Source organism: Chenopodium album, chromosome 8, assembly GCF_948465745.1.
Source record: "Chenopodium album chromosome 8, dcCheAlbu1.1, whole genome shotgun sequence".
Taxonomy (NCBI): domain Eukaryota; kingdom Viridiplantae; phylum Streptophyta; class Magnoliopsida; order Caryophyllales; family Amaranthaceae; genus Chenopodium; species Chenopodium album.
This window is the reverse complement of record NC_137841.1, coordinates 76,065,051-76,209,229: the sequence shown is the minus strand read 5'-3', so window position 1 is coordinate 76,209,229 and position 144,179 is coordinate 76,065,051. Positions and strand designations below refer to the sequence as shown.

The 144,179-nt window shown below is 33.0% G+C and overlaps 14 protein-coding genes, 1 non-coding gene and 1 pseudogene across 18 annotated transcripts; 11 read left to right on the top strand and 5 right to left on the bottom strand.

The window, feature by feature from the left end:
• The first annotated feature begins 5,387 nt into the window (after nt 1-5,387).
• Nucleotides 5,388-11,307, top strand: LOC145556787 (uncharacterized). Its single transcript, XM_081618437.1, has 4 exons — nt 5,388-6,167; nt 6,683-6,856; nt 8,568-8,984; nt 10,210-11,307. The coding sequence occupies exons 1-4, from the start codon at nt 5,838-5,840 to the stop codon at nt 11,116-11,118; spliced, it is 1,830 nt and encodes a 609-aa protein (XP_081474563.1). The 5' UTR covers nt 5,388-5,837; the 3' UTR covers nt 11,119-11,307.
• A 1,295-nt stretch (nt 11,308-12,602) lies between these two features.
• Nucleotides 12,603-14,830, bottom strand: LOC145556786 (uncharacterized). Of its 2 annotated transcripts, none has more exons than XM_081618436.1 (4): nt 14,621-14,830; nt 14,374-14,488; nt 14,000-14,117; nt 12,603-13,587 (listed from the first exon to the last, which is right to left on the bottom strand). In XM_081618436.1, the coding sequence occupies exons 1-4, from the start codon at nt 14,719-14,721 to the stop codon at nt 12,845-12,847; spliced, it is 1,077 nt and encodes a 358-aa protein (XP_081474562.1). In that variant the 5' UTR covers nt 14,722-14,830; the 3' UTR covers nt 12,603-12,844. The 2 variants fall into 2 exon arrangements, with proteins under 2 accessions (XP_081474562.1, XP_081474560.1); XM_081618434.1 differs by having other exon boundaries at nt 12,603-13,602; nt 14,621-14,828.
• An 8,191-nt stretch (nt 14,831-23,021) lies between these two features.
• On the top strand, nt 23,022-25,145 carry LOC145556785 (glycosyltransferase BC10-like). The gene is made up of 2 exons (XM_081618433.1): nt 23,022-24,693; nt 24,795-25,145. Exon 1 carries the CDS (start codon nt 23,087-23,089, stop codon nt 24,395-24,397), a length of 1,311 nt encoding a protein of 436 aa, XP_081474559.1. The 5' UTR covers nt 23,022-23,086; the 3' UTR covers nt 24,398-24,693; nt 24,795-25,145.
• A 4,279-nt stretch (nt 25,146-29,424) lies between these two features.
• LOC145642461 (RNA-dependent RNA polymerase 6-like) lies at nt 29,425-35,862 on the bottom strand. The gene is made up of 3 exons (XM_081693648.1): nt 35,686-35,862; nt 31,238-33,993; nt 29,425-30,697 (listed from the first exon to the last, which is right to left on the bottom strand). The coding sequence occupies exons 2-3, from the start codon at nt 33,965-33,967 to the stop codon at nt 29,804-29,806; spliced, it is 3,624 nt and encodes a 1,207-aa protein (XP_081549774.1). The 5' UTR covers nt 33,968-33,993; nt 35,686-35,862; the 3' UTR covers nt 29,425-29,803.
• Nucleotides 35,863-37,015: 1,153 nt separating this feature from the next.
• Nucleotides 37,016-42,942, top strand: LOC145556784 (SPX domain-containing protein 1-like). The gene is made up of 3 exons (XM_081618432.1): nt 37,016-37,422; nt 41,404-41,530; nt 42,201-42,942. Exons 1-3 carry the CDS (start codon nt 37,132-37,134, stop codon nt 42,644-42,646), a joined length of 864 nt encoding a protein of 287 aa, XP_081474558.1. The 5' UTR covers nt 37,016-37,131; the 3' UTR covers nt 42,647-42,942.
• A 101-nt stretch (nt 42,943-43,043) lies between these two features.
• Nucleotides 43,044-43,116, top strand: TRNAR-CCU (transfer RNA arginine (anticodon CCU)). Its single transcript has one exon. It is a non-coding gene; the product is annotated as a tRNA-Arg (tRNA).
• A 391-nt stretch (nt 43,117-43,507) lies between these two features.
• Nucleotides 43,508-44,452, top strand: LOC145556782 (putative carboxylesterase 17 pseudogene; annotated as a pseudogene).
• Nucleotides 44,453-46,331: 1,879 nt separating this feature from the next.
• Nucleotides 46,332-51,895, top strand: LOC145642460 (DEAD-box ATP-dependent RNA helicase 15). The gene is made up of 12 exons (XM_081693647.1): nt 46,332-46,466; nt 46,592-46,713; nt 47,207-47,307; nt 47,742-47,914; nt 48,029-48,260; nt 48,389-48,507; nt 49,098-49,154; nt 49,237-49,421; nt 49,948-50,092; nt 50,189-50,272; nt 50,935-50,998; nt 51,516-51,895. Exons 2-12 carry the CDS (start codon nt 46,598-46,600, stop codon nt 51,524-51,526), a joined length of 1,287 nt encoding a protein of 428 aa, XP_081549773.1. The 5' UTR covers nt 46,332-46,466; nt 46,592-46,597; the 3' UTR covers nt 51,527-51,895.
• A 6,959-nt stretch (nt 51,896-58,854) lies between these two features.
• LOC145555527 (putative polygalacturonase At3g15720) lies at nt 58,855-63,546 on the bottom strand. Its single transcript, XM_081617261.1, has 10 exons — nt 63,523-63,546; nt 63,415-63,423; nt 61,402-61,566; nt 60,631-60,765; nt 60,351-60,542; nt 59,888-60,095; nt 59,706-59,787; nt 59,479-59,587; nt 59,245-59,355; nt 58,855-59,085 (listed from the first exon to the last, which is right to left on the bottom strand). The coding sequence occupies exons 1-10, from the start codon at nt 63,544-63,546 to the stop codon at nt 58,855-58,857; spliced, it is 1,266 nt and encodes a 421-aa protein (XP_081473387.1).
• Nucleotides 63,547-75,706: 12,160 nt separating this feature from the next.
• Nucleotides 75,707-78,319, top strand: LOC145555526 (putative polygalacturonase At3g15720). Its single transcript, XM_081617260.1, has 8 exons — nt 75,707-75,811; nt 75,913-76,050; nt 76,478-76,501; nt 76,630-76,837; nt 76,963-77,044; nt 77,361-77,469; nt 77,651-77,767; nt 78,083-78,319. The coding sequence occupies exons 1-8, from the start codon at nt 75,707-75,709 to the stop codon at nt 78,317-78,319; spliced, it is 1,020 nt and encodes a 339-aa protein (XP_081473386.1).
• A 6,837-nt stretch (nt 78,320-85,156) lies between these two features.
• On the top strand, nt 85,157-89,632 carry LOC145556781 (L-type lectin-domain containing receptor kinase IX.1-like). Its single transcript, XM_081618431.1, has 3 exons — nt 85,157-85,714; nt 87,635-88,348; nt 88,596-89,632. The coding sequence occupies exons 1-3, from the start codon at nt 85,249-85,251 to the stop codon at nt 89,459-89,461; spliced, it is 2,046 nt and encodes a 681-aa protein (XP_081474557.1). The 5' UTR covers nt 85,157-85,248; the 3' UTR covers nt 89,462-89,632.
• A 6,605-nt stretch (nt 89,633-96,237) lies between these two features.
• On the top strand, nt 96,238-98,913 carry LOC145556780 (L-type lectin-domain containing receptor kinase IX.1-like). The gene is made up of 3 exons (XM_081618430.1): nt 96,238-96,739; nt 97,062-97,766; nt 97,866-98,913. The coding sequence occupies exons 1-3, from the start codon at nt 96,277-96,279 to the stop codon at nt 98,732-98,734; spliced, it is 2,037 nt and encodes a 678-aa protein (XP_081474556.1). The 5' UTR covers nt 96,238-96,276; the 3' UTR covers nt 98,735-98,913.
• A 3,915-nt stretch (nt 98,914-102,828) lies between these two features.
• On the top strand, nt 102,829-106,145 carry LOC145556779 (L-type lectin-domain containing receptor kinase IX.1-like). Its single transcript, XM_081618429.1, has 3 exons — nt 102,829-103,321; nt 103,858-104,580; nt 105,203-106,145. The coding sequence occupies exons 1-3, from the start codon at nt 102,847-102,849 to the stop codon at nt 105,973-105,975; spliced, it is 1,971 nt and encodes a 656-aa protein (XP_081474555.1). The 5' UTR covers nt 102,829-102,846; the 3' UTR covers nt 105,976-106,145.
• A 706-nt stretch (nt 106,146-106,851) lies between these two features.
• On the top strand, nt 106,852-110,227 carry LOC145556778 (rRNA (cytosine-C(5))-methyltransferase NOP2C-like). Of its 3 annotated transcripts, XM_081618427.1 has the most exons (3): nt 106,852-107,004; nt 108,186-109,917; nt 110,147-110,227. In XM_081618427.1, exons 1-2 carry the CDS (start codon nt 106,949-106,951, stop codon nt 109,873-109,875), a joined length of 1,746 nt encoding a protein of 581 aa, XP_081474553.1. In that variant the 5' UTR covers nt 106,852-106,948; the 3' UTR covers nt 109,876-109,917; nt 110,147-110,227. The 3 variants fall into 3 exon arrangements, with proteins under 3 accessions (XP_081474553.1, XP_081474552.1, XP_081474554.1); XM_081618426.1 differs by having other exon boundaries at nt 108,186-110,227; XM_081618428.1 differs by having other exon boundaries at nt 106,890-107,004; nt 108,154-110,227.
• A 1,112-nt stretch (nt 110,228-111,339) lies between these two features.
• Nucleotides 111,340-125,320, bottom strand: LOC145556777 (uncharacterized). The gene is made up of 14 exons (XM_081618425.1): nt 125,068-125,320; nt 124,889-124,905; nt 123,744-123,842; nt 123,496-123,575; nt 123,361-123,424; nt 123,219-123,274; nt 123,060-123,117; nt 122,877-122,957; nt 121,720-121,809; nt 119,729-119,791; nt 114,650-114,733; nt 114,222-114,479; nt 113,513-113,659; nt 111,340-111,643 (listed from the first exon to the last, which is right to left on the bottom strand). The coding sequence occupies exons 1-14, from the start codon at nt 125,159-125,161 to the stop codon at nt 111,476-111,478; spliced, it is 1,359 nt and encodes a 452-aa protein (XP_081474551.1). The 5' UTR covers nt 125,162-125,320; the 3' UTR covers nt 111,340-111,475.
• A 9,183-nt stretch (nt 125,321-134,503) lies between these two features.
• On the bottom strand, nt 134,504-135,435 carry LOC145556776 (uncharacterized). Its single transcript, XM_081618423.1, has one exon. The coding sequence runs from the start codon at nt 135,234-135,236 to the stop codon at nt 134,619-134,621; it is 618 nt and encodes a 205-aa protein (XP_081474549.1). The 5' UTR covers nt 135,237-135,435; the 3' UTR covers nt 134,504-134,618.
• Between the last annotated feature and the right edge of the window lie 8,744 nt (nt 135,436-144,179).

The window sequence follows — 144,179 nt, the reverse complement described above, 5'->3', positions numbered from 1 at the left end:
TCACTCTATAGTCTATACACGCAGTCATGCATCATATTGTGTATTCGATATTAGACTATGTGCTCTTTGACACTTTCTATCAAAAAAATGTTTTTTTTTTTTTTTTTTTTACGGGAATATATACTCTATTCTTTAATATTCATAATATTTAAAACTTTGATACTCTGCATATATACTACGTACACCCCTTAACAACAATAGATGCAAGGTACATTACTACTCCGTACGTAAGATCTAAAAGCTATTGCATATGCAAGTTGATGCGCCCATAGTAACCAGAAACCAACTATGGTGGAAATTTAAACTATCTCCTAAATACTTAGGCCCTACATGCATATGGTTAATGGTTTTATATATATATATATATATATATATATATATATATATATATATTATATATATATATATATATGCACCCATTTATATTTAGATTAGATTATATTATTAATAATAATTCTAATATTAAATTATGATATTAATACAATTAAATATGCCCACATGTACTTAGAAACGCCCATACACCCTCCAACTCATTACAGCCTTTTATCAACTTTAGAATATGGTGTTAATTCAATATTAAAGCTATTATAAGTAATGGAATAGGTCAAAAAAGGGAGTAAGTAAGTGAGGGTGAAAGATAAGAACGTCTTCATTCCTAAAAAGTTAAGTTTTTGCGGAATTTAATCTCATGACCTTACAATCATGAAACTATATCCTTATTACGGAGTACTAAACTAGGGTCTAAGGACAATACATGCACGGTGGTATGTATGACAGGCTAATGATCCCTCTACTCACCACCTATACTAGCATATGAATTTGTATATATACATATTACAGTTTTAATTGAGAGAAGATTTTCCTAACTTCGTTTTCTCTTTCTTAATAATTTATATACATATATATCTAGTATACAGTACACTAGCTAGTTGTTTAACCACCAATAAGTCATCATCTCAATTCAAATTCATTTGCCTTGTTTTTCATTTGTAACTAATTAATATTTTTTCTTTTGCTCCTATACCACACTAACAAACTAAAAATTTAAACTAGTAATAGAGTTAGGTAATTTATTTTATATGTGAAATTGGATTGGAAATAAACTAAAGTATCACGACGAACAAAGGATGGAGAGAGCACCACTGATCCACTGCACCTTAATTAATTACTTTCTTCCATTGACAAATTCAAAAATAAGAAGCTAATCCTTGCTTAGCTTTTTGGAAACTAATTGACATTATTAACCTAAATTATTAAGTGTTTGGTGAAAAAATGTCAAATTTGTTTGACAAGGTCGTTCAAATTGGTCTTGCTTATTGCTTATTTTTTATACTTAGTACTATTAAGTTATAATTATCATCCCTTTTATAGAGCTTAATTTATGTTGAACATATATTATTATATCATTCATGATATTTAATTTATAAGCTGCCTCCTTTTTATGATATGCCTAGTTGACAAACATTATCCAATCAAATTAAAGCTAAGCACTTATACTTGGGTTGGAATTGTAGCACAAATTTTTTGTTGTTCACATTTGCTTTACAGATATTAGATTTAGATACTCACTTCACAATTACTTTGTGAGTTGTTTTCTTTATATTTTTTTACTTTTGAGTATATATCTAAGTGATATTGTTGAGCATCAGCTGCATCCATATGTGAATTCTCACACATTGATCTTCTAGGGGGAAAAAAAATAAAGTTTATTTTACAAGTTAGAGAAGTTACTTTTATTATCGTGGGCTTGGACTTGTTACCAAAGATGTAACAAATGCAACATCATTTATCAAATTATCGTTTAGTGACACCTGACTTATTGCATGCTTCCTATTTTTTATCATTAAAAATAAATATATATACCTCGTACAAAGATTAATTTATTATTAGATGATTTCATTATTGAATAATTAAGGTAATTGTTAAATGTATAATAAACAAATGTTAAGTTATGCTCCATAAATCTTATTAATCAAACTTTTGTTTTCTCATTTGCACCAAAAAAATGAAGGTGTAAATGCAAAGACAAAAGAAAAGAGTGCCCATTATTAGAGTATTGATTCTGAGTCCTGAAATGCCTTCCATTATTTCTCTTTAAATAAAATATGAAATATAAAAACACTAAACCAGATTTGGTTTGACTAATTAAATGATTTAAATAATATCATTAGTGATTTTACAACTTAAGTTGCATGGATAGTTGACGTAACCCACTAAACGTAGCGAACCTAACTATATGATTAGTCTGAGATATAAAATATAATTATAAACTTCGTAATTAATTTGGATGTTCCAATAGTATGTCACCATGTAATCGAATTAACAATGTCGAATCTTTTCAAATCTCTCCATATTAATAATAAGGTATCAATTCTCTTAGTATATATGTATAATAAGGTATAGTATTAATAAAATACTTAATTTAAGGTTTTAATAATTATTTGTGTACTTAATTAGAAGATCATGCACAACCAATACGTATTTAATATTAATTAATCAAAACTTTGATAGATGATGGTAGCTAGTCTAATACATATATAGTAGTCTACATGAGAGTTAAAATTTGGAGGGAGAAAGAATGAACGTGCTATATGTCTATTGAATCAACCTATGATACGATGTATTCAATATTATTATCCTTAAATTAAAACTATTGAATGGTTGTAGTATTCTTGTAATGGTCCATTAATTTGTAATTAATTGTAATGTTTAACAACTTATGTGAAATTTGCAACTATTGCAAGAGACATGCCTTTCATTATTGTAGTGATTAATTAATATCACTCAATCATGCAACGACATATGTAAATGTATGCATGGAAGAAGGGGAGAAGATTTACTTTTGGTGTACGTAAATTGAGCCACTGAAATTTGATAGCAAGTCTTGAGTATCACCTTCAAGATCGACTCTTGACCAATTAAATTATTAGTTGTCACTCATAGAAAGAGAAATACTCCGTAATTACATCTTTTTCTACATCTTCCTAATTACTATGTATAAAAGTTATACACTAGCTAGTTCAAGGTAATAATATTTTAGATTATCTCAAATACATTATCCTAGAACATTAATTCACCATTATATTATGTTAACCTACATAATTGTAGGGACACATGGGTGTACATGTATGTAAGAATTTGTATTACTTTGTATGAAATTAATCTAAAAACTAAATGAGCTAAGGCGTATGATAAAGTTTAGAGCATATACTCTCTAATTGATGGATGTCAATTAACCTAGTTATTTGAACACAACTACCCTTAAAGAGAAGAAACCTTTTTGAATTTCGTTAGTTGACCTGATTCTCCAAATAGTGGCACGAGTATTTCTTTTTTATTCATGCTTCACTGTGTCAATTAGCAATGTCTTTATACTATCTCTGTTAATGGTTATCTGCAACTTTGGGGTATTATTTGAGAGATATAAAAAATTCTAAAGTTGCAGATAACCATTAACGGAGGTAGTATATTTTTTTTAAAAAAATACTGCTTAATATCCATTCTTTTTAAGTAAATCTAAAAAGGTTAGACCATAAACTAAATCACTTTATATGCATGGATCAGCTCATGAGTGGTACGTTGGGTTAGAGCCCACCTCAAACAAGGTATTAGGATTTGGGCCAAAACGCAAACAGGCTTGCCTTAGTGGAGTTTATTATTCTATTCAAAATCTTCTTCCCCTAAAGCTTTTGGATTGGGCTAAATTAATATAGCACCTCTAAAATTAAACCGATTTTTTTTTTTAACCCCATCAAAGTGGAATAATTACATGGGGCTCATCCGTTTTTGTTTTTGTTTTTTGTTTTTTTTTTTTACAACCTCTGTCTCATATTATGTGTAACAAATGAGGTTTAAATTTGTTTGTGAGTGTTGAATGGATAGAGAAAGATAGAGATGTATGTGATGAGAAGATGACTCAACTTTTATACATTAGGAATCACTCATAAAATTACTATTGTAACCTCTATTGAATACAACACATCAATTTATCATTCAAATTGGTAATTTAGTGCTTATATATTGGTGTTTGTTTGTTACTTTGGACAATTTAGAGGAAAAAATTTATTGGCTTACTTGAAGATTATAGCTTCTTTTGTTCATTATTAAACGAAATTGTTTGTGTAAATGTCAAAATGTTATGTACAATTCTATTGATGATTCCTCATCACAACTCATAATCATAGTACGAATTGCCACATGGTTGGTCATTCCAAAGGAAATAAATTATATCTTCATGAAATCCTAACCTTAAAAATTGGATACCTTTGTTTTTTTAAGGGGAAAAAAAAAATAATTTGAGACGTATTTATGCAAATAAAATGTGGCCGAAGTAAACATGAAACTAATTTGTAGGTAGATTTGGGTGTTGGGTGAAGTCTAACTATCAAATTTGGCCATTTGGGAAAATATTCTAGATTTATAATTAATAAAATTCCTAAAATTAGTAAGTCATAAAGAAGAAGATCAATATAGATTAAGCACAAAAAAGGAAATATAAAAGCATAGTTACGCGTTAGTGATTACGTACCCAATTGTGAGACAACTTTCCGTGAAAGTCACCAATCATCCTTACGTGGCAAAGGATAAGGTGGCTGTTACTTGGTGAAGAATCACCAGCATGTTAGATTCTAGATGACATCTGATATAAAATGCCCTTTTTCTTTTAAAAGAAGAAGATGATTGGTTTGGTGAAGCGAGTTTATCCGACTTGTTCTTTCTCTTTGTTCTTTTTGCTTACGCGTATTCCACGTACCTTTCTTGGTTCCCGCCATCCTACCTGTCAATTTACTTCCCCACGTGCCACATCATTGTATTATTATTTTATGGAATACTGAATAATTATAATATTTAGTACTATAATACTCGTAATGAAATACGTAACCCTAACCTCACAAACCTACATATAATAAGCTAAAATAGTTGAAACATGGATACACTTGTACAAATAGATATATTATGCAAAGTGCATTGTTAGAATATTAGGGAAATTATCTCGTATTTGATATATTTCATGTTGATAACCTTGATATATATGAAATAATATGGAGTATGTGTACTTTAGTAAACAATATTTTAGGACACCTAATTGTATAATATATTTTAATATAATCTTCCAACACCAACCTTCAACTTGCACAAATGGAAGATCTTCACCGTACAATACTTGTACCTTATTAAAGGAGTATTAATAATGGGGCAAAATACCACATATTTCTGTATCATATATACAAGTGTCTATACATAAAATATGGTCGACAAAAGTGCTCCAATACGCTATAATTGTATGATAGAATAGTATGTTATTTTATATGGTAATTACTAAATCCAACTCTTATCCTAAGGGAAAAAAAAAGGACAAAAAAAAGAACAAAAAGAAAAGAAAATGATGGTTGAGAAGACCCAAATAAAAAAAATAAAAATAAAAACTTTGGTTTCACGAGTTGTTTTCCTTAGGGCCGTTACCAAGTAAACAAGTCCCTTTTCCCTCTAAAACTATTCAACCTAATGACATGAGAATGTAATAAATATAAATAGCTTTCTTAGACTAAATCCCACCCCCAAATTCATAATCTTTTTTCTTCATTCATCTTTTTTAATTCTCCACAAACTTCTTCACTAATCAACCATTTTCATCATCATTTCTCAAATTTTCTTCTTTAATTTTTCCAATTCCAACATTTTTCCCAAAAAAAAAAATAGTACATAAAGACTCAATCTTTCTTTGCATAGATTGATAGATTACACCATTTTCTACCCAAAAATAAAACAAAAACAAAAAAACAGAGCATTTTCCTCTGTTTTTCTTCCTCTATATTAGTACAATTTGGATTGAAAAGATGGCAATTTGGTCAGGAAAAGGATCAACAACAAAGAAATTCCAAGTAAAATTGAAGGGACTTAAGCTTGAAGGATTACCAATTTTAGAAAAAGAAAGAGTAAAAATGGCAATTGAAGTGATTTGGGAAGGAGCTCAAAAGTCTGGATTTTCTTCATTATACAAGAAATCTCATCAAAATCGAACTGAATTTTCCAATGAAATTGAGCTTCTGAAATTAGGTGAACCCATTGAATGGAGCAATGAATTCGATCATATTTGCAGTTTTTCAATCAATTCTAAGGAACCCACTTCATTTGCTCCTTGGATTGTTTCATTCCACATACTTTCGGTAAGTTTATGAGTTGCTCTGTTTTTTTAATGAACATAATTAATTATTTGACAGTTTCATGTGTTACGATCATTTTATTTGATTAATTTGGTGAGTTTAGGCGTTTACATTTTCAGGGTTACTTAGGTTTGTATAGAATACACTCGTTGTATACTAGTTTTGTCGCAATATATTTACCAATAATTTTACTCTTTCGCTCAACTGCTTTATAAGCATGTTTATATGTATGCACATATAAAATTGGATTCATCTTGATTTGAGAAAAAGGGGTTAAGGGGTGGAATCATTTTTGTGGATTTGTTTGTTTGTTTTTTCCCCCAATTTAGTTGGAAATATTTTCTAAGATTTTATTTTTATTTTAAAATACTTTCCCGTGTTTAAAAAGCATCGTAGCATGTACTTTGTACTTCGTATTTTGATAAATTAAATTCAATTTTATTGTTGTATTAATTTGGCGTAATTATGAATGTTGAATGGTATAATTTATAATTATATTACCTTGGCTAATTTTACAGGGGAAGAGTGAAGAAACGTCATCATCACTAACATCATCAAGTGGTAAAATGCAAGTAATAGGGAAGACAAAATTAAATTTAGGAGAATTAGCTTCTAATAAGGAGGCGCAAATTCAGCAAAATTTACCCATTTCTTTAGAATTGGATGGAGTTTCCATGGAACCTTCTCTTCAAGTAAGCAACATTATTATCATTTTTCTTAGTTTGCCTTTTATCATACAAAGTATTAATAATTACTAATTATACACTTTATTTTGCTAGAAATGGCTTAGACATGTAAAAGTTAGAGAATCGAATGCTCATATGCTCGTTTTGTCTAAAATTAATAATGTGACAACTGAATACAGATAGAGCTAGTAAACGTTAACTTAAAGTGAAATCAGAATCTTATGAGTACTGTTAAGATTATTTTTGCGAACTTTTCATTTTTCTTATATGTATAGAAAAGACTTGATAAAAAAGGAATTCAACCCAAAAAAAACATAAGAAAGACAAGAATGAAGGAAAAGGTTAGCATAGATTCTGTATAGTAGACCAATATTTAAGATTTAGTATAATTTCATGTGATCATAGTTGTCTGGTCAATGATTTCCATTGCAATAAGCCAACCTCAATTGACGAATTCTTTGTACTCAATCAACATCTTCTGCCCTAAGTTATTATATAACTTTCTTGTCAAACTTTGTTATAAACTTATAATATATTGTGATACCAATGTGTTTGTTTTATTCGTATGAATATAATTCGGAGTATATCCTTGTGCTATTAATCGAATAAAAATACTTTAATAAGGCCAATTTGATTAAGTAATCATCATTTTGTTAGTGAGTCAAATACAAAATTAACATTATAGTTTTATAATCCTTGTCTAGAAACCAAGATGATTAAACGACTAAAATTAAACCAAAAAGTTACACGTCTCTTGAGCAAGAGAAAAAGGCAGAACATAGAATTATTATTGTTCTACCTCAATTTATTTAATTATTTTTAAAGGTTGACTTTACTCATCAAAGTACATTGAAATTTGTCATATACAAGTACTTGTCAAACTATGTACGTACGGTTTTTTTTTTTTTTTTTTTTTTAATTATAATGTGAAAATGTCATACATAACCTTATTTTAATTGGTAAGGTCATTGTCTAGACTATTTTTTAAATTGTTTTCGGTTGTTACAATGTCTTAACTAAAAAATGAAGTAGTGAAGTTTAGAATATTTGATCAGATAATTATGACTAACTACTTATAAATACAAGTTGCTTTTAGAAAAATTGATAAATTTCGATTTAAGGTTATATCATTGAATGTGTTATAAGTAGGGTTGTACAGTACATTGGTCCAAACTAGACCAGACCTGAATCAATAGGTCCGGTTCCGGTCCAGACCTGAAAAATCAGGTCGGTCCGGGTTTGGACCTGAATAGACCTGATTATTAATTTGTTCCTTTTTTTTATTTTTGTATATAAAAAACTTGTCGGATCTGTTTAGACCTGATATGGACCTGTTTAGACCTGATATAGACCTGTTGGGACCTGTTTGGACCTGCTAAATTAAAATAAAAAAAAGCATTTATACAGTTTCAGGTCCGACCCGGACCTGAAACCCGGAATCATGGGTTGTTAAAGACCGGTTCAGGTCGGTTTTCAGGTCCGATCCGGTCCAAACAAGTCTAGTTCAAGTCGTTTTCAGGTCTGGGCCAGTTTGTGTACACCCTAGTTATAAGTAGATGTAATTACTACAACATTAACTAAAAATATTAATGATTGAAATCATACATTCATGAACATAAAAATATTGCTACGGAATATTAAGAAAGAGTACGAGGAAAAATGATGAGTTCTCCTAAGCCAAAACTAACCTTAAAAATGCAATATTGCACTAATGCAGGTAGTTGTGAGCTTGATAGAGATGAAAAACACCTCACACTCGCGCACATTATCTCACGACTCGTTCGGAATCGTACAAAACTCGAGTGACCAAGCGAGTTTGCTAAGGAGATTCAATAGTCAAGGGGCTTCATTAACACAAGAGAAGGCTAAGAAAAACAAGCCTAGGCTATTTGGGAAGCAACTTAGTTTGAAGAACTCGGGAGAGTCTTTAGCTACTACATTCAACTCCGAGAGTGAGTATGTGGTTGTAGCATCCAGCAGCAAAAGCGGCGATGAGTCAAACAATTCGATGACTGAGTCAAAGAGCTCGATGAGCTCGGAGACTCAGTTGGACTTGGTGAAGAAAGGAGGGTTTTGGAAATGGAAGAGAAGAAAATCCATGAAGAAAGTTGATCCCAAGGCTGAATCTATTGTGGTATGTATACCTTTGCTTAAGCTATGTTTCATATAATACAACGAACCTTGATTTATATGCATTTCGATCTTATGTTTCTACACAGGAGTAAAAAGAGTAGAGTATATGTATACAACAGGATATACGATTAGTTGATATAGTTTAATTTAGAAAGATTAATAGTCAAAGTTTAGCATATGATGAGAATTTTTTTCGAATGAAAGATTTTAATTTATCACATGCACAAAATTTGAAAAATAAGGTTTAATTTGGTAGCAACAATATTGTCAATATGTAGTACATGTCATTAATCATTATATCTACAACAAGAAAAACTAATCTACCTTTTAATAATTATTAGTCCATTTTTAGGAAAATGTCTTCCTCCTAAAAATAAACCTAATGAGGACTTAAGGAGTCTTTCAAAGACATTAAGTAGGGCCTTAATAATCAAAGTGCACACAACAAGAGTGAAAATGCTAATAAAGAGGGCCCCATCTATGCTTAAAAACACACAAACATCAATGTAGATGAGTCCCACAAATTTTGTTTTTGTAAAAGGGCATAGCATAATATGTCAATGAACACAAAGGTTGGCAAAACAATCCAGTTTTTAGGGAGATTCATGCTTCCTCTTTTTTAAGGTTATGGGGTCATTTATGGATCCCACATTTCCTTTTTTCTTTGTTAATTATTTTGATGTTTATCTTCCTTTGAGTGGAGTGTAGGGTTCATAATTCCATGGATATGCAATAATTTATACTACATCATGTTTTTGAACATTTGGAATCATAGTCTTTATATAGACATCCTTCCACATTAGTGTATGTTATACCACCATCTTTGATGTGAGACCATCGAACTCCATTAGCCTTAGCGAATGGTCAATTCAAAACGACCTAGATTTTTTCCTCCTTTATATCTCATAATTCTTTATCAGTCCTTTACGTGCACGTTATAAAAAAAATATATATATATTTAAGGCACACAATGCACCTAACACCATAGTTGGCGGTGTTTTAGCTACTACACAAAGTTTAGGGTGCTCAGTGCACCTAAGCCATATTTCAGGGTATTACGGCCAATTTTGCTTATAAAAAAAAAAACTTTGCTATTGTGTGGCATATTGATGTGGATTCTTTGATGCAATAACAATTTAAACTTTTTGAGTCAATAAAGCTACAATGAAATTATTTTGCAATTACATGAGCAATTTATAAACTTATCTATGCACATCATTTTACAGGATGCTGATGCTGAGAAGTCTTGTAATCCTAGCAGTTGGGAAGAAAGGGAATTGGTGAGCAGAGATGGGAAAACAAAGCTCAAAGCCAGTGCATTTTTCGCCTCGTTTGACCAACGAAGTGAGAAGGCAGCAGGGGAGAGTGCATGCGCTGCAATTGTGGCAATCATCGCCCACTGGCTCCAACTCAACAGAGTCATGTCGTTGACAGGACCAGAGTTCGATCGCCTCATCACTGAGGGCTCCTTAGAGTGGAGAAAGCTTTGCAATGACGAGTCAAACAACCCTGACCGCCATTTTGATCTTGAAACCATTATAAGCGCTGAACTCCGACCCCTTGCTGTCCTTTGGAACAATTCTCGATTTGGGTTCTTCCATCCTGAGGAGTTCGACCACTTAAAAGACGCTGCTTCCTTCGATGAAATTTGGAAAGAAATCAATACAGACGTACATGAGTTAGAGCCAAGAGTCTATATTGTGAGATGGAACGAACATTTCTTTATACTAAAGGTTGAGGCTAACGCGAACTACATCATTGACTCCCTAGGAGAGCGGCTTTATGAAGGGTGCAACCAAGCATATGTCCTAAAATTTGATGATTCAACATTAATGCTTGAGAAGAACGATGAGGAAAAGGAGGAGAAAGGCGAAGATATGGTGATTTGTAGAGGAAAGGAGTGTTGTAGGGAGTACATGAAGAGGTTTTTAGCCGCTATTCCGCTGAGAGAGCTGAAAGAAGAAGAGGCTAAGGGCAAAACAATTGATGTGTTTGCATTGTACAAGAGGCTACAGATTGATTTTCATCTGAGTTCTAACAATTCTTCTGCTGCCTCTACAACTAATACTTCTATTACACCGTCTCCTGATACTGAGCCTCACTTACTTGGTGATACTGAATATGTACAGATTTAGACTATAGTTTCATTGTGTATAAATTGTTGTTATTACTTTGTTTTGGTTAGAAACTTAGTTTAGGATAAGAAAACCTCTTGGATGTGCTGGTGAGAAGTTCAATTCTGACCATTTTTCAATTGATTGAAAAGTTTTGTCCATACAATTGAGAATAATTAATTAAAAAAAAAAAAAAATTACTCCCTTCATCCCTAAACATCTTCAGAAACTGTCTAGCAAACATGTCGCGATTTCAAATCAAAGTTCTCTTGACCTAATTTTCTACATTTTACATCATGAATCTTCGTCGTCACTTAACCACAAACTGTACATTTCTCTTACGAAAATCTATAGTCCAAGATACAAACTCGGAATTAAAAAAGAAAAAAAACTTTAAACAGCAACATGTTAGGTACCTAACACACTCGTCATAGATCCTCAGTCCTCACTCTTCAACAGGCGCGGAATAGGAAAAAGATAGGGAGCAAAAGTATATTGATTAAGCTAATGAAACTTTAACCGATGTTGTTTCACTTTATAATAGCAGATTAACCTTAAGCACACATAATTCCCAGCCTTGCCTCAAGTTAATGAAATCTTCCTCAACATAATGAAGTGTGAGGTGTGACTGATCAAAGGCACTTTGAGGGACCAATAATGTTATGTTTATGTTATGTTGGTGGTGGTGGTGGGTCATTATATTGTCCACTTTTGAGATGTTATCCACCATTTTAACTTGTTAACCAGACAAATTTCCCTGACCATATATTTGCTTCATTTTTTTTTAACATATACTTTAGATTTTTATAAGATTTTAAACCCTTTTATTAACATTGGCTAGTCTATTCCAAACATCAAAAAAAGTTCAAACTTTTGGGCCACACTCAAATTTACCTTGGAAAAATTTATCAATTTTTATTTTATTTTATTTATTTAAAGAGACTAGAAAAAGACATCTCTTTGCACCCCAAGCACACAAGCCAAACCACCCCATTCTTCCCCACAACAAAAAAAGTCAATTAAACTCTCACAAATCTTTCTAAAAACCCCCTTTTTTTAAATCCATCAATTTCTTAAGTTACACAAAAGTTCAGCTTATAATTTGTCTTTGCTTAATCTGTGCAACAACAACAAAAAAAAATATCCACCACCTGGCACTCTTATTCATCACACATGTCTTTAAAAATCAGAAATGAATTATATGGTCTAATGTTCACCAAGTGAAAAATCGACTTGTACGAGATTTTCTATTTTTCCAATTTAGCCAGAGGTCTCAGTTTCTTTCAAACCATGGAGCGTCATCTAGTTCAAATCTAGATTAGTCGGAATCTAATGGGTTGTGATCACATACATTTATGTCCAAAATTTTCAACTTTCAACTGGGTTTTCGGATACAAATTACAAAAATGTATAGACTTGCTCAAATTGCAGAATAACATTATGGACCAAAAAAATAGGCAGCAGTTAAGTTCGAGGTAATAATCAATGTTTGAGAATTGAAAGTCTGATTAAATCAAATGATACAAACTCATCAAAAGAGTGATGCAGCTGAAATCAACACATCTGTTACAACAGTTATGTACAAAATTCATGGTTTTTCAGAAGGGACTCATCCTAGCAAATGACACAGCTGAAACAACCCAAATGGGAAAGCATTCCGCAATATGAAACTACTACATTTTTACATAAACAACGCCGACTAAACTGAAGTTCTCTACGCATCTACTAAAGGCGGGATAGCTACTAACTAACCTGTTGTACTTGTTCCTTCATTAGAGTAAGTTGGCAAGAACTTTGGCTCCCATGGATAACGCGGATCCTTCATTTGATCAACTGCCTTACGCTTCCTTACCATCAAATTTACATCCAAACTCTCATCTCTAGAACCAGCATTGTTCTTATGATACAAGGAAAATCTCTCTATAGACTCATGCTTAGAACCCACAACACTTACTTTCTCTTGAAAACCATTAATTTGAGCATCTTTCTCCTCTTGCATTGAAGGAAATCCCAAACGAAGAGATAAATCACACTCATTATTAGGTGGGTTGATAGATATATTTGGTTGGCGACTCCAATTCATTGTACTATCCTCACTACACAAGGAAAAGTTTCGAGACATGTCAATTTCAGGGCGGTCATTGCTAACAGATCGTAAAGTAGAATGATCACCAAGCTTTAGTTGTGGCTCTATAGGTCGAGAGCAGGAACCATAATACAATGGATAAACAGCATATGATTGTGATGAAAATGAACCTTGACCAGGCAAGCAGTTTTGGCTAGAAAGGAAGGGTTCACTGTTTAAGCAACTTTTAACAGGAAGGACTAGATTTTGTGGCTCTTTTCCTCGAAAATTCGAGTAGTGAGGCACAAAGGATGAACTCGGCTTAGGATTTCCTTCGATTACATTGGATAAATCCGGATTCCCGGTCAAGTAACCTCTGGGGTGATTGTTTCTTTGGCTCCTTGAAGCCCTTCTAGGAAAACAACCTAAATGAAGAGCAGCTGCATAAAGATGAATCATATACTTAATTGCATAATTCGAGCAAAAATGCACATACACCTATCGGTCTTATAATCATCAAACCAAGAAAAGAAGCAGAAATTCTAAATTTTCACAGATTAAAAAAACCCAAGTCTACAACAGTACAACACTTTCATACAAAAATGAACCCTTATCATCCCAATAAAACTAATGCGAACTAGCTTAGTTGGTAAAGTCTCGGGAGTTGTACCATGACCTAGAATCGAATCTCGTTTATATCTCATCAACTTCAAATTACATGCTAAAATCATCAAAATAATCAACACCCAGTTGGTAAATTATGCAATTTTTCTCAAAGCTATCAACTTTCTTTTCTTCATATTCACCAAATTGAAAACAAGAAGAGAGAGAAAATACCTTCAATACAAGGCTGCAAAAACTCCCCAGTATCTTCAGAGCACTCTTCACGGCGGATTATGGTGTTAATTGCATCATTTGCTCGATCCCACAGTGTTTTTGGATCCATATACTCAGCCTTAAAATAACCCACATTGTAATTTTTAACCAAAAATTAAAGTTTGAATTCAACAAGAAAAAACAATTAAATAACCCTAATTGGGTGAAACATATAACAAGCTAAAAAGTAGTTATATTAATAACAACAATCGACTCGTGATTTTGTCATAAATTTTAACGTCATAACTATACTTGCCCTAAAGAATACATACATCAAACCTGAAAAAATTACTAATTTTAATAAGTAATTAAAGAAAGGTTAAGGAAATGTGAACCTCAGAATTAGCTTTAGAGTAGATAATTTCCTCAGCTTTAAGAACAACAATGGGGAGTTTCTCTTGCCATTCTTTCTTCTTCTTTGTTGATGGACTATGAATCTCATTTGCAATCCTGAAAACCCCAATAAATTAAAAACAGGGGAATATCAGAAACAGAGGAATTAAAAACAGGGGAATATCAGAAACAGAGGAATTAAAAACAGGGGATTTTGTTAGTTTTTAGAGAGAGAGAGAGAAAAAAGACCTGAAAATTTCTTGAATAAGGGAGCCTCTAATGGGTTGGTGTCTTTCACTATGCCAAGCTCTTCTAACACACTCATAAGGCCTTGGACCTGGCCTTGGCATTTTGAAACAGGGGAGGAGAGAGAAAGTAGAGAGGGAAGGAGAAGATGATGAAGTTAGGGAAGAAGGAGAGTAAGTTTGGTTAGTGAGTACTCTATTTTTCTTTAGTGAATGTTTTTGTGGGCTGAAATTTCTTCTCTATGTGGTTGCTACTTTGCTAATGTGGGGGCACTTTGCAGGTTTCACAAAACTCACAAATAACTGAAATAAGTGAATAACAATGCCTTTTAGTTATTATAAATGTGTGAGAATTGAATTCAAATTCCAACTTTGCTAGGATTTCATCAAGTCTCACCCTAACTATGCAATTGGGTATGTTACTTGAAATCTTGAATATAGGGTATGTTACTCGAATATGGGTATGAGTGTCGAATGCACGTACACATCTGAGTATTCGATATGTCAAGGCTGATTATTTCAAAGATGAAAATATCGACTGGAGTAGAGTTGATGTATAATGATTTTTATTGTGCTTTAATAAGAATTGAATTTTTGAAAGATAAGTTTAAGAGTAATTTTTGTGGTGCAAGTTTGTAGTAAAAGAGGCTACTTTGCCAAAGGTTAACTATTACTTTATCTCAAGGTAATTTTTTTTACTACCTCCGGTCCAAATTACTCACAACTTTGGAATATTTTATGTCTCACAAATAATACCCCAAAGTTGCGAGAAGATAGTATTATTATTTTTCGATTAGCTTTACATCCTTGTACAATAATTATTACATATCCGTCTTTTTTCAAAGTTCGACATAAACGTCTTAAACTTAACTTGAACTTGTGAACTGTCTTTACTCATAAAACTCCTTCCAATCACTAGGTCGCCTTTTTTCACGATTTGCTTTAATTTAGCAAAAGCAAAGAAGATTGAAACCCTATACCATTGCAAAGGTAGGAATGTATGACACGAGGAATAAGGAAATCTAATGTGTCGTGAATTTAACATGATGAAAAAGTAAAAGTTAAAGACAATCACCAATTCACCGTATTAAAAGTAAATCTTATGAAGTCGTCATTAATTTTGGGTTCATAAAGCAAGTTTAAGCTATAGCTCAGCTCAAGCTCACATTATTCTCATCAAGCTAACCATTCTAAGCTCAAATGTGATTTTCATGGAAAGGAAAAGTGGAAAACACAACCTTTTTTCTTTGCTTCATCCTTCATCCACTTTCTTCCTTTAACTATAATAAGTAGATATCATTCGCATTCGTGTGGCCTAGAGAAATTTAAGTCCTTTGATCACCAATAAACATTGACTCAAACATCATGATTTTTAAGTTACACATGTTTACAGTTTTGGTACATCTTATGTCATCTACCCCAACTACGTACGATTTACTTGGTCATTCTAGGATAATAAATGATCTCTTATCTTCATGTTTACAAATCTACAATGCATCAATTATTTGTACGACTCCACAAACAAGTACTCCAAATTGTGTACTAAATAATTAGTTTAAGCAATGAAAATCAAAATGGAGTTAGTAAAAACACGTTAGACAAACCTAAAAATTATGTCAAATGTCGTGACACTAAATTGAACTGTCCAAAAAAAAAAAAAAAAAAAAAAAAAAAAAACCATGAAAGGGATTAGAAACGGACAAATCAATAGCGTTATCATTCCAACTAAATACACTTGTAGTAAGGAATCACTTTCTATCACATACATTTAAGATATTACGGAGTGCTACTTAAGAGGGACTACTATTCTAAGAAAGATGAGCCCAATCCAGATTCAACACGTGTACCAATTCAAATATATGTACCAATTCTAAATCAACAATTTTCTTAAGTGAATCACTTTCAAATGAACTTAGTCAAGTTACTCCGCGATAGAAACACATAAAAGCTGTGAGATTATGTCAAATATGGTGAAACCTAAATAAGTATGTCTCTCAAAATAACACATGCTATGAAAGGGGTTAGAAACGGGAAAAAATATAATTAAGATTGTATCATTCTAAACTACATACAGTACACATGTATCAAATTAAGGAATCATTTTGTACCACATATATGTAAGATATTATAACTTATAAGGGACTGTTATTCTGAAAGAGGTCAGACTGATTCAGACTAATGCGTATAGTACCAATCCAAATATATATAGTGAAAGGGAAAAAGTAATAGTGACATGATAAAAAAGAAAAGGAGAGGGATGTATCAAGGCAAGGATTTATAATATTGAGAGGTCCAAAAAATTTCAAACTTTATTTTAATGTACATTCACTTGTCAATAATTCAAAGTAAGAAGAAGAAGAATAAGGAGTAAATTGATTGGGAGGGTTGGGTGTGTCCCCCACAAAGCCACATGCCTGCTTCCCCCAAACCCAAAGGCAGTTTAGACCCACCCGACTTTCTCAAATAAAACCCATATTTTGGAATGGTGGACCGCCCATTTTCCCATCAACTGTGCTCTTGTCATTGTCGGTTTACCGGCACTTGGGCCTTCTTTGTAGGAGCTAACCCCAGCCTAAGGTTCTTATCATTTACCCCATATTATCCCTTCCTTTATATTAAGTGTTTCTGGTTGACTTTTTGCTTTATTTATATAATTCAATTTGACTAATGCTAGTGATTTAAATAAGAAATAAAATACAGAGTATAATGATGTTGTTATTGAATCGTTTCAATTTATCATTTTTGAATTTATAATTTATACTTATAAATTTAAAATATAATTAATCAGACTTTTACATTACTACACGTATTGGATCAAATTGGGGCACTTTTTGCTATTTCTTTTATGATTATTTTTTCATATAGTTAAGTATTATCACTTTGTCAAATCATTAGTCAACTAGCTTAGTAGTGCTTGAGTCCTAGGTTCAATTTAATGAATGTTAGATGGTTTTTTTTTTGTTTTTTTTTTTTTCCTTCTTCATTTAGTTGGATGACCTAGATTTTAAAGAAAGGACATTATTAATTATCTAAACCAATTTGGTCCAACTATGTAAGATACATAGTATCATACTTCTGGTTATCTAGTACGAGTAGTAGCATGTGTATGCTTTTAACCTTCAAGTCCTCATGGGAGATAAGAAGTCGAGTGAATGTGCATTAATTTGAAATGTTTTAAATTGCATCTACCAATCCTTTTTGTTCTTTTCTTTAATTACTTGAATACTTTATGAGGTCAAGTTACTTGAATACTTTATCAAATGGAATAAAAGTTTTTGATCATCCTTAATGTACTCTTTGTGGTGAAATTCATGGGAATTGATATGATTGCTTTAAAACTGATCAATGATTTCTACCATTTAATGAAGAAAGTGAAACTTTGTGCCTAATAATTGTATATTTGGTGTGACTTCAATAACACCAAGTTAGTACTTTGATAAAAACGACCCCACTGAAAATAATAGTGGTAAATGATTTGAATTTTTGTAAGATTTGATTGAGATAGGTTCATCTTTTTTAAAAGAAAAAAGGCATTTTGTTATACGTGAATACTTCCTCTGCTTTTTAAAAGAGTTACAATTGACACAAACCAGAATGAAGAAGAGAAAATATGCTAGTTTACACATTTGCCCATGTGATTAGTTTGATAGAGGGAATGTAAATGAGTAGGTGTATGTGTGTTGGTCCTAACATCTATTGAAACAAAATTGAAGATATAGTAACATAATTTTTATACAATAAGAATTTTTAAAAAGGGGAAAAGATGCATTTATAAAAACACTAAGAAAGTAATAAACAAAAACCCGCAAGAGAAAACATTCATACATTGAATTATGTGATGCAACTTAGCTAAACTCCTCTAAAAATAAAAAATAAAAAAGAAAAAAAAAACCTTGAATTTTGAAGCTTTTTATTCTTTAATTCACAGACAACATATGTTTTAAGAACGTTAATTGAGGATTAGATTGGATTAAAAATATGAAATTTATTTTTAAATTTGCATATTTGTTTTCATAAACGAACTTAAAAGACTGCGTCGTTAGCTCAGAGTTATTCATTGCTTATTTTTTTTTTTTAAAAAAAAGTCTCGGTCTCAAATCATATACTATTATATTGCATTACTCAATTATATCTTCACCTGACATTTTATTTTAATTTGTCGTCCACAAACTTGTTTAGAATCTATTTCTTTTTTTGTGTAAAAATAGTGTTGTCGACCATGTATTTGATGAAATTCTGTTTCATCAAGATTTCACTTTTGCAATGAAGATTATCCTATAGTCATCAAGGACCACTACACAAATCATACAACATAAAAAACACTCATTCATATCAATAATCAAATAGTCCAAATATGAAAATCAATCCATCACCCCTTGCCATACATATATGTGCCTCACAAAACATAAGTTTAGGAAGGGGCCTCCCTAGCAAAGGTCACAATATACATGTCATAAAAAGACCAAAAAACATGGACTGAATTACTGAAGCAATATCTTCAATATTCACAAGTAGTCCCCCCACCCTTTGTAAAGTACATAGACACAAGGGTGTGACAATCTCTACTACATGGGTAAATAATTTGTCACCTTAGTAAAGTTTGTTCTACTTTTAACAGTTTTATTTGTACTTTGCATAGGATTATGTATTGGTCCATTAGCACGTCGACACGATCAAGTTTGTAATAAGAGAAAAGGACTAGCAACTTGGCACTTGTACTAGTAGGTTTTGTCTATTTAGCCTATTTTTCCGATAATTTTTTAGGTCGGGATAGATTATGGGAAAATTGATAAAAAAAAAAATAATTCAAACTTTGAATGATATTGAAAGGTAATAGTTGTGCATTTTTAGGTGTTGTTTGGTTGATGTGGGAATTTAATTCCCAATAGGAATTTATACTTCATGGGAAGTTAATTCCTTAATGAAATTCCTAGGAATTTCTTAAATGTGTTTGGTTGGCAATAAGGGAAATTAGAATTCCCATGAATTTTGGTTTACCTAAGGGGGGCTAGGTAATTTACTTCCCATGTTTTGTGGGTAGTTGAAATTCCCATGAATTCCCACTTCCCCCATTTTTGCTTTCTTTTGTCAACCAAACAACTCCTCATTTTCTCAATTCCCATGAATTTTCAATTCCCCCATTTTAGAATGTCAACCAAACAAGGCCTTAGATTCATATTGCTTTTTTGTTGTATATTTTAAAGTTATTACTCCATGTCACTATTCTTGTATGAAAAATTACTGAAAGTTGAATTATAACTTCAATTATGAACTTTACTACTTGATTGAAGTAATCATATAACTATCGCGTCACCTTGGATAGATTTAAATAGACTTCATATGATAAAAAACCGTCAAGTGTCGCGCCACCTTGGATAGATTTCATAACATAAAAAAAAAAATAGGTAAGAATTCTATTTTCAATCAAATTAGGATAGAATTTTAGAATAAGATTATTAGTTTAGAGTTATTTCTTCGATAAAATACCAAATAATAAATTTATAATTAGGCCACAAGACACATCATTTAGTGTTTTAATTTTTCGCCAAGTATCGTACCACATTGGATAAATATAGATTGACTTTGTAGCAAAAATAGTTAATTTAAAATTCTATTTTCAATCAAATTGATTTATAATAGTATAATTTTATCTTAAAAGTCCATAAACTATCTGGGCATCGCCGGGGCACAAAACTAGTAACTAATATATAAAGCTAAACTTTTAGCCAGGCCACGAGACAACGACACTTGGCGCTTTAACTTTTCGCCAAGTGTCGTGCCACATAGGCGACATATAAGATTTAGTATGACACCTCTAACGCTAGATAAGAGAATTTAAGATAGATTTTTTTAAGATCAAAAAGTTATTTAGAGTTTTATTTCTGAAAAAAAAGTTATTTATAGTTTTATTTCTGATAGGACTTCTAATTTTCCATATGAATAAGTAGATTGTAACTTTAAAAATATATCTTATAAATATGTTAAATTAAATTTATATCATAAAAATTTATAAAGTTGTACAAAACAGGACTTATTTATGATACACTTTAATCAACCAAAACAAAACTTGGCATTTTGATTTTTCGCCAAGTGTCACGTCATGTAAAAAACAAATATGAATTAGTGTGACACGCATAAGATAAATAATTATAACTTTTAAATACTTTTAACACAACTTTAACCCGTCTTTATAAGTAGCGAATTAATATAAGGATTTTTAAAACATAAAGATATATATTGCGGAGGGAACTCGGGCATCGCCCGGGGTACGTACTAGAAACTAATATATAAAGCTAAACTTTTAGCCAAGTTACGAGGCAGTGACACTTGGCATTCTAACTTTTCGCCAAGTGTCGAGCCACGTTGGATAGATTTAAATACACTTCATAAGATAAAAAAAGTTAGTTTAGAATTCTATTTTGAATCAAATTTGGATAGAATTTTAGGATAAAATTATTAATTTAGAGTTTTAATTTCAATAAAATAAAATTTGAGTGTCGCGCCACGTTGGATAGATTTAAATCGACTTCATAAACAACCCGGGCATCGCACGGGCACAAAACTAGTTATATATATGATCATTATATATTTATATGTTAATTTTTTAGGTAAGCGAAAAAAGGTAACCTTATTAAACTAAAATCCTTTGCAATCAACAAGAAAAGATTAGAGAATTCCCATCTTAAAAAGCCGATAATGAAAATGAAACTTGATTCCAAAACTTGTAAAGGGGTAAATTTTTGGCCCACAATATATGTTTGATTGGATTGCAATGGAAAACATTGGGTTAGAAATTTATTGCCACGTACAGTACTAGTTCTGAACTTAACCGGCCCATTTTACATAAAGCATAGCATGATAAGTCCACAATACTTGTGTGGGCTAGCCCAAAACTCTCAACAGGGCTTTGTAAGAGAACGATTAAAACTCCAAAATTTTTTAATTTTTTTTTTCACCTTCAATGTAATCAATGTAAAATGTCAACCCATAAAATTCTAGTGGAATGTGAACCTTGAAGGTTACTCCATACCTCCAAAAATTTCAAATTCCTGATTCCAATTTCCTAGACATACCAAACAAAGCCATACTCATTGTTATAACTTTAACATTTTATTAGTTCTGAGTATTAGATTATGAGTCATATAAATCAAACCAAGTGTCCTTGTTTTTCTCTGTATTATGTCATACTACTAAACGTAAAAATTAACATGTATGATATAATTTATGCCAAAAAGAGTTACTTTGGTAATTCACTGAGTATTATTTCAAGTTTGTCGAACTTTATCTACGTAATATATATCATACACGTTTTTAGTTTCATATGAAGTATAATTATTCATACTTAATATTTTGTTTTATTTTAGTTGACACATTTCTTTTATCACATTTATCAACGTATAAATTTGACTACTAATATTTGATATTTAACTATCAATAAATCAAAATTACATAAAGATAATTTAATTGATACTTAAAAATATACATAAAAACGAATCAAACAAGATCCCACTTGATTTAGTTTTATCATAAATTTGTAATTATAAATTGTAACCTCGAATCAGGTAAGTATGGTTCTTAAGTTTAAATTTCTCAAACGCATAAAAAATGTGGAGACTTGATATATAAGATACGCCGGATAAGTAAGGCACATATTTCACAACATGTTTGACAATTCAAAGACTAATCACGAGAACAACATAAACCAGTGAACGTAGATGTGAACTTGACAAAATGAAGAAAACACATCCTAAACATAAAAACAATGATTTTAATTTTTAAACATAACTTTATAGTATGAAAATGCATGCATGAAATTAGGGGGAAAATTAAAGACTTGATTACTTTAAATCAAGACAAAATGAGAGAATTGAGGAAGCCGCAAAGCTTGTCACCTTGTCTTTGCTCCAATTTCAAGTAATTAGTTTAACAATTTACAAGAATCATACATCATATCATAATCTATAACACAAATATTAAAATCATGCATTTCATAAACCTTAAGTTAACATAGACAACGTGACCCCTCACGTGATCAGCATCATACCCGCCAAAAATGTATGATTTTGTGCATGGAAGCCACGTGTCCCGCCTTTTCCCCATCCACGGTGAAGAAGTAACCTCTAAGCGGGATCATACATGCATCAAACGGCCATAAATTCATGCAATTTTAAGGTTAGTTGGCTTAGCAAACAAAATCCTTATTTGGAGTAATTATTATTGCTTAATAACCCTCCTAATCCCAATTTGTCTTCTAATATAAAAATGGACGGATGAGTTACAAGATATGTATAATTCTAGAAGAATACAATTATAGAATAATGCATTAGAGTATATGTTTTTTTAATCACTTTATACTAACTTTCAATTTATAATTATTATTATTAATTCTTGCTTTTATATTGCAACAATCTTTAGTTATTCTCAAACAAGTATGGTGAGTTAACATGATTATGGTAGCTAGTGAAGGGAAATGCTTTCCCCTAACCCCCTCTCTCTCTTTTGTGCCGTCCTCCTTTGCTTCCCTCTTGCCCTTGTCTTTACCATTTCCTCCAATCCCTCCTCCATTGTTACTAATATTGTTAGTTACAACCTTGTAACACCTTCACCACCGCCGCTTCCACCACCGTTATCATCACCTCCCCCACCAACAATATCACCGCCGCCGCCACCACCACCACCTCCTCCTCCACCACCTAGGTCCATTATACCCCCAATAATCCCAACAAAAAAAGAAAACACTACACCTCCTACAAATAAAACCATTTCTAAACCACTTATTATCGAACAACTGCCACCGCCACCACCACCACTTCCCGAGGATGACAAGAAGGATGTGGACCTCCTTAAACGAGCATCACAGGTCAACCCAAACCCGACCAGAGGCCACCTTAAAAAGGTGGCATTTCTATTTTTGACTGTCAGTCCACTCCCATTTGCGCCACTCTGGGAGTTATACTTTAACCAGAGTGGCGCAGGGAGTACTAATAATAATAAAAGGAAGTACAACATATACATACACGCAGACCCAAACTCTCAATACGACCATCCATTTACCGGGGTCTTCTCAGGGCGCGTGATACCCTCATCTAAGCCCACGCGCCGTAACACTCCAACACTTATAACAGCAGCGCGTAGATTACTATCCCACGCGCTCATCGACGACCCCGATAACTACATGTTCATCCTCCTTTCAGACACGTGCATTCCCATCCACTCATTCAACTTCACATACACCACACTCGTGTCATCGAACAAGAGCTTCATCGAGATTTTAAGCAACGAGACGACAGCATGGGGGAGATGGACGGCGCGTGGGGAGTCCGCAATGCTCCCTGAGGTAAGTTTCCCTGACTTCCGAATAGGGTCACAATTTTGGTCTATCACGCGCCACCACGCGCGCGTGGTGGTGGAAGATGTGAAATTATGGCGGAAGTTTAGGCTACCATGCGTGACGCTTGGCACGTGCTACCCTGAAGAGAATTATTTTCCTACATTGCTTTCTATGGTGGACCCAGATAATGTGGTCCCCGCTACACTTACTAACGTGAACTGGCGAGGACGGCACGACGGTCACCCGCGGACTTACAATGCAACGGAAGTGGACCCGGGTTTGATCCGATGGCTGAGAGATAGTAGACCAAGATATGGGAGTATAAAGATCAACGGCTCTGATTTGTCCGTGAGTCACAGATGGGACCCGTTTTTGTTTGCTAGAAAGTTTGCTCCAAATTGTGTAGAACCACTGTTGAGAATAGCTAAGGATTTCCTATTCAAAGATTAGGTTGTCCAATTTATAAAAAAAAAAATGTAAAAATAGTGTGATTTAATTATATTTTGATTTAATTATTTTGGTAAAGTTGCAAGTGTGAATTTACGTAGTATATAAGATTATAAACTAAAGTGGTGAAAGGAAACATCAAAAAAGGCAAAAGGGGTTGTTTTAATTTCTGTTTATAGTAATTTTATTTTTGAATTTCTCTAATATTGGGCTTTGATTTAATATAGTGCCAATAGTGGGTCTTTGATGTAGAAGGACCTTGGATGTGCGTTATATGGAGCCCAGCCCTAATACACTAAGTAAGATTTGCTTAGCGAAGCTTATGACATGATTTACACACCTGTTTCTCCCTTAAACACTCAAGTTATAACTTTTTTTTTTTTTTTTTTTTTTTTTGGAGTGTTCCACCCGGTTCACCCTTTGAGCTCATTTGGATTCAGGAATCAGTTCTGGTAAGCTATAACTTATAGTGTGTAGTATTATCTGTTCAATATTATTAATTGGTTCCAATTGGTGGTTTTATTTATTTATTTATTTATTTATTATTATTTTTTTAACTATTAATGTCATAATGAGAAAATTTTCTTAATTAGAGTCATTTTGTATAATTGAAAAAAAATTGAAAGTCACCATTAGTGCGTAGCAAAAGTTTGGGTCACCGTTGAGAATTTCCCTTTTAGAAATGGATCAATTTTGCATATGACGCAAGTAGGCAATGTTTGTGAATTGTAAATTGTATATCTTACGGTCTTACCTACTGTATGATTAATTAAAAAAAAAAAATACTTGTAACTCGGATATACCGATATACATACGAAATTGTTAAAAGTTATTTTGAGTTATGGAGAGAGTAGAATACAAAATTAAATAAAGCAATAGCAAATTAAGAACAATCAATCAATCAATCAATCAAAGCCTTAATCCCAAAAGTGGGGTCGGCTAACATGAACCAAATTTGATTATTCCGTGTAGTCATCAACATAAATCTTTCTCCTCCATCCCTTACGATCCAAAACTTCATCCTCACGTAAATCCATGCACTTCATATCCTTCCTCACTCCTTCCAACCAAGTCATCTTTGGTCTCCCTCTTCCTCGTTTAATCCCTCCATGGTCCCACTCTTCCACTCTTCGCACCGGTGCACCCTCGGGTCTCCGTCTTACATGTCCAAACCAACGCAGACGATTTTCCCTTAATTTATCTACAATGCCCGCCACACCTACTTTCTTGCGAATAACCTCATTTCTGATTCTATCTCTTAAAGTGTTTCCACACATCCACCTTAACATGCGCATTTCCGTATTGCCCCTAAATGCAGTAGCTGAAAATCAGACCAAATCAAATTCGGTCACTAATCCAAGCCAAGCTACAGTACATTGATGAGCACCTAAGCAAGGAAACCCCAACAAGAAGCTCAACATATCATGGCATCTAGCACGACCCAAACATAAAGACTCCCCGAGCTCAGCATTATCAGGTGACCATATCAGGATTCAGGAGTATCGAGTGTTTAATATGATTGCAGTGCCAGTGGACAGGTTTCAGTGTTTCACACTCTGGTGGTTCAGTTGTTAATTTGTATCTGCTAACCTTAGGCCCTGTTCTTTAGAGCTGCTCTGCTCTGCTTTGCTCTGCTCTGCCTTGCTCTGCTCTGCTAAAATCTGCTCTGCTTTGCTCTGCTCTGCTCTGCTGAAATCTGTTCTGCTCTGCTCTGGGTTAATATCAATTAATAATATCAATAAACCAATAATTAATAATACTTAATAATTAAAGTACATAATAATTAAAGTACATTTTTTAAAATTATAACAATTAAAAATTCACAATACAGATTTTTTATTATTTATTAATAATAATGTCTAACAATTTCTAAATACATATTGATCTTTATAATAACACATAATACATGTTTTTTTTTGGAACAATAATACTACATTATTATAATAATAGTGAAAAATAATGATATAAAAAGGAAGATATTTTACTAATTTGTTACCTTTTTTTTTATTTAAAGAAAATAAAAAAGTAAATTATAACAATTAAAAATTCACAGTTTGGGTGATCCAAAATTTAATTTCCCTCATCCACCTCCGGGTAAACTCTGATTCTTCAATTACGTATTAAATATATTTTTTCATTTATTATGTGTAAAGTACTCTTAAATATATATATTTCAGGAAAATATTATTTGGCGGACTCGGCATATCCAAATACTCTTGGATATATGACGCCATACTTCGGGGGAGTAAGAATACATATGCCTGATTTTAGAATACTGTCACCTAGAGGATTAAAAGAACATTTTAATAAGCTTCATTCATCGCTAAGAATGAAGGTGGAATGTTCATTTGGACAGTTAAAAAAAATGTGGAGGATACTACATAACATGCCACAAGTGTCACAAAAGAGTCAAATGTCAATCATTATAGCCACTTGCACACTACATAATTTTATTCGGATGCATAAGCTTGGCATACCAATCATTCAACATGACGCAAGTATAGGAGTAGCAGATTCAACTATGTATGCACAATGGCGCAAAGTTAGTATGGCCAAAGTGCGACATCGTATAGCACGCCGAATTTGGAGGGCTAATCGCTCGGAAAGCGACAATGAAGGTGATGACAATGAATATCAAGATGGCAGTGAAGATGATGAAAATGAAGATCAAGATGACAATGAAGATGATGAAAATGAAGATCATATGGAAGTAGATGGTTAATTCACCACAATGTTTTAATAATTTGAATATGTAATAATTTGAATATTTTAAACCATTATCGTCTTTTATCTATTCAGTATAAACATATGTTAACGTGGTACACATCTATTTATGTTTTCATTCACCCATCAATTATAATAGTGGTAGTAGTAAAAATAATAATAATAGTGGTAGTAGTAGTAGTAGTAGTAGTAGTAGTAGTAATAGTGGTAGTAGTAGTAGTAGTCGTAATAGTAATAATAATAATAATAATAATAATAATAATAATAATAATAATAATAATAATAATAATTAAAAAATAATTCTAATACTACTAATAATAAATGGTAGTACAATGCGATAATGATAGTAATAGTAGTTAAATTAAATAGTAACAACATTATTAATAATAATAATAATAATAATAATAATAATAATAATAATAATAATAATAAAATAAAATTAAAAAAAATTAATAATAATAATAATAATAATAATAATAATAATAATAATAACAATAATAATAATAATAATAATAATAATAAAATTAATAATAATAGTTGTATTAATATTAATAAAAATAATGCTAAAATCTGCTCTGCTCTGCTGAAATCTGCTCTGCTCTGCTTGCCCCTGCTCTGCTCTGCTCTGCCCTGTTCTGCCCTGCCCAGAAGCTCAAAAGAACAGGGCCTTACTTTTTCACCAACATTAAGATGCATGCATTTATAAAGTCAGTCAGTGGTCAATCATCCTGTAGCCAAAACAAAGCTAGGATAGAGGAGAAGCATATAACAACATTTGCCCCAAACATATGCAAGATTAATTGAACTAAACTCAAGGAGAAACAAACTGAAATTGTAACATCACAATCAAGAATAGCAATGCCATTATGTGAATGCTTATTTGTGTAAAAAGACATATATAGATATATCAAACATTAATCAAATTAGAAGTGTTGTGTAATCGTTTTCCATTCAAAACTCTCGGAGCAAAAGACCATAATATTGAAAACTTTAGAGGGATGGTTAACCAAGTGGCGCCCTACGGGGGTAGGATGGATTGCCACAACTCGAAACCTGTAATCAAGTCGATCTATATTGACATTATAATAGGGGTCTTCACATGTCAAACACGCCCAAGAAGACGACCCCCGTTGATCAATTGGGGCGCTCAAAGTAGGAGTGGGAGGAAGAGCGAGCCATTGTTTGGTTACAGGATTACAGATGATATAATAATAATGCAAATTACTTATCCCAGGACTTGTATTCGACCACAATATTAAATCCTTGAATGTGTTAGCAACTTTAAACGGAAATGGCAGGAAATTTAGGGTAAAGTTGGGAGAATTGAACACCTTATGATTTGGGATTTCATACTTATCATCATCATCATCTTCATCTTCATCTTCATCTTCATCTTCATTACTCGTCCTCCTCATCTTCATAGTACACAGAAAGGCCCATGGTAAATGCCCCTTTTTTGCGTAATTCAGGAATTCAACCACAAATTTAGGGTTACGGAGTATAAACAACCAACGTTTGGATACTAACTTGCAATTGATCACACTTTCATGGCAGGGAAGCCTGGTAAATATCTCACTCAATAATTCATCACCTAAATCTTCAATTGATCTTGCTAATGACTCGTTTCTCTTCATAATCGGGGCATCCATAATCATAATCTAGGCTTTTCCGCAACAGAAAATAAAAAATTAGGGAAGAGATCGTCTCTAAAAAAAAAAAAAAAGATAAGTATAGAGTTTAGAGTATAAATATAGATATAGAGACGCGATGTTAAGTCCAACGGAGTAATATATAGAGACGCAATGTTAAGTCCAACAGAGTAATGAACAGCGCTTGGAAACTATGTCAAGTAAAAAAAATGTAAAATCAATGGTAAAGGAGTGCAAAATGTGCACCAGGTAGATTCAAACTTCAAAGGCAGTGTCTTCAATGTGTCAGTAAAATATTTAAGATTAGTTACAATTCTTACAAAGACATTTCAATAGATGTCCATCTGCCTTATCTCTTTTGAATATCAGGCATAATTAAAGAACTTCATACCACTATAAACGGTTGAGTGGTAGTGGTGGTGGTGGTGGTGGTGTGGTTGTAGCCAATTCCTGTAAATGGGAACCACTGAACCACACCAGGATAGTGCAGGAATCAGTTTCAGTGTCAAGTACCCAGCCATTTCATTATTTGCAACGATTTTACCAAGTGTAGTATTACAGCCCCTATTTGAAAGGTAACTAACTACTAATGTATGCTGTAATTGTTTTGCTTATACACTAGAGCATAACAATCTATGAAAGTGAAAGAAATAGCCATTCAAACAATTTATATATGCATCTAATAAGGTGTAACAGATAGTCCAATCCAATACTGGATCACTTCCCAATATAATATGATTTCCTGCAGTACATATATTCTATTATAGGAGAAATAGCCTGAACATTTAGTTATATATCCAATCACCAAACTTCTGAGCTACATAGGTTATAATTACCATTAACAAAGAGCACACAGACAAATCTATCTTAAAAAGACCCTAAACAGTACCAAAAGATCGAACATGGAAGCTACAGCATAGAGTACATCAACAGGACAAGCTGCAAAAACATCAAGAATTGCAGAGAACATCAATAAGAAACTTACACTAATGGCAGAGTGGCCGTGCAGCCAATGTACATCAACAGAAATGAGAATTCAGGACATCTGCATGCACTTTGCAAGGTAATTCGCCAAAGAATTGATTGGCTTCTCTGTCGCAACCATAATTCCCTTTTCTCTTCCATTCCTCACCTTGATACGAGCAAGGTAATCAGCGGGGACCCAGGCAAAACTCAGAATAACATTCACCTGTTCTTCATCATCAGGGCCTAGCACCTCCATTGACTTTTTCACCCATTCAGAATGATAAGTCACCTGATACCACGCTGAAGCCTTCTTCTCATAAATTGAGTTCTTCTCCTCATCACCTAGGTGCTCAAAATCAGCACCAAGTTTATCAAAATGTTGCCTAAACTCTCTCTTTAGACAACTGTAAGCATGCTTGAGCTTTTCCTTGAGCTCTCCTTGCTTCTTACTGCTGGATCTGGGCATGGACCATACATGTCCAGTTACAATCTCCTCTTCATTGCTGACTTTATACTGTTCTAGCAGGCCACAAAGCTGTCCTACATACGAGCACTTGAGACCCCATGCCTCGTTTGTGAAATCGTCTGAACCTGGAACCTCCAGATCTGTGTCATAAGTAATATCCTTAGGACTGACGTTTAATTCAGGAGATAGATAACTGTCTTCGTCATAAGCATCTAAAATTCTTCTGTACAATCTTCCGAGGATCTTGTCAGACTTGTATGATTGTGTCTCTGGCTTTCCCATGAAATCAGGGTACATTTTAGGTTTCAGTTCGTTAGGCATGGTTACCACCTTGCCTGTTTTCGGAAAATCCACAGCCAATGCAGCGAGTTCTGCTAATGTGAGACACTTTTCATCTAATGCTCCATATGGAGTAAGGTCAGCATGAACTACATGGGCATTGCAAATTGTTCCTAAGTTCTCATTAACCATGTTCCTTGTGAAGAATTCTATTATGTCCTGCAGAAAAAAAAAAAAAAAAAAAACCAAATATAAGTACGCAGAACAAGTTATCCAGGCTATAATCCGAACCAGTAAATGTCATAAAGATGAGCAATGATCATATTTGTTATCCGCCAAGCACCACTAAACTCAAGGACTTCATTATACTGTGCTGCTGCATGCTTCAACATAAGTACTAACAATGTCATTGATAATGCTTTAAATTTTTTAGATGTATTCTATAATTATTTCCTGGAAACAAGAAGTCAGTGAGCCTAAGAAGGAAGGTGGGACTTAATAGAAAAAAGGAGCAAGTACCAAATCCAACCCAAACCAGTTCCATCAGCAGGATTTAGTGCTTCTACCAAGAATAGTTTTTTAAGGATAAATAATGGCATCTTGCTTTATTTAGCAATAACAAGGAGACACATAACACTTTTATGTTACAGAAAACAGCTACTAATCACGAAATGCTTACAATTTTTTTTGGGTTATTCATGCTGACATCTTCTAATCATACCAAAAGATGAAGCAGTAGACAAAAGAGCAGATAATTACCAGATGGTTCACTGGACGAGGCAATTCCCTAACCACAGCAGGTGTATACTCCATAGGTATCCAGCTTCGCTTACTAGGTGGACTAAGATTCTCATCCCAAGAAACAAAGTATAGATCCCCATCCAAATCGCTGCCTGACGCTTCATTTGTATGTGGTCTCTCCCCCTTTTGAGGAAAGACAAGACAGTCAAAAAGATGATGCAAATCTGGGCAATCTACAGCCTCAAGAATCCTTATATCTCCTGGATGAAGACAAGGATTCTTGGCAACAATGACCAAGCCCTTAACAATCTGTAAATTCCTTTTCACTTCTGAAAACCTTGAACCATGTTTAGAGAAGCAGTTTTCCAGCGAAGGGTTTGACACCTGTACAAAGCATTGACCTTGTTCAAGTACACCAACTTCATCTAGACAGCCCATCAGCCATCTACCCAACTGAACAAATATTCTGGCCTTTTCTCTGAGGTCCCCAAGCTGTGCTGCCCTAATGCAAGACAACATGCCCCGTAGATGAGGCTCCGTTTGTGGCTTAAAACCAGCACTTAACATTATGGCTGCTGTATTACCTTGCTCGGCACATGAAGCTGTTAGAACATCAAAAGCCACATCAGTATTCACTAGCATCTGATTGAGTTTCGCAATCATTGTTTCCTGCATTCTCCAAAACACTTCATCAGGAACCTCAAGTGCTGAAAGCAAGGTCACTATTTGTCGATTCAGAAACCCTGGTTGGAATCTTGTCCATGAACAGACTTCAACAACTGTGTGCCTCGATTGAAACTTATTCATACTTGGACGAAGATAAATTTTGATCTTGTCATCCTTTGGCGGCCAGCATGCCACCACACCTTTGCAACCTCCAAACCGGATCTGATATGCACAGGGTGGGTTGTCTTTAAGTTGCAGTTTTTCTGCAACCTCCATAGCAAGATCTGGTGATATGATCCCAATTCCATCAGAGAAAACATAGCCATTCCTTTCGATATCTGGAAGCTCTGAGTCAACTTGATCTGATGAAATTTCAACAGTCGCATAGGTGGAAGAGAAACATTGTCCCATTCTTGCAGCACATTTGGCAACATTCCTGTTGGTGAACTTTCCCATCCAGTTCCTTATGCTATTCACTGTCAGCCTCTTGTCCCTCTTGTCTTCAGCAAAGAACCAAGCAGATCGATCCCTCAACTGGTTTGAAGAAAATGCTAAGAAGGTATACATCCTCCCACACAGGTAAAATCCGTTTTTTAACAATATGTTCACCCTCTTGAAAATTGATGTCCTTTGAGGATATGTATTCGATGTAATCATCTTCACAATAGGTGGAGCATAGTAGGAAAGGACATTGGCATTCAACATTCTCATTCCTTCATCCATGAAGGTTACTCTTAAAAAGCGATCAGATACATCTTTGTAATGCCTAAGAACTCGATTGGAAAGTTCTACATCAGGTGGAAGACAATAGGCCTTAGTCGGGGTTATGATCAGCCTCCTAACTTCTACAATGTCAGTCAATTTTGTAGAGTCCCTCAACAGCCTGGGATTTTTAAGCAACCAATCATATACTAGTTTCAGTCTTCTACAAGCATCAAATACAGGACGCTTGTAAGAACAGATATGCCTTAAAGCAGCCAAGTTGACCTCTGCTGATTGAGTTCTAAGCAAATCGAATAATTTCCCTGTTAACTGGTGCTGATTTATGATTCCTTTATGCACAGTAGCATTCAGCATAAAGGTTACATCAAATGGTACACCTTCTTCATGCTGGACACAGAAAAAGGGATCGGATATCTGCACACCAAAACTAGGTTCATCCCTGACCCTAAGTGGCAGTCTTGGATGCTCAACTGGGACCCGTCGCTCAATAAGATAATTTATAGCTCTCTCTAACTTCCGACCATTACGGGGTGGAACTGAAATCCGGTATGAATTACACCTACCAAAAACCCCACTGGGCGTAAAATCTGTAGTCCTTATCCAAGGATCATCATCATCCAACAAGCTAAATGGAACAGACTCAAAGATATCATCATCAGCAGTACGGTAGAAGAGCAAGGGAGTTGAAGAAAGCTGAAAATAGATAATCAGTCCTGAACGATCTGTATATCGTTTAATCTCATTAATCTCCCTGGCCAAAAATTCAACTTTGAAATCACAATTAATAACAGCATTCTTTCTTTCGTCTTTGAATGCGAAAACTGTCTTTTTTGTGAAGTTGAGCCTGCAGGTTGCATCAAAAGGATCGACAAGGAAATCTACCCCAGCAGAAGGTCCTTTCCAGCCAACAATCATCTCATCTCGACTAACAAGAGTCCCAATATCAACACGAACATCTGTCAGCTTAAATGGAGTAGTCGTTCTCCTCATCTGATTAATACGAAAGGGATTCATAGGACCTAATGTAACTTTGAGCACTTTCCCGTACAAAATAAGACCATTTCCCCCCGCAACATCCAAAATATAGCGTACTGATTCAGGGGAAGCGAAATGAACAAAAGCATGGGGCTCCACCTTCTCATAATCATCAGTGTTAACCAAATCTTCAATACTTTGAATTTGGAAGTCTGGATATGACTCTGGAGGAGTCCAAGATTTCTTCAATCTGCACCTCCAAACTTGTACCCCCATTTCATTCTCGATGTAATCCGCAAACATTTTGGCAGTGATGTCATTATCAAACCCACCAAAACTGAGCTGAGTAACCACTGAACCTTTTTCAGTATTTTCTGATCCCATTTTGCCCGAATAACAGACTTTTTCCCCTGCAGTAACTCAAATGAAACCAAATCAATGTATATCCATTTTTATAATAATAAGATAGAATGATATATACATACACCAAACAGGAAAGTTAATTAATTAAAAAGCACACGATATTTGCATCTACACACACCAAAACTCCAAAAGCTTCACCTTGGCATGGACTTCACGGCTTCACCCACAAATCTTATCAGCATAAATAGTACCATAACTGCAGGTACTACATTCAAGCCTAGGGCATAACATTTCTACAATAGCAACTACAGAGTATTTTAAACCTCAATAATTATATTATTGATTAAAAGCTTTTCACATAAATCATGTTCAAGAGCCTATTTGCATGATGCTTTCACAAATTTAGCAAAAGATAGCATATTCCACCAGAACCCATAGCCAACATTATGCACGCGCCACAAGATGGCCTGTCTCAGTTTGGAAGGAGTTGAGATGTTGGTCAAGTGTAATAAAGTGTTTTATATGTTATATGCAGTTACTCACTAAGCACAAAAGAAGTAATACATGCAAGCTTTATCAAAATCTTAGCCAGAAGAAACACTTCTAAAGGACGGCTAGTACAAGATGCTGAACAGCAATAAACGAGTAAAAATGTTTTTCCATCCAATGACATCTTGTTGCTCAAGTTAACATATAAAGGGCGGCTAGTACAAGATGCTGAACAGCAATACTCACTTTTTTTTTTTTTTTTGAGAGAAACAGCAATACTCACTTTAATACTAACAACATATCATATCAATATTCACTGGTCTTCTACATTTGAAAACAAGGACTACATCAATTAACCGAATGAATTCAATAAATAAAATACTTGATAGACAACTATCTCAAAGCATATATAATAACTCCACTTGAAAATGCTAATTGGTAAATATTTAACTGAATGTGACTAATGGCATCACAAAACATTTACGATCCTGTAATTTGATTTGAGTCAACAACCAAGCAGAGGATAGTATCCAAGAGGCATAACATCAGTAAGCAGGAAACATAGTAATTATCTCATATAAGGAAGACTTCGTAATTTCGTATTCACCCAATGTATGTTATCGGTTACAAAGCCCCTCATAGAAGGCACACATATATACGGATGACTCAATTTAGCAACATGTTCATGAATAATTAACTAATTAAGCAACAACAACAACAAAAGCAACAAGTTATGCTTAATACACTAATCAAATCAAGAATACCCCAATTCAACAATCAAAGCATAAGACCCAATACTAATGTTGGGATACATACATCTAAAACCCACATAATTACCCTTTTTGTTTTTTTTTTTCTTTTTTTTGCCAATGTCAAGAACAAATATCAAGAACTGAAAACAATTACAGTATATTTAATATCCCTACTCACATTAAACATAAAATTGGAAATTAATCAATTGAAAACTCAGAAAGAAACATAATTACACCAAAAAACTTATTAAAAAAAAAAAAAAAAGCATGATCAAATTTTCACCTAATTCACAAATTTATGTTTGAAATTCATAAATTCTGGACATTCAACAACATAAAGGTCATCAAAGAATAACATACCCACAAAATAAAATTCTAATCATCTAAAAAAGAAGTGTAATTGGACTATTGGAAGCATTCAAAAGCAAGAAAATACCACCAAAAGAAAGAAAGAAAAAAAGTAAGGATTGTAATTTGTAAATTGAAAGACAAATTCACCTGGTAATTAGAGTTGATCAAAGTACAATGCTTGAGAAATAGGGTTTCATTGAGGAGAGAAAATGGAGAAGGAAAATCGAAGAAAAAGGGCGAAACTTTGTTGTGAATTTGAGAATGTTTCACTGTACTTTGGTCTTAGTCATTTCCTTCGCATGGAAGTTTTTGAGTGAGAGTGTGATTAGAGTGTCTGTCTGAGTGAGAGAGAATTAGAAAAGGACTCATTTAATGTCCAAGTCAATGTGTGTGTCAATGTATCACTGGTTACCGCCCCAACCTCCAATAAGAACTCGATATGTCGACTAACTTAGTTGATTAACGTTTAATCTAAATGATGGTCGTGTAAAGGGCTTAGACGTGGAACTTGGTTGATTAACGCCTAATATGAATGATCGTCTAATCAAATATTACAATTTAAATTTTTAATGGTGTATGATGAATATATTTGTACTCCTTAAAACCATTTTTTTTTTCAAAAAGGGGCCGTTATTTTATTTTCATATGGAACCTTCCTTCAAAAAAAAAAAAAAAAAAATTCATATGGAACCTAAATTAGAAATTGAATTTCTCATGTTTAGCATGACAAAATAAAGAGTTAATTCCATAAACTATTGCATACAAACACTTCTACATATATTGTGGAATAATCAAAAAAATCTCACACAATCTTTGTGCAATGGAGACTCGTCTTAAGCATGAGTAATTAATCTAATTATCGATGTTCGTTGTAAAGTTATTGTAAAAATTATTATTATAATCCCTCCAAATGTCATGCTCTACCCTTATCTTAGTTCGTTGTCCTTTTTGTTTCTCTATATACAAATGACTAGCTCCCTATTTGATTCATTAATCATGTTGTTGCATTAATAGTTGATAACAAATTACCAATCTAGTTAATATCAATAACCCAACTTAACTATCTATAATTTTACTCCGTATATACTTATTCTATTAGGCTTATTAGCTAATTACAACATTTTTTATTAACAGTAAGATACGGGGTAGGCTACCCTTAAGTGATGAAGATTGAACCCCCATCACTATGGGCGGGGGGAGGGGGGTGGAGGGATGGTTCGGGTCTCGCCCATTGTGTAGTTATGTTTCAAAGGATAATCCAAGCTTAACTCATAGTCATAATAGATGTGAGATTAGTATAACGTGTCATATTCATCCTTAATCTCTTGCCTGAATCCCGTCATGTCGTGCTTTTTTCATGTCACATCTTAAATATTAAATTAAATTAAATCGTGATTATAAAAAAAAACAAAAATAAAATAAAAGGCATATAAAAACATCTATCTTATGAACCACCACCACCATGGTCTTGATATATTCTCTCCACCATCCTTTCTGAAACTCCATCTGAAATTCTGACATCTCCCTTTCCACCCAAATATTCCATCTTCATCATCTTCTTCTTTCTCTCTCCTCCAATTTCTTGATTCGATTATGAAATTCTGGAAAATCTTAAGCTCTTTAATCCTTCAAACCCTACCTGATTGGCGCGACAAATTCCTATCATACAAAGATCTCAAGAAACAATTGAAGCTTATTTACCCCATTAATGGCGATCACGACGCTTCTAAACCCAGTAAGCGTCCTAAACTTAGCGTCGAAGAGGGTGAAAGCGACGCCATTCCTAAGGAGGTTAACAACTTCATCCACCTTCTAGAAGCTGAAATTGATAAGTTTAATTCCTTCGTTGTTGAGCAGGAAGAGGAGTATGTTATTCGTTGGAAGGTATTCTTCGATTTTTGTGTCTTCTGTTTATTTAATTATTTGTTATTTGGAATTATTGACATTACTCGTCCCAACTATCGCCGATTTACTTAAAAAGGTCTCGACTTTCGATTAACTCGTAACGGGTCCCAACTTAAGGGGCTGGGGTCCGGATTATTAGTGTCAATTTTTCCTTTTTTTGGTGGGTTTTTTATTTATTGTTTGATTTGTGATGGAATTAGTGAATTATGAGAAATTTTAGGCTATAATTATGTATGATTTTGATTCAATTCGGTGAAATTTGCTTGATTTTTGAGGTGTAAGATGATGAAGCAGTAGCAGCTGCATGTAGATGTGATAGTAGTGCTAATGAAATTGTTTATTATGATTAATATTAATTATTATTATTTAAATTATATGAATAGATAATTGTGGGAACTAAAATATACATCTTTGATTTTATCTTCTTGCCTAAAAAGGAATAGGCTTAATTGTTTAATTAATTTGTTGTATCAATAATTGATTACCTTAATCAAGATATTTATAAATGTTATTCAGCGGTACTGTGGTCAGCTGTGTCGGGTTGCTGTCTTGAAGAGTTGAAATAGTTTAGACACTTGACAAATAATCCTGAAAAATAATACTGGAAAGCTAGTATTTGAGAGTATTTATGTGTTGTAGTAAGTTAGTAACCATTAGTTTACTGGAAAGCTAGAGAGTCTGAGTGATGGCGACTGATGACACCGTGATCGGTCGCTGCATTGTGAGGACCCACATATGCTTAAGCATCTAAGGGATGTTAGTGAGTGTGGTGATGTTGGCAACTTGTTGAGATGCTTGATACAAGTGGGATGAAATTTATATTATTAAGGCTTGGCAAATATGGTTGAGTTGACATTCAGAGCATAAATGACATCTGGAAAAAGAGTGGAGAGTGTTCTTTATTCCCGGATAAAGTATTCTTTTTCATAAACCAAAATAAAAAATGCAAGTCTTTGGTCTTTGTGGAAAGGGTGACCGTCCTCGTAACTTGTAAGGTTATGTGATTTGGGGAACCCATGAAGCTAAGTTGCTGACTAGTAACTAATAATGTATGATCTTTTTATATGAGTGACTTGATCTTCTCAGTGTTTATCTTTCCTTTTACTAAATTTAAACGAATTAATCGTTTGTGTTTGTAGTAGACGTCGAAGAGAACTTTAGCCAAGTATAATAAACCCATGTCGTGTTGTTTGAAAGACTAAGGTTAAAATTTATCTATATTTTGGGAGAAAGTTCAAGTTCAAGTTCATGCCATGATAGTGTATGCAATTGCGATGAAATATTGCAGTGCTTGGTAGCTAGTTGTATTGTTTATGCTTGATAGTGTTTGCAATTGCGATGAAATAATAAACCCATGTTTTATTGTTTGGTAATTTGCCATAAATTTATAAAATTTTCCCCTGTTTGGCTGTTCTACATGAATGGTACCAACTCAGGCCTCTTTTTCTAGCTTTTGATGTATCATGTAAATGCCTTTTACTTCTTTGCACCTTCGAGGATGTCACGAAGGCAGCCTTTTGGAACATGGTATTCATGTTTATACCATGTTTCCCCAATATATGACGGAAACTAATCTTTCAATAATGACTTATCTAACCATATCTAGGTGTGTTATGTGTTACCCTTGATTCAAGAACCCCCCCCCCCCCCCCCAATTAGAAAAGTCCCCTGTAAATAAAATACGGAACCTGCTAGGATCCGTCTCCCTTCATTAAAAAACCTCATGTCTCCATGCTTCATTTTTTCCTTAATTTATAGAATTGTTAATGATTTGATATGGTACCTGGCCTGCTTGTGACTTTTGTTTTATTGTTCCTTAGAATACTTATAATAATCATGAAAGGCATCTGTTGACCTGGCACCTGAAGACTTATTGCTTCTTTTTTTTTTTTTTCTTTTTTTTTTCTCTCTTTTCTACAAGGTATACTTGTTAGTCCTGTCCTCGTCCAAAGGTTTTCCTACTGCCACCACGGAGAACTTTGTCAAATATTGAACATATTAAGAAATGCCCTTAGATTATTGATTCTCACCCAAATGACTTGTTACAATGGTGACATGATTTTACCTAAAAATGGATCTTGTATCTATCTTCCTGAGCTCTTTTCCTCCTTAGTCACCAGTTAAGTTACTATGCCTCAGATAATTCATTTAGTGTATCCTAGATATTGTCGCCCAACTTATGTAGAAAACCATTGTCTCTCTCTCATAAGGAATTTTTGAGAAACTGAAAAGAAATGATGTGGTCGATGCACAAGATGATGATCTCTTTTGACCAATTATCATGCAAAATTGGATGAAGTTTTATATGGGAAGGACTCAAATCTTTAGTCAGTGCATATTCATCATTCAGACAAGCCATACTCTATGCTGGTTACCTGTACTATTTTACTTATGCTCAATTGTTCATAATAACAAAAAAGAAGGTTTTTGCAAGTGTGTTGTATTGAAGGTGATGGCTGCAAGTTTAATGAGCGGTGCTATTATTGTCTCTTACATATTATTTCTTGTTTTACCCTATTTAGACTAGAACTCCTCTTCTCTCCATCTTGTTTTTTCTTTCTCCAAATTCTATGCAGTACTTGCTTTGTTCATGTGACTTCCATTTTTCCCCCCTTCTTTCTATTCTGGGTAGAGTTAGGCGAAAATTACCTTTTTAGGTGTTCATCCCTACCTCCTTAGTTTTGAAACAACATGGGGAAGAAGAAGAATCTTGCTTTTACTAATCACAGGGTTCAAACTTAACTACAGAGACACCCGTCACTTGGGTATGGCAGCATCATTTTTAAACTCTGGCTTATAAATGAGATCATTGGTTATAAATTGGGATTTTGTTGATTTTATATAAATGCTGTCAAAATCAGATGTTCTAACTTTGGATTACTTCTGAAAGTTTTTAGTGCAAAGGAGTTAGGATATAGCTTTCCCATACCATATAATTCAATTCTGGCCATTGGATTAGATTTTGTCAATCTGGATCGTTCAACAGTTTTCCTTTTCAAAATGTTACAATATGGTCAACTCTTTTGCCACTTCAATGAGACAACAAGTAATTAAACTCTCATCTGGGGTTACCTTCATATTGCACCAAGTTATTTTCTTGGTGGTGCATGGATGCACCTAATCTCCTCCCCACCCCCTCCCCCAATAAAAAAGGGAGAAATTCCACGTTGGGTTTTCTGCATGCTTGTTAGTTGTGTATTAAGAGTTAAGCTCTAACTATTTCTCAGATCAATATTGCCATATGCTCATTGATAGGCTGAAATTATGCTAGTATATGAAATAATGAAATAAGCTGAAGTTCTCCTTTTTTTTTAGTTCTTTAAGGAAGAACATTACCCTTTATCCGTCTTTATGTTTTTGCAAATGATAGCATTTGAGAGATAATTGATACTTAATAATTCAGAGAGTTGGCATCCCATCATGATAGTTGCTGGTTAGAATTTGCTTCTGTTGTTTACTGGTTTGGTACTAATGCTTGGTACTCACTGGTTGGAAATCAAAATGAGGGGACTGCATTGCATGGCAATCTAATTGTTTGAAAAACGCCCCATTCAAAGGAAATTCCAATCTTTTTTCTATTTCTTTTTCGTTTTGTTAATTATTCGTTTATTTACAAGTTATTTTAAAGAGGTCCTGGATTAAGGCTTTGAATGCTAATTAATAGCTTCTAGTGCCATTATAGACTACTTATCAATTTTATAATTAGCTGTAATTTAAAAAAATTCTTGAGGTACGCTAACCTTTGTTGTTTCTGTTGCTCATTCTTTTTATCAGCGTTCTTGTGTTTCAACTTTCAACTGTAAATCCATCTGCTTTGTATAAGTTGAGAAAATTGGCTCTTTGCCTTGATTATGACTGATTGCTTGAAATTAGAAGATATATCTGCATGGTCTTGATCCTTTAGTGTGTAAATAGTCCACCTTTCATCCATTTAAGTTCTAATCTCTATTTCTCATGCAGGAGCTGCAAGACAGGTTAGCAGAGGCCAGACACTCAAACGAGGAGTTGATGAGAGTTGGTAGGGAAGTTGTAGATTTTCACGGAGAAATGGTTCTGTTGGAAAATTACAGTGCACTTAATTATACAGGTGTTGCCTTCTATCCTTTGGTATTTTAATACTCCATACTTTTATACACTACTTTGCAGTGCACTTAACTCTTTGACTGTTTGATATAAAAATCTCTTTGCTCATGAATGTTGTATTCCATGTTTTTTTTTTTTTTTTTTTTTTTTTTTTTCAGTTTGAAAGTGTCTTTTTCTTGGCTTATTTGATGCCATGGATAAAATACTGATAAGTTTCAAGTCTCATGACATTTCATGTGCTAGAAGTTGAGTTATAGTACAGAGTATGTGAAAGAGAAAGTGATTAATTTAAACATGTGGAAATGTTGTTCCATGGATATGGTCATTTGTTTTTTGATTGATGACTTGGATTTAGGTGGTTAAGCCAATAGCCCACGTAAGCCTTTTTTGGTTCCTTTCTAATTACTTTCAAAATGGTATTTTCGTTGCAAAACAATTTGTCATGGTTCATTTGCTGTCTTTGAACAGTAACCTCTGAACTTTTACCCCTTCTCCTCATCTCTTTCATGCTTACTTTTGAGAGGCTTGATTTGGGATGGATGGAGCTAGTAACGAAGTGCAGTAAAGGCATGTTTGTGTTGATTAATTGCTAAGAAATCTTTGGATATTCATCTTGTCTATGTTGTCTCGCAGTTGAAACACTTCTGATGTGCTTATCCCTGATGTCTTTGCAGGTCTGGTGAAGATACTTAAAAAATATGACAAGCGTAGTGGTAATCTAATACGCTTGCCGTTCATCCAAAAGGTTTTGCAAGAGCCATTCTACACAAACGACACCATATCCAAGCTTGTAAAAGAATGTGAAGCCACTCTCGATCGCCTTTTCTCACAAAATGAAGCACATGAAGCATCCCAAGTAGCCAATACAGGTGAAGCTTCTGAGTCAAATTCTGGCAGCACAAAGAAAGAAAGGCTGCTTACTGCCGATAAAGAGATATCAGAAATTGAGCATATGGAGAATATGTACATGAAGCTTACTCTCTCAGCCTTACGAGTTTTGAAAGAAATCCGAGGTGGAAGCTCCACTGTGAATGCATTTTCGTTGCCCCCGTTAGATAGTAGCACTTTGGAGGAAGAAACTTGGAAGAAAATCCCTTTTGTAGAGCAAGCTGCCAAGTAGAGTGAGCAAGAAAAATCCCTTTTAGGCTGACATGCTGTCCGATTTACAAGGCCTTTTTCCAATTTCTGTGTGTTTTTTGTAGTTCTGATTTGGTTCAAAACTGTCATTGCTGTAAGTAAGATCACTGTATAAGCACCTTTCTTCGTGGATAGAATGAAGGATGATCTTTCAGCTTGTACGGGTCATTTCACTGTTAGTTTGGGCAGGACTAATGAGTAACAACTAATGTTAATTTGTTGGTGATGTACAAAAAGGATCTAAAGTTAGATGGTAATTGTGCAGTCTTTTTATCATTATATTACCTGTTTTCTACTTTAATAACAGTGTATTTTTAACTCATGTTTTCTTTCTCTACTTGAGAATGGATCATTTCAGCTGATCTATTTTATCAATTACGGCGCCTGTAGCTCAGTGGATAGAGCGTCTGTTTCCTAAGCAGAAGGTCGTAGGTTCGACCCCTACCTGGCGCGGCAAATTTTTAATCCTACTGCCTATTACCCTGCTATTATATACTTTACCTTAAATTCTTCTTGTGCCTGCTGATTTATCTGATATTACTCTGTCACAATTTCTGTGCTTTGCTACCTATATTATCTACTCTCCAACTTATCATCCATCTATTTTATCAATTTCTGTCACAATTCGGACCATCTTTGAATGATTCATCCATCTTATCTACTCTCCAACTAATTTATTTCTAAGAATATGAAATTTTTTCACTCAAAACGTCTGTCCTTTTATTGCCAAAGCACCAAGCTTTCTCCAACATCTTAATTTCTAACCCTTTACCTCATCCGTTCTCCGGGTATAAATAGTTTCAGGCATCAGCGAAACAAACGACAACCCTTTTTGAATCATACAATGTCTCTTATTGCTGAAGCACCAGGTTTCCTGCAAGTATTTTCTGATGGGACTGTGAAGCGTTTTGCTCCAGACATCGCCTTTGCCTCACCAGAATCTTCCGAAAGTTACAAGTCAAAAGACGTAGTCGTTGATCCATCCAAACCTATAACAGGAAGAATTTTCCTTCCTAACACACCAACAGTAAACTCTTCGACTCATAAGCTTCCTGTGGTAGTTTATTTCCATGGGGGTGGGTTTTGTATAGGTTCAACAACATGGCTTAACTACCATATATTTTTAGGAGACTTAGCTTCTTTAGCAGGAGTAATTGTCTTGTCTATTGACTACCGCCTTGCTCCTGAGAATCGACTTCCAATAGCCTACTCCGATGGTTGTAGCTCTCTTGAGTGGCTAGTAAAGAGCTGCTACACCGAGCCATGGCTTGAACGAGCTGACCTTTCACAAGTGTTTCTCTCAGGGGATAGCGCGGGTGGGAATATTGCACATAATATCACCATAAAAGCTCATACAAGTGAAGATCATGACTTAAGTGGCATTCATATAAAAGGGATCTTACTAATACACCCTTATTTTGGTAGTGAGGAAAGAACTCCTCAAGAAAAGGCAGCTGATAGTGGCATAGAAGTACAAATGAATGATATGTTTTGGAATTTAAGCATACCTAAGGGATCAAATCGCGACTATTTTGGGTGTAACTTTGAGAAGGGTGGACTTAAACATGATGAATGGAGTTTATTTCCAAAGGTGGTGGTTTATGTGGCGGAACGCGATTTTCTAAAAGAAAGAGGGGTGATGTATGTTGAATACCTTAAAAGAAAAGGGGTTAGGGATGTGAAGTTGATTGAAGCCAAAGATGAAGGTCATATACATCATATCTATCATCCTAAATCAGAATCCACATTTTTGCTTCAGCGCCAAATGGATGAGTTTATTAACAACTAGTAGTGCTAAATTTCCTACAATTACATTATGAGGTTCACATTTCATAACACATGGAATAGTTATTGTAAAATAACATGCTATGATAATTGCAAGAAAGAAATAAGATGAGTTCTTTGTTTGCAAGAATTATTATTTTGTATGGTATTAATGTTACTCGTAATAGATATGTATTGTTTTTAAAACTTTGACTATTACTATAAATATTATACACTTATACATACACTTTATAGAAGTTAAAATTATTGTAAAGAGTAATTCATTACATATACGTAGAAGTGGTAGTACGACAAAATAACAACAATGGAGAAGATAGGTTGAAAAGTTTGAGGTCACAAGCTAAGGGGACAAAATGGGTGAGACTAAAATTTCTTCAATTATATTAGCAAAGTCATATACATACATATACATATACATATACATATACATATTTTGAGGAATCATAGTATGCTAGGTTAGTAATCGTGCGATGCACGGGTTTACCAGTAATTTATCTTTGAATTTTTTGTAATTTTTTTTTAGTTCATAAGTTCAATTAATTGACCTCAACTATGCTAACAACTCTTATAAAGACTCCAACAACCAATATCAACATAAATCACCAAAATAATAGGTACTTATTTTAAGTAAATTACCTAAGGCCTTGTTTGGTGCTAGTGTTTGAGGTAGCGGTTAACGTTTTGACCACTCAAAACACTATTAGAAAAAATTTAAGAGTATTTGGCAAGGTAGCGATTCTAGTAGTGGTTAGCGATAGAGGTAGCGTTTAGGTAGCTTTTCTCAAACGTTAAAAATAGTAGCGTTTAGAAGTAGCGAGTAGCATTTGGAAATTATTTTTACTTTTAAAACAATATTTATATGAATTTTGATATATTTTGGTATTGCAACCGCTACTTTTGCCAAACACTCATGCTATTAACCGTTACTTTGACAGCTAACCTCTACCCATTACTAATTGACCGCTACTCGGCACTCGCTACCTTAAAAGCTACCCGCTACTCCACCGCTAAAAGCTACCCGCTACCGCTACTTTTGCCAAACAGGACCTAAATAATAGCTACACAATCTGCTTATAACTAATTAGCATTTTGTTTTTTAAAAAAAGCATTTGAGCGGAAAATTTTTTCATAAAATAGCGCCACGTGTACAACTTTGAAAAAAGATGACATCAGTGGTTTCTACTTTAGTATTAGTTATTATAGAAGATAGATTTCGTTGTACTTTGTATGATTGTAAGTTAAATTATGAAAAATTTACACGTTGATTATGTGATAATTGACAAGTATAGAATTGATTTTTTTTTGAGGAAAAATGTTAGCAGTAATTGTATTTCAAGTAAAGTTCCGCTAAGGTAAGGAGGCCCCATGGAGAATAGAGTCAAAACAAATAAGCTCCAACTAATTATGACTGAAAGAATTGATTAGCATTATATTTCTTAATCATTTTTTCCCTTAGAGAAAAACCAAAAAATATAGAAAAAAAAAAAAAAAAAAAATTACATGAAAAAAAGGATAAATAGATACTAATTGATATTGATTTTTTTTTTTTTTTTTTTTTTTGTTGACAAGAATTGATATTGATATTGATATTGATATTTTCCTAAAAAAAATATTGATATTTTTTTATATTTTTTTTTTAAAAAAATATTGATATTGAATATTGATGTATACACTATACAGTTACAAATTACGGAGTACAAAAATGTGGATATTAATTGGAGGCAAGAACCAATAAGAGTTACAAATCAAGTACAAAATCTTAACCGTTGATTTATTTCCTCTGTCCAACTTTTATCCCTACGATTATCTTGCCGCCTCAAATGGCAGTTCCCACAATTACTCACAACCAACAAGGATAAAATCGTCCAAAAAAAAACCCATTTCATTCTCCCTTATAAACCCTATTATCACCTCATCCTTCAATTTCTCTCTCCTCGATCTCCCTTTTTCGTCTAACCTTTTCCTTTGCAGACTTTCGAATAAACCCTAACCCTAGTTCTTAATTTCTACTACCGAAGGTATTATTCTTCGATTTTTCTTAATTAATCTTGTAATTTCTGTTTCTGCTGGGTTGGATCTTGTTTAATTATTGTTTGATTTGATTTTGAAAACCCTAATTTGATTTGAATTTGTTTGTGTTTAGATTACTATGGGAGAAACCAAAGAAAATGATGCTTATGAAGAGGAGCTTCTTGATTACGACGAGGAAGAAGAGAAGGTTCCAGATCCCGCTGTCACCAAAGCTAACGGCGAAGCCGCTAAAAAGTACGATTTTTTACACTCCTGTTTTATCGATGTAGTTTTCTATTATTATTATTATTATTAAAGTTTATGATTTATTTGTTCAATCGAAATTTGTATTTTGTTAAATTAGGGTTGTATAAAGGATAGAAATTTGACTTTAGGCTCAGATCTTATGAAATTATTTGAATTTGTTGATTAATTCTTTTTATATTGGGGCTGTATATCTTGCGCAATGTGAATTAAGTTCTTTTGATAGTGATGTATGGATATAAATTGATACTGTTGAAGTTATGACGGTTTAATTATGATAGAGAAAACTTATTTGGTTGATAACGTATTTCAATTTGGTCTTATAGTTTACTTTGGTTGAATTCTAAATTTTGTATTTATATCTATATATTTGTGGATTTATATTCAATATGGTCTGTAAATTTGTTTGTCAAATTTGAAAAATGGAGTTTAATTTGAAAAATGGAGTTGTTTTGCTGATCGAATGTTTTTTGTTCTATCATAGGGGTTACATTGGAATCTACAGTTCAGGATTCAGAGACTTCTTGCTGAAGCCAGAGCTGCTGCGCGCAATTGTCGATTCTGGTTTTGAGCATCCATCCGAAGGCAAGTGCTATGTCTTTGCACTGATAGCTGCTGTTTTGTTGCAGCTCTGGTCAGAATTGGCCAATTATTGTTTTATCTTATGAATGTTGGTAGCATAGTTAATAACCTTGCCTTCATTATGCTGAGTATCTCCGGTGGAATTTTGTCCATTGTATCCCTCTATGTTGGATGGTTGTTAATAAATGGTTATTAAGTATTATTTTTTGGCCAAGTTATATAGACCCAACTATATGATTGTTACATTCTGATTTTACTTTTCTTAAGCTCATGATAGGGATAGTTCTAAATTTCTGTTATGACTTTTCAGGTAATTAACTTATTCACTCAACTTGGAGATGTTAAATGGTCTGGTAAACATTTCAATTACAAGGACCAGGAGGTCATATTATACTCACTGCGGGTTCCCTCGCACCAATTTTTTGGTATTTCCTCAGTGCAACACGAATGTATTCCTCAAGCTATTTTGGGTATGGATGTCATCTGCCAAGCCAAATCTGGTATGGGGAAGACCGCTGTCTTTGTTCTCTCAACCCTACAACAGATTGATCCTGTGGCTGGACAAGTTGCTGCACTTGTTCTTTGTCACACTAGAGAATTGGCATATCAGGTATTTATTATCCTGAGCCTTTTTCAATAATTATTAAATTTAAGTTGGCAATATTCATTTGAAAGCTAGTAATTAAAGTTAGCTAACACATACTCTTTAATCTAATTGCTGTAGATATGTCACGAGTTCGAGAGGTTCAGCACATATCTACCTGGTATTAAGGTTGCTGTTTTCTATGGAGGTGTCAACATAAAAATTCACAAGGATCTGCTCAAGAATGAATGCCCTCACATTGTGGTGGGTACTCCTGGAAGGATCCTTGCATTGGCTAGAGACAAAGATCTGTCACTAAAGAATGTCAGACACTTTATTCTTGATGAGTGTGACAAGATGCTTGAGTCACTGGGTATGCTTCTTATGCATGTTCATTCTTGCATTTCCTGCTTTCCAGGTTTCATTTATGTTGTGATGTCGTATTTTTTTTACTAAGTGTCTGGTCTCTCTCTCTCTCTCTTTTTTTCCCCTTCCATGCAGACATGAGGAGAGATGTGCAAGAGATCTTTAAAATGACACCCCATGACAAGCAAGTGATGATGTTTTCTGCAACTCTTAGCAAGGCAATCCGACCTGTTTGCAAGAAATTTATGCAAGATGTAATGTCTCGTGGCCAGTTCTTATTGAATTTGAAGTCTTCAATTTTCCAAGCTTTCTGCAGAAGATATCTACCTAAGTTTATAGATGTTATGGTCTAAAATGCTCCCTCTCTTTGATACACTTCTCGTCTTTTGAGTAAACAAGATACTTGGACCTTTGGGGTAGGCTAGGGTGAGCGTAGTGTAGGCTTTATTGGGAGGTTCTCTGTGACTTGGTTCGACTATTTTCCATCAGTTCAGTTTCTTTTTGTCAGGTCTTATGTTGTTCTAAGGGCTTGGGTTTCTTTGAGTTTTGACTGTTACTTGGTGGTCGTGTGAGTGTATATTTTAGAGAGTAGTTTTGGTCTGGGCTTAAGGGTATTCTGTACTATTGTCATCCTTGGAGAAGAATCCTAGTTTATAGATGATGTGATCCAAGATGGGCTAGTAATTGGCTGTAAAGCAATGTTGTGCTAGCTCTGTGATATCAAGTATCTTCAAGGAGACATCTGTGGATCTGAGAGGGATCTTCAACCATCTTCATTTGATATGGATTCCTTTCGATTGGAGATGCCCCTAATATGCTTTACTGTGACATTTCTTCCTTTCAGCCGATGGAAATATATGTGGATGACGAAGCCAAATTGACCCTTCATGGTCTTGTACAGGTGTGTAAATCAAATCATGATTTTTTTTTGGATTGACTATGGATGTTTTCATCTTAACTCATTTTTTATATTTGCATTGTAGCACTACATCAAATTGTCCGAGTTGGAGAAGAATCGCAAGCTGAACGACCTGTTGGATGCTCTGGATTTCAATCAAGTTGTCATTTTTGTCAAGAGTGTCAGTAGGGCTGCTGAATTGAACAAACTTCTTGTGGAGTGCAACTTCCCTTCGATCTGCATCCATTCTGGCATGTCCCAGGAAGAAAGGTTTTTGCTTCTTTCTTTGTTTTTAATGTCTTGAAAAGCTTATTTTGTAGTCCTCCAGTATGTTTTGCTGCTGGACTTCTTTGTGGTGTAAGATAGCTTTAGAACAATGCTATCTTTGTTCTATTAATACAGAAATGTATAGAAGTCATCTGGTTAGTTGAAATACAGATCATTATCCTGTACAATTAATTGAAGTAGGGATTTTTGCTGGTTTTTGTTGTTGCATCATGTTTGTTTTTGTTAGGATTTTTTGTTTACCATTTAGTAGGGTTATCCCCAGAAAGCAAGTAAGTAAGCTGCAAATAAAATGTTAATACTTCGTATGAATCTAATGTGTTGCAACTTGCAAGTGAGTTTTAGTTTACTCTCTTTTAATATGGTTCATGTCCTTTTCAATTTTTTTAGTTTTTATACCTTTATAATTCTGTAACATACGATATTCTATATTTGATAGAATTTTGTAGTAAAGGTTATTGATAAATTTTTCTTGCGTTTAATGTCTTATTTTCAATTGGAATGTTTGTAGATTGGCTCGTTACAAGGGATTTAAGGATGGAAAACAAAGAATTCTTGTTGCTACAGATTTAGTCGGCAGAGGAATTGACATTGAAAGAGTAAACATTGTTATTAATTATGATATGCCAGATTCAGCCGACACATATCTGCATCGGGTAGGAAAATTTCTTTTCATCTTTTTTTAAACACCCATCAATTTATTCTCTTTTGCCTGCTGATTACATTGTTTTGTTTATATTAATTATCTGCAGGTTGGCCGAGCTGGGAGGTTCGGAACTAAGGGACTTGCAATTACGTTTGTGGCATCTGCTTCTGACTCAGATGTATTGAATCAGGTATGGTATTTAGCTGTTTTCTTTTATTTGATTTACTGTCTTTGCATTTTTTTGTTGGCATCTTGGATAGTTGAATGTACCAATATGTTATCCTATCTCTATAATTTTTTTCAGACTACTTGGAAGTAATTATTTTACTGATGAGTTGATTGGTACACAGTACTATTGTTTTAGTTAATGTAATGTGATCAAAGATTGCATTTGTTTATTTTTTTTTAGTATTTACTTGTACTATTTTACTGAGGTTATGCTGTATAATTTTTTATTGATTTATCTTTGCTTAAGTTTTTTAAACCTTTGTTTTTTCTCCCACGCTTTTAGTACTCCTTAAATATTTAATCTTGGAACTCTTTTAAAAGTCTCTTTAATTTTATTCTTTGTACCCTTTTAAAACTCTAAAATTTTATTTGTCTGTATTTTTTTTTTTTAAAACACTTTTTGACAAAAAATCTTATTCTTAACTGGTAACTTGTAACATTTTCTTCTCAGACGGTTCCTTGTGACTATTTATGGTAGTCAACCCCATATCATTTTGGAACTATAGCTTTGTTCTTGTAATGTGATAAAATGTAGCAGTCATCGCTTTTGAATGTTTTGTTGTGGTAAACTTTGTTTAAAGGTTTTCAATCCATCTTTTTTTTTTCTCTCTTTTAACCTTACAGGTACAAGAGAGGTTTGAAGTCGATATTAAAGAACTTCCAGAGCAGATCGACACTTCGACATACAGTACGTTCTATTGTTTGCTTATCATCGTTGCATAGAAAACTTGTTTATGGTTGTTTGCATCTCGGGCGTTCAATTTGTGTGTGCTCTCGCGTTATATGATTGTAAATTATGTACTTGTAGGTTGATTCTGTTGAATATGTCTTTTGATGTGTTTTTGTTTTTAAGATTGTCTTTTGATGTGTATGTTTTTCCCTTTTGACTTTGATTTGCGTTTGTGATGCTGCTTTCTATTCTGGTAATGCATATGTTTTATTTCTTCACTCCTTCCATGTTTGCTTAAATGTTCTGTTTCGTTTGGCATTTATATGTTACCCCTTTGGTTATTCACTTTCCAGGGGAATATCTTTTGTTCCTTAACACTTGTTTAATCATGTGGTTTCACAATATTTCTATCGACATCTAAGTACTGTAAAAACCATTCATGTTGCTGTATGAAATGAGTTGTGTGCAAATGAGCTTTTCATATTTATTTGTAGTAAATTGTGTTATGCTGATTTTTTTTCTTCCTATGATGCAGTGCCATCATAATTGAACGCGCTACATCGTTTGATCACATTGTGGAACACTAGGCATGTTTGGAGAAGGCTGATGATAGAAATAGAAATCTGACCGTGGCTTTGAAGTTTGCTCTGTGAGCTGTTTAGTTCAGCAGTGTTTGTAATTCTGGCAGTCAGATTTCATTGTACTAGTTATGTTTTTGTCGTAGTGACTAAATACTTTTATCTGTAGTTTTCCTATGCTCAACTTATTAAAGGATTATTACTTTTTATTGCAATACATAGGATTTTGCTAGCAGGTTTGTTTAATGACTTCTGTGGATATGAGCAGGGATTTTTGTAGCCCTTTTTACCCTTTTATAGGGGGGCTGATTATTTAGTTGTTTCTATTTTAGATTCAGTTATATAGCCTAATAATGATTTTTTGGCCCATTTGAAATGTGTATGATGCTAATATGGGGATATATGAAATTTGCTGTCTATTGCTTCATTCAAAGGTTCTGTGTATCCTTTTGTTGGCAAGTAATATAGGTTGGTTGAAGGCCTTGGCATCAACATTTGCATTTGTAGTATTGAGTCACTCCCTTTGATTTTATTACTTGCTCTATGCCAATGTAAGTTTTTTATTAATTTTATCTCTAATTATCAATTAAGCATTGTATATATTACTCCATATAATAATTGAAAATTAGTAGTTTATTTATTATGACTGTTCCAATATTACCATGTTTTGTGGGAAGTTGCAGTTTCAATGACTTTGCAATTTCCTTAATTTACACTTTTTAATGTCAACCAATAACCCTTATTTAAAATTCCCATGATTTTCTCTTTTCTTTATTTATTTTTGCAACCAAACAGGTTCTTAAAACTCTCATTTAAAATGCTTAGATAACGGAGAAGGATGATTGATCAATTTTGTTTAATTTGTTCACTTTGTATAATGATATGCACAGTAGCTTAAAAAAGTGTGATTTTATCGATTAATAACTACAAGAGTACTTGAAAAGTGTAGATTTTAATAGTTACTCGAATGATTAAGCTAAGCATTTATACAATATATATTTGTCAAGAAAAGAAAAAAAGGGTTTTGGATAACTCAAGAAAATTATCAAGATTACTCAATGAACTTTGATTATACATTTATACTCTAACAATAACGCCACTATTAATCAAAAAACTTGGACAAAATTACTAACTAAATGAGTCTTAATACCCAAAACAACCTACATTTATTCACAAGCCAATTGCAAAATACTTGATCAAAGTTTACCATGAAAAACATAATTTCGAAGAAATTTACTAACTAAATGAGTCTTAATACCCAAAACAACCTACATTTATTCACAAGCCAATTGCAAAATACTTGATCAAAGTTTACCATGAAAAACATAATTTCGAAGAAATTTACTAACTAAATGAGTCTTAATACCCAAAACAACCTACATTTATTCACAAGCCAATTGCAAAATACTTGATCAAAGTTTACCATGAAAAACAGAACTTCGAAGAAATTCGACAGAGGTAGTTTAAGCTCGTCATTGCCTACGCCGCCTTCTCCTCCGTGCCACTTTCTTGGACTTCTCGAACTCCGCTGCTGCCGCTGTCACTTTCTTGGCCTCCTCCATCTCCGCTGCTTCCGCCGCCAGTTTCTTGGCCTCCGACGGGTTCTTGCACTTCATCTCCGCCGGTAGCTTCTTGGTCTCCTCCGACGACGGGTTCTTGCACTTCTTCTCCGCCAGCAGCTTCTTGGTCTCCTCCGCCGCCAGCAGCAGGTCCAACATTTCCATCAATTCCTCCATTATTGATCAATGCCATAAGCTTACATCTCATTGAACAGTAAACAGAATCTGCGTTGATATAATAACCACATGAAGAACACTCTCCATGATAGATGGAAGAATGCAGAGACTTTGGATTAATATAGCAAACCTTGAATGCATTACCATGATCATGCACTTGTATTCCCGAGTCGTCGAATACAACATCCAAATTATTAAACTCAGTCCTTTTGTATGCAAATCCGCAATTCTTTCTAATTTGGTCTGGGGCGATTCCAGTATGGGTTCAGTGGGTTCAGCTGAACCCATACTGGATTCGAAAAAATCTGGTAGGTTTCGTTTAAAATGGGAAAAAAACAAAGGTATAAATAATAAACAATGCGAATATTTACAATGTGCACTCAATTGGTCTAGTGGTGAATAGCTATAATGATGTGAAATAGTAAATGTTAATGTGAATATATATATTTTGGCTCTTTTATTGTTTGGAAATGAAATGTTTAGAGTATTTTTGGGAAATGTTATTTGTTAAAATCATCATTTTTCTTTCTTTTTTAATTTCATGTTAACTTTTATCCCCACAAATGTCTCTCTCATCTTAAGGAAGTTTGATTTTTAATTTTTAAAGTTGTAAAATTAGTATGATGTTGTTGATTGAAGTTGCTATTTAATTGATTAAAGTAGTCAATTTGTTGATTTAAGTTGTACTTTTTATTTTTTTTAAACATTTGTTGATTGGAGTTGTAATATTGTTAATAGCTATAATGATGTGAAATAGTAAATGTTAATGTGAATATATATATTTTGGCTCTTTTATTGTTTGGAAATGAAATGTTTAGAGTATTTTTTGGAAATGTTATTTGTTAAAATCATCATTTTTCTTTCTTTTTTAATTTCATGTTAACTTTTATCCCCCCACAAATGTCTCTCTCATCTTAAGGAAGTTTGATTTTTAACTTTTAAAGTTGTAAAATTGTATAAATGTTAATGTGAATATATATATATTTTGGCTCTTTTATTGTTTGGAAATGAAATGTTCAGAGTATTTTTTGGAAATGTTATTTGTTAAAATCATCATTTTTCCTTTATCCTTCCCAAATTAAATTCTAACTAATGAACTGTCTTAAAATTAAATAAACCTCCAATATCTCAAATCAACATATGTATTGTGCACACCCAATTTATCAACTTAAAATTTTATTTTTAATTATGATACTAGAAATCATTGTATGCGTTTGAAAATTCCGAACCCATAATAGCAAATTTCTGGAATCGCCACTGAATTTGGTGGACTTTGAGTATGTTGTGATCTTCATGAAATCCCCTAGCTTCTATTTCCGTTAACGAAAAACCTCCGCAGATAAAACAGAAATAGTTTTTGTCTCTGCCATTTCTTTCGGAACTGAATCCTGAGTTCACAAAATCAACAAGGATTTGCTGCATTTTTGTATTTTGCTGGTTTTTTTTTTTTTTTTTTTTTTTTTTTTTTTTTTTTTTTCTGTAAGAATTTTATTGTATGGAAATGTAGAAGTAGAGAGAGGAAGTATAAAAATTTCCTTGTGGAATTCAGTCATATATATATTCACTACTATTATTCTTGCACGTGTTTGTTTCGCACTCATGATTCCAAATAAACAACCAAAAAATCTTTTTTTTTTTTAATTTTATTCAAATATTTCCTTCAAACGGATCACGTTATCCTTTAAAAATTAAAACTGAACACGTAGGGTTCGTTTGGCATCGCTGTGGTTTTCTTTTTTTTGGTTTTTTGTTTTTTAAAAGTATATTATATATGTCACATAATGAATCAAAAATTATTTAAGCTTATTAAAACCATAATAATTTTGAAAACCAACAACAGAAAAGTGGAAACACCTTTTTCTTGTTTCATGTTTTTAGTCCTCCCCATGAAGTGAATTCCTAAATTGTATACTTGCTTTGCAAATTGTATCATATATCATGAATAGTATGTTATGCATGAAGTTGTTTAGGATTAGTTTCCTAATTGTTGTAGGTTTGCTTTGTTATGAAATAGGAACAAACTTTATCTTGCCGCCATATAACCCTAAATTTATTATCTTGTCCAAAAAAAAAAAAAAAAAGTCTAAATTTATCTTTATATGTATTTCCTTTTATATCTTAGGTAATTAGAGTACAACTAGAATTAGGATTTAATACTTTGTATATATAAATACACGTTGTGTGAATAAGGAGAAGATTGAGAGCTTGAGATTAATCCGACAATGGGTAATTGGAGTGATTTACCCGTTCTTAGAGAAATAGTGTTGAAACTAGATTCTGCCCAAGATTTAGTCTTTTTCTCGGTTGTATGTCGACCATGGCAGTATGCATATTCTACGACCAAAAATAATTGGACTAGGACGATGCCATGGTTGATGCTACCCGAAAACGCACAAAATAGCCCTAATTACCCCAGGATAATATACTGTCCTAATAAACAAAGGTGTTACCAATTACATCTCCCTCAAACTTATGGCTAGATGTTGGGGTTCGTCGTGTGGTTGGATTGTGGTACTCGATCATAACCTAGAGATGTACATGTTGAACCCGATAACTAAGTCTCGTATTTGCCTACCCCTCCTATCAACCATGCCCAACGTATGTGTTGAATATGAACGGCCCTGAGTTCTTACAATTATGTATCATACAAAAGGCAGTCGTAATTGAAGCTGACAGTGAATACATTGTCATAACAACACCTGGTATCTTTTATCACAGCGTACATTATGCAAGACCTGGTGACCAAGAATGGACTTGGGTTTATTTACCCGATACTTTTGAAGGGAATGTGACAGATGTTACGCGCTGGGGTTCAAAATTGGTATTCATAAACGAGTTTGGAACAGTTGGATATTGTGAGATGAGTGCATTCCTAACTTCACAGTCTGTTACTCTAATGGACTATATACCTCGACCCTCATTTATGTCGAATTACATAGTACCATTGGCGTCTAATTTTATTGAATTAAATCAAGTATACTTGTTGGAATCATTTGGTGAACTTGTTATGGTAATCAGATATAGAGTGGAGCTTTAGAACGATGATCCTTGGGAATATCAAACGATAAATTTTAAGGCATACAAGTTCAACTTTGAGTCCAAAACTTGGGCACAAGTCTATGACTTGGGTGATGTTGCAATGTTCCTAGGGAGTAATACTGCAGAATGAACTGCATTTATTTCACGAATGATGAGTGGAAATTGCGGGATGGGAACCCTCTTATTTTTGAGGTGACAAAGCTGACAATAGATTTTTCAACATATCAAATCAGGCATTTGAAACCATTTATAGAGGTCATGATAATCGTTCTTAATTAAGCTTTTCTTTTTGGTTTATGCCCAAGTTTTAACTTGGGAAAGTTCAATTATATCCTTTTTTCTATAATCAAACAATTTTGTTTTTAGTGGTTTGATTTATAGAGGTTTTTAAATTGTGTATCAAAAAATAGTATGTTATCAAAAAACTTAATTGTATTATAAGTTTTAAAGCTTGTTAGAAATGGGAAGAGTATGTACGTAGTGGGTTGTAGTGGAATGGTAATTAGTGAATTGGAAATGAAGTATTGGAGTCAATGATGATGATGTAAATAATGTGTTTTTATTGCATGGCTTGAATTACATTGCAAGTATGTATGTCCCTATTTATAGTGGGTAATGTCGGTTACTTCCACCGACTTTACACCTTCAATTTATTTCTCGATTTTTCTTCTTCTTTCTAGATTATTCTAGGTAGTATGCTTTTGTCTAGGTTATCTAGATTCTTATTTATTAGAAAATTTTCTAGGTTACAAGATATTTCTAGATTAGCTCATTTTCAACAAAACTCTGGTGTTGGCTACATTACCTATATATATGAAACAACTTATTGGTTTAATTATGTTTAAATTACTCTGTTTTTTCCAACTTATTTCAAACTAAACAGGGGGCCCTCTTATAGAATTAAGAAGATCAAAGGCACATATTAGCTTAACCTCTAAAATTTGTAATAACATTTGATAATTATGTTTAAATTACTTGAGGTACAACTAGATCTTTATTTCCTTTTGCGCTTAAGCAAACGCCAGAGGCCTTATTCAAGGGATTCGAAGCAGTAATATTGATGATTCAATTGATTCATATATAAGTGCAATACACAGTGAACCAACAAAATCGATCAATTGTCAATGAAAGGATTTTTTTTATTAAAAATCTACCTAATAAAACTTGGATTTTGTGAGAAACTACCTAATAAAAAAAGTGTTGTAAGAAATTACTTAGCAAAACTCAACACGATTTGTTGTGACTATTTTTTGTGACTATATAGTCTACTTTGAGCATCGAGAGAAGATGGAACGATGGGGCGTGGGTGGAATTGAAAAGATTGCAACAAAAAATTAAGAACGCAATAGGGAAAGATTGTGACGTTTTACATCTAATTCCATCGGCTTTTGTTTCTATGAATATGAAGAATATGATTGTTAAGGAAAAACGTTTGAATGAAACTGAATTCTATGATTGAATTACTTCATAAGAATCTTTTATTCACATTTGAATAAACAAAGTAATAAACTAACACTGCTAAACAAGTAACAGAGATGAAATGACCAAATACACTAATTCAACTGGTATTCTAAACTAACTAACTCAGTAAACAGGTCAATTGAAATAGGAAGAACACTCTCCATGATAGATGGAGGTATGCCGAGCTTTTGGTCTGATATAACAGACCTTAAATGTATTACCAAAATCATGGACTTGTACGCCAGAATCATAAAAAACATCATCCAAATTATTCAAATCTGTCTTTTTTATATAAACCCCTGATTTTGCCGAATTTGGTGGACTTGTTAAAAAAGGCTAATATAGAAAATTCTTGTAATAAGTAGTTAGTATATTTAAGCTAATGTTATAGAATAATATATTATGAAAATATTTAGGAGAAAAATCTAGTCTAGAAAAAAGTCTAGATCTAGAGTAAGAGATGTAGTAGTATGTCCACCAACATACACTACTATAAATATGACTATATGAGTAGGAGTTGCTATGCAAGTAATGTAACTCAAGCCATGCAATAATACTCATCTTTGCAACCCATCACGTACTACTTCCACTCCCATTTTTAACAGGACTTTCATTACCTGATGATTCTCATGTACTTCCTTAGCTTCTGATTGCGTCAGTGCAGGACCACCACATGTAAAGCAGAAGTAATTTTGATCTCTTTGATTTCTTTCTGAAGAGAAGTTTGCGTTCACAAACTCAATTAGAATATGCTGCATTTTTTTAGTTTTGGATTGTTATTTTTTAAGAAGTTTATTGGTTTAAGTGAAGAAATGTTTTGACGGAGTTAATGCTTTGGCTTTTATTTATAGAGAACATGTAAAACAGAGTTATAAGCTATAACATAGGAACTCACACATTGGCAGATGTAATGATATGCACTGACTATGAATCAATTGAATCATATGACAGTTTAGCGATATCAAATTTTGCTTCACGCAAAGCTTTATCCGAAGTGCAATTGAAAATTAATTGAAAACAGTGTTTAATTGAAAATTTTCATGGGGTATAATTAATTGATCTAGACAACAAAACAAGGTACTCGAGGTACAACTAGATCTTCTGTCCCTTTAGCGTTTATGCAAACGCCAAAGGCCTTATCCGAAGGATTCGAAGCAGTAATATTGATGGACTCCATGGTGATGCCGGTACAAGCAACCGTGCTGCTACAATTTAGACTAATTGCTGCCGCGCTTGCTGATGTTCCTTGGAAGCCTTTATAGGTAATGCCTTCAATCGCCACAGCTGACTTCTTTAGTATGGTCATGTTGCGGTGTTATGAGCATAAGACATGAAGAAAGACAACAAAGAAGTTACTCAATTGTACAACTTTCTTAGGTGTATATATAAGAGGCTTATTCGATCAACCTCGAGTTTTTTTTTTATCAACTTAAACTATATTTACCTGAGCTGCACAAGTTTGACCAGGATTGCAGTAATATTGGTCAATAATAATTGGATTTTCTACGTTTATCAGAGGAATATCTTCAAAAGTGATGTTTCTTGCATAACCTGATCCACCCTATGTAACAAAAAATTAAAATAAAACTGCATTAGTTACAGTATAAGAACATCTTAAGAAAGTGGCATTCAATTGGAAATGAATTAATCGAATTTTCTTGTGTAGATTGTCCTGTTAATTAACCTGCCATGTTTTGATCCTAGCGCCGTTTGTGCTTCCATTAAAAGTGCAATTTCTTACATGAATTTGTTCTACTTGAGCCGTTTCTCCATCTCTTCCCAAGCTTCCAACACTACATGTACAAAAAGACACGACAATATATGTACGTGTGCCTCTTAGCTTATATTTATATATATAATCCAGACTTAGAATTCGAGCAAATTAAAAATGTACTAAGATTGACAACGAACCTTATACCGTGGCCTGGTCCACAAGTTATTCCTGTTATGTTAAGCTGTGATGTTCCTGATCCGATTGCTATACAATCATCACCTACTCATATGATTCAAATGAATTCGACGTGTTAGTAACATTAAAATCGATAATGAGTTTGTAATACATGAAAATCATGACTTATAAAGATTAAACACACCTGTTTCGATAATGGAATCGCTTATCTGAACTTGAGTCGAGGAACTAATATCGATTCCATCTGTGTTGGGGCTGTTTTCCGGAGCTACTATATGAAGATTTGAGATAGTTGCATTGTTGCAACTAACAATTGATATATGTCCATTGGGACTGTCTACATGTGTTAGGTCTTTTAATTGAAGACCATTGCAACTTAACAATTGTAGAGCCTGTAAATTTTGTTACCATAAAGACTTTAAAAATCAAAGCTAGGCTAAATGCGCGCGTGCACACACACACATATAAACTTATATATATATATACTACTCCGTAGTACATTTTATTAAATCGAATTACCTTGGGACGTGCACACACATTGCTCTGTATAATGACAATTTTAGTTAGTGAATGAACGTACGTATGGGATTAACGAATTGTACATGAACTATGAAATTAAATAGTAGTACTAGTCATATTGAACATACAGTAGAATTGGTGTCAAAATTATTATCACCAAAGGAAAGGTTAGCACTGTGCCACCAATTCGCGCCTTTGCCATTGATCTCTCCTGATCCATCTAAAATGAGGTTGTCAATGCCTGAAAATCTTATCCAAGTGTTATCTGTACAGTTCTTCCAAGTTTCAGGATTTTCGGGTGCCACGAGTTTTCCTTGGATCTGTCATTAATTAAGGATGATAAGTACTTAATTATCTATAACATGTATGAACTTAGAGTGATTTAATATGAACAGCATATAATAAGACCTGAACATGAATGCTGCTTGCATTGCAAGGACCTTGGAAAGAAACTGGAGTTAATAAGAATGGTCCATCCGGTATTGTAAGGGTTGGAGTTTCCCCTGTAATAGCACATACTGCTTCCCATGCTTTTGAAAATGCCTTCAAAATTCGAACATACACCATATTAAATTATTAATAAGTCATGCATCTCGAATATTACCTACTTTATTTTTCAGTTTTACTTATTTACTATTCATGTGATCAAAGTAAAAAAAAAATAAAAAGTGAAACGATACTTAATTAGTGATTATAGTACAATTCAATATCATGTTAGACCGATTTAATTTCATGTGTTTTTATGATTTATTTTTATTTTCTTATCAATGGTGGAAGACCATGCATGTAAAATGCAAGTAAATAGAACCGAAATTAGAAAATTAAAGTCAAGTGTTACAAATCTTTTACCTACATTTTCTTACAAAAATACGTACTTTGTAAATTTGTAACGATGACTAGTTGCTATAATAAACCTATGCGAGCATAATTATATAAAAAAAAAGTGCAAATCTTCTAAGCTCAAACTATATATGACAATTGACAACTTCAGTTTTCCACAGTAATTTTCCATATATAATTATGAAGAAGTTACGTAAAATTGAGGAAATAATATTAAAAAATAAAGTGAAAATTAGAAATCAACCAAAAATAATATAATCGTATATTTTCAAATAAATTTGATTCCGGACTTATAATGTAAATGTCAAAATGAATAGAAGATTGGAATAAAGAAGTTACGAGACTATCGTCTTTTAGGCCATCGCCAACGGCTCCATAATCTAGCACGCTAATATTATTCGATGGTGATGCTAGAGGACTACCATTCTCCATACGAATGCCCAAAGCAAGCTGGGAGACAAAAACATGTAGAAGAACGTACACACCAATTAACAAGGAATTGCCCTGCATATGAATTTCAACAACAAAAGAGTACATACGTTAGCACATTAAAAAGACGGTTTTTGTAAAATAAAAAGAGCCAAAAAGAAGTCAAGAAAATGTTGGGAGTTTCATTAATCTCATAAACAAAAATTTATCTACCACTTTATTCAACAACATTAAACAATATCAAAAAGTATGTGTCGTAAGATACAAAGAACATTAGATTTTAAATATAGATTATACGTCTTACCATTTAAATTGATCGAACACACAATTTGAAAAACTACGACTATTATTTAGAGCTTGCTTTTGCATACATGTAATAGTCGAGTATTCACTAAGACAGTGTAAGAATTTATGGGACGAGTTTACATTGCTTTTTTTTTTTTTTTTTTTTTTTTTACTGCTAAATGAGCATTCAATAGTTGGAAAGTAAATTTTGTTTTTATCTTGCAATTTAAGGCAATATAAATTGTAAAATATCCTTTCAGATAGTGTTCTTGGGGATATATTAATAACTAAGGTATGAGACAAAATTGGGTGCACTTATAAATTCAATTAACCAATAATATCAACAGTTAAATGGCAAAAAGAAACTAATATCTTAGGAGTTATTTGAATTTATTAAATACTCCGTATGTTACCCAAAAATAAATTCGATACTTTTAATATTAATATAACTAAAAATTGATACTTGCTATAATTTAAATTTTCTCATGTACTAAATAATTAGCTTCATTTTATTTTTTAACAAAAATAATTAGCTTCATAAAAATATGCAAATTAAAGATAATTGTAAGCTATTCATACCATATTTCTTACGTTGTTGCATCCTCCATTTCTCCATAAGTAATTGTTAATTTGTTATGCTTTTTCTTAAAGATTGGCGGCTATTTGTTAATTCTTTCAAAATTTGTACGTTTTTTTTTTAACAATTCATTAAATTTTTTTATTTAATTGATTGAATAATTGATTTCCATGGATTGAATTTTCCATTCAAACTTTGATTGAAATTCCGCTTACTCTATTTGGTTCTTAAACCTCTTTTTCCGCATCTTTTCTATTTTTGGCTCTTTTAATTTCTGCTTCTAAACATGCTTATTGTCAATGTTTTCCAAGTTTTTTCAAAAGCCCAAAGCGGTATTTAGGGTTTTATATAGTACTCCCTCCGTTTTTTTTTTAATTTGCTGGTCCCATAAACTATTTTGGGCGTTTCAAAAAAGATAGTATAATTTTGTCACAAAAATCTTTAGAGTTAGATTATACTTTGCATTATATTTATTTATTATTATTATTTTAATAAAAATACACATATTTTGAAACAGTGTGGCACAATGTAGCTTTGGGACATTAGGGACTTAGGGTGCATTTTATTGCAATCTTTTTGCACCCAATCAAGCCAATTGCTTTATTTATAAATAAAAAAAACACTTCTTAGTGTTGTTCTTAGGGATAGTGAGAGATAGTTACATATACTCGGGTGCATGGTGCAGCCAAGGGTATTGTTTGTTCATTATTTCCCATGCACCCGGGTATATATAATTATTTTTAAGGGATAGCAAAATTAGCAATGGCAAGATCATAATTATGTACAAACATTTTTGGATTGCATTGAATATTTATCTATTAACCGAGAACATGAAATTGAGAACAAAGAAGAGAACATACACAATTTTAACATGCTATTAAATTAATTGACTTTGTCAAAAAATAAATAAATAATTGACATATAATTAGTATATATACTACCAAATATCTAACATCAAATTATCAAAACACGAAAGAAATTTTTAAAAAACTTTATATTATTGGTTTTCTAAGAAATATTACCTTCAATGTGGATGAAAGAAATAAATGAAACCGTATTACCTGCATAAACTGAAGTTTGTAAATTATAAAGTAAATAGAAATTGTAAATAGGCACATACTCAACATCAAGCCAATACAAAAGCTAAAAGGAGGGGAAAAAAAGGGTACCAAAAGCAAACTTAAAGCATGCATTTCTTTTATTCGATATACTTAATACTTGTATGAGTTAGTAAACAAAGGTACTAGATAAAAGGTGATAGTTTTTAGGGGGGTGTTAAATACCGCCATCCAAAATTATCAAAACCGTCAACATTTAGTGTGAATGGACAATCATGTCCTTAGTACTTCACTACTATCTTCCCTCTTGCCATCAATCACTAACACCTTGACACCACCACCCTAATTGACGACTAACACCATCACCACCCCCACCATACTGACCGGCGACGATCACCACCGCACTAGCAACCCACCACCTTCCCTCCTTTTTTTTTTTTATTTTTAAATTTCAGATTTTCAGGCAATCGTGGTAACCAAAGCCCAAAATCAATTACCGTGTATGGTAAACGGAGCCTAAAATCGGTTACCGTGCATGGTAATCGTAGCCCAAAATCGGTTACCGTGCACGATAACCGGTTTTGGGCTCCGGTTACCATAGAATCGATTAAGGTGCACGGTAACCGGAGCCCAAAACCGGTTACCACGCACGGTAACCGGTTTTGGGCTCCGGTTACCACGGTTGCCTAAAATAAAAAAAAACCACCACCTTCACGCGACCAGGGAAGGTGGTGGGTTGTCATAGAGGGGGGTGTGGTGGGTCGTCGGTCAAAAGGGGTTGTGGGTTGCCGAAAGGACGAAGGGATGGTGAAGTAGTAAGGGTATGATTGTCCATTCACACCAAATGTTGGCGGTAGTGATCATTTTTGTTGGCGGTGTTTAGCAATCCACAGTTTTTATTCATTTTATGTTACATATAATCAAATACTTTGCAGTACTCTTAAGTCTTAATAACTTGATAAGTATTGAATATCTAATTTTCGTCAAAAGAAAAGTATTGAATGTAATTAAGGAAATAATTAAATATCCAAGGAGTTTTTTTTTTTTTTTTTTTTTTTTTTTTTTTTTTTTTTTTTTGAGTTGGAAAATATCCAAGGAGTTAAGTATCATTAGTATGAGTAATTTCGGAAAATTAGCTTGTAGACCTAAAGAGTTACATTGTAGGGAAAAATTAAATACGGAGGTTGTTAATAGAGACCATGGTAAACGTTTCGGCAATTTTTATTTCCAAGCGAAAAAATAAAAAAATTCCAACATTAAAGGCTAATATGCACGCTTTTTGAGAAATTTTGGAGGTTTCAGGGCCCGGTGTCGAAGAGTCTTGTAGCTCTATGGGATACAACTCAGGGTCATATAATGTCGCATAAAACCATATATGATCATTATTATTTTTTGTCATAAATGTTTGTGGTAGTCTTGAATTAATGAAATCGGTGCAAGTTGTAAACCAGTGAATTGGTCGTTTAAAGGCAAATTGGATGGTTCCACCCACATAATTGGACTCCCAGAAGGTATTAAGGACCACAGTAAACATTTCGGCAATATTTATTTTCGGGCAAAAAAAAGTCAAAAAATTCCAAAATTAAAGGCTAATATCCACGTTTTCTGAGAAATTTTGGAGGTGTCGGGGCCCGGCGTAGAAAAGTCTTGATATTTTAGGAGATACATCTCGGGATCATATAATGCCGTTTAGAACCGTATATGATCATTATTTGTTGTCATAAATGTTCGTAGTAGGCTTGAGTTATTGAAATCCGTGCAAGTTGAAAACCGATAAATTGGCCGTTAAAAGGAAAATTGGATGGTTCCACCAACCCAATTGGATTCCCAAAGGGTATTAGGGACCACGGTAAACATTTTGGAAATTTTTAATTCCGGAAGAAAAAAAGTCAAAAAATTCCAAAAATGAAGACTATATATGAGAAATTTTGGAGATTAAGGGGTCCGGTGTCGAAAAGTCCTGAAATTCTTGGGAATATATCTCTGGGTCATATAATGTCGTTTGGAACCATATATGATCATTTTTTGTTGTCATAAATGTTCGTGGTAGGCTTGAGTTAAATTAATAAAATCGGTGCAAGTTGTAAACCGGTAAATATGTCATTTAAAGGCAAATTGGATGGTTCCATACACATTATTGGACTTTCAGAGGGTATTAGGGACCACAGTAAACATTTCAGCAATTTTTATTCCGGGCAAAAAAAGTCAAAAAATTTCAAAATTGAAGGCTTATATCCACGATTTTTAAGAAATTTTGAAGGTGTCGGGGCCCGGTGTAATAAAGTCTTGATATTTTAGGGGACACATCTCGTGGTCAGATAATGCCGTTTAGAACCATATATGATCATTATTTGTTGTCATAAATGTTCGTAGTAGGCTTGAGTTATTGAAATCCGTGCAAGTTGTAAACCGATAAATTGGTCGTTTAAAAGCAAATTGGATGGTTCCACCAACCCAATTGGACTCCGAAAGGGTATTAGGGACCATGGTAAACATTTCGGCTAAATTAATTCTGGGAGAAAAAAAGTCAAAAAATTCCAAAACTGAAGACTAATATTCACGCTTTTTGAGAAATTTTGGTGATTTTAGGGTTCGGTTCGAAAAGTCCTGAAATTCTAGGGAATACATATCTGGGTCATATAATGTCGTTACCATATACTTCCTCCATTCTTTTATTATTGCACCACTTGCCTTTTTAGGAAGTTTCACAAATATTGCACCATTTCCTCTTTAGGAAAAAAATTATTTGTGTTCACACTACAAAGACCCAACATACCCTTGCTTTTTCACACTTATTTTTTAGTTTATCAATATATCACATGGGCAGTTTTGTATTTTTACCTTTCTCTCTCTTACTTTTTTCCACTACCAAAATATTTGTACCCAACCCATATGGTGCAATAATAAAAAAACGGAGGAAGTATGATGATTTTTTGTTGTCATAAATGTTCGTGGTAAGCTTGAGTTAAAAAAATCGGTGCAAGTTGTAACCGGTAAATTGGTCGTTTAAAGGCAAATTGAATGGTTCTACCCACACAATTGGACTTCCAAAGGGTATTAGAGACCACAGTAAACAATTCGGCAATTTTTATTCCGGGCAAAAAAAAGTCAAAAACATTACAAAACTGAAAGCTAATATCCACGCTTTTTGAGAAATTTTGGAGGTGCCGGGGCCCGGTGTAGAAAAGTCTTGATATTTTAGGAGATATATCTCGGGGTCATATAATGTCGTTTCGAACCATATATGATCATTATTTGTTGTCATAAATGTTCGTAGTATTCTTGAGTTATTGAAATCCGTGCAAGTTGTAAACCGATAAATTGGTCGTTAAAAGGCAAATTGGATGGTTCCACCAAACCAATTGGACTCCCAATGGGTATTAGGGACTCAGATAAACATTTCGGCAATTTTTAATTCAAGGCGAAAAAAAGTCAAAAAATTCCAAAAATGAAGACTAATATCCACGCTTTTTGAGAAATTTTTGAGATTTCAGGGTCCGGTGTTGAAAATTCCTGAAATTCTAAGGAATACATCTCTGGGTCATATAATGTCGTTTAGAACCATATATGATCATTTTTTGGTGTCATAAATGTTCATGGAGGCTTGAGATAATGAAATCGGTGCAAGTTGTAAACTGGTAAATTGGTCGTTAAAAGGCAAATTGGATGGTTCCACACACACATTTGGACTTCCAGAGGATATTAGGGACCACAATAAACATTTCAGGAATTTTTATTTCCGGGCAAAAAAAAGTCAAAAAAATTCAAAATTGAAGGCTAATATCCACGATTTTTGCGAAATTTTGAAAGTGTCGGGGCCTGGTGTAGAAAAGTCTTGATATTTTAGTAGATACATCTCGGGGTCATATAATGCCGTTTAGAATCATATATGATCATTATTTGTTGTCATAAATGTTCGTAGTAGGCTTGAGTTATTGAAATCCGAGCAAGTTGTAAACTGAAAAATTAGTCGTTTAAAGGAAAATTGGATGGTTCCACCAAACCAATTGGACTCGGAACGGGTATTAGGGATCATAGTAAACATTTCGACTATTTTTAATTTCGGAAGAAAAAAAGGCAAAAAATTCCAAAAAAGAAGACTAATATCCACGTTTTTTGAGAAATTTTGGGGATTTTGGGGTTCGGTGTCGAAAAGTCCTAAAATTCGAGGGAATATATCTCTGGGTCATATAATGTCGTTTGGAACCATATATGATCATTTTTTGTTGTCATAAATGTTCGTGATAGGCTAGAGTTAATGAAATCGGTGCAAGTTGTAAACCTGTAAATTGGTCGTTTAAAGGCAAATTGGAAGGTTTCACCCACACAATTGGACTTCCAGACGGTATTAGGGACCACAGTAAACATTTCGTCAATTATTATTCCGGGCAAAAAAAAGTCAAAAAATTCCAAAACTGAAAGCTAATATCCACGCTTTTTAAGAAATTGTGGAGGTGCCGGGGCCCGGTGTAATAAAGTCTTGATATTTTAGGGGATATATCTCGGGGTCATATAATGCCGTTTTGAACCATATATGATCATTATTTGTTGTCATAAATGTTCGTAGTAGGGTTGAGTTATTGAAATCCGTGCAAGTTATAAACCGATAAATTGGCCGTTTAAAGGAAAATTGGATGGTTCTACCAAACCAATTTGACTCCCAAAGGGTATTAGGTACCATGGTAAACATTTCGGCAATTTTTAATTTCGGGAGAAAAAAAGTCAAAAAATTCCAAAAATGAAGACTAATATCCACGCTTTTTGACAAATTTTGGAGATTTCAAGGTCCGGTGTCGAAAAGTTCTGAAATTCGAAGGAATACATCCCTGGGTCATTTAACGTCATTTGGAACCATATATGATCATTTTTTGTAGTCATAAATGTTCGTGGTAGGCTTGAGTTAATGAAATTGGTGCAAGTTGTAAACCTGTAAATTGGTCGTTTAAAGGCAAATTGGATGGTTCCACCCACACAATTGGACTTCCACAGGGTATTAGGGACCACAGTAAGCATTTCGGCAGTTATTATTCCGGGCAAAAAAAACTCAAAAAAATTCCAAAACCGAAAGCAAATATCCACGCTTTTTGAGAAATTTTGGAGGTGTCGGGGCCTAGTGTAAAAAAGTCTTGATATTTTAGGGGACATATCTCGGGGTCATATAATGCCGTTTCGAACCACATAAGATCATTATTTGATGTCATAAATGTTCGTAGTAGGGTTGAGTTATTGAAGTCAGTACTAGTTGTAAACCGATAAATTGGCCGTTTAAAGAAAAATTGGATGGTTCTACCAACCCAATTAGACTCCCAAAGAATATTAGGGACCATGGTAAATATTTCAGCAATTTTTAATTACGGGAGAAAAAAAGTCAAAAAATTCCAAAAATGAAGACTAATATCTACGTTTTTTGAGAAATTTTGGAGATTTCGGGATCCGGTGTCGAAAAGTCCTGAAATTGTAGGGAATACATCTCTGGGTCAAATTATGTCTTTTGGAACCATATATGATCATTTTTTGTTGTCATAAATGTTCGTGGTAGGCTTGAGTTAATAAAATCGTTGCAAGTTGTAAACCGGTAAATTGGTCGTTTAAAGGCAAATTGGATGGTTCCACCCACACAATTGGACTTCCAGAGGGTATTAGGGACCACAGTAAACATTTCAGCAATTTTTATTCCGGGCAAAAAAAGTCGAAAAATTACAAAATTGAAGGCTAATATCCATGATTTTTGAGAAATTTTGGAGGTGTCGAGACCCGGTGTAGAAAAGTCTTAATATTTTAGGGGACACATCTCGGGGTCATATAATGCCATTTAGAATCGTTTATGATCATTATTTGTTGTCATAAATGTTCGTAGTAGGCTTGAGTTATTGAAATCCGTGCAAGTTGTAAACCGATAAATTGGCCGTTTAAAGGCAAATTGGATGGTTCCACCAACCCAATTGGACTCCGAAAGGGTATTAGGGATCATGGTAAACATTTCGTCTATTTTTAATTCCGGGAGGAAAAAAGTCAAAAAATTCCAAAACTGAAGACTAATATCCACGCTTTTTTAGAAATTTTGGTGATTTTGGGGTTCGGTTCGAAAAGTCCTGAAATTCTAGGGAATACATCTCTGGGTCATATAATGTAGTTTGTAACCATATATGATCATTTTTTGTGTTCATAAATATTCTTTGTAAGCTTGAGTTAATAAAATCGGTGCAAGTTGTAACCGGTAAATTGGTCGTTTAAAGGCAAATTGGATGGTTCCACCCACACAACTGGACCTCCAGAGGGTATTAGGGACCACAGTAAACATTTCGGTAATTTTTATTCCGGGCAAAAAAAGTCAAAAAATTCCAAAATTGAAGGCTAATATCCACGATTTTTTAGAAATTTTGGAGGTGTCGGGGCCCGGTGTAGAAATGTCTTGATATTTTAGGGGACACATCTCTTGGTCAGATAATGCCGTTTAGAACAGTATATGATCATTATTTGTGGTCATAAATGTTCGTAGTGGGCTTGAGTTATTGAAATCCGTGCAAGTTGTAAACCGATAAATTGACCGTTTAAAGGCAAATTAGATGGTTCTACCAACCCAATTGGACTCCGAAAGGGTATTAGGGACCATGGTAAACATTTCAGCTATTTTTAATTTCGGGAGATAAAAAGTCAAAAAATTCCAAAACTAAAGACTAATATCCACGCTTTTTGAGAAATTTTGGGGATTTTGGGGTTCGGTGTCGAAAAGTCCTTAAATTCGAGGGAATACATCCCTGGGTCATATAATGTTGTTTGGAACCATATATGATCATTTTTTGTTGCCATAAATGTTCGTGGTAGGCTTGAGTTAATGAAATCGGTGCAAGTTGTAAACCTGTAGATTGGTCGTTTAAAGGCAAATTGGATGGTTCATTCCACCCACACAATTGGACTTCCAGAGGGTATTAGGGACCACAGTAAGCATTTCGGCAATTATTATTCCGGGCAAAAAAAAGTCAAAAAATTCCAAAACCGAAAGCTAAGGGCTTGTTTGGCATCATTTTTGGTTTTCAGTTTAATTTCCTGTTTTTTAGAAAACTAAAAACCAAAAACAAGAAACAAGAAAAAGGTGTTTCCACTTTTCAGTTGTCAGTTTTCAAAATTATCATGATTTTAATAAGTCTAAATATTTTATGATTCATTATGTGACATATATAATATACTTTTAAATAACAAAAAACCAAAAATAGAAAACCACAGCGATGCCAAACGAACCCTAATATCCACGCTTTTTGAGAAATTTTGGAGGTGCCGGGCCCGGTGTAAAAAAGTCTTGTTATTTTAGGGGATATATCTCGGGGTCATATAATGTCCTTTCGAACCATATATGATCATTATTTGATGTCATAAATGTTCGTATAGTAGGGTTAAGTTATTGAAATCAATGCAAGTTGTAAACCGATAAATTGGCCGTTTAAAGGAAAATTGGATGGTTCTACCAACCCAATTAGACTCCCAAAGGATATTAGGGATCATGGTAAATATTTCGGCAATTTTTAATTAAGGGAGAAAAAAAGTCAAAAAATTCCAAAAATGAAGACTAATATCTACGTTTTTTAAGAAATTTTTGAGATTTTTGGATCCGGTGTCGAAAAGTCCTGAAATTTTAGGGAATACATCTCTGGGTCATATTATGTTGTTTGGAACCATGTATGATCATTTTTTGTTGTCATAAATGTTCGTGGTAGGCTTGAGTTAATAAAATCGGTGCAAGTTGTAAACCGGTAAATTGGTCGTTTAAAGGCATATTGGATGGTTCCACCCACACAATTGGACTCCCAATGGGTATTAGGTACCATGGTAAACATTTCGGCAATTTTTAATTCAAGACGAATAAAAGTAAAAAAAATCCAAAAATGAAGACTAATATCCACGCTTTTTGAGAAAATTTTGAGATTTCAGGGTCCGGTGTCAAAAAGTCCTGAAATTCTAAGGAATACATCTCTGGGTCATATAATGTCGTTTAAAACCATATATGATCATTTTTTGGTGTCATAAATGTTCGTGGAGGCTTGAGATAATGAAATCGATGCAAGTTGTAAACCGGTAAATTGGTCGTTAAAAGGAAAATTGGATGGTTCCACACACACATTTGGACTTCCAGAGGGTATTAGGGACCACAGTAAACATTTCGGCAATTTTTATTTCCGGGCAAAAAAAAGTCAAAAAATTCAAAAATTGAAGGCTAATATCCACGATTTTTGCGAAAATTTTGAAAGTGTCGGGGCCTGGTGTAGAAAAGTTTTGATATTTTAGGGGATACATCTCGGGGTCATATAATGCCGTTTAGAACCATATATGATCATTATTTGTTGTCATAAATGTTCGTAGTAGGCTTGAGTTATTGAAATCCGGGCAAGTTGTAAACCGATAAATTGGTCGTTTAAAGGAAAATTAGATGGTTCCACCAACCCAATTGGACTCAGAAAGGGTATTAGGGACCATAGTAAACATTTCGGCTATTTTTAATTCCGGGAGAAAAAAAGTCAAAAAATTCCAAAAATGAAGACTAATATTCACGCTTTTTGAGAAATTTTGGGGTTTTTGGGGTTCGGTGTCGAAAAGTCCTGAAATTCGAGGGAATTCATCTCTGGGTCATATAATGTCGTTTGAAACCATATATGATCATTTTTTGTTGTCATAAATGTTCGTGGTAGGCTTGAGTCAATGAAATCGGTGCAAGTTGTTAACCTGTAAATTGGTCGTTTAAAGGCAAATTGGATGGTTCGTAAAAAAGTCTTGATATTTTAGGGGATTTATCTCGGGGTCATATAATGCCGTTTCAAACCATATATGATCATTATTTGTTGTCATAAATGTTCGTAGTAGGCTTGAGTTATTGAAATCCTTGGAAGTTGTAAACCGATAAATTGGTCGTTTAAATACAAATTGGATGGTTCCACCTACCCAATTGGACTCCGAAAGGGTATTAGGGACCAAGGCAAACATTTCGGCTATTTTTAATTCCAGGAGAAAAAAAGTCAAAAAATTCCAAAACTGAAGACTAATATATATCCACGCTTTTTGAGAAATTTTGGTGATTTGGGGGTTCGGTTTGAAAAGTCCTTAAATTCTAGGGAATACATATCTGGGTCATATAATGTCGTTTGGAACCATATATGAGCATTTTTTGTTGTCATAAATGTTCGTGGTAGGCTTGAGATAATGAAATCGGTGCAAGTTGTAAACCGGTAAATTGGTCGTTTAAAGACAAATTGGATGGTTCCACCAACCCAATTGGACTCCCAATAGGTATTAGGGACCATGGTAAACATTTCGGCAATATTAAATTCCGGGAGAAAAAAAGTCAAAAAATTCCAAAAATGAAGACTAATATCCATGCTTTTTGAGAAATTTTTGATTTTTCAGGGTCTGGTGTCGAAAACTCGAAAAGTCCTGAAATTCTAGGGAATGCATCTCTGGGTCATATAATGTCGTTTGGAACCATATATGATCATTTTTTGGTGTCATAAATGTTCGTGGAGGCTTGAGATAATGAAATCGGTGCAAGTTGTAAACCGGTAAATTGGTCGTTAAAAGGAAAATTGGATGGTTCCACACACACATTTGGACTTCCAGAGGGTATTAAGGACTACAGTAAACATTTCGGCAATTTTTATTACCGGGCAAAAAAAAAGTCAAAAAATTCCAAAATTGAATTCTAATATCCACGATTTTTGTGAAAATTTTGAAAGTGTCGGGGCCTGGTGTAGAAAAGTCTTGATATTTTAGGGGATATATCTCGGGGTCATATAATGCCGTTTCGAACCATATATGATCATTATTTGTTGTCATAAATGTTCGTAGTAGGCTTGAGTTATTGAAATCCGTGCAAGTTGTAAACCGATAAATTGCTTGGCCGTTTAAAAGCAAATTGGATGGTTCCACCAACCCAATTGGACTCCCAAAGGATATTAGGGACCATTGTAAACATTTCGGCAATTTTTAATTACGGGAGAAAAAAAAAAGTCCAAAAATGAAAACTAATATCCACGTTTTTTGAGAAATTTCTGTGATGTCGGGGTTAGGTGTCGAAAAGTTATGAAATTCGAGGGAAATTGGATGGTTCTACCCAACCACTTGGACTTAATGAAATTGGTGCAGGTTGTAAACCGGTAAATTGGTTGTTTAAAGGCAAATTGGATGGTTCTACCCAACCACTTGGACTCCCGGAGGGTATTAGGGACCATGGTTAACATTTCGGCAATTTTTATTTTCGAGTGAAAAAAAGTCAAAAAAATGCCAAAATTGAAGGCTAATATCCACACTTTTTTAGAAATTTTGGAGGTTTCGGGTAGAGCTGTCAATTCGGGTAAACAGGTCGGGTTTGGGTCGTTAAGAGTGGACGTGTCAACTCGGGTCTGGTCAATTCGGATTAATTCCATAACCTATGCAGGCCGGGTTTGGGTTGGGTCATGCTTGAGTCGGGTCATACTTCTTATCGGGTTTGGGTTGGGTTTAGGTCGGGTTACATTCGGGTCGGGTGATAATAGGTCGAGTTTAATTCGGGTTTTTACTGGTTCAAACGGGTTAGGGTAATTCTCGGGTTACATTCGGGTCGGGTCATCTCCAGGTCAATTCATGTTCGGGTCTTACATACTCGGGTCAACTCGGGTCCAGGGTTGGTTTCAGGTTGGGTTTGGATCATCATTTTTTTGGGTTCAGATGGGTCGGTTAATAATCGGGTTTAAGTCGGTATTTCAAATTGGGTTAACTTTTGACAGCTGTAGTTATGCCTATCAAAATTAGTAGTATAAGACTGTACTATTACAAGCATATTTTATTTTGAAGCAATAGTTATTAATGTCATACTAAAATGCTTGTTTAATTCTCACATTTCATTTAAATTGTTGCATGTGCTAATTCTTTTTCTTACGACAACAATGTTTATTTTTAGAATTGGAGGGTTGACGCAAATCACATGCAGTTTTTTAGGAACGCTTTTTAATATAACTAGTTTAACTCCCGTGCAATGCACGGTTTTTACTTAGCATATTTATAAATTATAATGTTAATTTAACAATAATTAATTAAAATTAAAAATCAATATTTTTAATTGAAACAAATACTTGATTTTCTTTTCCATAAAATACCTATTATAAAATATTATATGTCAAAATATTTTCATTGAATGCATGTAGAATATACTTTATATATAGTTGTCAACTTGAAAGTTAAATATTATAGAATATTATAAAATAATGTTCATAAATATTTGTTAAAAAAAGAAAAGTAAAAGTAGCGGGAATTTTTTTATCAAAACCTGACAAGTGTCATACCAGATTCACCTTTAGTATAATGTAATTGATGATTATAAAATAATGTTCATAAATATTTGTTAAAAAAAGGAAAGTAAAAGTAGCGGGAATTTTTTTAATCAAAACCTGACAAGTGTCATACCAGATTCACCTTTAGTATAATGTAATTGATGATTGATTGATACGGAGTACTTCATACAGAGTAATAAATATAGATATGGAAAGAAAATAGAAAGTAAATTATTGCTTACCCTGCTCTTTGTGTTCTTTCCAATTGTATATATGTCTTCAATTCTTCTGTTTGAATTTAAAATAAATGCAGCTAATAATACAATTATACAAAAGTGGCAACATGATGAGATTGCAGTATTTAATCTTGGTTCATGCATTCCTCCTGGAAAAAAAAAAAAAAAAAACAAATCTTGGTTCATGCATGAAGTATCAACCTCAAATGAATTAAAAGGGCCAAAATCAAAACTTAACTTTTACTATATGATTTGTATTTGATTTAGTAACCAAAAGTAGTTGTATATATATATATAAAATTCTTGTAATTGGAGTATATATAGATGAAAACAACTAGCTAGTAATAAGCTAAGTAAAATAATAATCGTAAGGGAAAACCTTAATACATTGTCTATACAATTCTTCGTTTCTACTTGTTTTTGATAAGTATGGTGAGTTAATTCTTGCATATATGATCTATTTACCTCACAAATTAGCTAAATTTTATTTTTCTTTATTAATGTTCCTTATTAATGAATTGTTATGTATGTGCTTGTTTTGTGTGTTTCTTTGTTCTTTATAGGTCATGCTTAACTAGTTAATTGTGTAATTTATATGATTATTGTGTTAATTGTGTAATTTGTGACTCGTATTGATCGATGAATGTGTGTTTTGGATTATAATAAACAATTTCATTTCATATAATTAATATTCTTTGATTGCAGGGTATTAAAATCATTTTCGCGGTTTCTTGCCTAGCATTTCTCACCTGTTTAAGCCACACTACAATGGCACAATCAGTTGTTGTTGCACCAAAAACACCACAAGAGAAAAATGATTTTAATGTGATGGATTATGGCGCTATTGGTGATGGCAAAATTGATGATTCTAAAGTATAATTATTTTTCAAAATTTCCATGAACCAATAGATTATAATTATAATTTTATTAATATTATACCAAATTAATTTATCAATTATTTTGTTGTTTTGAAGGCTTTTCTTAAAGCATGGACAGATGTATGTGGAAGCAACGGAGAAAACCAAGTTTTGGTAGTGCCACAAGGAAAAGAATTTCTATTAAGCCCGTTAACATTTTCTGGTCCATGTAAATCGTCACATATTCAGATTTCGGTACGTTTATATTCTTATTTCTTACCTAATATAAATTTTACAATTTTAATTTATGATATATATTTCTATATATGAATAATTTGACGGTTAAATGCATGCTTAAAAATACTAATTTTCTCTTAATTTCGTTAAAAATTAAGGTACAAGGAAATCTGGTAGCTCCCAATACTAGTGATTTATGGACTAAATGCGAAGAAAATTCGTGGATTCTTTTTAAAAATGTACAAGGTCTCGGTATCATTGGATCGGGCAAAATCGACGGCCAAGGATCCCTCTGGTGGAATAAACCACTAATTGTTGTACACTTTAACTACTTAATTATATTTTTTTTTTAATATTTTTTTTTATATTTTTACAAAACTCCGATCCAAATTAAATTTGATCATATCAATTAACATGATTTCTATTATTTTATTTCGTGTTTCAGACTAATGGTTGCACTCAGCCTACGGTACGATTTTTAGCTTTATTTTTATTCTTTTGACGAGTATATAGAATTAGATTTATTTAATGATCCAAACAATTTAATTTAGATGTAACAAAATATTACTTTTTATTTATTTATTTATTTATTTACAGGCATTAAGATTTCATAGTTGTAATGGGCTCCAACTTAGAGGCTTAACACATTTGAATAGTGGCAAACAACATATAAGTATAGCTAATGCCAAATTTGTGGAATTATCACACTTAAATATAATAGCTCCGGGGGATAGTCCCAACACAGACGGAATTAACATTGCTAATGTTACTAATGTTTTTATTCATGACACCATCATTGGCACAGGTAATAATTTTTTATTTATTTATTTATTTATTTTTTAATTTTTTTTCCCGAATTATGTAAGATGATTTTTAATTGATTTTGAAATTTTATGTTGATTTTTTTTTAATTAAAATGAAATTATTTAGGTGACGATTGCATTGCAATAAAGGGTGAATCATTTTTGGTCAATATTACAAGGGTTACATGTGGGCCAGGTCATGGCATAAGGTATTGTAATCAATTCATAGGTTATAATCCAGAATTTATGAGGATTTAATTTAATTAATTTCAGGATTTTTATTTCTACGATTTGGAATTTCATCTTTAATTCATAACAAATTCTTCAATTGTTATGAACATAACTAATTAATGCCAATTCAGAAGAAAAAAAAATATAAAAAATTAACGTGTCTAAAAAAAAATTATTCCAATTTATCAATACCTTATCCATGCACTAAGGTATACTTATATTATAGCTTGATTTTCTTAATTTTTTTAAAAAATATTCAAAATCGCGTGTTAATTTTTATAAAATTTCATATAGTATTGGAAGCTTAGGAAACGATGGAGACAATGATGTAGTAGAGCAGGTACTTGTGAAGGATTGTACATTCAATGGATCAACAAATGGAGCCAGGATTAAGACGTACCAGGTGATTAATTTAAATAACTAACATCTCAATTTTACTCTCATGTGAACAAGTTATTATTGATCACATCAGATTATCGATAGATATCCTTATTATTTTTTGGTTTAAATGAATCATAAGAACATTACAAATACATAGTGAATCCTTTTATTAGATTATGTAATTTCGTCTTCTTAATTTGCAGGGTGGATTAGGACATGTAAGTGACGTCACTTTTCAAGGAATAAAACTCATTAACACTACAAACCCCATAAATATCGATCAATTCTATTGTGTTAACCGGGATTCATGCCCAATCACGGTAAATATTTGCATATATATAATTTTTGTTTTTTATTTGTTTAAATTTCACAATTTTTTTTAATATAAGCTCATCAAACAATTTCACATTGTTAGCTTAATATCGTGCACCATAAATCACAATTATTTTCATATGATAGTCATAAGTAATACGTAGTACTTCCTATACATGTTGTTCGTTGTTGTCCATAAACACACGTATTACTTATGTTATCGGTTATCCTTTGGTCTAAAGTTTCAATAATGTGGCCGGATTAGAAATTTTGACAAATATAATCACAATAATAATTTATGTCTTTTTTTTTATTTTTTGAAGAAACGTGCGGTGCAAGTAAGCGACGTGACGTTTCGTGGGTTCCAAGGTACATCAGCAAACTCAGAAGCAATATCACTACGTTGTAGCGCAAGTGTGGCATGCACAAACATAGAACTTGAAAATATCAAAATAACACCCTTTAAAGATGGACTAAACCTAACTACAAAGTGTGAAAATGTTCGTGGAACAATTTTGCCTCCTGTAACGCCAGATCTTAGTACTTGTCTTTCCAAATGATCCACTAGATTGTTTTACTCGTATATATTTATGTTTCTCATCAATTTTTATAGTTTTTAATAAAATATTTCCTCATATTATTTTCACCATTTTGTACGGTTCACATACATTTGTGTTATGATTATTGTGAGATCATTTATATATGTGATTTGAAAATAACAAAGGAGGTATATACCGTATAAGTGTATGACAATAACAAAAAAAAATTAAGCTACTTCCTACTTGTTCACAATTAGTTTTTTTTTTTAGTTACTCATATTTCTTAAGTTAATTTTTTAGAATTTCGTTTAAAGTTCTTAAAATTTTTTAGTAAGTTAGTTTTATTTCATTTTTGCATCACTTACTTTTATTTTAAATGAATCATTAACTTTCTCTTTTCTATATATAATATTTAATCCCCCAAACAAATCTCACTTACTCCCTCCGTTACGTATTACTCGCAACAAAGGAATATTTTATATCTCACAAATAATATCCCTTTGTTACGAGTAATAAGTAACGGGGAGAGTATATATTGTTTTAACTTTTAAGAAATTTATAAGAAATTAAATACAAAATCATGAAGTTAGCTTGTTACACTAAAAAAAAAGGGAGTAATTTTAAGAAATTTATAAGAAATTAAACTGAACAGTACGTGACTTGCTATATTACAGACTTTCAGCCCAAAAGATAAAGCTTCCACTTCGAGTATTTCTACCCTTTTGCTAGGAGATTTGTCTAGTGTTCTAATTTATTTATTTTTTTTTATTTTTTTTTTGAATAGCAGTCTAGTGTTCTAATTAGGGTTGTGCAAAGCCATTCGAAAATCTGATCCGAAAATTAGGATACCAATTCGAACTGATATGATATGAGTTTTGCATTGATTAACTGGTCCAAAAATTAGTTGTAGGGTGCCATTATGATACATTATTCTAAAGGTTGAGAACTTATACTGTACACCCGGGTGTACCGTACACCAAGGTAATGCAAAATTTAATGAGTAAATAACCCGGGTGTACGGCATACCCGGGTGTATATAATAAATTTTACTGTAATTTTGGGTACTCAATAAATATATGTATGAATTGGATATTCATTATTTATTCCTGATAAAGTAAACACATGTTTTGAAAAGTTTTTATTTTTAGATAGATGTTGAGTTTAATTTGGTATTTTGGTGTGACCAAAATTTCTACATTATCTGTTTGTCAAGAAAAAAAAAAATTATTTCTAGCCTCATGGCTATTAAAATAATATTTAGAGTTGAAACTTCATAGTCTCCAAAAGTTCTTTAATGACTTTCTTAAGCATCATAATAACCTAATCTCTGACAAGGGCTCCATATATATGACTTCTTTAAGATAAAGCATAACCTAATCTCTAAGAAAGTTATTACAGAATAATCAAGTGATGACATCCAAAAACATACCACACCTTTTGATCATCAATTAGGCAAAAAATTATTCTCTTCTAGTATTTCCTTCGTTTCCATCCGGCTGTCACGTTTCTCTAATCGCATTCGTCAATACATTGATTCTACCATTATTAATTATCGATAAGTACAATTATACAAGTATAACTTGATATTTATATTTAAATATCGAGATAAATTAAATAAGATCATATTATGTTAATTTTTTGTTAAATGTTGACGACTAAAAGAAATGGAAGAAGTACTCTTTATAATTAAAATTGATATTTAACTTAAGGGTGAGACTAATAAAATTGATATTATATCTAAAGGGTGAGACGAATAATGGAACTTTTGACTATATACAAGTACAAGTATATGATATCTATGTATTTGAAGACCTTGACATCAATCAACTGTTAGTCAAACATATATTAAAAAATAATCAATAGATGTTGATTGAATAATTAATAAGTAGATTAGAGATGAGATTATGTAAAGTTTCTTATAACCTTTTGTACATTAAGTTGCCGGCGAAGTTCCTATCAAAAGAAAAGAAAAGGAGGGAGGTTTAGAAATTAGGTAGGGAAAAGTTCAAATGTGATTAATAAGTCTACTTTGAGCATAAACACAAATATAATAATCGTTAATCCGGCTTGTATATGCTTATATGCTATAGCATATGAATTAAAAACAAATGATATTAGATTTCAAAGAATCACTAGGAACAATGACATAGAACTATAGAAGAGATTTAATTTCAGGAATACCGCCTTAAAACGTACTTTATCATGCACGATAATAAGACAATTATATTTCGAGTAGAGTAAGGAATAATACAGCAAATCTTGTACGAACTATATATATATAAGACATGCATTACCTAATACTTGGTACTGTAACATATAAACTGTTAATTATAAATTTATAATCATTGTTAGGCTGAAACAATGTTGGAAAAACAGCAAAATGTGGACCACTTTGTTTAAGAATATTTTACTGCATGCTTAGGAAGTAGGAAGTATTCATGTCAAACACCATTAAGGATGATCAAAGACAATTTCATAAGACAGGACAAACAATAAGAATATTCTTAAATTAAGGGATTTTTGCTCTGAAATACAATTTCATAAGTAGCTTTTTTTTTTTTTTTGGGGGTGGGGGGGTTGATGTTCCAATTCTAAAATAATTGGAATAGAATACTAAAAACTGACTTGTTGAGAGTATAATTCATCAAAGTAAAGAGTATTTTGTAGGACTCTTATATTATATTGTATGAATAGGTTAAGTTGTTTAGGACACAATATATACTCAATATCCTACACTAGTAACACTACTAGAAATTTGGACAATGTTCATCCTAAGAGTATATTGTAGGACTCTTATATTAAATACTTCGTAACCTATAAATATAGTATGGGTTACACTTTAAACTAAAATGTACGATGAAAACCTTGACTAAAGATGTGTGTTAAGACTAAGCAAATTAGTTTTCCTCGTCTGTTAGATAATTCTCCTAAGGCCAGTGTAACCTTAATTACTTGTTGGCCCCAAATCATTATATTAGGGCCTCAAATTATCAAAATTAAGTTTCATGTGCAGGAAATTTAATTAGACTTAGATATTGTCTTAGAAGTTAGAACTGTTGTATGATGTTAACAAGAGCAATTATTAATTTTCGCTAGAGAATTGAAGATAAGCATAGGATTAAAAAAATAATAATAATATAATTATTGGAATTTGAAAGCACTGTTAATGGAGATTGTTCAATGTTAATCACTAATTAAAAAGGTACTTTTGCATTCAAAATTTAGAAATTACTCTGCACTTAAGAGTTTAAAACGTGATTACAAGACTTTAATTATACCTTCCACTATAGCTACAAGTGCTGAAAAAAAAAATGTTACTTAAGATTCGTGTAAAAACCATGTTTGTTATACTGTCATATTCATTTCTCAAGTTAATCCTTATTCCAAAGGATTTTTTCTATAACATATATAAAATAACCTCATACCTAAGCTTTTGCACAATTTTCTTAATTCTTACTCCATCTGTTTCTATGTTTTATGGCCCCCCTTGTATCAAATTCATTATTTATTTGAAAATTTGATCGCAGATCCTCACTAATTTTAAAGCGTATTTTGTTATGATAATACTTGTACACTAGAATATATGTTGTACACATGTGACTATGTGAGTTGATATCCGAATTGGAGGAAAAAGCTCTACAAGCTTGAATACCTAATTGATTTTGAGATAAAATTTCACAAGAGCTTGTAACTTGTCGAATTCCCCAGAGTTATAATTAGCCTTTAGTCATACTACGGAATTTTTTTTTTTTTTTTTTTTAAGATTAGGCCGAACTAGTTACTCCGTAACATTCACATCTTTCTAATCATAATCTAAAAGTAGTCAAAACTTAACCTTTATACTTTATGCAAGAATTGTCAGTCAATTTTTCAAATGAGATATGTGTGTATTGTGTAAAACCTTCTTTATCATTATAAAACTACGTTAATAAAAATGTACTGAGTAAAATACTACTCCGTAATTGTATGTTGTCCCTATTTATAACACTATTAGAAATTTGACACATTATTAAAACAAGAGAAAAAATTAAGAGTCAAATATAAATTGAATTCAAATAGAATTTTGGCCTATAATTCTAACCAATAAAAACATAACAAATTAAAGTTGTACTCCCTCCGTCCCTAAATTACATTTCTCTTTCTCTCTATTATGTGAGGAATAAATGATAGAAATAGAAATGTAATTTAGGGACGGAGGGAGTATGTAAAAACCACATTAAACAGCTGTATGTTTAGGGGTTTAGCCTTTAAGTGAACATAGTATTGCAATTGCAACATTGTATAACGAGTTACATTTCCTAAACTTCAGCTGAAATGCATTTAATTGGGCTACTATTCCTTTCTCCCAAGTCTCCCATTGGTGGTTGCGCCTTTTGTGGCCCACACTCATGGCAAAATTATGTTTTTGCGATCTTCTCTGCTTCCAAAATGGCATCCATCAATTATTATTTTTATTTTTTTATCAAGAAGGATTTTTGTATATTTTTTTATAGGATCTTACTAACAAACACTCCCATATTGAACAAACATTTAAAATCGGGAGTTTTTTCCCGAGTTTTTAGAGAGCCACGTAGGATTTAATTTTTTCAGCGCGCCACGTAGGATAATAAATTTTAGTGGTAGCCAATTAAATATGAGATTATTAATTTCTTTTAGAATTAAATAATTTAACTGACACGTAAGCAAAATTGGTGAATGAGATATTCCAGTTTAAATTAATTAAATATAAAATATTATCTTTTAATATCAGGAATTTTATCTAAACATTTAACAATTTTTAGCACATCAATATATATGTAAAAATATTATTTAAAAAAATTCAAACATCTAGTATCACTTAAAGTGGTATCAATTTGGGAAAACATGACAAAATCACGCATCGATCGGTATAATTAATTTAATTTTTAGTTTAATCTTTTTACTTTTAGCTAGCTTATCTAACGCCATCGTTATCTTTTACCTTTTTTAATATACTCCTACTTTGTATAATTGTATTTTTATCATTCATTTTTATATTACTTATGTTCCATATTATTTACAATAAAAAAAAATTATATTTCACAAATAATATGAAAAGGAGGCCGTACTTAATCACATACTACCTCCGTTACAGGTTGTGTGCAACGAGTAGACATTTTTTCTTTCTACTTTATGTCAAATGGTTGCACATAACCTGTAACAGAGATAGTATTTATAGAATTACAGTGTTTTACTAAAGATGTCTAAAAATAATAAATCGATCTTACTCAAATATTTTCTCATTATTTATACAAATTTTCACACTAGTATTCGAACTTATAGTTTAACATAATTCCATTAATGGATATTTTTTGTTTTTCTTCTTTTTTGGGTGTGTGTACATAAACTTATTCTTTAAGAAAAGTCTCTTAAATTGATAAATACCAAAAGGACCACCAAAGAATGAAACAAATTAAAGAAGTTCAATTCAACATTACTTTACCAAGGCAAGAAATCAAAGAATATTAGTGGAATGTATTAGAGCAGGACCCCCTAATTCTCCAATAGGTTATTGCTGTGCTGTTAATTAGTGGCAGAACAAGAAGTCAACAAGTTATCTAGTTTTTTGTGGGAATAAAAAATATCGTTGAATTAGAGCTTTCTTTACTTTGACTTATTTTCCATTCTTCCATACAAATATACAATCACTAGCTTATTTGTCTAAACCACTACCTCACAATATTTGATATTTCCATCTAGTACGGACTACTTTAATTTCAATTTATACGGCTAGTCTTCTACACTAATTTATCTTACTCCACTCGTTTCATAATATACGGAGTAATATCCACGATTTATATTAGGCGTCCAAAAATGATGTACACATCATGATTCATATAATAATAGCGTTGCATATGTAAACTATTCATAAACCATTACGCTGATGCTAATATAATACGTAGTAATAGTTATAGAAAGGTGTAGTACTTCATATTATCATAGTGCCAAGATCTAGTATGCGAATGGTTAGCTGGTTGCATACACCCATATAATACTATCCATTACAACTAATTATCACTTAAAAAAAGTAGATAATAAGTGTGCGACAAAATAATGAATCCAAACTATATTTAGTCCTAACATATTCGAGTATCATATTCTTCCACAACTATGCAAACAACCCCCCAATCTGAACATTTGGAATTAGGAAATTTGATTCCAACTTCCAATTATTTAATGGACACTGTCAATCTGGTCCCTAGTGTCTCTTACAAGATAATTAATAACATGACCCAAGACTTAATAACTTTCTGTGGTACTCTCATGAGTCTCATCTACTTTACTCTTATATATTAGACGAGATTTGATTTCATGTCTTTATTATTTTCCGTATAAATATATAAAAAATTATTCATTCAATTTCACACTATATACTACTTCCTCCGTTTTCTTTTACTTGCAACACACCTTTTAGGCACGCAGTTTTAGGAGATGATTAGTGAGGATAAACGAGCGATTTTATCAATATAATTTTTACACGAAGATTAGAATAGGGTTAAGTATCATTTGTAAAAATTATAATGAATAATTTATCCGTTTACATTACATAAACCCGACCTCAAAACACGTGCCACAAGGTTGTGTTGCAAGTAAAAAGAAACGGAGGAACTATTAGGTATCTAATAGTTTGTCCAATTATATACGTAGTCTAGCCTGTTTTAGAGGGCACAAGAAATGTAAAATATGTTTGTGGGACCTAATTTTGAAGAAACAATGAATAAGACAATTCCACCCAAATGACCATCACCTTATATAGATGACCATGGTTAAGTTAACATGGACCTCATATGTAATTCATGCATATTCATAAGCATATATATTTCTAGAAATGACCAAAAATCTAGGACTTTGAGACTCATGTTCTTCTAATAAACACCCATCTCATCAATTCTCCTAAAACTTTCATTCCTTCCTCAAAAAAATAACCAACCATGCCAACTTCTACAAAAACACTCCAATATTCTTATTATTTCCTACTATTTTCTACCACAATATTTCTCTTACAACATTTAGTCACACCATCAACTCTAACTTGTGATGATCAAGATAGCGTTATATTTTCGTTTCCTACCTTTAACACATCAAATTGTAAAACCGGGGGTAACCTCAAGTGCATGGGAGCCGTCAACCTTGGTGAAGGCTACTTGAATCTAACCACGGTGTCGACGAATAGCTCGTCGACATCGGATTTTAACTCAATTGGTAGAGTATTGTACAAAGCTCCTGTACTAGTATGGCCAGCTTCGTTTTGTACAAGCTTCTCTTTCAAAATATTCTCTCGATTTGATCAGTTGTTTTCTGGTGATGGTATGACTTTTGTTATGGCTCAAGATAATCAACCTTCCCCTATTCAAAGCTTTGGCTCTTATCTTGGTCTCCAAGATTCATTACTTTCTGGTTAGTAATTCTTAAATTTTCCCATCTCTTTTCTTTTTGTAATTTTCTGTTTTTGTTGGACATATTTATTTATTTTTTTAGAAAAAAATTCTACAAAATCAATTACTAAAACAAAATGTTACGGAGCTAATACTACGTATATGAGATAAACCTGCAAACATATCTCCTCTCACAATTTAATCTTTTTTATTTTTCAAGTAATAATAAAGGGGTACGAAAACAAATGTATCCATTTAATAGAGTTAAATTAATCATTCTCATGCCGAAAATAAACTTGAGTGAATTATTTTTCCTTGTTATGTTTCAATTAGAATATTATGTGGAATTTTTTATTGTTTTTAAGTTGAATTTTGATTAGAGTGAAGTTTTATTCAATTCTTTGGATCTTAATTTATCAATTTTCTGAGCAGTTCATTTTGGTTGTATTCTTATACTCAATTAAAAGTTATTAGAGTATGATGTATGTTTTAGTTGGCAATTAAAAGACTACAACCTTAAATTTCATTCGACTAATATTTTAGTTTAGCAACTTGTAATATGATACGAGTATAATAACATTATCATGTAACATATGGTAATATAAATTATTTACGGAGTACTAAATTACTTTTCAAAGGTGGTTAGTGGTTACATGTTAAAGTTGAGACAAAATAAAAGAGCTTCTTCATTATAGGTAGTATTATTATTAACAGGAACTTGACAATGATTTGTGTACTTGTTGACTTTTCAAAAGATATTAGTGTGAAGCATGTGTGTACTTGAAAGTTGGAATTTTGGTGTATTGAGGAAAAAAAAAATTGCATTTTCAGGAAATAGTATAGTTGTAGAATTAGTTGGTTAACAAAAATACAAAGAGCACTTTTAAATTAGATTCAGATTTTTAGATATGGAGAATTTCAATTTACTCATCATGGAATGGTGGAATCAATTCCAAAATTGTTTTATCTCTTTGATTTTGGCACTAATATTAAGATAACGACTAATACAAAGACTCACAAGACAACTATATATGTGGACAAGATATGAAGTACTCGTATAACATATGAGTGCGAGTTAATATTTTGCGCACTCTAAGTTTTTTTTTCCGTAACAACTTGAAAATGATAGACGTAGAGATTTTTAGTGATAATATATCTAATCCATAGAGAACGTGTAAATAACTTCGTTCATCCCGAGAAATAAGAGATAGTTTTAGGGGGAAAAAAATGAGTAAGAGGATGATAAAATTACTTTATTATTGTCCATATGTGAAAAAATGTCCATGAAAAAAAAGAAATACCACCTTATTAAGTTGTATAGTAATGAAGATAAACAAGGTCTAGATTAAGTTTCTTCACAAAATACTACTAAGATAAAAAAAGGTTCCTTTATAAAAAGAAAAAGATAATAAAAAAAAAAAAAGAGAAAAGCAAAAGCCCTAACTTAGTTTTTAGAAAAGATAAAAAGTGGCATAATTTATGGTGTAGGTCCATGTTAAAATACAAGTTGCAGAAAATTAACATGGTAGGTCATTGTTTAATTATCTTTTACCTAATGCTTCATATTCAAATACAAGCTGCAGAAATTGTACGTTAGTCCAATCTTAAGTTTAGTTTAATGGGTTGATTAACTGTTCCAGTTGTTTGGTAGCTAGGTGCCTTCTTTCTACTGTATAAAAAATTAATAAGTGTGTTAGCTAACGAAAATAACGAGACAACTCGTGAGATATTTAAGGTTACCTCGGTTAAAAAAATTATCTGATCTCGACTTGAGTGAGCTCGACTCAAACCTAAACATGATTAAAGATACTACTCCGTACTAACTAGCTAGTCATAAAGTTGACCTCGAAGTAACTCAATTTTCTTGTATGCATATGTTTTTTTGTAAGATTATGTTGCTTGATTAATTCTCCTAAATTGATTTTATTGATTGATTTATTAGGTCATTCAAAATTCCAACAACTAGCAATTGAATTTGACACATTCAAGAACGAGTGGGATCCAGATGGAAATCACATTGGAATCAACACAATAAGTGTAATGAATTCTTTGGTTGCAAAATCCTTAAATTCATCCAAAATTTACCTCAAAAGTGGCAAACAAATTAGAGTGAAGATTGAATATGATGGTTGGAAAAAAATGTTACAAATATTTGTGGGTTATGAAGGAAGTCCATTAAAAAGTTTCATAAATTACAAAATAAAAGTCTCAAAGAAAATCCCAAGTCAAGTATACTTAGGTTTTACAGCTTCAACTGGTACACTCACTGAGACTCATCAAATACATGATTGGATTTTCACTTCTACAAAGTTGCCTTACTACACTGTCAAGGATAACAAGAAGAAGGCCATAGTGTTGGCGAGTGTGATACCGGTTGTAGGGGCGTTGTTCATCTTTGCATTGATTGCGATCCCTGTGTTTCGACGTAGAATGATCAAGAAGAGGGAGAGGCTTAGGAGAATGGAAGAGCTTGAGAGGCAGTCAGCTGCCGCGGCTCCTAGGAAGTTTACGTACAAACAACTTGCTAAGGCTACTAAGAATTTTAGTAAGGATAATTTGTTAGGGACTGGTGGTTTTGGAAGTGTTTATAAAGGCCAGATTTTGGATCCTCCTCAAACTATTGCTGTTAAGAAGATTTCATCTACTTCTCAACAAGGTTTGTGTTATCAATTTACTCGAATTTCTTCATGTTTTTTTTTTACTTATAGTATATTTGTTTACTCTTTTCCTAGATGAAATCATTACATTGGTGTAAATGTTGGTGCTATGGTAGTAGGATATGTGTTTTCTTTTTGACAGAAAGGTCACGAGTTCAAATTTAGGCTACGTCCCCTGCCTCTCTAAGGCTAGTCCGTCTTGTAAAGTTGAGCGACTAAGGCTGTTTTATTTTCTTGCTTGACCAGGTGAGCGCGAATATATAGCTGAAATATGTACAATTGGACGGTTAAGGCATAGGAACATATTGCAACTTCAAGGGTGGAGTCATGAAAACGACAGTCTTCTTCTAGTGTACGACTACATGGCAAATAAGAGCCTCAACGAGTACCTCTCAGGGCGAAAGTTCCTAGACTGGAAGACGAGGCACAAAGTAATAATCGGGTTAGCATCAGCATTGTTGTACCTACATGAAGAATGTGGTGATCCAGTGGTGCATAGAGATGTGAAGCCTAGCAATGTCATGCTAGATGCAGAGTTCAACCCGCGTCTTGGTGATTTTGGGTTAGCTAGGTTGCTAAAGAACACAGCCGGGGTCACCACAATGGTGGCGGGAACCCTAGGGTACATGGCTCCTGAGGTAAGCTACACCGGGAAGGCAACAACAGAGTCGGATGTGTATAGCTTTGGTGTAGTTGCATTGGAGATGGTGTGTGGGAAGAGGTTTAGTAACCTCCTAGGCGAAAGTTGCTTAGTGGATCAAGCATGGGATATGCACGCAAAGGGTGAATTGGTAGAGTGTGTGGATCCAAAGCTAAATAAGGAGTTTAACAAGGATGAGGCTGTTAGGGTTCTAAGTGTAGCACTAGCATGCTTGCATTTGGAATCGAACTTGAGACCGAAGATGCGAAAAGTGGTTATGGTTTTGTTAAATTCAGATGAACCTCTAATAGAACTCCCTAGTACTCGTCCTAAAGGAGTGTATGTGTCTCTTTACGGATTTTCAAATCCACCAACAATGACTAGTTCTAGTCCTAGTACTCCTTTGTTCACATGGCCTGATTACCCTTCTTCTAGTGCCAATAACTTGCCTGATGAATCTTTGGCACGTTGATAAATATTATCACTAAGCTAGGTTATTAATACTCAATATATATAAAAGTAGTTTAATCTTTAAGAAGTTATTGTTACAGTTACACATAATGTACTTGTAATTTATTTGTTCCTGATATTGTATATATTTTAAAGTCTTTGATATGGTTTTCCAATGCTAAAAACTATTGCCTCGTTTTTCTCATTAATCTAACCTTGAAGACTGGTGTGAAGAAATTCGTGGTCCTGCGATCACTACACATATATGTACACAAGGTTGATATCCTAAAACAATGCATCAATGAAACTTTTCACTAGTGGCTTGGCTTCCTTTCGATCTCTCATTACCATTTACCAAGATCTTCCACCTTACTTAAAGGTGTTAGGTTGCTACATTTATATTCATACAAAACTTTGTACGTAAAAGAGATATTGATCTTTTTATTGACCTTTGTTTAGGAGCAATACCCAGTCAATTCCTTTGTTTATCTGGGGGTATAATTGTCTTTTCAAGTATCAGTGGAGGGGTATATGCATCTTTTCATGTACTAGTTGAGGGGTACATGTGTAATTTCCTTACCAAACAGTAAAAGCAAAAAGCAAACAGTAATTAGACAGCTCACCAAAAGTACTGAATAAATGACCCTGCTTTTTCAATATATTTACAAAAATGCCATCAGATTAACAAAAATTCGTTTATCTGGCAGATTAACTTGTATTTTCTCTTTGTTTAGCTAGTTTGTATGTTGTCGTTAGTGTTTCTTTATTAGTGCTAAATAACACAGTAAAAAAACGAGTTAACGATAGAATTTTGATCATTGTACAACATATGGATGCATAGTAAAGCTAAAGGAATCGTTTTTAAGTGTAATTTACCATATGATCAAATGGTATATAAATACATCCGAATGCATAATGTACTTAATAGACGTCATCCTTAATTGATCATAAGTTCATAACCCACAATATATTCTATGTCATCTTCATTCAATTCACAAAAAAGTATAATGATGAGTGTGCGACACCACGATGGAACTAAATTTTCACAAGTCTATTTTTCCCGTGACCACGTACACCTTATTGGAACAAGCTAAGGAATTGTATTAGTGGGATTAGAGTCAATATGGATCCTAGACTCCTAGCATTAGTCAAATATTAATGTAAGACCAAGACTGTAATCCATGCGCTTAATTAAGTTGATATGGACCTAATGCATATCACCTATACGATTTTTATTTCCTAATTATATTTTTAATAGCCCATGATCCATAGTTTTGATGTAGTGACGAAGACTAAAGGCATTCTTAGCATTAGTCTTGATGTATTATAATCCCAAGTTCGAATCCCCCATTTCTTTTTATTTGTAATTTGTAATGCCTTATAGTATCTCATCTAGACACACTAAAAAAAAGTTTTCTAATAGGTTTAAAATTCAAAAAACACATTTTATATTAACTAAATTTAGGGCTTTGGATTAAAATGACATCAATATTAGCTAATCTCAGATTGAATTTTACTTAAAATTACCCAAACGTTCATGATGAAAAGACCGAACTATCCTTACCCTTCGCTTTTACTTTTACACTATGCCTTTACCTTTTACACTACCAATGCCACCACAATTACCAATTTACCATAACTAAGAACACCAATATGTAGACAATGGGTTTTTTTTTTTCCTTTACAAAACTTGGGCTACAACAACTATGTTGGATTGACTTTGACATTGCAGAGATGATATGTCGTGCATTAATAGTGTGGTGACGGTGGGCATTAGGGCCCGGTCCCTGGTCCAAGCCCAAAAAAATCATTGAATAGAATGAGTGACTAATATGGATATATCCCCCCACCCACCCCCCCCCCCCCCCAAAAAAAAAGGGGTCTTTATTCCAACTTTCCACTATTATTTTCACCAAATAGTATGAGATGAGCCTATGATTCACTTTTTTGACCAACTTTGTGATACATTGGTTATGATTCACTTTTTGACTGACTTTGTGATACATGGGGTTGGATTTATTTGAAATTTGAATCATGTTAAATTATAATGTCTATATCATTGACCTAAAATATAAATTGGGTTACTTAATGTAATGTTTAGTGATTAATGATGGTGGCAGTATTGTCTTGTCAAAAGGTACAATGGTAAACATTTGGGCAATTTTTATTTTCGGACGAAAAAAAGTCAAAAAATTCCAAAATTGAAGGCTAATATCCACGCTTTTTGAGAAATTTTGGAGGTTACTTGGCCCGGTGTCGAAAAGTCTTGTAATTCTATGGGATATATCTCGGGGTCATATAATGCCATTTGGAACCATATATGATCATTATTTGTTGTGATAAAAGTTCGTGGTAGGCTTGAATTAATGAAATCAGTGCAAGTTGTAAACCGGTAAATTGGTCGTTTAAAGGAAAATTGGATGGTTCCACCCACCCAATTGGACTCCCGGAAGGTATTAGGGACCATAGTAAAAATTTCGGGAATTTTTATTTTTTGGCAAAAAAAAATTCAAAAAATTCCAAAAATTGAAGGATATCCACGTTTTTTGAGAAATTTTGGAGGTTTCGGGGCCCGTTGTAGAAAAGGTTTGATATTTTAGAAGATACATCTTGGGGTCATATAAGGTCGTTTGGAAGCATATATGATCATTATCTATTGTCATAAATATTCGTGATAGGCTTGAGTTAATGAAATCGGTGCAAGTTGTAAACCGATAAATTGGTCGTTTAAAGGCAAATTGGATGGTTCCACCCACCCAATTGGACTTCCGGAGGGTATAAGGGATCATAGTAAACATTTTGACAAATTTTATTTTCGGACAAAAAGAAGTCAAAAAATTCAAAAATTGAAGGCTAATATCCACACTTTTTGAGAAATTTTGGAGTCTTCAGGGCCCCGGTGTCTAAAAGTCTTGATATTCTAGGAAATACATCTCGAGATCATATAATGTCGTTTGGAACAATATACAATCATTATTTATTGTCATAAACTATTCGTGATAGGCTTGAGTTAATGAAATCGGTGCAAAGTTGTAAACCTGTAAATTGGTCGTTTAAAGGCAAATTGGATGGTTCCACCCACCTAATTGGACTCCCGGAGGATATTAGGGACTATGGAAAATGTTTCGGAAATTTTTATTTTTGGGCGAAAAAAAGTCAAAAAATTCCAAAATTGAAGGCTAATATCCATGCCTTTTGAGAAATTTCGAAAGTTTCAGGACCCGATGTCGAAAAGTCTTGAAATTCTAGGAGATACATCTCGGGGTCATATAATGCCGTTTGGAACCATATATGATCATTATATGTTGTCATAAATGTTCGTGCTAAGCTTGAGTTGATGAAATCGGTGCAAGTTGTAAACCAGTAAATAGGTTGTTTAAAGGCAAATTGGATGGTTCCACCCACCCAATTGGACTCCCGAATGGTATTAAGGATCATGGTAAACATTTCGGAAATTTTTATTTCCAAGCGAAAAAAAAAATCAAAAAATTCCAAAATTAAAGGCTAATATCCACGCTTTTTGAGTAATTTTGGAGGTTTTCGGGCCCGATGTCGAAAAGTCTTAAGATTTTTGGGGATACATTTAGGGGTCATATAATTCGTTTAGAACCATATATGATCATTATATATTGCCATAAATATTTGTGGTAGGCTTGAGTTAATGAAATCGGTGCAAGTTGTAAACCGGTAAATTGGTCGTTTAAAGGCAAATTGGATGGTTCCACCCAACTAATTGGACTCCCGGAGGGTATTATAGACTATGGTAAACTTTTTGGAAATTTCTGGGCGAAAAAAAGTCAAAAAATTCCAAAATTGAAGGCTAATATCCACGCCCTTTGAGAAATTTCGAAAATTTCAGGGTCCGATGTCGAAAAAAAAAAAAGATTTTAGGGGATACATTTTGGGGTCATATAATACCGTTTGGAACCATAAATGATCATTATATATTGTCATAAATATTCGTGGTAGGCTTGACTTAATGAAATTATTAAACTGGTAAATTGGCCGTTTCATGGCAAATTAGATGGCTTCACCCAGCCAATTGGACTCCCAGAGGGTATTAGGGATCATGATAAACATTTTGGCAATTTTTATTTCCGGACGAAAAAAAATGTCTGTAAATTCCAAAAGTGAAAGCTAATATCCACGCTTTTTTAAAAAAAATTAATTTGTAGGTTTAAGGGCCCGGTGACGAAAAGTCTTGAGATTTTAGGGGATACATCTTGGGGTCATATAATGCCGTTTGGAACCATATATATGATCATTATATGTTGTCATAAATGTTCGTGGTAGGCTTAAGTTAATTAAATCAATGAAGTTGTAAACCGGTAAACCCGTTTAAAGGCAAATTGGATGGCCACCCACCCAATCGGATTCCCGGAGGGTATTAGGGAACATGGTAAATATTTTGGTAATTTTTATTTCCGAGCAAAATTAAGTCAAAAAATTCAAAAATTAAAGACTAATATCCACGCATTTTGCAAAATTTTGAAGTTTTCGAAGCTCGTTGTCAAAAGTCTTGAAATTCTAGGGAATACATCTCGGGGTCATATAATGTCGTTTGGAACCATATATGCATGATCATTATATGTTGTCATAAATGTTTGTGGTTGGCTTGAGTTAATGAAATCGGAGCAAGTTTTAAATCGGTAAATATGCCGTTTAAAGGCAAATTGGATGGTTCCACCCACCCAATGGGACTCCCGGAGGGTATTAGGGACCATGGTAAATATTTCGAAAATTTTTATATCCGGGCGAAAAATTGTCAAAAAATTCCAAAATTGAAGGCTAATATCCACCCTTTTTGAGAATTTTCGAATGTTACAGGTATTGAAATGCATTGGGATTTTAGGGTATACATCTCAGGGTCATATAATGTCGTTTGGAACCATATATGATCATTATATGTTGCATAAATGTTCATGGTATGCATGAGTTAATGAAATCGGTGAAGTTGTAAACCGGTAAATTGGCCGAGGCAAATTGGATGGTTTCATTCACCCAATTGGACTGCCGGAGGATATTAGGGACCATGGTAAATATTTTGGTAATTTTTATATCCGAGCGAAAAAAGTCAAAAAATTTCGAAATTAAAGACAATATCCACGTATTTTGCGAAATTTTGAAGGTTTCAGGGCTCGGTGTCGAAAAGTTTTGAAATTCTAGGGAATACATCTCGGGGTCATATAATGTCATTTGGAACCATATATGATCATTATATATATATTGTCATAAATGTTCGTGGTAGGATTGTGTTAATGAAATCGGTGCAAGTTGTAAATCGGTAAATTTGCCGTTTAAAGGCAAATTGGATTGTTCCACCCACCTAATAAGACTCCCGGAGGGTATTAGGGACTATGGTAAACATTTCAGCAATTTTTATTTCCGAGTGAAAATAAGTAAAAAATATTTCAAAATTGAAGGCTAATATCCACACTTTGTGAGAAATTTTGGAGGTTTCGGGGCCCGTCGTCGAAAAGCCTTGAGATTTTAGGGGATACATCTCGGGGTCATATAATGCCGTTTGGAACCATATATGATCATTATATGTTGTCATAAATATTCGCGGTAGGCTTGAATTAATGAAATCGGTGCAAGTTTTAAATCGGTAAATTGGCCGTTTAAAGGCAAATTGGATGGTTTCACCTACCCAATTGGACTTCCAAAGGGTATTAAGGACCATGGTAAAAATTTCGGCAATTTTTATTTCTGGACGAAAAAAGTCAAAAAATTCAAAAATTGAAGGCTAATATTCACGCTTTTTGAGAAATTTTTGAGTCTTCGGGGCCCGGTTTCTAAAAGTCTTGAAATTCTAGGGAATACATCTCGGGGTCATATAATGTTGTTTGGAACCACATATGATCGTTATTTGTTGTCATAAATGTTCGTGGTAGGCTTGAATTAATGAAATCGGTGCAAGTTGTAAACCGATAAATTGGTCATTTAAAGGCAAATTGGTTGATTCCACCCACCCAATTGGACTCGTGGAGGGTATTAGGGACCATGGTAAACATTTCGGCAATTTTTATATCGGGGCCAAAAAAAGTCAAAAAATTCCAAAATTGAAGGCTAATATCCACACTTTTGAGAAATTTCGAATGTTTCGGAGCCCGGTGTCAAAAAGTATTGAGATTTTAGGGGATACATTTCAGGGTCATATAATGCCATTTGGAAGCATTTATGATCATTATATGTTGTCATTAATGTTCGTGGTATGCTTGAGTTAATGAAATCGGTGCAAGTTGTAAACCGGTAAATTGGTCGTTTAAAGGCAAATTGGATGGTTCCACCCAGCTAGTTGGACTCCCGAAGAATATAAGGGACCATAGTAAAAATTTCGGCAATTTTTCTTTCCGGGTTAAAAAAAGTCAAAAAATTCCTAAATTAAAGACTAATATCCATGTTTTTTGATAAATTTTGGAGGTTTCGGAGTTGTCATCACTGGTGGTGGTGAGAGGGTTGGAGGATCAGATAAAGTGGTGGGGAATGAGTCGAGTTAGAGTTTAACTAAGGATCATTTAGTTTAAACATTTCAAGCATTTAGTGGGTGTGATCTTATACATAGTATAATAGTTGTACACATGGAATACAAATTATTCTCTTGTGTAATATGACCCTAGGCACAAACATTGCAAATGAAAATTACATATGATCTGAATTCCTAGGAGATAGATAAAATAAACTATAAACTATTATAGACCACAAACAGTTCAATCAATCATATAAAAAAATCAACGACTTTCAAATTAGACTCCAAGTCTTCCATTCTTCCTCATTATAAAGAAAAACCATGTAATTAATTTCCTTATTTTCCATCTCTTCTCTACCTCTTCAATCATGCAAACATTTCCAGAAAAACACCTACTAAATATCATAGTATTTTCTATTATTACTAATATACTCTTCCAAAAAGCATACACAACATCTTCACCTTCTTCAAACTGTGATGGCAACGTTATATTATCCTTTCCAACCTTCAATGCATCAAGTTGTAAAGCAGGAGGTGACCTTTTGTGCATGGGAGCCGTCTACCCCGGCGAGGGGTTCTTGAACTTAACCAAGGCCGCGTCGAATACCTCGTCGGCCTTGGATTATATGAGAGTCGCTAGAGTATTGTACCATAAGCCTGTACAAGTATGGCCAGCTTCATTTTGTACAAGCTTCTCTTTTAGAATTTATTCTAAACTTAACCAATTGAATTATTCTGGTGATGGTATGACATTTGTTATGGCCCAAGATAATAAGTCTCCCCCAAATATTAGCGTTGGCTCTTATCTTGGTCTTCAGGATTCATCACAAGGTTATAATTAAATTCCTACATACTTTTTTTGTACAATAAATTTGTTTTATTTGAACTGTTTTAATATTACCTCCGTTACATATTATGTGTAACTTTTGAATTTTTTATATCTCACAAAAAATAACTAAAAGTTGCAAACAACATGTTATACGGGCTATGAATGTTTTTTCCTTTAAAATAAGTCAAATTACTTTGATTGAAAATAACTTGTCAATTTATTTCATCTCTGTTTTTTTTTTTTTTTTTTTTTTTTGTACATTATGTTTTCTTGGTAATAGTCAGCAGACTCGTATTAATGTGTATTTTTCAACGATTGCTTTAGGAAACTCGGACTTCAAACAACTAGCTGTCGAGTTTGACACATTCAAGAACGAGTGGGATCCTGATGGTAATCACATAGCGATTGATACGTTAAGCGTGCATTCTTTGATTGCAAAGTCATCTCCCGTTGACCTAAAGAGTGGTAACAAAATCAAAGTCAAGATAGAGTATAATGGACACAAAAAACAGCTTCAAATATATATGGGTTATCAAGGGAAACCATTAACAAGTGTCCTAAACTTTCCAATAAAAGTATCAGAAATAATCCCAAGAAATGTTTACATCGGTTTTACAGCATCAACTGGACTTCTCACCGAGACTCACCAGCTTCATGATTGGGTGTTCACTTCCACAATATTATCAGACAACACTTTGAAAGATAACAAGAAATTATGCATCATTATTTTGTCAACTGTTATACCAATTTTAGTCCTCTCAGCAGTGATTGCAGTACCTGTCATTCGACGTAGAATGGTTAGGAAGATGCAGAGGATTAAGAGGATGGAAGAGCTTGAGAGGCAGTATGCTGCTGCTGCTGCTGCGGCTCCTAGGATGTTTACTTACAGGCAACTTGCTAAGGCTACTAAGAATTTTAACAAGGATAATTTGTTAGGGACTGGTGGTTTTGGGAGTGTTTATAAAGGGGTTATCGCGAATCCTGTTCAGACTATTGCTGTCAAGAAGATATCATCTACCTCTCAGCAAGGTAAATTATGTCAAACTATCTTGTATTTCATCATGTTTTAATAGCACATCATACATTTAGACTAAGACCTTTATATTTTTTGTTTGGTTGTTTTGCTAGGTGAGCGCGAATATATAGCAGAAATATGTACAATTGGGCGGTTAAGGCATAGGAACATATTGCAGCTTCAGGGGTGGAGTCATGAAAACGACAGTCTTCTTCTTGTATATGAATTCATGGCTAATAAGAGCCTAAATGAATTCCTTTCAGGCCAAAAATTCTTAGATTGGAAGACGAGGGAAAAGGTAATAACCGGCTTAGCATCAGCATTGTTGTACCTACATGAAGAATGTGGTGATCCAGTGGTGCATAGAGATGTGAAGCCTAGTAATATCATGCTAGATGCAGAGTTCAACCCGCGTCTTGGTGATTTTGGGCTTGCTAGATTGCTAAAGAACACAACGGGGGTCACCACAATGGTGGCGGGCACCCTAGGGTACATGGCTCCTGAGGTGAGCTACACCGGGAAGGCAACAACTGAGTCGGATGTGTATAGCTTTGGGGTGGTGGTGTTGGAGGTGGTGTGTGGAAAGAGGTTTAGTAACTTCCTAGGGGAAAGTTGCTTGGTGGACTATGCGTGGGATATGTATGCAAAGGGTACATTGGTAGAGTGTGTGGATCCTAAACTTGGGGAAGATTTTTTCAAGGATAAAGCCGAAAGGATTTTATGTTTGGCACTTGCGTGTTTGCAATTGGAGTCGAACTTGAGACCTAAAATGAGAGAAGTGGTAATGGTTTTGTTAAATTCAAATGAACCTCTTATGAAACTCCCTTCTACTCGTCCTAAGGGAGTATATCTCTCATTGTCAGGATTTTCAAATCCACCTAGTACGAGTAATTCTAAGCCTAGTACACCTTTATTCTCATGGCCTGATTACCCTTCATCTAGCACCAATACAAGCTTGCAAAATGAATCTTTGGCACGGTAGAAAGTGTTATTGTTGATCTATGTATCTATGTAGTTTTATAGCTAAAGAAGCAATATTGGTGTACAACAAAGTTTTAATTTTTCCTGATAATATTTTAGATATTCATACATATTCAAACAACAAGTGTAAAAATCGAAAAAATAATTACAACTTAAAAATAGATGTTTATATACTCAAAATTTTCTTCCTTGTTTTCTTTTTCACCTTATGCATAGCTAGCTAGTAACCCTTCCCTATTCTTACAGCGGGCCTAAGTTTGAACTACCTTACTTTTAAGATACGTTAGATTTTATATTATTCTCTTTAATTTTGAAAACAAAATATCAAAACAAAACCGGAAAACTTTTGTATACACCCGGTTTACACTAATATTAGTGTACATCGAGCAGTATAAGGGTAAATTTTAGGGTAACTTTTTGTCTTTTTTTGGGTAACTTTAAACATAATATAATTTTGGGTTTTTCTATATAGTGCCCCCGAGGTATCGACTTTTCCAAGCTGTGCCCACCCATTTTCAAAATTCTACGCTGTACCCCTAAGGTATCTTTAGTGTCTACGCTATAACCCTACCCTAATCCTTCCGTTAACTAAAGTTAACTTTTCGTTAACTTTAAAATAAATAAATCAAAAAAAAAAAAACAAAAATACCCAAAAACACCCAAACGCCTCTATCTCCTCCATCACTAGTACCCACCACCGCACCACCGCACCGCCGCACTTTCGATCCAGCTGCACCGCCGCACCATAGTGGCTCGCCCTTCTCTCCTCGACCCACCCCCGTATCATCCTCCTCCCTCCTTCTCTCTCACTTCTCTTTTTACTGCCAGATTTTAATTTCGACCATTTTTCGAAAATTTTTGGGCGTAATTCGAACAATCTCGACCAATCAAACCATATTCGTGCAGATTTTCATTGGAAAAATCAATCAAAACAAGTTTTGTGTATTTAATCTCAATCTAATTGAACTAAAATTGATGATTTAACAATTAAAATCAAATTGGGGAAAAATTAGGGTTTGGTGTCGTTTGATTGCGGTGGTGCGGGACTGCTGCGGTGGTGCGATTGTGGTTGCGCTAATGCAGGGGTTGCTAGTGTTTTTGTGATTTTAGGGGCTGAGGTGAGAGGAGAACCTGGTCGGTGGTGTTTGTTGGTTCGTGCGGCTGGTCTAGCTGTTTTGGTGCGGTGGAGTACGTGCAGGGAGCAGTTGGGAGTAGGGTTGTGGGTTTTCCGGTGCGGGAGGGGATTGGGGTGACTGATATTCCAGCAGGCAGTGGGCGGTCGAGGAGAGAGGGGCGATCCACTGTGGTGCGGCGGTGGTGCGGCTGGTGTAGTGGTGGCTGGTGGGTAGTTGTGACTTGTGAGGGAGGAGAGAGGTGGTTGTTTTTTTTTTATTTTTTGTTTTTTTTTTAATTATTTATTTTGAAGTTAACGGAAAGTTAACTTAAGTTAACGGAGGGATTAGGGTAAGGTTATATCGTAGACACTAAAAGTACCTTGGGGGTACACCGTGGAATTTTAAAAATGGGTGGGCACAGCTTGGAAAAGTCAATACCTCAGGGGCACTGTATAGAAAAACCCTATAATTTTTATATATATAGACAACATGAAAAGTTTTATAAAGTTAATGTAATTACATTAAGTCATTAATAATTGATTTTTAGTCATTTAAAATGTGATTCTTTATTAATAAATCGTACATAATTTTTATTTGTATTGGGTTACTTTTATGCATATAGCCATATAGGAGGTAACTTTTATTCAGGGTAACTTTTAATCACTTTAGGCTATCTTGATAATGGATGTACAATAATTATTGTTCACCCGATTTTTTTAAAATTTTGTGAACAAAACCTAGTGAATGACAATTTAAACATAAAATTAAATGTAATTAAAAGAAAATTTAAGTGTTGAGTTCAATGAATAATGGATAGTTCTATGAAGTAAGTACTTCAAAAATCAATACATTACAACAAACAAAAAAACGGATGATGTTAATGATAATATGGCCCTAATGGGGACATATCACATATGCTTAAATTCTTATCCGCAATTATACCATATTTTTAATGCAATATCAAATTACTACGACTAAAGTTTTCTTGATTTTCCATTTCACCATATATTGTAACCTCCCTGTTCCCATGGCGGCCTTGGAGAAATTTTGTCATGGTCAGTGATCACTACTCGCTTAAAGTTATGTCCAAAATCAATGCATCATCATGTAACTACGTAGAACGTATTAATAAATAAACTTTTCTCTAGCCGCCCCTCATCCCAACACACATTATTATACCTCCCGTTTGAGTTGATTATTTTTTTTCTCTCATTTACTCATTAAGTTCGAAAAAAATTGGGTAGAAAATGACATTATATATGAAATATTGAAACTAATTACTTTGTAATTTATTACTTATAATAGTATTAAGTTATAAATGCATGATAAAATCATGGTATAACTTTAAATCAACCAACTGAAAAAAGTAACACATGAAATACATGACTTATTACAAACTGTACGTAAGATACATAAAAACTCAATATATGATCCATATTTGAACTTAATTTTATGTCTTGTTCAATGTGTACATTATATAATGCCTATACAATGTATGTCTCAACTTTGTCTCAATATATGTCCAAATTTTTAAACATATATTCTGTATCACTTATTAAATGAACATAAGGTATAATATTACTCTGTCATTCATAACTTACTATAGATTCTCTGTCATCTATATTCAAAAAGTAAGTGTGCGACATCATAATGGATCCAATCCATTTCCTTAAACAAATACTATAACATATTCTCCAACTAACATCATAAAAAATGTCTACATTTTTTATATTGGAGATCGAACAAAGATATTGATTCTTATTAGTTATTATTAGTGAATTTATAGTCAACTTGTGTCGTCCCTAGCGTCTTTTACACGATTAATAAAGAAATATTACGACTTTAAACCTCTGGTTAAGTTAATATGGACCTCATAGACATTACTCCACCTTTTAATTCTTAAGCAAATAAGCATATTTCTAGAATGTTTTCAAATAGTAATTTTTATAAAATATATAACAATGACCAATTTTGTATTTAATAAAACACCTGTCTTTTTATAGGATCAAACAATATATAAAACAGATTCTTATTTGTGAAAAATATGCAAATTAAAATAACTGTAAACTAGGTTGATTAATTTTGTTATGACATAAAATCAAGTCATAACCATAGTTGATTATTAGTATATAGTTCATATATGAAATACCTTAGTGTATGGATCGGGCTTCATTGAACTTGACCGATCATATAAATCAAACTATAATTGTATGGTTGTAATATGAGTATATAAATTGAAGCATCAAAACCTAGAATCAGAATTGGTTTTAAGTCCAAATTAAATGATCTAGTCAACACCAGAAACCATATCTTATTAAACAAAACAACATAAGATCATAGGAGGCCCTTAATTCAGTACTACTATCGAATTTAGTAATAAGCACTGAGCCAAAAACAATTGATCTATACCATAGATAATAATATATTTTTGTTCATAATCTTCCTAAAAATACATATAAGTGTCCCACGTTTTTAAAATATGAGTGAGTTAAACACTTTATAAGGCTACTAATGAACTACTTCTCCTAATCTCCTTTTACCAATTTGTCATATGAGTGAACTTAGAGCAGGAGCAGAGCAGATTTCAGCAGTATAGAGCAGCTCTAAAGAACAGGGTCTTATTCTCTTAGTAATGCGTGTGGTCCAAACCCTAACAAACTTTAAAGGGAATTTGCTTATTTATTGGACTAGTGCACTTGAAATTTGATCATTAGTGGTCAATAGTCAGTTTTTTAATACTCTAGCGGGATCACTTTAAATTATTCACGAATAATAGTTTCATCATTCTCCTTTATTTCACATGGGATAGTTATTGCCTTATATATTAGATGTTTAAGAAATGAAAAACACTTGTATTTTTTGTCGCACTACATACCCTTTTTGCATTATTATTAGCAACACATCATACCCTTAACACAAAGGTTCATCTAATAGTACAACCATCTCAATTTCAACAATTCTCATCTATCTCCCAAAACAATCAAACATCTAAACAAAAATGCAAAAATCTACAAAAATTCAACACATTCTTGAAATTTCAACAATAATATTATTCCTCTTACAACAACAACATTCATTATTAGTCACTTCATCTTCATGTGATATTGTTAAAAATAATCATGTAACATTCTCCTTTCCATCCTTCAACACTTCAAGCTGCAAAGCAGGGGGTGGCCTATTGTGCATGGGAGCAGCCACCCCAGGAGGAGGGTTCTTGAATTTAACCACGGCCGCATCGTCGAATAACTTGTCCGCATCGGGTTACATGTCATTTGCTAGAGTATTGTACCATAAACCTGTACAAATATGGCCAGCTTCATTTTGTACAAGTTTCTCCTTTATAATTTTCCCTCGTTTTAATCCCTTGAATTATTCTGGTGATGGTATGACTTTTATTTTGGCTCAACATGATAAATCTCCTTCAAATATTAGCGCTGGCTCTTATCTTGGTCTTCAGGATCCATTACAACAAGGTAAATTTTTATTTTAATTTTTTTTCCTTCAATTTTATTATTTTGGTTTAACATTTTATTGAGTTTCCCACTTTAATTAATCATAGATTTGACTTCGTCAATGTTAATTAGTGTGTACTTCCTCCGTCTCTATTTGTTGTTCATCATAATATAAAATGACTTTTTTTTAATTCTCTTAAGAGACTGTGCGAAGAACAAAAAGAGATAGACGGAGTATGTGATTTTCAACATCAATTCGTATTTGATAGGCTGTCCTTTTAATCATTTCAGTAAAGTATATTTTCCATAGTTTAAAACCATTAAATTACAATTATAGAACATCAGTGGACAGTGATCAGTCTCAATAATTAGTGCATTTAAAAAATATATATATATTAAAAAAAAAAAAAGCCTTATTGGTCTATAAAGAAAACATGCTTATTACCACCTTAGTACTCTGTTTTGTTTTTTTTTTTTTTTTTTTTTAATGAAAACAAGTAATACGGCGAGATTTTATTAAATTCATTTTAATGTATATTTTCTAACAATTTATTCAGGCAACACCGATTTCAAACAGCTAGCAATCGAGTTTGACACATTCAAGAACGAATGGGATCCAGACGACAACCACATTGGGATCGATTCATTAAGTGCAATGAAATCACTAACAGCACAGACCCTAAATTCATCCAACATTTATCTTAAGAGTGGAAAACAAATCAATGTCAAGATAGAATACAATGGACACAAAAAAGAGTTTCAAATTTATGTGAGTTATCAAGGTAACCCATTAGAAAGTGTCCTAAACCACTCAATAAAAGTCTCAAAATATGTCTCAAAAAATGTATACATAGGTTTTACAGCATCAACTGGGCTTCTTAGTGAGACTCACCAACTACATGATTGGGTGTTCACTTCCACAAAATTGCCAAACAACACTTTGAGAGATAACAAGAAGTTATGCATCATTACTTTGGCAAGTGTTTTACCGGTTTTAGTCGGGTTAGTCCTCATGTCTGTGCTTGCAACTCCTGTGATTCGACGTCGAATTATTGACAAGAGGGAGATGATTAGGAGGATGGAAGAGCTTGAGAGACAGTACGCTGCCACCGGCTCGGCTCCTAGGATGTTTACTTACAAGCAGCTTGCTAAAGCTACTAAGAATTTCAGCCAGGATAACTTGTTAGGAAGTGGTGGTTTTGGAAGTGTTTATGAAGGACATTTTGTTGATTCTCCTCATACTATTGCTGTTAAGAAGATTTCAGCCACCTCTGAGCAAGGTAATTAACTCTTTTTAACCTCAATTTTTTTTTTTTTTTTTATTACTACTATAAATTTCAAAATTTGTCTTGCATCCATAATAATTCACTAACGCCACATAGCACGTTATTCCTTGTTAGTAATGCAATCCTCTCAAATCCGAGGAATTTTTTATTGAGATACTCGATCAAGTAGCACCACATCACCAATGTTACTCTTAAAAATATAAATAGAACATATAGAATAAAATTTAGCACCAACCTATTGAGCTATAATGTTCGGTCCAATAGTACACAATTTAATCTAATTTAAGGCTAGTTGAAATTCTTTTTCCTTAACTAATCTAATAATCCAATCTAATCTAATCTAGTAATCTATTCTTAGTTGAAATTTAGTATTGATATTGCCAATGAATATATGCTTTTCCTTTTGCCTAAAATTAGTTTTTAATTATTATTTGACTTTATTGCATGGTCCTCAAAATACACCTTTAACCATATCACTATCTTTAAACATAGGGTATTTATATATTGATATGAATTTTAAATATTTAATATACTATTATGATCAAAAGTTTATAAATTTGGCTTTTAAATGTCAAATGTAACAACTATTTAGTGATGGAATCCTTTAATTTAACAGGTGAGAGGGAGTATTTAGCTGAAATATGTACTATTGGACGTCTAAGACACAGAAATATATTGCAACTCCAAGGTTGGAGTCATGAGAACAACCACCTTCTTCTTGTATATGACTTCATGGCGAATAAGAGCCTGAATGAGTTTCTTACAGGACAAAGCTTCCTTGATTGGAAAACGCGGTGTAAAATACTTACCGGGTTGGCCTCAGCATTGTTGTACCTCCATGAAGAATGTGGTGATCCGGTAGTGCATAGAGACGTGAAGCCTAGCAATGTCATGTTAGATTCCGACTTCAACCCCCATCTTGGTGATTTTGGGCTAGCTAGACTGCTTAAGAACACCGCGGGAGTCACTACAATACTTGCTGGAACCCTAGGGTACATGGCCCCGGAGTTGATCTACACTGGCAAGGCAACAACTGAGTCGGATGTGTATAGCTTTGGAGTGGTGGCACTAGAGGTAGTGTCTGGAAAGCGATTTAACAACCTCATAGGGGAAAATTGCTTAGTAGACTTTGCATGGGATATGCATACAAAGGGTAAGTTGGTAGAGTGTGTAGATCCTAAGCTAAATGGGGAGTTTAACAAGGATGAAGTTGTCAAGATTTTAAGTGTGGCACTTGCGTGCTTGCATTTGGAATCGAACTTGAGACCGAAAATGCGAAAAGTGGTAATGATTTTGCTAAATTCAGATGAACCTCTTATAGAACTCCCTAGTACTCGTCCTAAAGGAGTGTATGTGTCACTCCAAGGAATTTCAGATCCTTTTATCTAGGTAAATGTTTTTGTACAGCATTTGGATGATCCTTCTAATTAATCTTGATATTCAAATCGCCTAGATTAATCTTTGGCTTAATGAAGTTTGTTCCAATTAGTGTACTTCATAATTCATACACTGATATAAATTGTATAGATGATGTTAAACCAAACAAACTTATATTAAAGCATGCATGGTTGTTATATATTTTGTGCAGCCAACATGAGCTTCAAAACTAATAAAATCCCTGAGTTATCACTTACTTCACCAAATACTCATCAGAATTTTTGAATCCACCATATACTCGTAACTTATATTACTCAAGGTATTTTTGCTTATTTACTTTCGATGATTAAATTAACGGATGTTTACTTCACCAAATACTCATCAGAATTTTTGAATCCACCATATACTCGTAACTTTCATGAAAATAAATGTCACCAAATACCCTTAATCACTAACATCGTTAACTCTACTATAATAATTTGGGTCAAACTTTAAAATATTTAACGGTAAAATAATAATCTTAATCTATACGGAGTAAGAGATAGTATAATTATATGAGATCTTATTGCATTCATTGTAAGTTTTATTAATACTGAACTGAGCTCCGTACTAAGGGTATGTTCACATTTACTGAACTGAGCTTAATTGAATTGAACTGAACTGATTGGAGCTGAAATGAATATTTTATGAGAGAAGGAAATTAGGAGCTGATTAGAGCTAAACTAAACTGAACTGATTGGAGCTGAACTGAACTGAACTGAATTGAACTGAAATTAAACTGATGTGAACAGACCCTAAAACTCGTTTTGGAGATCAAAAAAAATTAAATGAGGCAAAATTTTAGGGAAAGGGAATATAATAAACCTTAAAAACTTAGTGAGGAAAAAAAAAAAAAAAAAAAAATCGTTCGTTAAAGGTTGAAGTTCCGCCGCTTCTACAACAGAAGTGTGACTCCCAACAGAAAATCAAAATCAATATCTATGGTATGCGGATACGTACTATTGCAGCTCATTTGCGAAGAACCCTAGCTTCATTTTCCAGGTTATACACCATTTTTAAATAAATACTCTCTGTTTTCTTCTTCTGTTCTAGCATTACATTTATATTTTGGTTGATTCTTTAATTATGTTGTTTGATCTTCTGGGTATTTTGAGTTTTGTTCAAATGTATGCTGTAATTTGTTTTTGGAGGCTTCTTTTGATTGAGTGGTTAATTTGGTGTGTTAGTCTTTCTGGGTTTGGTTAATTAGCTTCTGATTTTTCTGGAAAAATTACTAGAATTGGATGAAGATGTTGACATAATGGTAAATTATTTTGTGGGTAATTGTTCATTTTTGCATTTTGGAAGTGATTTGGGAAACCCCAATTTTGATTAGGTGGTTCTTTGTATTTCCTAGTGCTCAAATGTTTTGAAGCATGTATAGTTTGATGGGTAATTTTGCAACTTTGGAACAAAAAATGCTGTCAAAATCACAACTTGTACTTGTAGTTCTGACTATATGATTGGATAATGATTTGGTTGACATTGATGTGATTTTGGACACTGGACTGCTTGGTTTGATATGTCCTTGTTTACAAATGAGAGGATACATTCGATTTACACTGTCAAAGAATTACTAAATTCGAACATTGATTTCACATATTACTTGATTCGAGAGACTGCTAACTTCTGAGATTTTAAGGAAATTTCAGAGGCAATTTCAAGCTTTTAGACTTGTTGCTAGGTTAAAATTTTACCTGACATTGTGGTTCTGGTTGGAAGAGAGAAATAAAAAAACGAAGCTTCTTTATGATTGAGGCGTGTACAATGCACGAATCACACTATTTATGTGGGTTTAGATTTGTTGGAAATACTTGGTATGAGAATCATAAATCCCAGTAATTTTTTTAACATTGCATAACTTCAAATCTTCTATGTGCTTCTTTGGACTAGTCAACACTTAAGTAGTTTATTTGGAGGCCAAGTATAAAGACGAACTTAAATCTATTTTGATCCCATCACATTTACCTTTTTCCAGAAAAAGGTAGTGAGTAATTCTGGATTTCAAATTTGTGTTACTCCTGTCTTTTGTATAAGTGTAATTCATTTTTAAGAGTGTTCTGTTGAATGAATGCTTGAGTGTACAGGCATTTGTTATTTCTCGTTGTCATGTACTATTTTATTCTAATTAGCTAAAGTATCTCTGTACAGGAAAACTAAATTAAGCTTGATTTACTTGTCAGGCACCTACAACAGCTTCAGAAAGGCTGCTCCACACTAAATACAAAATCCTTTCCTCAGATGGATTCCTCAGAGCGTTATTGCTATAACCCAACTCTTAATTGGAATCCTCAGGTTGAAGAATACTTCATTAAGGCATATGGTGCTGACCATTTTGATCGTATCTCTAAAGCTCTCACACGTCCTTCTTGCTACTCTTGCCTACGTGTTAATGTAATGAAGACAACTAGTGATGCTGTCATCGAGAAGCTGTTGAGTATGCAACAAGGAACAGATGGCAGAGACATAAACAATGATCTCATACACAAGTGCCCTATACCTGGGCTAGACTATGTTGTCTTTGTTCAAGGCACAGGACCTCATAAAATTGAATATGCTGATGTAACTGAACAGCCTGTAAAGGAGGTTGTTGTAAGCCGCAAATGTGCTGAGGCTGTTCTTCGGGGTGCTCAGGTTTATGTCCCTGGTGTTTTGGCGTGTAGTGCTCATGTTGAAAAGGGAGATTCTGTTGCTGTTTCTGTTGCTATCGAACAACCTGAACCTGATGGTAAATGGGGAGGTACTGGAATAACACGTGGGATTGTACTTCAGGGCTCTGAGACAGATCCCCAATATTTTCAGCGGAAAGGCCTGTATATTGGAAGAGGAACTGCAATGATGTCTAGGGCCGGAATTTTCCGAGTGTTGCAAGGTATTGCTATTTCTATGAGTAATAGGGTTTTTGATCTTCCTTCTTTTAACAATGTGCTTGAGGGTGAGATCTTTCTCCAGAACCTTCCTAGCATTATTGCTGCTCATGCCTTAGATCCTCAAAAGGGTGAAAGGATATTGGACATGTGCGCAGCTCCAGGGGGTAAAACAACTGCTATAGCTATGCTTATGAGAGATGAAGGAGAGGTTGTTGCTGCAGATCGATCACACAATAAGGTAATGGATGTTCAAAATCTGGCTGATGAAATGGGCTTGAAGTCTATAGTAACGTACAAGCTTGATGCTCTGAAGTCTGTTGCTACAGATGCTCTTGCTACAGAAAAAGTGCCTGGCAAGACTGAAGATACAAATTCGAAGTCTTGTTCCATTGCTAAGGAAAAGATGAATGGTAATTTGTTTCACAGGGAAAACGTAGTCAATGGAGATGGAAATGGACTAGTACCCAATATCATGTCTGTATGCGGGAAGGATAAACAAAGAACCAAAAATGGGATTGGAAAGAATCACGTCAATGGTGGTAGAGTTGAAAAATCAAAAGGCTTTGCTCCTTACAGTTTTGATAGAGTTCTGCTTGATGCTCCTTGCTCTGCTCTTGGATTGAGACCTCGGTTGTTTGCTGGTGAGGAAACCTTAGAATCTTTGAAGAGTCATAAGAAATACCAGAGGAAGATGCTTGATCAAGCAGTGCAACTAGTTCGACCTGGAGGAGTTCTTGTATATTCAACTTGTACAATAAACCCTGGTGAAAATGAAGCTCTGGTGCGTTATGCTCTTGATAAATATTCGTTTCTGTCATTAGCACCCCAGCATCCAAGAGTTGGTGGGCCGGGCCTGCTTGGTCACTGTGAGTTGTCTGATGGATATGTTGAGGAATGGCTAAAGCCTGGGGAAGAGGAACTTGTGCAGAGGTTTGATCCTTCTACATCTGACACAATTGGGTTTTTTATAGCCAAGTTTAAAGTTGGTTGCAAAGAAGCATGAGTCCGATAGCTATGTGCCAGAGAAAATCTAACTAGCATACAGGTAGATTTTTGGACTTTTTTTTGTCACTGCCTTTAACCAGATCTCTTTGAAGTTTGAAGATACCAGTTCAACCACAATACTGTTTGAAGTTTGAGCCAATTTTCTTGTGGCGACTATCATGATGCTTATGATTAGAAGTATTTATACACCATTCATATTAGGGATTTAGGGATCATTTTTCATTCTTTGATATAGCGTATTTTTATACTAAATATTCTTCTTGTGATAGCTTTTTCAAAGATCGTTTTGTATCACCTTGAGAAAGATTCATATGAAAAAATATATCATGGCGTATCAGCCAAAGTGTGAAGTGATGAAGTTCTGGTGAGGCACCTGCAGCTTGTACTGGTTCAAATTTCGCAAATGAGTCCTATCAATGTTGTATACTGGATTAGTTTAGGTGTAATGAATGTTTGGGGTTTGTTTTGATGAGTAGAAACCTCTAAGTAAACACCAAATTATCTGTTCAGTTACATAAGAAAATAGGGAAGAACTGAACTCCCCATTACATTATCTTGTTGATGTACGGTTGAACTCAAGAACACTGTTGTTATTCTTCTACAGAAACCCTAATCTTTTCTTTGTATCAGTTATGATGGCAGTATAGCACTTCACCGCAAACACATGCCCAACAAACCGATGTAAATTTTGATCAATTGCAATGCAAGACTGATAGTGTTATGTACCATTATAATGGCAAAACCTTACACTGTTGAGAATCTCTTTAAAAGTATGTTTGATTGGCATATGTGGATGAAAAGGAAGGTAAGAAAAAGGCATGATGTCACGGGTCGTCTCCCTCATCAATATGGGCGTCGAATGGGTCATTAGACACCAAGGCATAATCAGGTTGCCCATGGTGCGTGGAAGCACACTTCTTCCTTTAGAGCTTTATTTTTGTTATGTCAATTGGGTCACTAGGCATCAAGGCATAATCGTGGCCAAAGGTTGCCCATGATGTTTCACTTCCCACTATACAGCTTAATTTTGTTTTAGCTTCTGTAACACAGTAATGGGTTATTTGCTTTTACTAAATGGTTGATGTCCTTGATGAGATGCTAACTCCAATATCCAAAACAATTTTTTTTCCTTCAAACATTAAACTATTAAAACTCAATGAGCTCAATTGTTACTAAAATTGTAATTTTTTTGTCAAATGAACATGTGCATGCGAATTATTAGTTTAAATTTGTATTTCGAATTATGTTACTTGATTTCATATTTTCAATACATGTGTTTAGAGAGACTCCGAATGACTAGTAATCTTGAATCAGTGAGCTCGACTCTCATTAAATGAATACACAAAACGACGATAACTATTTAGAATTGTTTAAACATCATTTCCTTCTAATATTCCTTTTAAGCATGTTCCAAAGGAAAACATAGGATTAAAGACAGCAACATTTGTAATCAAGTACAAGATAAAAAGGATGATGCCACATCCCTAAATAATATTTTTTAAAAATAATGGTTTGGTTTGACAATGTTCTGGCATTGCTAATTGAAAATAGGGTCACAAGCTAAACTGGAGTAGAGACTTTTTCAATCTCGAAATTCCTCAAAAAAGAGGAGCACGATAAGGTGTACCCTTTCTCTTGCGAGTCCTGGTCAGTTTCTCTGTTGGTACTGGCGGTGCTGGTTCTGATGATATCGGTTTTTCTTCCACTTGATCACGCAACAGGAATGGAGGATCATGATCATTTTGCTTCTTCAAGAAAGCGCCAACCTAGGATGCATATATATGTTTTAAATAACAGAAAATTAAGGAGACATAATATGCAAATGGTTAACAACAAAAAACTACAAAGTAATAACATTTGTAATAATCTAACCTTCAAAACAAGAGAAGGAAATAGAGGGGTGGCAGAATTACCAATATAATGATACTCACTTTCTTACAAAAAAAATAGGAAAATTTAACACTAATAATCCAACCTTTGCCCCATTCTCCCATAATAATCCAACCTTTCGATTAACCCTGAATAATCCTAAGTTTACTACTTATTATCTCATACCAAGCCTATATGACCGGTTGCCTGAACTTCAAGTAACTCTTTTTTTTTTTTTTTTTTTTTTTTCCCCTTAATTTTTTCCCCTTCTTCCTTCTTCCCTCCTCAACTCCATTTCAAGCTTCTAGCCATTAACAATGGCTCCTTCACCTCCCTGAAACTTCCCGCCACTACCTCACTTCGCCATCAACCTACCCCATTTCCCCATCAACCAGCCCACTAACTTTTCCTCTCCCTGACAATCAGCTTGCTACGTGCCACCCCCTTGTACTCAGCCTGCAACTCAGCCATCCACCACCACAACCACTTACCCCACACCCCACTCCTACCCAGACTCGAAACCAGCAACCTCACCTAGCTTAAACGACCAATCCCACCCCCACGGCCTCATCCATACCCTGAAACCACCAACCCATCTTCACCCATGCCCCGAAACGGCGAAACCCCAACTCCACCAACCCAGAACCCAAACCCCAAACTCCACCATTTCCCTTCTCTTCCCTCTTTATCAATTGAATTTGATGCTGAATTGGGGGTGGTCGTACATCGAAGATGTTGTGTTGTTTGCATTGTTGTGGGTTGGTTGTTGTGTTGAGTGGTGATGTTGGTGGTGTTGAGGTGGTTGTAGGTGGTGGCCCCGTGTATTGTGATGAATGGTTTTGGTGGCTGATAATGGAGGAAAGGGAAAGGAGTGAAAAACAAGCAGGATGGGGAAGAGAGAATTTTTTTTATTTTATTTTATTTTAAAATTAATTTTAAAAAAATTGACCAATAAGAAAATGCCACTTGGAAGGTAACATGGTACAAAGGGTAAGGTGACCTGCTAGGGTTGTTGGAAGAAAATAAGTAGTAAACTTAGGATTATTCAGGGTTAATCGAAAGGTTGGATTATTTTGAGAGAATTCAACAAAGGTTGGATTATTCTTGTTAAATTTTCCAAAAAAATATAATGATAGTCACTGTTTATGAGTGAAAACCAAAAAAACAAGCTGCATGTTAAAGTCTGTATGATCTATATTGACAGTGTGCAAGCACAATAAGGTCATGCTATTATTTTAAGTACCATTATCAAATAAATTGAACGATGTTGTTTAAATCGGTTATGCTATTATTTTTTGTACCATTAAAGAACAAATTGAACAATGTTTTTTAGTAAAACCTCGTACCATCATTGCGGTTGTATTTGGTATAGAAAAAAGCAATTCAAACTGAACCTTGTTTTCAAAAGAAATCAGTTCTCAAAATTTTATATTCCTTTATTTGATAGCTTGCAAGAATAAGTAGAAATGAGAAGGGACAAAAGAGTAATGGGAGGAGATGGTAAGGAAGATGTTGAATCCTTTAATAAATAAGGAAAAACTTTTCCAAATTTTCAAAAAACTATTTTCCACCATAACAAAAAATTAAATTGCCTAAAAAAAGGTCTTCCTACCAAACCAACACAACCTACACTATATTATGCAAACTTTTAGACACCATACTACAAAGTATATAGGATCTTGAATTTAACCCATTTGAATTTAAATTTGCAATTGCTTTCAAAAACACTAGTAAAATGAGGCTACAAAAATTAAAAATCATGATACCTTACAGGAAATGGAGCAGTAATCATACAATTCATACTCAATCAACCTTCTTCTGCATGTCTGGCATGCCGCCTCTTCATTTGTTTTCGCCCCTGAGTGTGGCAATGGAGTCAAAGCTACGACCAACTGCCGGTTGCATCTGTATGGCTAACCACACATTCAAAGAAAGATTAGGTCTAAGAAACAGTAAATTTTAGAAGAAAAATTATTTAATTAGCCCTCATATTTATGGCCTTACCATATAGAGGGTAATTAAGCATCAAAAGCAAATATTTGATTTTTCTCGTAATCTACTAGCCTTGTAACCCATATCAATTCTCATTTGGCAGACATACAGAACAAAGAAACTGTCCTGGAAGATTAAAGGAAATAAAAAACACAGACGCAGATATATATTAGCTACCCAAGTTCCCATAAAATACATAAGTCCTTAATCCCTCCACTAACCTCCCGAATTTAGAGACTTTTCCTACAATTTCCCTTAGATGAAACATCGTTGAAAAGGTTAGAGCCAACGGTCAAAAACGCAACATTTTAACTGCATCCTCGTGAAATAACACTGATATATTCCAATGTGTACTTATGTAATGCAAGGGAGAATAAGGAAATGTTGTTTCTGGATCGTCTAGTAGCTACTGCAGGGGCAAGTATCATTTAATTGGTAACCAAATAAAAGAAGTCCCCAGTTAATTTTATAGGTAGTAATCACCTGGATTTTTGAACAATCAATACGCCTCTCTATCTCATCAAGAGGAACCACATCCTTGTAAACATGGCGATAGATCTTCAAAATTCTATGGCCTGAATGGGAAGCTAGTGACACACAGTATTGGCAGAGAGATGTATCACAGTCTATACAATACTTGTTTAACTCATTCCGGCGAATAGGATGTTCAGAGCAAGGCTCAAAGAAAGTCTTCTTGATAAACTTTTCAAGCCACCCTGGTTTTAACTTTCTTGAATCAACCTACAAATTTGAGGCATGAAACATCATGTACTAGATTAAAATAATTAGACCAGCTATTCAAAAGTTAATAAAATAAATATATAAATATACAATAGAAGGCCACTCAACACATGTCAGACAAGTATATCATAAACGAGGCTAATTGAAGAAGTATAAGACAAGATCATTACCTGAGTGCCTTGACTTGACACTTCATCATTTTCTTTCTGAGGCTCTAAAGCTTGGTTCAGTTTCAAAACAACCTCACTATTACCCTGGAAACAAAAAACGAAAAGAATTGACCATTATGGGCGAAAGATAAGGATTTTAATTCCGTGGTTTTTTACCTACTAAGGGTCAGATAGTGAAGATATATATATATATATATATATATATATATATATATATATATATATATATATATATATATATATATATATATATATATATATATATATATACTAGTTTGCTGCTATTTTTGGTCAATCATACTGACAATGCTCTGGAAAACTACTAGGTACAACCAAGACAATAACAGCCAGATATAGTGAATGTAGTATAGCAAAAGTAGTCCCTCAAAGGGAGCAAGGTCGACCCTTAAGACTACATAGTTCTTATGTATGTAAAATCCCTAATAATAATTTCCATTCTTTAACTGTCCCTTATGATTGCTTTATACAGTCATGCTTTTTTCCATTATTAGTACTAGTGCACTACTACCAAATCTATCAGCTTATAACCTTAAAGATTATATATCAATGTTAAAAATAAACTCCTTATCTGGCCTCGATTTCTTTTACAACAGCACTCTCATATACATACCTACACTAATCCCCAGCTGGCTCACCAAACTCACTTCTTTGTCATCACCAATACTAAAACACGCACAAATACCTCCAGGCTCAACAAAATATAAGCACGTTGTTGCTAATTAAATCTTCTCAACAAAATATATGCAGAGCTTGCATTAATGACATGTGTAATACAACGTTTAGTAACTACACGTTAGAAGATTTTGGTAAGCTGTAGTTGCCAAGATAAGCGGAAATCTATTAAAGACTTAAAGCTCATACATTGACAGTTGACCTGATGAAAAGCACATTCTCTATTTTTTGGGATAAAATAAATTTCTGGCAACAATTTTGTTCCAGTGACTAGATAAGATCTGTTACTGCTGTTAATCAAAAGCATGGTCAAGGTTCTGCAAAGATTTCGTAATTCTACATGTCACTTATTTTCCTTCAGCCAATTAGCTGAGCTAGCTGTGGGAAACACTTACTATTGAGCTACAATAAAGGTACTCCCTTCGTGTATTTTTTTTTTAAATGCATCACTTCCTTTTATGGGTGTTTTTTTTAATGCATCCACTTCTATATTTGGTAACTTTATACCATATTTTATCATTTCTCTCTCTTACTTTAAACTCCACTTAAACTATTTTATCATTTCTCTCTCTCACATACTTTCTCTTTTATGATCCCCGTCTTAATTTTACTATAATAAATTATTCACCCACTCACAATATTATATTACTCTCCTAATACTCCACGCATCAACGAAGGGAGTATTTAGGACTTGGTTTTCGTTCACACTGTTTGATAGGCTCATAAAAAATGTATGGATCATATATTACATACAAAAAAAACACCTAACAATCTAGCAATTGTTTGGTTGGACCTTTTGGAATAAGATGGAATAAAGTTAGTCTCCATCCACTTTATTGTTTGAATAGAGTCTTTTAGTGTGATATCTTATACCAAAAGAGTTCTAATTTTATCCCATACCCTATGATTCCATAGTTCCATACCCACCTCACCCCCTAACATTCACAATCTATTCCATTAATGAGTCACGGAAACCATTCCGACAATAACCAAGCAGCCTTAGACTAGTATTATAGTATAGGATTTTGAATGCATACCATCCTAGTATGAGATTCCATACCAATCCATTCCAATTTAACGAACCATACACCCTATATTTTATATTCTAAGGAATAGAGAAATCATATGTATGTCTATGGAGAAAAATAATTTGAGCAAGAGGAATAGGAGCTTAAGGGTACTAAATGTCCTGATGCACAATCAAGCCACTTCCACTGTCCAAGTATCGTAGCTACACAACTGTGTACCTAATCTTAATTCTCAACCTCAAATCCATGATATATGTAGGGCTCCATCACGTTGGACCTTAAATATCACGTTGGTATGGGTTCACTCTCATTCGAAGCTATAACTAACAAGGGAAAAATGAAAAAACAAGACAAACAAGATCAACTCTCTCCCAGAGCCTATCACCACTCAACACGCCTCAACCACCCCCCCCCCCCCCCCCAAAAAAAAAAAAAAAAAAAAAAAAAAAAAAAAAAACTCCATAACCAATAATGCCCACAGTAACAAACAAAAAACAAAAAAAAAAGTTTCCCTGTCCTCCAAGTCATCACCACTTTGACAACACACAACAAAAATTAATTAAACAAAAAAAAATAATGTTAAACCTTTAATCTTCTTCTCTTAATGTAGATTGTTTGTGGATTTATGGCCCACTACGCTTCTAGTTATGGAACTTTGGTGTGCTAACTCGAAAACACAAGGTATATTTTAAACTCAGCGGAGGATAAGAAAGAAAAACAAAGGGTGGGAGGACAAGTGAAATAGTTTTTTTTTTTTTTTTTTTTTTTTTAGTGTTTAGAGAGCCACAAGGGGGGGGGGGGGGGTGAGAATCGATCCCAGGATCTCCTCGAACCGGGAGGCTTTGCTCTAACCACTTGAGCTATTCCTCACTCTCACAACAAGCTATTCCTCACTCTCACAACAAGAGAAATAGTGGTGACAAAGGATGTACAAGAATGAGAAAGGGAGGATGAAAGAAGAGGGAAAGGATGGGAAGAGGAATAAAGAAATGAAGTTAAAGGGAGGAGGGATGAAGCAAGATGGGGAATGAAGGAGAAAAAGAGGTGAACAGCTGATTAAAAGAGAAGAGGGGGGGGGGGGGGGGGGGGGGGGGTTAATCTGCAAACCAATTTAAACACATGAGTTTAATTTCTCACCCAGTAAGGCAGTAACTACCTGGTCCGAGAAGAGAACCAATCTGAGCTTAATTCTAAGGCAAAGCATCAACTTAATCGGGAGAAAAAAAAAAACAAGGGAAAAATGAAAAGAAAAACTTTTATTGATTGTCATAAATGGTAACGAGCGTGAAAGTATATTGACTACAACTATAGAGGTGGGCAGAAAGAATTTAGCATCACTTGACATAAATGGCAAATGAAAAACCGCTGCAAACTTTACAAAGGTGATGTTTAACTGTTTATCCCCCACAGTATTCATTACAATACAGAACTTAAAGGGAAATGTATTTTACGCTACCAAATTATGATTTAAACAAAAAAAAAAATCTTCCTTTGGATTAATGGGAATAAGAAAAGTAAACAAAAAAAAAACTTGGGTGAGATAGACTAGCTGGTAATCTTTCAAAGACATTAACTTGATGAGAAGAGGGATCACAGGTTTAAGTCGCTAGTTTGGCTTCAAGCTACATTTGCTATGTGAATTGTGAAGTCAGGACCTTGCTACAAGAATTTCACTTATCATATAGGGCTTATTATGAAAAACAGGGGTTCAGCAATTGCTAGAATGTAGGATGAGCCCAGAAAATGAGACGGTCAGGTACATATACAGAGATAGGAAACTTTAGATATAAAGTAATTTCACTGTAGTTAGGTATCTTCACATCAGTAAACAAAAGAGACAGGGCGCTCTTTTCACAAAAATATCCTTTAGTGTCTATACTAGTTAGCTTACTTAGCTATATCAAGAGATACAAGAAACAAAAGTAACTCATCTTACAAAATTTCTGCTGGATATGTGATCTGAGACTAGAGAGAATGTGACAGCCCCAGATGATATAAAAAAAAAATCCTATTTTCATCACATGTTAGGGTGTTATATGTAAAAGAGAGGCAATATCGATTATTAAAGGAAAAAAAAAAACCCATGTTTTGATTATTTATGTTTGGCAACACTAGCTGAATAGGAGCAGTAACTGATAAGATAGTTTATTGTACAAGTTTTTAGGTAGAACTAGTTGTTTATGTAGCTAACTTTTTTTTGGTTTGCTGTTTAGAGTAAAACCTGTAGATTAAAGATGGATAAATCTAAAGTTTCAGCTCCTTATTATGAGATGTTATAAAGAGTAGAATCTCACGTAAAGTCCTACTTCAGCAACTTAAATTTTATTTAAGGCACATGCCAACAAAAAATCTATTTATTTCAGCACCTCAAACATTTCAGAGCATTTCAGCTCCGTATTATTTAAAGTAGATGAAATGGGATACCAAACATAGCCTTCTAAAAGATCGAATAAACCAGGGATGTATCATTGAGCTTGATGGTGGCAAGATGACTAGATTAAGAAAAACGAGTAGCAATTGGCTTAATATTATAGCAACGATTAAATCGTGGCAGAAATTTTTGAAGTGTACGTAATGTCCTGTCAGCATAAAACATAAAGTATATGCGGTAGCTTGTCTGCAAAAGGCAATATTTGTATTGAATTTGGACAAAGAGCAATCAAACCTCTTTGTTTTTTTCCATTGATTTTCTAATTCTTTCTTTATTCTTTCAGGGAAAGAGTCACAAAGCACAGAGTGACAGACATAACCAAGTCAACAGATTTACCAATAGATTGTTATATAACGGTAAAGGTCTAGTCAACTGTTGTACATCCGCTCTTTTGACTCAAGAAAACCATTTGAAGACTTCATTCAACACTTGATATATTACCACAAATAACAATCTAGATCTGAAATTAACTACTTCTATTAAATCCCGATCATAACTTCAGACTTGTTAATTAAGGACTCATATTGTCAAGCCCATATATAACTTTATAGTTCTAGCAATTATTGTCCATTTGCTCTTTTAACTCTAGAAAATCATTTGAAGACTTTCATTCAACACTTGATATATTACCACAGATAAATATCAAGATTTGAAACCAATTACTTCTACTAAATCCCAATCGTAACGTCAGACTTGTTAATTACGAATTCAATTTGTTAAACCCATTATCCATACAACTTCAAATGTTTAAAATGTTCAAATCATTTGCATGACGATATATAGTTCCTAAGAGCACCATAAGACATAAACTTATCACAAAAAAGAATCCAATTAAGAAAATAAATAATCAACGATAAAATCAGTGCAACGAGAAATTGAAACATGAGCAACTTTTAGAACATCATCAGCATATTCAATTTCCCATACCTCAAGTGAAACATTAGAGTATAAAGAGCTTTCCATTTTCACATCAAAAAGATCAGATCTTCCCTGAGAAAATTAACAACAAAGGAGTAAATATGAATGTCATTAATATGAAACTCTAAATAATTTCATAAGTTTGGAAGAAAAATTGAAATTTGAATGGCTTGATATCCAATTGAATAGACCTAAATCAAAGAGGAAAGATGAGTATGCTTCATAGTTTGATAAATTCAAGGTGTATCACTTTATATCATGAGATGCATCAATTACGTTTACGTTGCAAAATAATAACGTGACATTCTGCTAAACTGCAACACACTATTGGTGTTTTAGTGAAGCTTTTTCATTCAACACAAGACAAGAATGATATTAATTACAGATTTAATGCTATTGGCTGCCACCCCATAAAAAATGCAATAAATCAGTTAACATACTGCCAATTAATTGATAATTTCAAATTTACAAGCCAATAGAGAACTTTTCAAAAGAAAGTACAATATGATGCATGTACTACGTCACAAAGAATTATCAAGTAAGAACTTAATTAATGTAATAAACAGATTCTATAATATTTCAGTTCAGAAATTATAAAAGACTATGCAACTATTTGGGAAAAAAAAAAAAAAAAAACAGGACACCAAATTGTCGACTAATTTTCATATAATGTGCAATAATGAATACAAGAGAAAAACTGAGCAACTTCAAAGCAAGAAATGGGGCAAATGTTTATCAAAGTTAAAATCAATTATGACACCAATCTATCCTAAGACAGTATCAAATCTTCTGTTTGTGAAAGCAATCAATAGTATAATTTTGCCAGATGAGATTCTACAAGCATAATTTAACACTTTATAATACATACACATTGCAGACCCAATAAACTTTAAAATACTGTATCTTTTGACAATTACGTGCCTGAAATTCAGAAATGGCACTAATTTCGAAATTATATAACTTTTATAAACAAATTCTGTAACTTCCTGGTCCTCCGAATTTCCACCAGACACATTCCCTATAAAATGAAATTGAGCAGAAAAATTATACAGAACATTGCTTCATGCTTTGCCTTGAATTGGATTCACCTACCTGAGATACAGCAATAACTCTTAGTTGGCAATGACACGTAAAAAATAATTATATTGTTTTCCAGAATAATGTCTAGGCTAATAATACTAATGAGCCTTTTTTTGAATATGCAGATTTCTTCACCCTAGTTTTGGAGGGGGGGGGGGGGGGGGGGGGGGGAGAGAGGTTTTCAGACTAAAACAACGATGAAAGTTTTATATTCTAAGAGGAATGCTACATTCCTATCTTTTCTCATTAATTAAAAAAATCTACAAGATCCCTTCCTATTTAATGATATTAGAAAAATTGCAAAGTAATTTCAATTGTTTTATACTATATCTGCTACCTAATTATTGGAATTTCCTTCTATGTAAATGTACATCATTCAGCTATATAATACATAGAAAGGGCATCAATAAATCCCGAGGAAAAAAATCCAAAGCAGTTCAATGACCCAGTGCAGCACATGAATTCACTCAGTGATGACCGGAATATCTCTTTTATCCATGGCCTACGGATGGGGGGGAAAAAAAAGGAGAAGGTAATCCTATAATTAAAGTCTCTACATCTTTTTCCCTCTAATTTGTGCATCAAGTAGTGCTATTTTACTTCTCCGACAATATAGTAGTATGTAAGACCCTTGTGATAATTTCAGTTGATCCCAGGAAACAGGAAGATCAATCACAAAATTGTTGCAGCAAAATTTGATTTTGTTACAAGTGTTTTAAATCAACATCAATAAACTAGACTGTAGTCAAATAACTTCTTGTCATTAATCTATGATAACAAGTTGCTAGGATGGAACCCATCCTGTGTATGTTGCCCTTCAATAGAGGACATCCTCTCAATAACATTTCACTTTTACAGAACTCAAAGAATGCACAAATTTAAGTAAATGACAACAGAAGTGCGAATATATAACTATATACCTTCATTTTTTCTGCCAATGTCTCTTCATCAGATGCAATTTTGTTTTTGATTTCATCAAGTAAAACTAATCTTGCTGCAACTATTTTATTCTGCACAATAAAAAGAAAAAATTAAATGTGGCACTTTAACATTTACAACAAAAAGAACTTGCGATGCTTCCTCTTTCAAAATAATGAACTTATTTTTCAAGATTTTAAAAGGTTCTCAGGCAAATAAAAGTTAATAAAAAAAAAGCTTTCTTAAAAAAAAAAAAAGCTTCATGAATCTAGGCAAAGTTCAACTTATGAAAGAATTAAAAATATATATATATTAAATAAATTGTGCAAGGAGTGAGCAATTGAGCAAAGGTAGAACATATATATACAAGAAGCAGACCTTTTTGTACAAAGGTCAGAGTTTTAGGAAAATTATGATGGATCAAATAAAGATTATTAACCCATCATATGGTACTATTCTCCCTATTAGCCAATAATGTATATTTCCACTTTTACATATGTCAATCTTGATTGCATGCTAATCTTTAGCATATGTACTGTCCAATTGTCATAACTTAAATTCAGATTTCTGGTCATCTAAACCAACTGGAAATCAAGCAGGCAAGAAGAACAATCACACATTGAAACATTTTTAAGAAAACTAATAAATGCCTGACAGCCTGAAGGAAAATTCAACGAATACAATGACAAAACACAATCAAGGGTAATATCTCTACAAGTAGTTGAGTACCAGAATAACACTAGTTGATTGTTATGGCTGCACACCACTACTCACTACAGAAATTCACAACATAAAATTTCCTCCTTGACATGAACGATGCATCCATCAAAAAAAATCATGACACTAAACATAAGTGCCAAGAGAAGTATTGCTTAGCTCTTCATTATGATGGACTCTAAATTATTAGAAACGTAGCTAACTGATAATGAAGGAGGTCAACATTCCAAACATGTATTCACCTTCTTCCATCCAGGGGCACTCTCTTCCCAGTTTTCCTTGCAGTTCAAATTTTCACATGACTAGAATGTCTGATTCTGTGAATGCAAATATATCACATGTTCCAGAACACACATGAAAATGCTAGTTTCACATTTACTTTATTCAAGTTGCAAGTTAATACTAGAGGACATGATAAAATAAAGCAAAGAAATGAACCCACAAACGTCATAGCTGGAATGAAATGAAGATCCGATTTGTCCTTGTAAGCTTCTGATAACATGCTGACAAACTCATCAGTTACCTGTGTCATGTAGAAAATGTAATTTTTTTTCTCTTTGTTTAGAATCTTTGCAAGATATAGGTGATTCAATGAAAATTTCAAATAGACAAAAAATTTTAGTACCGAAGTGGAATCATCATTCTTGTCATCACTCTGTTTATAAAATTTTCCTTCAACTGGCCTGTGAAGAAAGACCAACAAATTTGTCAATAATTGGATGAAAAGGCAAACAAAAAAAAAAAGGACTTGAACAGAGGTGTCAGCTTGAAGCCTGGAACTTACAAGTGCAGGAAATTAATAGCTTCACTTGCCTTTTTCTGCTTGATGTTTGAGTACATCTGATTAAAGGAATACATACACTTATTCTAATGATATAGTATTCAATTGAATCATAAGACATATAGAAAGAACCAAATGGCTTTACCTCATTCTCATTACAGAATTTGAAGTCCTTGCAGTTGATTTCTTGAAATCCTAAGTTGTCTATTCTGCAAAATAAGTACAAGATTTAAAAGCATTTCACCCAATTAAGTCTCCCATATATTAGTTAAGTACTTACCCCACATTTTGTACTAATAATTTCCTCATCATCTCAAGTCTTTTCTCCACTTCTGTATTGAAAATCTTGGCTGGTTTTCCCTGTAGTAAAAAAAGATATAACTTTTAGGAGGAACCCAAAAAAAACTAAATATATAAAACATAGTTATTAAACACTGAATTACCAAACAACTACATGTGAAGCAAAGACTGCTAATACAGAAGCACCAAGACACTAGGATATAATGTTGGCTCTATTGAAGTCATCACCTCTAAATTTCTTTGCATATATCTATCCAGAATCTTCAGCATATTGTCATACATAATCTTAGAATTGTTGCACTCAATCCGACTTTTTGTCCCTATCTCCTGCAGTGAAATGTAAACAAGAATTCTCAACAAGTAATATTGAAAATAAAACTAAGCTAAGATTATTCATTTAGCCTCTAAACTAAACAAAGTTACTCCAACCAAGGTCTTCTTAAGAGGAAGATCACACATCTTTTTTATAGCAATGCAAAAATGGAAAACAAAAGGTGAAAAATGATTTGGGAATTAACATAGCAGCCCTCATATAGCATCCATGGGCTTTAGCAGTATAGAAAGAACCTGTCTGAGTTGAATGGGCGCATACAATACACTCGGGAAGCAAGAAAGTTATATTATTTCCTTGTGTCGAAAAATGATCATTAATCATATTGCAAACTACACAAAAACCACCACTAAATCTACAACTACACACAAGCAGCATTAATGCTAGCATACCAGCATAGATATGCACAATTGATAATCTATACTTTCCCTTGTAAGAATAATTCCGAAACCGAACAATTACATGTCCTCTCATCTTCTCTTCTTTAAGATAGGTCAATTTCCAATTTGAGTCTAATTGTCTTCTAATAGAAACCATTACCAATCCACTCTAATATCACTAAAAAAAACTTCCTAAACTTAGCCTTCACCAAATACTTCTCTAATAATATAAAAATTGTCACAAGCTCATAATGTCAAAAAAAAATCTTGTGCACACAACCCTAAGCTGTACAACAACTCTCAACTCCATAAGAATTTACACATATCACACACTACATAATCAGCAACATAAATCCTAAACCAAATAATTCTGCTGTATTTCAAAACATTATTACTGCTATAATAAACCTTTGCATGACATCAAAAATCAAACAATATGACAATAAAGCAGAAACTAAACCCTATAATTCACAAAAACCCAGTAATTATACACAATTATGACAATAAAAAATACAATATGTAACTCCAACATAAAGTATTCATAAAACCCAGATAACAAATACTACCGTAAGTCAAAATTGAAAACTTGGAGCAAATAATTATAAAATAAAAAATATAAGTTCATATCTTTTTGCCCAAAATAGAAACAGAAGCAAACATACCTTCATTTTCATAGCATCTTGCATCAAATAAGATCATATGAGATGGGTATTAAAGAATTTGATGTTAATTTCACATTTGAAAGTATAATTGTGGTTTTGTCAAAAAAAAAAGTATAATTGTGTAAAACAAGAAAGGGTTTTGATTTTTTTCTTCTTTTTTTTTTTGGGTAACTTCGTACCTTCCAAGTTTTGAAATTGTGCGCTGTAACAATTTAAGCGAAGAAAAATCTGAGAGTTGGAATGGTGGGTTTGATAAGGGAATGAATGCTTCATCAATTCCGAAGCAATTGTCACTTGTAGCAATGTGCTTTTTCATGGTCTCCAATGCAGGTTTTTGCAGCTTTCTTTATGACTAATTAATGGTTTTTCTACCTTCTCATACAATTTTTTTAACAGTTTTCATGGTGGAATAATTAAGAGAATTGAGCCCGTCAATAAACACAATTTGGTCTTTAAGATTACTGTATTTGTTAAGATATATGATCCTTTCTGCATTTCATGATTGATTAATGGCCTCTTTCAAACACAATTCACAAATGGTAAATTTTAGTAATGATCATGGACCAACCAAGAGTTAAAAAAAAATATGTAACTCGAGGGTTGCATATAAGAAGCTAAAAATTGACTTTAAATAAACATTTACTACACCAAATTACTCGTGAATTGTCGATAAATTCTCAACTTAATACTAGAAAAGAAAGTATATTAAATGATTATACAGCAAGGGTAAAACCGGAGTTATTTTTTAGATAAATATATAATTGATTTTGTTTTTTCTATATATATTATTAAATAAATAAATAAATAAAAACTTGATGCTAAAATTATTTTAGTTTTTTGAATAGTGGATAAAAAATTCACTAATAATAGTACTCCGTACTTTGTAATTGCTTTGATGGACTTTAATTTGTAATAATAATTCTCACTTGTTTCCAAAAAATCACTAATAATAAATCATATGGCATATAGCCATATACTTTGGTCAAATATATAAATTGTATATTTAGTATGTTAATGTGAGTCCTTCAATTAAAAGTCGAGAAAACTAATTAATTATTTTACATGGCAACATATATTAGTTATACTCTATGCATTGAATTGGTCTTAAGTACTCCTAAAGTACCATAAGTCAAAAAAATATACTCCGTATAATTTAAATAAACACATAAATAGTGCAAAAGTCAAAGTATTCTTATTATTTTTTACATCTTCTAGTGAATAATGCCTACTTGAGAGTTGAGTAGCATTTGAATATTTGATTAAAGTATGAGAGTAGATATAAAAGAATCAATGGTTAGACACTTTGACCCAGCAAAGATCCATTGTGGCCCAACCCAATCATACAAATAGTGATTGGGCCTTGCATTGGTTTTGACGTAAATGATCCGGCACAGCATGCTTTTCTAAGAAAATAATTGAACTTAAGTGCAATATGAATAATTGAATGTTTGATGTCACAAAAATATATATATATATATATATATATATATATATATATATATATATATATATATATATATATATATATATATATATATAATTAAAAAAAAAAGAATAATTGAATGTATGAATATCATAAAATTCCAATTTAAAAATAACGTAAGAAGTACCATACTAACATAGTAACATGTACCTAAAATAGTTGTTAAAATAGGGAAGTGCTACTATGAGTCTATGAGCAATATTTATAGACCTTGGCGAGTGAAAAAATGACCGAAAGATATGCCTAAGATTAACATGGCTTTCATAAAAAATCTTAAAGGTGAGTGCATTTAGATTAGCAAGGCAAAATTGAGCGAAAAGTATGGCCAAATTATAGGCTAATGCCTTAATTAAAGGTGACACCCCTTTGAACTAATTGAAATCTACTCCTTGTACTACTCTCTTGAATTTTGATCCTATTTACACTAAATTACTATCAAATTCTCCTTATAAAATCTAGATCTCCCACCTATCAAGTGTTCTATTATTTGTTAGGTACCGACCATTATTGCTAGTGGGATGGACTAGCTTCTTATGGCTCATTTAATAATTGTCAAATTATACTCTTTTACCTTTTGGAATTAAAAAGCTTTGATATCCAATTCGTTAAAACGGATTATTTAATCTGAATTATTTGACATTACACTTGAATTCTACATTTATGTTTGCAAATAATTGACTTGATTCTAACTGGACTCGATAGTTGATTTGAATCAAACCGATTCAAAAAATGAATATTTATGTTTTTATAATACTACGGAGTAGTTGTTTTGTGATGTTGTTTCATTAATGAGGTTTTCTAAATTGTCCGCAAATCCGCATTAATTAAAGCTTGAGTTTCTAACTCGCATGATGAGGTTTAAAATTCAAGATGGGGTTTAAAATTCAAGATGTACAAATATATCAACACTTTTGTGTGAATAAAGTTTGACTATTTACTCATATTTGAAAATATCAACATTATTTCTGAAAATAATGGCTTGACTCCTATCCTTTCAAAAGAACTCTTATAAATAAAGAATATGACTCATGGATGTGGTGCGTCAAACAACATTGAGTATGGTATTTTCAACCAAATACCACTTTAAACCAAGAAAAGAATAGAAAAAAAAAGGGGGGGAATGAAGGAATAGAAAGAGTAAGACTTTTCGCATATTTCTTATTTAGACAAATAGGCTTACAATTTTTGTTTTTTTTGGCATCCAATTTCTTATATGGTACTCCATAATTTACAAAGTTAACTTGTATTGACTATCATGATCAAAGTTGACCTATTAAATACAAGTACTTCGTAATTAAATTAATACACAATAATTAATACTAAGTGTTTTTCTTTACCTTAAATAAAAATTCGCTTTCATTATTGGCCGTACCCCTCAATCGATATATTATAATACACACACGGAGTATATAATTGCCCTTGCAATCATACATAGATCCGCCTCATCTTTATGGCGATTAAAACAGATAAGACTAGTGTGATAGTACAACTTTTATTTTCAAAGAACATTATCCTCATGTAATGTATTTTCAACTAGTTAGGAGAGGTTTCAATTCGTTATGTTTCAACCTTTTTGTGACTTGTATTTTTCCATTCAAAGCCTTTATTGGAAAGTGAATAATAATACTTGAATAATTCCATCAACTTTTAGTCACTATGCAACTCGAAAAGACAATTTAAGTCATCTAATTTAGGGAAATTAGTATTACTCTTGATGATGAATTAATTTTGTCGTATATCTATTACATATCATCTAGTACCACCAACCACTTCACCCAATTGTTTTTGGTGCATTAGTTTTCAAGTAAGTAGTGTTTTGTTCCTTAAAGAAAAGGTATGGATGTAGTGTATAGTAGTCTTTTAGCCCCTTCCCTTCATCAAACTACCTTAGTTTTATACCATCTATGTTTCTCAGTACATTCATCATCTCACTTCGCATGCAAACTAACCTAGTTAATTGAAGCGTGTCAACATTGTATTGCCTATAATCGAGAGATTGTGTACAACGCATACACGAAGTTACAAAGTGAATTATCCTCACATGTAAAAATTCTACCAAAGGAAATGATGCTGTAATACATATCAAACACCGTAAATAGATTAAAATACTTTATATATTACATGTATAGATAAATAGAGGAGTAATAACAACGTACTCAAGCAATTTCTAGTTTTTTTTTTTTTTTTGTTTGTTTTTATAAAATCAAATCTAGTATTTTGAGACCCTAGACTATGAATGATTTTGTGGTATACAGAGATTAGGATTACATTCCCATCATAGCCCCCTTTAATTGTTATCCAATATATTGTCCCTAAATCATGAAATTCTACCCATTCTTTATTCTGCCCATTCTATGAAGTTTTATACGCTTATCATTTTTCCTTTATTAGTAAACTTTACATGATAATTTATTTATTTATTTATTTTGAATAGCAACTTTACATGATAATTTAATTATGAACCTTTGACACAAAATCTATGTCTCTTATAATATTTTATCTATCTTAGAACAAACAAAACCTCTTCACATCTACTCTAAAGCAAATGATCTTAAAAGGTACCCTTTGTACATTACATAAAAATACCTATATATAGTAAAAGGCTAGAAATTCAAACAAACCGAGGTAGTAATAATGCAATTTGGTGCGTAATAGAAACATGAAATAAAACTTAAATAAATTTCAAAAAAAAAAAGGGAATGAATAATTTGAAGACCACGTACAATCGAAAATTGAAAAGCTTACAATTGCTACAGTGATCCGCATGAGTTTTGGATCTTGTAAATTATATCGAGAATATAAGTAAATTGCATTTTCACATCTATGAACGCTAACAAATTTGAACAAATTAAAAGTTAAAACCTTAAAAGTACAATAATAATTCAAGTACAAATTCTTGTATATAATTACGCCAATAATGCGTACGCACACATTCTTACAATATAATATAACGATCAATCTACTATATTTGTATATCTTGTTTTTGCCTAGTATTGATATTCCTAGACTAGTATATAAGGGTGAACAAAAATTTTCACCAACCAAAATCTTGAACCCAATAATGAAAAAAGAAAACAAAAAGAATCAATAAATCTGCTTACAGTATCCCGTCGCGTATTTACATGACAGCCTGAACAAAATAATGTCGATAACTCAAAAAAGTCTCCTAGCTTGAAACGGCGTTGTGCTAGTTATTAAGCCGGTTCGTCCCTTTGCTAGGCGCAGAAGGCACCGGTGGACCTCTAGGAAGCATATTGAAGAAGACTGATCCGGGTCCTTGTGTCGTTGGTGCTTGCCTTCCGGTAGACTGAAACGTGTTTTGTTTCGGGTTTTCACGGTGTTTTCTCGGCAAGTGTCTAGCAGAAGCCGTGCTTGAAACGATCAAGAAAGTTAATACAACCATTATGAACCATTTGGCAATAAGCTTATTAATCTTGCACCTTGTCATTATATTGTTATCCTCGAGATCGAAGGACCGCCTTTTCGGGTTTTCGAGTATGGTGTTGGAGAAGAGAGCTTGAGAGATTTGGTGTGGAGAAGAAGTTTAGAGATGAATAAGAGGTATAAGGGTGGTTTTATATGAAGGAAGGTGGAGATGGGTTTGGTGTGGGGTTTATGAATTTGACAAAGTCAAACAGGTGATAAAGTCATAACAAGGCTTAAAAAAAGGATGTATATATATTAAAAGGGTGGAAAATTTAGAAAAAAAATAACAAAACATAGAGGTCACGCGCTTCACACGCGCCATAGTTTGACTAGTATGTAGTGAAGGTGACTTGCGCAACAAGGGTATATATGATATTATTGTTTGTTCAAATATATGGGATTTGGTAGCTAGAATTTAGTTAGATGAAGTTCCTCCAATTAGGCACATGATTTTGTGTTCCCATTTCTTTAACATACTAGCCACAACCGGCCTTTGTTGGGCACTATTATAATTTAGAGCTGTGGATTCGAGTAATCAGGTCGGGTTTGGGTTGGGTAAGAGTGGGTCAGGTCAGTTTAGATTAATACTGTAATCTATGCGGGTCGGGTTCGGGTTGGGTCATGCTTGAGTCGGGTCATGTCACGTTAACTTTTGACAGCTCTAATTATATATTGTCACAAATTAAGGGAATGAATTTTATTCCATAATACTAGCTAGCAAGTAATTAAATATACTGCTAATCTATTACTACTATTTGATATACTTTTGACCCTATTGTTTATTTGCTCAACTATAATGATAATAATACTACCAAATTCTCTACTTATCTTGATGAATAAGGAGTTATTTTTTGGTATGTACACAATTTCACACTATAATGTTATGCAAGTATTCCATTATTAAATACCAAGCCAAGCTTGGTTTAGTAGAAAGGAGAACACCTTCCAACCATGAGGTTGGGGGTTCAATCCCCACTAGTGACAATTTGGAGGAATAGGATTCCCTTATCTTCCCCCCACTCTTCCAAATTATCTAGCCCGCTAATCCGGGATAGTAGGACCTGTGAGACGTTCCGGCCCAGTAGAATTTTATATGACGATTATATAATATTTAAAATTAAAATTGGCCGCATAAAAAACTTTATTAGCTAGATGGGCCTTGTAATCACCAAATAAAGATTTTCAATGGATCAAGTCACCCTAAAAAAAGTAGAAAGAGAAAAAGGGATGTACATGTTGTAACACACTCCCTTTCTCTCATAATATTTGCTAGAACTTTCTGTCAATGTTATGGTATCGCATCCAATTTTTTATGAGTATATGCATTTCTTAAATGTTTCTTATCGCTTATGCATTTCTTAGATGTTTCTTATTGCTGCTGTGAAGATACAGGATGGCGGATATGTTTCTCCGTTTTTTTATAGTTGCAATAATTTGACTTTTACAGTATATATAAATAAAAATACAGTCACGTGAGATCTTATTAAATTTGTCTCAATTTATACAATTTTAATATCAAATATTTGTAATTTTTACATATTGGTAATTAAGAATATTAACGATTTGAAATATGCATCGACAAAAAGTGTTGCAACTATGAAAAAAACAGAGGAAACACAAAAGTGTGGGTCCTAAAATAATTAATGAAAGTAGAATGTGATTGAAGATTTGAACTAGAATGATAAGAAGGGTAGTAGTCGATTAGATTAGATCCTTTTGTTTAAGTGTGATAAGAAAGTAGCATTGTTTTTGCCGGTGGGTTGGACCTCTAACTTAATTATAACATAGGTCAATTATATTTTAATTAATTATCAAAAGGTGATTATCATTCTTATATCATCTTTGACTGCGGCTTATTTAATTAAGGACTAATGAGATGCATCATGTATGATGTATATATGTCGTACACTCGTACCAAACAATTATCACATCTCCTCGCATGTATTTGTGACAGTTTATGAGACTACATACAATTTCCATGCATTTTAAAACCAATATCGGGTATCATCAATTTTATAAAGATGAAATTTATTTGTAACCCAATATATAATTACCCTTCAATTTATTATACTAATTTAAAGTCTTCTTCAGGGTTACTTGAGTTACTCGTTTGGGATTACTTGAGTTTTTCAGTCAAGGGTTACTTGGGTAACTCGGTTAGGGGTTACTTGAGGGGTTCGGACAGGAGTTATTTGAGGATTCACTCATTTAAGGATTACTTAGTCAAGGATTACTCGAGTTTCTCGGTCAGACCGCATTCAAAAAATTGTGACTCGAGTAACCCCGACAAGTCGAGTAACCCCTAACCGAAAAACTCAAGTAACCCCGAGAAACTCAAGTAATCCCTGAAAACTCAAGTAATAACCCCTAACCGAGAAACTCAAGTATCTCCTGTCGCACGGTACAACAGACCGCATATAAAAACTGTATGGAGTAATTAATATTAAATTACACCGTTTTATGCGTACTTCTATCATTAACGCTAAATTATCTATACTATACATTAAAAGGCGCTCCTTTTAAAGAAACGGCGCCACGTGACACTCTTTAAAGTATGCGTGTCTATGGCACAATGTTTTAATTTTCGCATAATATTATAATATTCCTTTCATTTTTTAAGTAAATTAGAGGTAATATAATTCATTTGTTTTTCACAAGATTAAAATATAAATTCATATGATATATATAAAAAAAAATGACATCCAAGACAATGCCTGAACCACTACGACACTGCACACACTAACTACACAAATAGTCCAACATAATTGTTAAATTAAAGCAAGAAGTACATAAGTTAGCAACCCGAGACATTGCTCGGGATACACACTAGTATACCAATTAGATTGCGTTGTTGCATTAACTTGCACATTCATGCATTGTTTTTGTCATAGAGCGCGTGCGATACACGGAGAAGTGGCCAAAGATGGAGCGAGTAGTAAAGGAATGTTGAGGAAGTCAAGGGAGACATCATGCACGTTGAGTGAAGGCCTTGACTTTTTTAGTAGGACATAAACAGCAAAGCCAGCTGTATAAGGCTTGCGGCCCACGTACGCGTTGCTTGGGTGTGGGCCGTCGTCTTGGAATTTGGAGGCTTACTTTCAAGATTTTCCGAGCCAACACTTGTCTACCACGTAAGCTTTTACCTTCTGGCCGGCAACATTCTTTGAACATACAAACACCATCCTATAAATATTCACTCCGTCTCATTTTACTTGTCTTATTTAATCGTTTTATTATTGGAGAGCTTTTCGAGTCAAATGAAGAAGTTCAATGAATTTAATGGGCTTGTTTTAAGATTATTGAGTGATCATGAGTTTTGATATATGCATGCAATCATAGCACCTAAACTGCTAAACATAGTCACTATAGACTATAGTCTATAGATAATACTACCTGCGTTATATATTATTTGCAACTATTTGATACAAAATAAAGAGGAAAAATGTCTAATCATTGCAAATAATATGTAACGGAGGTAGTACATACAAAGTTTTAAACTTACTTTATTAACATAAGGTGCAGTGTGTTATTGAAATGATAGTTAGAGTAATACCAAAGTAGTATTATATTGTTTGTTTCATTTAAAAAACAAAAGGATCTATACAATTTTAACAATGGTAAAAACAGTATCAATGTTTGAAGCCCAAAGTTATTATGAAGCAATCGTAGCAGTCAAGCCCAAATATGTTTATTTAAAAAAAAAAAAAAAAAAAAAAAAAAAAAAAAAAAAAAAGAGCTTAGTTAGGCTATAATGCTATATCCAAATACAAGAAAATCTCCCCTTTCAAGTAGTTGGTATAAAACTATACATGTTTTATGTTTTAACTTTAAAGTGCAACAAACACCCCAAATCAAAGAATTACTCCAACTCAACTCCTCCTTTCTTCTCCAAGCAAAGTAAAGAGTGAGCATTCAACACAAACTATACAATTAGATACATTTAGTTATACTTCCTATGTACATTCTTCTGGATTTTACCCGTATTGGCCAATTGTGCTATACTACGGAATATATACATCGTGCACCACTACAAATTATACACTGTGTAGTATTCCGTAGTACACTACTTATTATGGTACTGAGTATCATTTTTTTTTTTTTTTAAATGTTTGTACATTAATTTAATTTATTAAGCTTACATAAATTAAAATCCACTCATCATCACCAATTGTTACAATAATTTCTTAAAATAAATGAATTAAAAAAAAATTAATTGGCAAGCTTAAAAGAAAGAGATATTTTATATTTTCCATGATTTCTAGGGAAAAAATACACAAATATTTTTGCAAGTAGATCGATGGTCAAATCCGATGATGAGATCAGAGTAATTACAATCTAATTAATTTGGCTAATAAACTCGATCTATCTCGCCAACTCCTTCCATACATTTAACAAAAAAAAACTAAAAATTAAGGGTTCGTTTGGCATTGTTGCGGTTTTCAGTTTTTTGGTTTTTGTATTTTAAAAGTGTATGATATATGTCAATAATGAATAAAAAATTAGTCAAACTTATTAAAATCATGGTAATTTTGAAAACTGACAACAGAAAAGTGAAAACATCTTTTTCTTGTTTCCTGTTTTTGGTTTTTTGTTTAAAAAAAAAAAACTGAAAACTGAAAACAAAAAACAATGCCAAACAAGCCCTAAAGTATATAATTATAATATTACATCAAAGCTTCATATATATAATATAATTAGCTAGAATTCTTAATTAACCATGCATACATGCATGAATTATTGATACATACTAGCTTATTTTAGTCTCTCTATTCATGCAATGCAACCACAAAATTAAACTAAATAAATCAAAACAACCTCATCTTATGCACCTCTCCCTAACATCTCTTGAATTTTCTTGAAAGAATCCCATTTTTGTAGGAGCATTTGTCTACGAAACCTTTGGATAAACAAATCCGCAACATGATCTATCTCATCTTCCAACTTAAAATCTTGCCCTTCATTCTCTTTCGAGTTTTTCACCATATCGATGATCGACCCTCCATGTTCTTCCTCTTCATCAAACAAAGAATGAGTAAGATCCGGATACTTATTATCGTCGTAGTATTGATCACGACCATAATATTCTAACAACAACTCCCTCTTTTCTGATGGCGCGAGCTCATCATTAGGCACCTCGTAGTTAATGAGATCACTAGATTCATTAGCTAAATTTGCATTGTAGAGGATGATTGCCGTGTTTTGATCTTCTATACTTATTTCTTCCTCGGCCATTATCTTGTCACGCTTTCGATCTATCAAAGCTTGGATCTTGGTAGTAAGTGTACCAAGTGATATTTTCTTGCCCTTCATTAGTGAGAAAACTAAAAGACGAATTTTCATAGCATTTGCTTTGCCCTTCACCCCCGTTACCTTACCCTTCACAATTGAACTCAAAGTCGAAATTATATTCTTCACAAAAAGGGAAGCTTTGTTCTTCATCTTTTATTTTTGTTTCTCTCTAGATCGATATGATGTTACAACAATCAATATATTCAAGGTATGTGGTAACTAGGGTTAATTTGTTTGTACGTGTTTGTGGCCTGATAGGTTTAATTTGTATTGTACGTGTTTTGGATCGACTTTGGATTGAAATTATGGAAATGTGATATGCAAATGAACTTAGTTTATATAGATGCATGAAAAGAGAAAAAAAAGTAGGCATAAATTGGATTAAGTTAGTGCTTACTATGTGGTGTACTAATGTACGTACCTTTATTTTGTTAACTTTTATTAGCTGGTTCATGCATGCATTATACAATTGTGCATAGTTTCACCGGCCATGTGATTTTTAAGATATTAAATGTTAAAGAAGGTAGTAATCAAGTGGCAAAAGTTGAAACAGAAAAAAGAAAAATTAAAATTTCAATTCAGCTGATCTTAGCTTCCTTCCAAAAGCTGATACAGCACTAATAAATATTCGAAAACAGAAGAATCCTTAGCTACTAAGAAATTTCAAAGTTCATTGTTGAAGGGCTCAATGCATGCTTTATTTTGCACATGTCATTTCTATTCACATATTTTGAGTATAATAATTTAGCTTTTTCGACAAAGAGTTAGTTCAGTTGAGTTTGAGTCATTTCGGTTTTGATTAGTTCGAGTGATGTGTCATTCAATTCGATTTGGATTTGATAATAACTAAGAATAGAGTTGAGTCATATACATTTTAGATGTACTGCCATCAGCGTAGTACCAAAAAAAAAAAAAAAAAAAAAAAAAATTTACAGGTTTGTCAATTTTTAGGTCAATTTTTTTTTTTTGAAGAATTTTGTTTAGGTCATAATTGTGCAAGTCATCTAATTTTGGCCTTTCGAGTATTGATCGGGTATGAGTCAAATCAATTTTGTGAGTTCTACGCTTCTACATACTAATATTGGTATACTAATTTAAGTGTATATTATATACAGTTCTAACTTTTCTTATAGATTAATAAATACATAATAAGCATGAGAGCCAAAAAATGTAGGGTTTATTATAAACTTAGTATTTCATTACATATGAAACTTTATTATTGTACGTCTATAATCTATATGAAGACAATTATTAATAGAAGTACTATGTACTACGTATGCAACAAAGAATATGGTACGAGCAACTTTTTTATGGTATGGCCACAAATGCACATAACATAGCAATTAAGGTTAGAACTAACTTTACAAACTTAAACAAAATTTGGGGAAAGCAAAACTTTTTATGTGTAAAGATTAAAGTCGAGATTTTTCTGGCAAATGGCCTTGCATGAGATGATGCTTCTTGGAAGCAATAAGCAAAAGAGAAGTGGTTTTTGTTTATTTAATTAGTGAAGATTTCTTTATTTTATTTATAAATTTAGTTAAAAAGAATATTAATGCATGTATATGGCTAGCTAGTTGGCTAAGCTACTATGTATAGAAATTTAGGAAATGCCCTTAATAATTAATTAATAGTTGAGATAAAGGTATATACATTATAAACAATATTGCTAATGGAAGATGCAACTAATAAGCCAACAACTTTTGTAAATTGTGTAATTAGTTAGAATAGTTACATATAACGCAATTACAATTACAATGAACTATGAGAGGCACAACATTACGAAATCAAATAGCCCAAATCATATGACCTTGTTAGCTTAGAGATACATATTAGAGTACTAATTAAGTACGATTGATCTCTATCTTATCATATTATATTACAATCTAATTTAAACATGTTGTTAATAAAGCTATAAATTATGTATTTACATACTTCGTATATCTTATCTTTCTATACCCTAAGGTGATGTTATGTACTATGTAGATATATATAGTAGTACTCACTATGCTCCATCGTTCCTATAAGTCAGTCAAAGTTACTATAACAATTAACTTAATCAAAGGATAAAAGGATCATAGAATCGTTCTTCCAATTTTCACTTACCTACTTCTAGCTGTTTCTCTCAACATCGAAAATTTGAAAAATTTCTTAACTTTATAGTGTTAGACAAGGGTATATTAAGGAAATTATAAGCGTATTACGGAGTATTTAATTAATTACTAGAATTTCATGAAAATGGTTAAGGAGTAATCACTTAAGTGCTTATGGTACCTAGAATTAACTTAAGTAAGATTTTTAATAATAAATATTGAGTAATCTTAAGGTGATTTAATTAAAAAAGTTTATTAATATGCACAAAGTGACGCATATATACAGCCCAACAATTAAAAGTATATTTTCGGGGTGAAAAAGTTCTTCACCAAACACTACATTTATAGGTTAATTTAGACTTTTAATTGTTGTCAAAACCTTTCTTTTAGTAATAGTTAGTCAATGATCAATAGTCAAATGTGGATCTTTTGTCCCAACTTGTGCCACGTAACCAAAAGAGATCTTATCTTACAAAATTGAAATTCATTCAAACTTAACATGTACCAAACCCCTTTTCCTCCTTTCTATATGAAGCTTGCATAAATTTCGGTAATCCTTTGATGTCCTCTTGATGTGTTATGAAACTTATGATGCAAATGTGAAATATGGGATAAATGTGAGAGAGTCCGTAAGTAAACTTAAGTATTGCATGATCGGAAGTGACCATTTAATTGAAAGTTTAAAACTCGGCAATAATATTTTAAAAAATATTTGTCACTTACAAGTTCCAACCATGCAATACTTAAATGTAAAAAAATATAAAGGGTACAAGTTACAACTCAAATGTAGAATTTTAAAAAATATTACGAGTAGCCAATTATATCACTTAAAAAATTATTAAGCGTACAAGTGACTTTCTTTAATTGGCTTTTTAGGGTTTTCATTCATGCATACACACAAAACATTCATCTAACTTAACAACTTTTATATGAATGCAAATCATGCACAATAATAATAACACATTATAACTCTAAAATTATTATGCTGGCCTAGCCTGGCCTGAATTAATTCAACAAACAAATTTGAACTTAAATAATCAAATATACTTGCAAAACAATGTTTTCTAACAATAAATGGTTTATAAGTTTATAATACTATACAATTTATTTGCTCCAGCAAATTTATTAAGCAACTTATACAAAAGCCATCATTATACAAAAATAACTACACATTATTATAACTTTTAAATTATTACGTACTCCTCGATACAACGTAACAACAAATTTAAACAACCACCAAAAAAAAAGTGCAAGATCAACAAATATATTGGAAATTTGTAACTGTATAAATAAATAAATAAAAAAAAAACCATATGCTTTGCTAAATATAAAGAAAAGTATATATTTTAAACAAAATTATTAACTTAGTGACCAATACCAGGACTTGGTATATCTTCATGCTTCCTGTAAAAATCATAATAATCATAATCTTGACCATCTTGCAATAGTCTCCTAGGTAATTTTCCCATGATAATTTTCAGATGATCGTCGCTTGGTAATCCGGTGGCCGGAACACCTTCGTCTCCTACGTCGCTTAGTATCACGTACGCTCCCACCGGAACATACGTTGATGATATCAACAGCAAATAGCACATTAGTGCTATAGTCACTAGGGGACTTGTAACTCTAACCATATTTATTGTAATGAAGAAAATGAAGGACTTAATTTTGTAGGTTTATATTATTTAGGTAATTTGGTAAAGTAAATGATTTAATAATTTAAGAGAATTGGTGTATATATAGAGAGGTATTAAAGCATAATTGTAATGGAGAAGTTTAAATGGGGGTGTGAAGGAGATGGTAATAATAATTACAAGGGCCACCATGAGGAAAAAGTTGCAGCTGGGGAACAATGTGTGTCCAAACAATATGATTTACTTTGAAATATGTAAATATATATTTTTATTTTAATACAAAGGTAGAAGAAACATAAAGCAAAATGATTCAGACAAATCTTCTAGTTTTCTCTTGGTTTGATTATTTCTAGTTTTTTTATTTCTCGTGGATAAGGTTTTTTTTTTTTTTTTTTTTTCCAATCCAATTTTGTAAGATCATATATAATAGTTACTGAGTAGTTTCGAATGGATTTTATTTGAAATTATTAAACTTACTGTGAAATAAGTAAGTTTGAGTAGACACATATATAAACTAAATAATTAAGACAACAATGTTGCTAACAAAATTGAAATAATGGCAATACACTAGCTAAAATATGGACTATAATTAGTTACCAACTTAAAGTTACATTGATTATTATTGTAGTTGACCTATATTAATACTCACAGCCTCAATATCACTTTATGGTGATCATCAACTTAATTCTTTTAGACAACTTAATGGTGATTTTGAACAAACTCTTTTGATCAAATCCAATGATTCCAATCCATATATATTGACTCTTTTTATCTCTTGATAATATGTCTTAGTTTGTATTCGACATTAATTTGTTTCAAGCTAAGTATATATATACCTACATAAATCGACGAGCAAGTTAAGTCTTAAGTATCACCGTTCTCTCCCCGAGACTATAATATGTATGCTGATGAAAGCAATATGCCAACCCTATGAAAATAAGAAGGGGCTGGTAAAGAAGTGACAAGAGTCAATAAGATCATCCAATTAAGGCGACATAAAAATTAATTTGCTTTAATTTCCCTGTTTAGTCCCATGCATACCTTCACTTGCTTTTTCCCTCCACTTTTGAATTCATTGCCCGTTTTTCTCTAGTGGGCTTTATTGGGCCCCCAAAAAGGGTTATACTGTTTCAGATATGAATATCCCAAAATATATTATTCTTAATTAATAAAAATAAGCTTTTTTTTAGTGCATGGAGGGGTCGTTATTATTACTCCTTAGTTTTGTTACTTTTGTAGGCCATTTGTTTAAAGAAGTAAGGTTTGTTTGTATTCTTTTCTTTCTTTTTTTTTTTCCTCTCTTCTTAAAAGCATAATAATTAATTTTTTAATGACAAGATTTTATGTGTTCGATCTTATATTAACTTAACCCCACTTTTATTTGTGTCACTAATCCAATTGTTTTGCTAGTCAAATCTAATATGCCACCCAAAACATCATGTTAAAGTTTTACATCTAATTAAATAATAAATATGCAAAGTTGGTGGGAAATCTTGCATTGTTGTAAAAGTCTCTGTGTATATATGATCCATCTTCTTTGTAGTTAGGTTATTAAAAAAAAAAAAAAAAAAAAAGAAAGAAAGAAAAAAAAAGGCTATATAATAACTTTTTTTTTTAATACTAAATTGAAAGTGAAAATCTATGATTTTATTAGTAGACCACTTTTATTCAATCTTTTATTTCCCTTCAAAAAAAAAAAAAAAAAAAAAATTCCTTTAAGGTAAAATAATCTAAAAAAAATGATTAGTACCCCGTATTCCATTTAATCTTGTTATAGTGTGGACTAAGGTATGTAATACAATATGTGTGAGAAGAAGATAAATTCAACCAAATTAAATATTATGGAGTATATATGTACATTCTTAAGGATATCATTTTAAATAATAAGTCAAATTTTATGTATGGAAAATATGACAAAATTGCCTCCTTTTTTTTTCAAACTTAAACTCTATTGCTTGACTTAATTACCTCAATCCAATGATGATCATGAACCAGGGGTGAGGCTTTGAAGGGGCCTTTTCTAACTTTATGAAATTGATGATCAATGATACGTTTTAAAATCGTGCAAATAGAAGAAAGAAAAACATCATTTTTGTAAATCTATACAAAAGTAAAATAAAAATTATAAAATAGAGGGAGTAATATATGAAAATATTGAATCCTATAAAATATTTCAGCTTTATACACTACATTGGCATTTTCTAGCAAAATTTATTGAATTGGAGGGTCAATAATTTTCACCATATAAAATAAAAAAGCTATTTTTATGGGTCCAATCTCCCATGAATCATTCTATACGTGAAATGGTATGATCTACTTATTCTATTAGGCCCAGATTATGAATAAGAATCAGTGGAACCCAAATTATAAAAAAGAAAAGTTCAGTGGAGATTATTTGGGGCATTAGCTGATTGATCCACTTGCTCCATTAGGCCCAAATCATGAACAAAAATTGGTGGAACCAAAATTATAAGGATTAGTGGAGATCATTTGAGGCATTAGCGAATGGCTTATGGCCTTAATGTAGTACTAATTAATGCCCGAGCTATGCTCGGGTTTTTCAATGGATACATGGTTGGATTATCTGATTATTTATATGTATAATATGAAAAATAAATTTGTATAATAATTTACTTAGTCGCCAATAACTGGAATTATCAATATGTAATATACTTTTTTTTTCTTCTACAATCAAATTGAAAAGAAGATTATGTAAGTTAAAAAGAGAAAAGTCTATACAAGCCCATTTAAAATTGAAATCATTTAAGTATATTCGGAGAAGGGTTTTTTCCAATGAGAGAGCACATTTGGTGGAAGGTGCGATACCGATAGTATTAAAACTTCACAACTGATATATGTACTTGGTCATGCACGATCTTGTGAAAACTCAGTCCTGATTTCATGTATTTTACCTTTTGAATTAACCTTACCACTAGATCAAGCATTTTAAATTGTTTGGTAATGTCATCATTTCAGTATTTTACACATCATTTCAAAAATCCATAAAATTTATAATTTTTATTTATTTGCATATGATATCTCTCTAGTCTCTACTCCTTAGATCACATAAGTCTAGCTCTTTTTTAACTTCTCTCGAAGTATAATATGGAGTTACGATATTTTTGGAGTGACTATTGTTTTAGATCGAGTATGCCTTCTTATTTCTCCGAGATAATATTGATAGATGTCATCATAGTTTACGTATGTAAAGATGTAATCCGTCCCACCAAAGAGAAAAGGTTCATTCAAATTTAGAAGAAAGTTCGTTCATCATGCCGATGAACAAACTAATAACAATTGTCTTTTGCTACAATTTTCAGCTACTACCGTGTACACATCGACAGATTGAGTGTGTGTTTAGGTTTCTTAACAAACTTAATAAATGTATAATATTACACAAGTGATATATCGAACTAACCACGCCACAACCAAAACTTGACCTAATGTATCGTTTTTTTGACGAATCAATGCTCTTTCGAATCACCACTAGTCAAGTCATAGGCATTTAACTCTTTCAAAATATTTGTATTAGTGGACCTTAATATATTTTATTATAAAGAATTTATAATATGAATAATGCTACAATTAGTAATGTTGAATGATACATAACTTTTCAAAAGCTTAAAAGCCGTTCCATAAAATATGTTTAGAAAGCTAAATATAAAAATGCTAATAAAATACGGTGTATAAGATTAAGTATTTACATTCAACACAATTTTTTTCCAGAAATTCTGAAATTACAAGCTAAGTTTCGTCGTATTTTCTCACAAAATTGAAGTTATATAGTCTATTTTATTCATCAATCTTAAAAGATAAAGTTACAAACTGAATAGCTGTGTATTATATATAAAGAGGATTAATATATGTGAATATGGCATGAGGCATGATTTTTTATTCAATTAAAATGAAATGTTAGTTACTAAACTACATTTATAATTGATAAAATAAATAAATAAATAAATAAATAAATAATTAGTACTCCGTAATAGATAACATTAATCACTTGATTGAACATTATTTCCTTGAATCAAGGTGGAAAATGGAAAGACCAACTACTCTTGGAAGTTTGTAACATACATATATTACTTTTATTGGTCATATTAGATTAGTAGTTCAAAGGTATGCATATAAATCACTATCGCTAAGCTAAAGTATACAACACGATTCACATTTTCTTTTTGAAGTATGAGACAATTAACAGAATATTTCGATGCTAACTTGTGACTTTAGGTAACACAGCATACCCTTAAAATCAACGAGTTGCAAATGCTTGCTTATAAGTAGTAATTGCTGGCTTCAAAAAAAAAAAAAAAAAAAAAAAGTAGTAATTGCTCAACTAGAAAAAAAAAACACAAAATACATACAAGTATATTATCCCGTGTACGCTAACACAAATAATGTGATGTTTTAATTACTGGTGGATCTTACACCAAAATTAGAGGAGATTCGAGGTTTAAACTTCAACCTCTAGTCAAAATTTTTGATCCATACTGTTACTAGCCGCATAATTTTAATAGAAACAAAACTGTTGAGAAAAAACACGTAACTAGAAAAAAAAAACCAAATTGGATTAAGAAGTTAGATAAAAAATAAAAAGCAAATAAAAAGGCGAGAACGAAGAAATAAAAAAAGACGTGGGAAGTACAAGTGAGACAGATAAAGAGCATGGTAACCCTCTTGTGCTTAGCATGCATGGAGGATGGAATTCACATGGTTTGCCCATCACTATATAATTTCACTTTCCTTAATGTTTGCCACCTTTATTGTTCTTTTTTTTTTCCCCCTCATTTTTTAAGCTAACAATTTTAATTTATAGCAATTGGTAATTAACTTATTAGTTTACACATTTTCTTGCTTTTTTGCTAACTTTTTTTTTAAAGGGAAATTTTTAAACGTAATTGTTAGATGCAACAAATTGATCTGATCTTAGATGCATGGTAGGTGTGTTGGTACGTCAAGGAATTTGTGGACCTTTTTTTACCTTTTCCTTTCAAACAATAATCATACCATACATATATAACATGTTTACTTTGATAAGTCATACAAAAAACAAATTCTCCATAATATAACCGTCAATATTATTCATTTTAGAAAAATGATATGAAACTGAAATTATTGGGGTGCATCGTGTTATCACATAATCCTTCGTCATACCTTATTAGGTCTCTAGATACTTATTAGAAGTATCATTTTTGTTTATGCATGTCAAATGAACCTTGACAAAAAGTTTTTAAATCAATTTTATACATAATTTTTAAGAATAATATATATTGATATTGGGAGGCGAAGTTGAGAAGTTCATGAACATTAAAAAATAGGACATGAATGTATATATGATGAGCAATATATAAAAATCAGCAATCTCT

Coding starts and splice junctions, on each gene's coding strand:
- LOC145642460 (XM_081693647.1), top strand. CDS start 46,598: ATGGGAGAAACCAAAGAAAATGATGCTTATGAAGAGGAGCTTCTTGAT. Junction 47,308..47,741: donor TTTTGAGCATCCATCCGAAG/GCAAGTGCTATG, acceptor GTATTTCCTCAG/TGCAACACGAATGTATTCCT. Junction 48,508..49,097: donor GCAAGAAATTTATGCAAGAT/GTAATGTCTCGT, acceptor TCTTCCTTTCAG/CCGATGGAAATATATGTGGA.
- LOC145556781 (XM_081618431.1), top strand. CDS start 85,249: ATGCCAACTTCTACAAAAACACTCCAATATTCTTATTATTTCCTACTA. Junction 85,715..87,634: donor CCAAGATTCATTACTTTCTG/GTTAGTAATTCT, acceptor TTGATTTATTAG/GTCATTCAAAATTCCAACAA. Junction 88,349..88,595: donor TTCATCTACTTCTCAACAAG/GTTTGTGTTATC, acceptor TTGCTTGACCAG/GTGAGCGCGAATATATAGCT.
- LOC145556776 (XM_081618423.1), bottom strand. CDS start 135,236: ATGAAGAACAAAGCTTCCCTTTTTGTGAAGAATATAATTTCGACTTTG.
- LOC145556785 (XM_081618433.1), top strand. CDS start 23,087: ATGCTTTCCCCTAACCCCCTCTCTCTCTTTTGTGCCGTCCTCCTTTGC.
- LOC145555527 (XM_081617261.1), bottom strand. CDS start 63,546: ATGCATGCTTTAAGTTTGCTTTTG. Junction 60,766..61,401: donor GCCTAAAAGACGATAGTCTC/GTAACTTCTTTA, acceptor CGAATTTTGAAG/GCATTTTCAAAAGCATGGGA. Junction 59,356..59,478: donor CTAGGATCAAAACATGGCAG/GTTAATTAACAG, acceptor TTTGTTACATAG/GGTGGATCAGGTTATGCAAG.
- LOC145556777 (XM_081618425.1), bottom strand. CDS start 125,161: ATGAAGCATTCATTCCCTTATCAAACCCACCATTCCAACTCTCAGATT. Junction 122,958..123,059: donor AGAATGATGATTCCACTTCG/GTACTAAAATTT, acceptor TACATGACACAG/GTAACTGATGAGTTTGTCAG. Junction 114,734..119,728: donor ACTCTAATGTTTCACTTGAG/GTATGGGAAATT, acceptor TTTTGTTTCCAG/GGTAATAGTGAGGTTGTTTT.
- LOC145556779 (XM_081618429.1), top strand. CDS start 102,847: ATGCAAAAATCTACAAAAATTCAACACATTCTTGAAATTTCAACAATA. Junction 103,322..103,857: donor TCAGGATCCATTACAACAAG/GTAAATTTTTAT, acceptor CAATTTATTCAG/GCAACACCGATTTCAAACAG. Junction 104,581..105,202: donor TTCAGCCACCTCTGAGCAAG/GTAATTAACTCT, acceptor TTAATTTAACAG/GTGAGAGGGAGTATTTAGCT.
- LOC145556784 (XM_081618432.1), top strand. CDS start 37,132: ATGAAATTCTGGAAAATCTTAAGCTCTTTAATCCTTCAAACCCTACCT. Junction 37,423..41,403: donor AGTATGTTATTCGTTGGAAG/GTATTCTTCGAT, acceptor TTTCTCATGCAG/GAGCTGCAAGACAGGTTAGC. Junction 41,531..42,200: donor CAGTGCACTTAATTATACAG/GTGTTGCCTTCT, acceptor ATGTCTTTGCAG/GTCTGGTGAAGATACTTAAA.
- LOC145556778 (XM_081618427.1), top strand. CDS start 106,949: ATGCGGATACGTACTATTGCAGCTCATTTGCGAAGAACCCTAGCTTCA. Junction 107,005..108,185: donor ACCCTAGCTTCATTTTCCAG/GTTATACACCAT, acceptor TTTACTTGTCAG/GCACCTACAACAGCTTCAGA.
- LOC145556786 (XM_081618434.1), bottom strand. CDS start 14,721: ATGCCAAGGCCAGGTCCAAGGCCTTATGAGTGTGTTAGAAGAGCTTGG. Junction 14,489..14,620: donor CTTATTCAAGAAATTTTCAG/GTCTTTTTTCTC, acceptor TGGGGTTTTCAG/GATTGCAAATGAGATTCATA. Junction 13,603..13,999: donor TTTGCAGCCTTGTATTGAAG/GTATTTTCTCTC, acceptor ATCTTTATGCAG/CTGCTCTTCATTTAGGTTGT.
- LOC145555526 (XM_081617260.1), top strand. CDS start 75,707: ATGGCACAATCAGTTGTTGTTGCACCAAAAACACCACAAGAGAAAAAT. Junction 76,051..76,477: donor CGTCACATATTCAGATTTCG/GTACGTTTATAT, acceptor TTCGTGTTTCAG/ACTAATGGTTGCACTCAGCC. Junction 76,838..76,962: donor TGACACCATCATTGGCACAG/GTAATAATTTTT, acceptor GAAATTATTTAG/GTGACGATTGCATTGCAATA.
- LOC145642461 (XM_081693648.1), bottom strand. CDS start 33,967: ATGGGATCAGAAAATACTGAAAAAGGTTCAGTGGTTACTCAGCTCAGT. Junction 30,698..31,237: donor CTCGTCCAGTGAACCATCTG/GTAATTATCTGC, acceptor TTTTTTCTGCAG/GACATAATAGAATTCTTCAC.
- LOC145556787 (XM_081618437.1), top strand. CDS start 5,838: ATGGCAATTTGGTCAGGAAAAGGATCAACAACAAAGAAATTCCAAGTA. Junction 6,168..6,682: donor TTTCATTCCACATACTTTCG/GTAAGTTTATGA, acceptor CTAATTTTACAG/GGGAAGAGTGAAGAAACGTC. Junction 6,857..8,567: donor CCATGGAACCTTCTCTTCAA/GTAAGCAACATT, acceptor GCACTAATGCAG/GTAGTTGTGAGCTTGATAGA.
- LOC145556780 (XM_081618430.1), top strand. CDS start 96,277: ATGCAAACATTTCCAGAAAAACACCTACTAAATATCATAGTATTTTCT. Junction 96,740..97,061: donor TCTTCAGGATTCATCACAAG/GTTATAATTAAA, acceptor CGATTGCTTTAG/GAAACTCGGACTTCAAACAA. Junction 97,767..97,865: donor ATCATCTACCTCTCAGCAAG/GTAAATTATGTC, acceptor TTGTTTTGCTAG/GTGAGCGCGAATATATAGCA.